Raw genomic sequence first — 144,179 nt, forward strand, 5'->3', positions numbered from 1 at the left:
ATTTAATAAAAATATAATTTTTAAAAAAAAAGTAAACATTGTATGTATTCCTTGTTTATTAAAGAAATATTGTGACTCATTGTAAAGTATTGACATTGCTCTATTAAAGGGACAGTCTACACCATAATTGTTATTGTTTAAAAAGATAGATAATCCCTTTATTACCCATTCCCTAGTTTTGCATAACCAACAAAGTTATATAAATACACTTTTTACCTCTGTGATTACCTTGTATCTAAGCCTCTACAAACTGCCTCCTTATTTCAGTTCTTTTGACAGACATCCATTTTAGCCAATCAGAGCTGGCTCACTGGTACTCCACGTGCATGAGCACAGTGTTATCTATATGAAACACATGAACTAACACCCTCTAGTGGTGACAAACTGTCAAAATGCCCTGAGAGAAGAGGCAGCCTTCAAGGGTTTAGAAATTTGCATATGAACCTCCTAGGTTTAGCTTTCGACTAAGAATACCAAGAGAACAAAGCAAAATTGGTGACAAAAGTAAAATGGAATATTGTTTCAAATTACATTCTCTATCTGAATCAGAAAACTTTATTTTAGACTAGACTGTTCCTTTAAATGTATTTACAATCCCAACAATGCACATCGATTCTGTGCTAGTGCGTGAAATTAGAATAGAATTTTTAAAGATGCGAATCTCGTGTTGCAAGATACGTTTACCACACTATCGGCTAGATTTAGAGTTTGGCGTTAGCCGTGAAAACCAGCGTTAGAGGCTCCTAACGCTGGTTTTAGGCTACCGCCGGTATTTGGAGTCAGTGATTAAAGGGTCTAACGCTCACTTTTCAGCCGCGACTTTTCCATACCGCAGATCCCCTTACGTCAATTGCGTATCCTATCTTTTCAATGGGATCTTTCTAACGCTGGTATTTAGAGTCGTTTCTGAAGTGAGCGTTAGAGCTCTAACGACAAAACTCCAGCCGCCTGAAAAAAGCAGGAGTTAAGAGCTTTCTGGGCTAACGCCGGTTCATAAAGCTCTTAACTACTGTACCCTAAAGTACACTAACACCCATAAACTACCTATGTACCCCTAAACCGAGGTCCCCCCACATCGCCGCCACTCGATTAAATTTTTTAACCCCTAATCTTCCGACCGCCACCTACGTTATCCTTATGTACCCCTAATCTGCTGCCCCTAACCCCGCCGACCCCTGTATTACATTTATTAACCCCTAACCTGCCCCCCACAACGTCGCCGCCAGCTACTTACAATAATTAATCCCTAATCTGCCGACCGCAAAGCGCCGCCACCTACGTTATCCTTATGTACCCCTAATCTGCTGCCCCTAACACCGCCGACCCCTATATTATATTTATTAACCCCTAATCTGCCCCCCTCAACGTCGTCGACACCTGCCTACACTTATTAACCCCTAATCTGCCGAGCGGACCTGAGCGCTACTATAATAAAGTTATTAACCCCTAATCCGCATCACTAACCCTATCATAAATAGTATTAACCCCTAATCTGCCCTCCCTAACATCGCCGACACCTAACTTCAATTATTAACCCCTAATCTGACGACCGGAGCTCACCGCTACTATAATAAATGGATTAACCCCTAAAGCTAAGTCTAACCCTAACACTAACACCCCCCTAACTTAAATATAATTTAAATCTAACGAAATTAATTAACTCTTATTAAATAAATTATTCCTATTTAAAGCTAAATACTTACCTGTAAAATACATCCTAATATAGCTACAATATAAATTATAATTATATTGTAGCTATTTTAGGATTAATATTTATTTTACAGGCAACTTGGTAATTATTTTAACCAGGTACAATAGCTATTAAATAGTTAAGAACTATTTAATAGTTACCTAGTTAAAATAATAACAAAATTACCTGTAAAATAAGTCCTAACCTAAGTTATAATTAAACCTAACACTACCCTATCAATAAATTAATTAAATAAACTACCTACAATTACCTACAATTAACCTAACACTACACTATCAATAAATAAATTAAATACAATTGCTACAAATAACTACAATTACATAAACTAACTAAAGTACAAAAAATAAAAAAGAACTAAGTTACAAAAAATAAAAAAATATTTACAAACATAAGAAAAATATTACAACAATTTTAAACTAATTACACCTACTCTAAGCCCCCTAATAAAATAACAAAGACCCCCAAAATAAAAAATTCCCTACCCTATTCTAAATTAATAAATGTAAAAGCTCTTTTACCTTACCAGCCCTGAACAGGGCCCTTTGCGGGGCATGCCCCAAGAAAATCAGCTCTTTTGCCTGTAAAAAAAAACATACAATACCCCCCCCCAACATTACAACCCACCACCCACATACCCCTAATCTAACCCAAACCCCCCTTAAATAAACCTAACACTAAGCCCCTGAAGATCTTCCTACCTTGTCTTCACCATCCAGGTATCACCGATCCGTCCTGGCATCCGGTGCTGAAGAGGTCCAGAAGAGGCTCCAAAGTCTTCCTCCTATCCAGCAAGAAGAGGACATCCGGACCGGCAAACATCTTCTCCAAGCGGCATCTTCGATCTTCTTGCATCCGGTGCGGAGCGGGTCCATGTTGAAGCAGCCGACGCGGATCCATCCTCTTCTTCCGTTGTCTCCCGACGAATGACGGTTCCTTTAAGGGACGTCATCCAAGATGGCGTCCCTTGAATTCCGATTGGCTGATAGGATTCTATCAGCCAATCGGAATTAAGGTAGGAATATTCTGATTGGCTGATGGAATCAGCCAATCAGAATCAAGTTCAATCCTATTGGCTGATCCAATCAGCCAATCAGATTGAGCTCGCATTCTATTGGCTGATCGGAACAGCCAATAGAATGCGAGCTCAATCTGATTGGCTGATTGGATCAGCCAATCGGATTGAACTTGATTCTGATTGGCTGATTCCATCAGCCAATCAGAATATTCCTACCTTAATTCCGATTGGCTGATAGAATCCTATCAGCCAATCGGAATTCAAGGGACGCCATCTTGGATGACGTCCCTTAAAGGAACCGTCATTCGTCGGGAGACAACGGAAGAAGAGGATGGATTTGCGTCGGCTGCTTCAACATGGACCCGCTCCGCACCGGATGCAAGAAGATCGAAGATGCCGCTTGGAGAAGATGTTTGCCGGTCCGGATGTCCTCTTCTTGCCGGATAGGAGGAAGACTTTGGAGCCTCTTCTGGACCTCTTCAGCACCGGATGCCAGGACGGATCGGTGATACCTGGATGGTGAAGACAAGGTAGGAAGATCTTCAGGGGCTTAGTGTTAGGTTTATTTAAGGGGGGTTTGGGTTAGATTAGGGGTATGTGGGTGGTGGGTTGTAATGTTGGGGGGGGTATTGTATGTTTTTTTTTACAGGCAAAAGAGCTGATTTTCTTGGGGCATGCCCCGCAAAGGGCCCTGTTCAGGGCTGGTAAGGTAAAAGAGCTTTTACATTTATTAATTTAGAATAGGGTAGGGAATTTTTTATTTTGGGGGTCTTTGTTATTTTATTAGGGGGCTTAGAGTAGGTGTAATTAGTTTAAAATTGTTGTAATATTTTTCTTATGTTTGTAAATATTTTTTTATTTTTTGTAACTTAGTTCTTTTTTATTTTTTGTACTTTAGTTAGTTTAAGTAATTGTAGTTATTTGTAGCAATTGTATTTAATTTATTTATTGATAGTGTAGTGTTAGGTTAATTGTAGGTAATTGTAGGTAGTTTATTTAATTAATTTATTGATAGGGTAGTGTTAGGTTTAATTATAACTTAGGTTAGGATTTATTTTACAGGTAAATTTGTTATTATTTTAACTAGGTAACTATTAAATAGTTCTTAACTATTTAATAGCTATTGTACCTGGTTAAAATAATTACAAAGTTGCCTGTAAAATAAATATTAATCCTAAAATAGCTATAATATAATTATAATTTATATTGTAGCTATATTAGGATTTATTTTACAGGTAAGTATTTAGCTTTAAATAGGAATAAGTTATTTAATAAGAGTTAATTTATTTCGTTAGATGTAAATTATATTTAAGTTAGGGGGGTGTTAGTGTTAGTGTTAGACTTAGCTTTAGGGGTTAATACATTTATTAGAATAGCGGTGAGGTCCGGTCGTCAGATTAGGGGTTAATAATTGAAGTTAGGTGTCGGCGATGTTAGGGAGGGCAGATTAGGGGTTAATACTATTTATGATAGGGTTAGTGAGGCGGATTAGGGGTTAATTACTTTATTATAGTAGCGCTCAGGTCCGCTCGGCAGATTAGGGGTTAATAAGTGTAGGTAGGTGTCGGCGACGTTGTGGGGGGCAGGTTAGGGGTTAATAAATATAATATAGGGGTCGGCGGTGTTAGGGGCAGCAGATTAGGGGTACATAGGGATAACGTAGGTTGCGGCGGTTTACGGAGCGGCAGATTAGGGGTTAATAATAATATGCAGGGGTCAGCGATAGCGGGGGCGGCAGATTAGGGGTTAATAAGTGTAAGGTTAGGGGTGTTTAGACTCGGGGTACATGTTAGAGTGTTAGGTGCAGACGTAGGAAGTGTTTCCCCATAGGAAACAATGGGGCTGCGTTAGGAGCTGAACGCTGCTTTTTTGCAGGTGTTAGGTTTTTTTTCAGCTCAAACAGCCCCATTGTTTCCTATGGGAGAATCGTGCACGAGCACGTTTTTGAGGCTGGCCGCGTCCGTAAGCAACTCTGGTATCGAGAGTTGCATTTGCGGTAAAAATGCTCTACGCTCCTTTTTTGGAGCCTAACGCAGCATTTTATTGAACTCTCGATACCAGAGTTAATTTTATGGTGCGGCCAGAAAAAAGCCCGCGGAGCGTTAACAGCCCTTCTACCGCCAAACTCCAAATCTAGGCCTATATTTCTAAAATGTTGAAATGCGTAATTAGTATTTATAATGGACGTAACTTGGATTCAAATGTTTTTTAATTTGAATATCAAGTTTGTTCATTATTATTAAATAAAAATTGAGCTTGTATTAATCTGAACTGCTCACATATATTTTTTTGCAACGGCGTCTTTATCTTTAAAGGGATATTACACCCAAATATTTTTTTTCATGATCCAGATAGAGAATACAGTTTTAAACAACATTAAAATGTAACTATCTATTTAGCTTAATTCTCTAGATATCCTTTACAGAATAAATAACAATGCACATGGTTGAGCCAATCACACAAGGCATCTCTGTGCAGCCACCAATCTGCAGCTACTGAGCATATCTAGATATGGTTTTAAAGGAAAGTATATCAAAAGAATGAAGGTAATTAGATAATAGAAGTACATTTGACTTTAAAAAATTTTTATATAGGAATCAGGAAAGAAACGTTTTTGAATTAATCTCCCTTTAATGAGCTGATATGCAATATTTAAATTTATCTAAAGACGTCTGTCTAAACATTGTAAATATGCATTGTTGCCCACCCACAAATAAGTAGATATTTCACAGTAATGCTTTGCTGATCATAAGCCTATGCATCTTGTTTGTGCAAACTTAGGATAACATGAGAATAAACCATATGTGATTATTAAAGTCCTTTTTTATTTTAGATTCAAATCTGCTCTGTCTGAATCATGGAAGATTAGATTCTTTTGTCATTTCACTTTCAATAAAAATGAAATAGCCATCACAAGCTCTAAACTAAAACTAAGTTTATTTTTTAATTATGTAGTCATGTGTGAATATGAAAAATATATTTAAATATATGATTTTATATACATATAAAAGGGACAGTCAAACAAAAATTAGCGCCTAGATTTAGAGTTCTGCGTTAGAGGGGGTGCATTAGCTACGCGTGGTTTATTTCTAACGCACAGAGTTTTTTAACGCGGGTATTTAGAGTTTATAAACAACCTTCTAACGATAATCCTAACGCGTATATTTCAGACGCGGAATCACGCCCGCGTTAGACAGTCTCCCATAGAGATCAATGGAAAATCAAACAAACACGCTTTTTTCACCTAACACTCGATCTCGCGAGAAATACTCACTGCTCGGTCATATGACGTATACCACATAATGCACAACAATAACACACCGCAAATGTCAGAACAACAATCACAAAACAAAGCACATAAGCATTACACATTCATAAGCGGGGGAAAATTAATCAAATAAAATAAAGGGAATACGCATATACTTTAAGATGCGGAAATACGGAAATTAACAAAAAGGAAAAATAAATGCACACTCATACACAAGCAAAATACTCGCATTCAACATTAACAAATATTAGGACAAAATAAATATACAACACTTCACTAATACGACACCATCTCAAATTAACATTTACACATAATACTATGGGACAATGTTATAGAAAACGAGCACTATGACATCATCGCATTCTACACATTCCACAAATACAAACTCGAAATGAGCATGCACAAATTCACACAACTAATACACATTGCACAAATACTAATTACTAACAAAGCACACCTGAACACAATTTACAACGCAAACCGGTACATCTTTAAACATTTACACAGGGTATATAAGCACCACACAAGCATGGCTTCTTTGACTGTGTTGCTGGTGGGTTTTTGGAGATTAGAGAGAGATTTAGTGCCTTATTGTGAGTTAGTGCGAGTTAGTGTTAGTGTGAGAGAGTCAGTTAGTGTTATCGTGAGTGAGTTAGTGTGAGTTAGTGGTAGTGTGAGTTATTGCGAGTTAGTGTTAGTGTGAGAGAGTCAGTTAGTGTTATCGTGAGTGAGTTAGTGGTAGTGGGAGCTAGTGGTAGTGTGAGTTAGTGGGAGCGTGAGTTAGTGTGAGCGTGAGTTAGTGGGAGCGTGAGTTAGTGGGAACGTGAGTTAGTGGGAGCGTTAGTGAGCGACAGTTGGTTTGGGTGAGTGTGCGAGTGCTTTTTCTGTATACTTAACACATTTACATGCAAACACATTCAATACATACATACACTTATCAATAACACTACATACCCCATACCCTCTCATACTACACTCCATACCCCATTCCCTGTAGTCCCATTCCCTTTCATCCCATTTCCTCTTATCCCATACCCCATCCCCTCTAATCCCATCCCCATCCCCTAGTTACATTTAGTTTACATATCCTCCTTTTAGTCTTCTTATACATTTTGGTTGATTAAATACTCCTTACCCTCTTTTATTTATATCCCTTTCACACTTACAGCACTTTTTTGGTCTTTTTTTTTTGGTGTAAAAGATACACATGATAAATACATATGGCATTGAGGTTTTCAGATATGTTTAGATTGTTTTGGAATAACAATAATGACACATGTATTGATCAAACGTGTCACTTATTCAAGTTGAAATATGGTCAGTCTACCTATAGCCATATATGGGAGGAGAATTAATTTTTATAAATATTAATAAAAAGATATTCCTCATCTAAAATATGCGCATTACACACAGTGATTGATTTGGTTACACTACTACAATAAGATAGACTTTAAATTGAAATACATGTGTTGTCAACATTACAATAAGATTTTTTTTTAATAAGATTATATGTCCTTCTTCATGTAAAAAGGACAAAAACGCTTTAGAAATGGAAATCCATTCCTTAACAATTGTGGTCAGCATCACTTAAAGGGACATGAAATACCAAATACAAAAAGAGGATCCACAGAGAGAATACTATTTCCAGAAAAATAACACTTTACAGAGATTATCTCATTGTATTAATCCTGGGATCATTTGTTAAAGGTGCATCAATTCACGCAGAGTTTACAAATGAACACATGGATGTGAAATTTAAAATATACATATATATACAAACATCAAGATATATATATACATATATAAAATAATTACTATGCTAATCATAATCCTGCAAAGATAAAGCTTTACGAAAACTATATCAAGAAAATGAATCGAATTAAATTGGAGATGTAAATATTAAAGTCATTTACAATTGTATTACATATATGATTCAGGAAAGACCATTATTTGGTTTAAGGTCCCTTTAAGGATTAACCACATAAACTAGAGATTTCAATCAATGACATGAATAAAGAGGACAAAGAATCGTGGAATGACATGTCTTTTATTAGTATGTCAGAAAACAGCAACAACGTTTAAATATTTCAAAGATCAGTAAAATTGGAGCCATTTGACAAGGTAAAAGAGTGCATCACAGTCCTTGGAGAGAGTGGGCAAGGGCCAGCACAGCCCCATTGGAAGAGTGCATCACAGTCCTTGGAGGGAGTTGACAAGGGCCAACAAAGGCCAGCACAGCCCCATTGGAGCCATTTGACAAGGTAAAAGAGTGCATCACAGTCCTTGGAGGGAGTTGACAAGGGCCAACAAAGGCCAGCACAGCCCCATTGGAGCCATTTGACAAGGTAAAAGAGTGCATCACAGTCCTTGGAGGGAGTTGACAAGGGCCAACAAAGGCCAGCACAGCTCCATTGGAGCCATTTGACAAGGTAAAAGAGTGTATCACAGTCCTTGGAGAGAGTGGGCAAGGGCCAACACAGCCCCATTGGAGCCATTTGACAAGGTAAAAGAGTGCATCACAGTCCTTGGAGGGAGTTGACAAGGGCCAACAAAGGCCAGCACAGCCCCATTGGAGCCATTTGACAAGGTAAAAGAGTGCATCCCAGTCCTTGGAGAGAGTGGGCAAGGGCCAGCACAGCCCCATTGGAGCCATTTGACAAGGTAAAAGAGTGCATCACAGTCCTTGGAGGGAGTTGACAAGGGCCAACAAAGGCCAGCACAGCCCCATTGGAGCCATTTGACAAGGTAAAAGAGTGCATTACAGTCCTTGGGGAGAGTGGGCAAAGGCCAGCACAGCCCCATTGGAGCCATTTGACAAGGTAAAAGAGTGCATCACAGTCCTTGGAGGGAGTTGACAAGGGCCAACAAAGGCCAGCACACCCCCATTGGAGCCATTTGACAAGGTAAAAGAGTGCATCACAGTCCTTGGAGGGAGTTGACAAGGGCCAACAAAGGCCAGCACAGCCCCATTGGAGCCATTTGACAAGGTAAAAGAGTGCATCACAGTCCTTGGAAAGAGTGGGCAAGGGCCAGCACAGCCCCATTGGAGCCATTTGACAAGGTAAAAGAGTGCATCACAGTCCTTGGAGGGAGTTGACAAGGGCCAACAAAGGCCAGCACAGCCCCATTGGAGCCATTTGACAAGGTAAAAGAGTGCATCACAGTCCTTGGAGGGAGTTGACAAGGGCCAACAAAGGCCAGCACAGCCCCATTGGAGCCATTTGACAAGGCAAAAGAGTGCATCACAGTCCTTGGAGGGAGTTGACAAGGGCCAACAAAGGCCAGCACAGCCCCATTGGAGCCATTTGACAAGGTAAAAGAGTGCAACAGGCACAACAATAAACAAAAAAGGCCAAATGGCAACAATAACAAAAAAATATGTAACATGTGGACGGAAGAATCTTAAGGCGACCTTGGAGCATCTCCAGATACTCCACTTACTGGGCATCACCTTCATTGTCCGCTTCATGCTCTGCTCCAGCTTCAGGCATTGACTGTAAACGCCTAATATGGCGTAGAGTCAAATGCTGAACCTGGAGCAGAGTATGAATGGTGTCATTCATCCTTCCCAGGAACATTGAGTTCCTCAGCACGGCCTGGTCTATACGTGAAAGAGTTTCCAGCATGAGCCATGCTGAGTCACAACCTACAACCAAAAAATAGAATAATATTAATGTTAATTACACAACATAATATAAATTGAGAAAATATACATTTGAAATTTAAATCCAAATCATTCTTACAATCAAATATTCAATATTCCTTCTGTTCACATGAAATATGTTCTTAATACATAAACCATTAAAGGTACAGTTTACTCCAAAATGTTATCCCCTGTAATTTGTTGACCCTGATCCACTTTTCCAGCTTGACTCTATGAATATTTTGAACATTATTTCCATTGTCCATACATTTTAAATTTCAATAGTTTATTTATCCTGTGGTATCCACACCTATCCTTAAAGCTTTTTGCCTTGAAGCCAACATATGTAAACACAGCAAGCAGAAGAAATTACACTCCCAGTGGTTTACAGAAGAGAGAATGTTAGGAAAATGTATATGTCTATTTTTCAATACAAGTAGTAGTGATTGGTATATGGAGTGAGATGAAATTAAAGGGACACTGACCACAATTATTTTAATGTGTGATTCAGATAGACCATTAAAAATATTTTAAACATTTAATTCACTCCTATTATCAAATCTAATACATTCTCCTTGTATTTGTTATTTAAATGCAACAATGTCATTTTATATTTTGTAGCATATTTTGTGATCAACCTTGGTTGTCCCTGCTGATTGGTGGATAAATTAATCCAACAATAAAACAGAAACCACCCCCCACTTCACAATATTTGAACAATTATATGCTTTTCAACATAAAAATAAAGATACAAAGAGAGTTCTTAAAAATTGATAAGAGGAGTAAATTATCAAGTTGATTAACATTGCATGCTCAATTTGAATTAATTTTAACCTTTTTTTGGGTTCACTGTCACTTTAATTATGTTCTAATGTTGATTTAGTTTGATACTTACAGCTGTGCCTGGGAAGGACGATCTGACACCTCAAACAATGAAGGTTGGGATAGGGGGGAGGGATGGGATATTGGTGGCGAGGGCTTGGATGGGGCTGGCAAGGGCTGGGGTGCTGATCTGGGGGAGCCCGTACAGCTGGGGATTCTTGGGAATGTGGAGTTGGGGACTGGGCAGGTTGGGGAACTGTACGGGCCAAAATACGGGGAGAGCGGCGAACGGGGACAATTATTGGAGGGACAGGCCTGGAGGAATGGGAAGGGCCGGGAAGGTCTTCTACAGGGGGAGGGGCTTCTACAGGGGGGGGGCATGGGCAAGGGTGGTAGAATGATGCCCATAAGTGGAGTGTCCATCTGAAATATATAATAAAATATATATTAACATCTCATACATCATGATCTCAAAGAAAGGCATTTCAATATGATTAGGTTTTATATATACTTAGAAGTGGTTTACAATTTATTAACAATGATGATATAAGGATATGGTATGCATATAGGCACTCAAATGAATAGCAAGGAGTGTCTGTCCAATAAGAAGATGATTATTGTGGTTTGTCATGGAATATGCAAGTGACATCATGATGTAATTCATTAAAACTAAGACAAAATAAAACATAATACAAGCATATGTTCATGCTGCATGATATGGAAAGGGGGGCAGTAGTGGATTCTAAAAGAAAAGGAATAATCCTTTTTAAATTGTCAAAGCTGGAGACTTTGAATTTCATCATGAGAATGTTTACAAACAATAAGACATCTTGGATACATGTTAGATAGCTTTCACATACCATCAGACTCCATGGCCGCCTCTTCCTCCTCCGTCCCACATGTTACATCAATATCTGTAAAACATAACATGTTGTGTACACGTTAATATCAGATATTATAACATATGTTACTGTTGATACAAGACACATATCAATGTTGCATGAAAGATATACTGATCCAAAGTTATGATTTACATCATTTTGATGGAGCATACAAATGACATTAGATATGTTATTCTCAATGAGTAAGAATTTAATGTTAGTGTTTGGATTTCATATAAATTTACAAAATAAGAGTAATTCTGAATAAAAAGATGTCTTTAACATATGTTGAATTTCTGACTATATTAGACACACAAATCATCTCATATGATTATATTGCATATCTAAATATACCCATTAATCAATGTTTTTAAACGAATACACACAAACAACATTTTATTTTAAAATGGGTGGAAAAAAAAAAGCCATGTTTCATCCAAACAATGTAATGAGGAATTAATCAATTGATTATTTAAAGGACACAGACATCAATTTGGTTTAAAAATTTACTAAAAATATTTTATTTGAAATAAACACAAAAGATATAAATTTCGAAAAATGTGAATGTATTATTTTATGTAATGTTGTGTACATGTTTCAAAGACAAATTGCTATTAACATGAGACATACCATAGTCTTCAGAACCCTGGCCAGAGGGTCCAGCACCAACATCCATATCTGTAAAATATTCAATGAGGATTGGATATCATTAATAATAATCAGGACATGTATATAAAAAATATAAAAATACATTTAAATTTAATAAATAAGAATATATTTTTAGTCACATGAGTTAATTGTTTCATCAATTAATGTATCATTAAATAGATCCTGTATTCTTATTTTCCAAACTTTATGTTGTTGACTGTAGCTTTAATTCATTTCTTTAATTTTTACATTCTCATCAATTGATATCTATATTTCCTTGTTTATTCTTTTGATCTTGCTAGTATATGTTGTATAATGTAGAAGATTATAAATAAGGATACTGTATTCTTCCCATATATACTAATTAACATATACATTTGACCAACATGTGTAAAGCAATGACAGTAACAGCAAACCCATGTTCACGTGTGTGCGCAATTCTATCTTTCGTGATCATTACGCAATGATTCTATGCGGAATTGCGCATCCGTGATTTGACCAACATGTGTAAAGCCATGCCAGTTACAGCAAACCCATGTTAACGTGTGTGCGCAATTCTATCTTTCGTGATCATTACGCAATGATTCTATGCAGAATTTCGCATCCATGAATCAGAATTAATTTGGATATAGTAGTGTGATGAGTATCATTTCATAAAAAATTATGATATATTTTCTATTGGGTGTATTACGAGATTGAAATCGTATATTTGTTAATATTGAACAATAACAAATAATATTTATAACTGGCTTATGATTAGAGAGTCAATGTATGAAATTGCGGATGCTCGGGATATCATGGATGCGCAATTCCATTTTTACTCTGTGACGCATATTCTGGATAACGCAAGAAACATCATTCCTATTTCATGTGTGACGAATCTAAAATCAGATATCTAAACATCATATCTAGCGTATGTTGTGAGATCTATATAGGTTAAATATATGACTATCTACACATTTCTTACAATTATTTTAAAATATTAATATATTATATAAAGTAGGATATTTACCTTGTTCAGCCTCTTTTTCTACTCCTCCCAGGCCAACGGACGGAGAAGCAGCTGCACTGGACCCCGGGTCCTGAGTTTTGGATCCAGCAGCTGTGAGGGAAGAAGAAGAGGCAGAGGATGGAGAGCATCTAAATCTTTTTGGGGATCCAGAGATTGAGGAGCTCGCATAAAGTCACCTCATAAGGGAGTAGGTAGAGTTTCCGTGCGGGTTTAATTTTGCAGCCATCCCTGCGACGGGCTTGTACCCACTCCTTTATGAGGTTGACTTTCTTGTGCAGACGCAACCTCATATCTCCAAACCTCCGCATGATCTGATCCTGGCTCCTCTGGACGCCCAACACCAATTGAACCTTATTGGTGATGGACTCCCAGAGGGCCTTCTTAACATTTGCATCTGTCGACCTCTTCTGGTTCCCAAACAGCTGCGGATAAAACATCTGGACGGCGTGGACCAGTGCAGCACTCTCCTGCTTGTCAAACCTGGGAGGTGTCATGCCTGCTAGCCCCAAACAAAATATAATATATATATATATATATATATATATATATATAATATATAAACAGCCTGCAGGCATTAGAGAACTGACAAAGATGGCAACGTTTAATGGACTTTTATATGGTGAAGTAAACATGAGATGCACCATGGGACATGTTATCTGTACATCTGATTGGATAAAATTTTTAAATATTGTTATCATGTCTGTGAGACCATCCTGACTCAAGTTGTGTTTGTGTGATGAACTCTGATTGGCCGTTTCTTAATGTTTCATATCTTAGTAACTTCCATACACATACCTCCTGGTGGTGCTGTTACTTCATTTTTCATGTAGACTTATTTGTAACTCATGGGCCTGTCATGCGGATATGTGTGATGCAGATTTAATATACGTGATCCATTAAATATTAATGTTTAAATTCTCGTTAAAATCTAATACTGTCACATTATTAAATATTGTAGACATTTCTCGGTTTAATATCGGTCTGTTTCTTTAATACAAATACGTTTGATTAATATACATTTGACATTGTATGTATTTATTGTTCATAAAATCAATGTCGTGACTTATTGTGAAGTATTGACATTGCTATTAAATGTATTTATAATGCACATTGATTGTGTACTATTGTGTGACATTTGTCTAGAATGTTTAAAGATGCGAATCTCGTGTTGCAAGATACATTTCCCACGCAACATTTCAGAATGTGCAATTTCTGGTTCTAATGTCCGTAACTTGGATAATCTGTTTATAAATGTTAAACTACAGGTTTGTTTGTTATTAGTAAATAAACCTTGAGCTTGTATTTGTCTGAACTGCTCATATATGTTATTGTGCAATGGCGTCTTTATTTTTAAACAGACATTACAACAAAACAATTGTAACAAATGATCTTTAGAGATCAAAAATGTTTAGACTTTAAAATGTAACTCAATTTATCTTTTTATTTAGATATCCTTAACAGAAGAAATTTCAATGCACATGGTTGAGCCAATCACATAAGGCATCTCTGTGCATCCACCAATCTTCATCTACTGAGCCTATCTTGATATGCTTATCAAGCAAAGTATGTCAAGATAATGAGATAAGAGAAGTAAAAGACACGCTTTAAATGTCTTAAAGGGACACTGTACACAAAATGTTTCTTTGGTGAATCAGATTGAGCATTAAATTTCACGAAACTTTCTAATTTACTCCTATTATCAAATTTTCTTCATTCTCTTGGTATCTTTATTTGAAATGCAATAATGTAAGTTTATATGTCGGCCCATTTTTGGTGACCAACCTGGGTTGTCTTTGCTGATTTTTGGATAAATTAATCCAACAAAAAAAGTGCTGTCCAGAGTACTGAAACAAAAACCATTAGATGCCTTCTTTTTCAAATAATGATAGCAAGAGAACGAAGAAAAATTGATAATAGGAGTCAATTAGAAAGTTGCTTAAAATTGCATGCTCTTTCTGAATTAAAAACTAAAACATTTTGAACAGTCTCCCTATAAGGATATTTTCATTTCATGTCCCTTTAAGGAGACATTTCCCAATAATGCTTGAAAGATCATAAACCTATGCACCTTCCTTTCTCAAAGTTAGTATAACATGTGACTAAAGCATATTTAGATTACCTTCTGGATTGTTCTCCACACTGTGAATGAAATATATATTCTAATGTCTGGATTTCGCAGTCTTCAGTTTAAAGGGACATTAAGCTATATGTTCTTTACGTATTTTGATGGCTAATAGAATATTAAATTAACTTCATATTTATTTTTATTCTCTCATTAGATTTAAAATATATATATTCTTGGATTATAAACATAGCTACATAGGCTATTTTGATGCTGATTGTTGGTTGCACATAGATGCCTTATGTCATTGTTTAAGACATGTGCATTGATATATCTTTTTCAAAGTATATTTAAAGACTGAATGTAATTAAATAGTACATTCAAAATATTTAAATAATTTATTTGTATTGTTTAAAATTCAATACACAATATATTTTTGCAATGTCCCTTTAAGGACCAAAACCATTAGGAATATGTGGATTTAACATTGTAGAAATAAACTAAAGGGCAATGAAAATACATATAGATATGTGATATCTAACCAAGAGCTAAGATAAATGATTATGTGAAATTATATCACAAACTAGCTATAGTTAAATGACCCCTCAAATGACTCCACTAGAACAGAAAATCAATCAATATGGCATCCAATAACTAGCTTGTGCGAAATATGAAGTTAAATGACTTACCATTTTCATGATTTTTAAAGCTAGATTTATGTAAATAATGTTTTTGTATACCTAAGGAAGATACAAGATCTTATAAACCAATTTAAAATTCAACCACACTGTCACTTTAATGTAAGTGAACCACTTTTCCTTCTTAAAAGTGAAAATAACAAAGTTGTTATGTCGAATTCTGACTACATATCCGAAAATATGTTTAAATTGGAACATCTATAAATTACACAATAAAAGCATCGATGGATTTCAATCCAAAATTAATGTATAAAAGCTACTTGACTTTAACATTCTCTGAATAAGAGGATTTTCAAAAATTAATTCAATACATGATGCCTAATTTGATATTATGCATGTGCTTGTCAAATAGACAACTACCAGTCATGGGAGTCAACACATTTTTTAATTGACAGATTATATGGATATTTATTATAATCTGTTAAAAAGATGGTCTTTTTTAAAAATAATAAAAGGTTTATTATTCGAAAAATATTTTTATTTTATTTTTTAAATCAAAAAAATAGAACAAGTGTAATTCATCACAGATGAAAATCTGAAAAAAATAAATAAATAAAAAAAAATTAGTTATTTAATACAAACATGTCGTAAAATATTCATTAAATAAAATACATTTGAAATCATCTTGTGTCTATGCTCTAACTTTTTAAGAAATTTTATAAATATATTTTGGAATACTAAAAATAATAAGAAAAAAAAATTCTATACCTATCCATCATTTAAAATACCATTATATTGTGTAATCAATATTACATTTAAATATCAGCATTTCAAATTATACTAAATAATGCATATAACATTTAAAATATTAAAAATACATATATGTATGCTGAACATAAATGTAATATTTCATGTCCATTCAAATACCTCTATATCAACTATAATATGTATTCCTTTGTCTGATTGTTCATAATTGGACTCTTCTATATAACAAAGTAGGGGTAATGTATGTAAGCTACAAATATTCTAATATAGGACATGTATCTTTTCAAAATATTTTACATTCTTCTTCCTGTGATTCTTAACTAGCATGCATTGGGCAAACCAACCTGGATTATGCATGGTCTTTGAAAGTCAATTCTCTAGAAAACAATTTATCTTCAATAGGTGTCTTATTCATCATTTCCAAAACAGAGGACTGTGAAATACAATCTAAAAATAAATAATCTAAGTGTCTCCAATAGGATGCCGCCACAGCCTTAATCCATCAAATAATCCCGGGAATGGCCCCTCTAGAATAGGATCATCCTCCTCATCTCTGAGGAGGTTTCGGGGTGCCTGGACGGCCTGCAGCATCCCAGCCCGCTGTGCAATATTATGCAGGACGCTACAGGCTATAACAATCTTAGACACCTTCTGAGGGCTGTACTGGAGGGCTCCTCCCGACCTGTCAAGGCACCGGAATCTCATTTTGAGGAGCCCAAACATCCTCTCGACCACAGCCCTAGTTCTCTTGTGCGCCCTATTGTAGCCCTCCTGAGCCTCATCAGTAGGGTTACGTAACGGCGTAATGAGCCAAGGCCGGCTCATGTAACCAGATTCACCTATAAATTATGAACAGAACAAAATTAAAATTTAATCCAAAAAAATTTAAGTATATTAAACAAATATTTTTGTGTACACGATAATCCAATAACAAATGTTTAAATAAAAAAATAATAATCTAGTTCAATCTTATTCTCTATCTGAGCATTTCAGCTAAGACATGCTACCTATGCGTATTTTGCATAAACCAGACCTTTGCTAAAATACAAACTAAATGGTTAAATTGCATCTTCAAGCTGCCCATTTAAGCTAAAACATGCTACATATCTGCTTTGAGCTAAAACTAGACATTTGCGGAAATAGACAATGACATGGTTAAATTGCATTTGCTATCTGAGCATTTCAGCTAAGACATGCTACATATGCGTATTTCGCATAAACCAGACCTTTGCTAAAATACAAACTAAATGGTTAAATTGCATCTTCAAGCTGCCTATTTAAGCTAAAACATGCTACATATCTGCTTGGAGTTAAAACTAGACATTTGCGGAAATAGACAATGACATGGTTAAATTGCATTTGCTATCTGAGCATTTCAGCTAAGACATGCTACATATGCGTATTTCGCAATAAACCAGACCTTTGCTAAAATACAAACTAAATGGTTAAATTGCATCTTCAAGCTGCCCATTTAAGCTAAAACATGCTACATATCTGCTTTGAGCTAAAACTAGACATTTGCGGAAATAGACAATGACAAGGTTAAATTGCATTTGCTATTTGAGCATTTCAGCTAAGACATGCTACCTATGCGTATTTCGCATAAACCAGACCTTTGCTAAAATAAAAAAAAATGGTTAAATTGCATTTTCAAGCTGCACATTTAAGGTAAGACATGCTACATATGTGCTTTGAGCTAAAACTAGACATTTGCGAAAATAGACAATGACATGGTAAAATTGCATTCTTTATCTAAGCATTTAAGGTAAGACATGCTACATACCTGTTTTAAACTAAAACTAGACATTTGCGGAAAGAGAAATAAATGGTTAAATTGCATCCTATAGCTGCACATTACACTAACAGTTTAAGAATACAGTGGCAATTGTCTAACTAATTAACCATGTTGTGCACAAATACTCACCAACGAGATACCCAGGGAGCATTTGTCTTTCCTCAAACTGCTGCCACACGGAGGACAGAGAGAGGATGCGGGCATCATGACAAGCCCCCCCAAAATTCGCACACACTTGCATAATCCTCATCCGTGCGTCACAAACATGCTGCACGTTGAGGCTATGAAAATGTTTGCGATTTCGAAAGGGCAAGTCATCAGCTGGAGCACGCAGCGCAAGGTGGGTACAATCAATCGCTCCCAAGACATTGGGCAATTCAGCAATAGCAAAGAATTCCCGCTTCAGGCACCTCCAATCACCATCATTCTGTGGGAATCCTATGTAGTGCTTACTGATACGTACCATGGCGTCCAGAAAGTTATCAAACACCCCAGAGCAAACACAGCGCAAGGAGTAACAAGGTATGCAAAAACACAGAAGCAAATTGATACAATGTCGATCACCATGGACGCTTTGGCCATGTTGTTTGGGGGATTTACAGTGCAATTAGTCCAATGGTAGTGAGTTTGTAATGATTGCTAATTGTATACACTTGTTTGTATGTGAGCGGCGCGAATGCTTACAAAGTGGGCTTTTTTTTAGGTATTTGCTGAAATGTTGTTTTCCCCCAATGAATCTCAATGTGAAAGTGTAAAATATCACACATACAGTGCATGTTTGTAATGTTTGATCATATGCGTAATAAATATTTATTAAACGTGATCTTATAGTAAAAAGCACACATCCACACTAACATGAATGAAAGTGCATAGTTGTGTATAATGTGTGCATAGAATGTGATCGATCAATGTTGCTGCAATATTGTTTGTAAACGATAAAGTAACAGCTGCCATCTGTAGTATTGTATATATAAGTGATTAGCGAGATGTCAATATTGTACACGTCCCTTTAAAATCGCACTAATACTGAATAACTTCCGGCTGTCATCTGTAGTATTGTATATATAAGTGATTGGCGAGATGTAAATATTGTATGCGTCCCTTTAAAATCGCACTAATACTGAATAACTTCCGGCTGTCATCTGTAGTATTGTATATATAAGTGATTGGCGAGATATAAATATTGTATGCGTCCCTTTAAAACCGCACTAATACTGAATAACTTCCGTCTGTCATCTGTAGTATTGTATATATAAGTGATTTGCGAGATGTAAATATTGTATGCGTCCCTTTAAAATCTTATTAATACTGAATAACTTCCGGCTGTCATCTGTAGTATTGTATATATAAGTGATTGGCGAGATGTAAATATTGTATGCGTCCCTTTAAAATCGCACTAATACTGAATAACTTCCGGCTGTCATCTGTAGTATTATATATATAAGTGATTGGCGAGATGTAAATATTGTATGCGTCCCTTTAAAATCGCACTAATACTGAATAACTTCCGTCTGTCATCTGTAGTATTGTATATATAAGTGATTTGCGAGATGTAAATATTGTATGCGGCCCATTAAAATCGCCCTAATAATGATGTTCCAAACTGTTGTTTACGTATATGTTGTATTGTAGTATTGAGTGCTAAAGTTCTGAAAGGGGCGGTACAGTCGTAAAGCTGTAATGTGTATGGTTGAATCTTCTAATGACGTCATCATATTATTAACCTGCCTGTGTAGTTATGAAATCCTGATTGTGTTGTTGTATTTGACTACATTGTTATTGTGTACTGATTAAAATATAAATGTGTGCTTTGTGGTTGCGTGATGCGTGTTATGTACATATACGTATATATTGTGATTGTGTCCCACATATGCTGACTTCTATAAAGCGGTCTCGCATTGTTGTTCCTTCCCATAAAGTGACAGCTGAAATCTGTTGTAATGATGTTCTTATTGTACGTAATTCCTAATGGTTTATTGTGATCGAATCATGATGTTAAAAGTACAGTAAAATTCCTATTTTCTGTTTCGTGATTCCTAGAGAGAATGTAATGTGTTTTTCCCCCATCATTTGAATGCACATGTATGAGTGAATGATAAAAGTAAAGTATGTGCATCCATGACTGATCATGTGTTAAGCCTATGTAGATATGCTGTTGCTGCAAGCATATGAGTTGAATAAATGAAATGCAATAATAAAGGTAAACGAGAGGTGTTTCCCATTGTCTACTGTTTATGAATCCTGAAATGTTGCAATTATTTTTGTGTCTGTTTAAATGTGATGTAATTGTTGAAAATGTTTGTTACTAGTGATGTGGATTTGTAGTTGATGTAATGTAAAAGTATGAAACAATTTAATGTTGTTGTGAATTTCCCATAAGTAAACTCCATAAGTCCACCATAGGGAAATAGACATTTTTTGATCTATTTGTCATAGCGAGTCTAACGCAGAAAAACATGAGTTATTTTCCGAATTCTAGCGCTGGTATTTAGAGTTTTTTTGTCTACGCTTTTTGCGTGCGTTAGGGAAATCTGTCTGTCGCGTGCACGAGCACGTCTTCTCCATAGAAGTCAATGGAGGCTCAAAATTTGTGTGTAAATTAAATCCAAGACTGATTTTGAGCTTAAAGTTAGTGACGTCATGGTGAAAAAGTAGTTAAATCGTGCTCATTTCGTAATAAATAACTTCTTTGTGTATGTAATGTGGTGTATATTGTTTGTATGCATCGATGAGTGTATGTTTGTAATAATATTATTAGTTAGATGTAGCTATATGAGTGTCTTTTCCCGTCCATCAATGTAAGTCAATGGCAAAATGGATTTTCTAACACCCGAGATCTCGCAAGTTTGATCCTTTCTATTTTGATGAAAAAATATTACATATGAAAAATAAATATAGTGTAGTGTTTGTATGAGTGTAAGTGCACTTTGTGTAATATTTATTTTGTGATTCATGGATGTTTATTTTGTCGGTAGATGTTAACTCCTGGGTCTGAGCTGTCGGTAGAGATTTGTGCTTTCGGAGATTTTTGAGTGTCGGTAAGTAAACTCTAAATACCAGCGGGCGGTAAAAACCAGCGTTAGAAGCCCTATACGCTTGTTTTGACTGCTAACGCCAAACTCTAAATCTAGGCGATATTTAGTTTAATACACTACTAATTATTGCATATTCGATCCTGTTATATGAATATACGTTTGACCTGTGTCAGAACCTTGTTTGTAAGTGCAGACTCTTAAAAGGACAGTATACTATAATATTTTGAGAAATTAATGTGTTTACAATTCATTATTATTTTATTATCAGCAGAGTATATAATGCATGAAATTAAATGGTTCATGTTGGTCTATGAATTATTATTGGTAATCGAAAACCAAATATATGTGTATTAGCTTAGATAGATAGTCTGATCTCCTAACTTTATCCTTTTTTTAGACATATACATACTTATTATATCTGCCAAACAATCAACATAAAACATTTTTAATTTGTATTACCTTATGTATTGTATGCCCCACTGTGAGTGAAATAGCTTACAATGTCAGTATTTATACAGCTTTGCCTTAAAGGGACATTAAACCCAAATTTCTTCTTTCCTGATTTAGATGGAGAATACAATGTTCAAAAATTTCTAATTTACTTGTATTATCTAATTTGCTTTTATCTCTTGATATTCTTTCCAGAAAAGCATTCTGCTGATTGGTGGCTGCACATAGATGCCTTGTGTAATTAGCTAACCCATTGCTATTTCTTTAACAAAGGATATCTAAAGAATGAAGCAAATTAGATAATAGAAGTAAATTTGAATGTTGTTTTAAATTTGTAATCTCTCTCTGAATCATGAAATAAAATGTTGTGTTTAATGTCCCTTTAAAGACAAAACCATTAGAATGTAAATATAACATTAAACTACACTGTCACTTTAATGTAATAAGTTAAACACTTTAATTTCTTAAAAGTGAAATGAGCAAAGTTGTTATGTATAATTTATACTGCATATCCTCGTCATAAACATTTTATGATTTTGACATCTCTAAATCACACAACCAAATTATAGATGGCTGTATCTAACTCCACTTTAACTTTTTTAAGATACTTGACTTTAACATTATCTGCTTTAGCTGTGTTGATATTTTTTCATTCAATAAATTAATCAAAATTAGTATATTTAATATCAGGCATGTGCTTGTAAAAATAGATACTTTAACAGTCATGGAATTAATATTTTGTTTACATGTCACAATATTAGATGGATGTATTTCTTCTTATCTTACTGGGACAGAGATATGTATCAAATATGAATTTCAAAAAATAAAATATAAAAATATAGTATGTAAATAATTTTTTTTTTTTTTTTTTAAATCAATATTAGTTTTGGAATTCATCAAAAATGAAAATCTGGAAAAGAAATATTAAAAACATTAGTCAATTAGGTTATTTAATGAACACACGACTAACAAAATATTCATTAAATATAATAATTGTCAATTCATCTTCTGTCTATGCTCTAACATGTATTGTTTGTCTTGATATTAAAGACAGGGTCAGACTGGAGATCTATATCTATCGATCTATACATAATTTGAAATGAATCACATTAAATTGTCTAATCAATAGTTGAATTACACATATTAGCATTTTAAATTAGACAAAATAATGCATAATATCAAATTTTGAAGAAAAAAATAATTATTCTATTGTATGAGGGACATAATTGAATGTAATATTTCATGTCCCTTCAAATAATAATATACCTAAATGTCAACTATAAAATGTATCCCTTTATCTATCTGATTGCTCACAATCTGAGTTCTCTCTAGCAAAAAGTAATGTATATAAAATAAACTTATTCTAAAATAGGACATGTATATATTATGAATTATTTGAACATTATTCCTCCTATGATTCTTAAATAGCATGCATTGTGCAAACTAACCTGGACGTATGGTCTTTGAAAGCCAATTCTATTCAAAATATCAGTTTATCTTTATTATGTGTCCTAGTAATCATTTTCAAAATAGAGGATTGTGAAATACCATCTAAAAATAAAAAATATCATTATGAACCATAAGTGTCTCCCATAGGATGCATCCTGCATCCCCAGTTTTGTTCCAGAGAATTGTGGCCACTTACCATGTGAACGTGTCTTTGTATGTTTTTCAAAGTCAGCACAGTTGAAAGACAATGCCACAGACATGATCACATTGGGATTATTCACTTTCAGTCTAGGATTCTTCACTTTCAGTCTGGGATTCTTAATTTTCAGTCTGTAGATGAAGTCATGTCAGTAATGGAAAATAAAGTGTAAATAAAATCATTAATAAAAATGTGTGACTTGGTTCTGCATCCCCCCCTAACCATTTATGAAACTATTTAAATCAATTGCTTACTAAGCGTATGTAGCATCTTTTGTGTTATGTTCTATCAGTCAAGTGTGAAGCTGAGTCATATACATTGTGCAGACCTAAACTCTGATGTATGACTTTGAAGCACATAGTATTGCTATAGTATCCCTTTCTGTAAGGTCTGGAATATAACCTTTGGCAATACTGTAATAGGAATATGTTGCTAGAGACCTTAAACCCAGAAAATATAAATTGATTAAATTGGATACAGGCGATTAGCATTTAATCCATAAGAAGCTATTGTATACACAGAGAATATGCCTCAAGTGAATAACAGCTTAAGCATGAGTTAGCTGAGGTACTAGCTGAGGTATTAGGAATTCTTTAGCTTACAATAGTAGTTCTGCAAACAGAGATTCAAATGGCGAATACAGACTTTTCCAGCACAGTTTCTGTATAGGTTAAAACGTTATAGGAGGTGGCAGGAAGAGATTGAATGAATAAATATAATTCAATTAATCTATATAAGCTAAATATATCAGGAAGGTTCATAGCAACAATATTGGAAAATACACAAGCTGTCCGTGAAACAAGCAGCCAAGAGATGTTATAATGATTAAAAGCTTGGTTAACGTTCAGAGCAGAAAGTGCTAGGCAGGTTTTATAACAAGCAGTGTTAGGAGCAGTTTGCAAGGAAAATATATTAAGCGAGATAGTCTGCAAAAGTACAAGCAAAGTTAAGCTGATTGTTTAGATCTGCAGGTTGCAGATATACTTTCGTTTCTAGAAGCTGGTTATAGGAGGCCTTGAAACGGACTTCGTATAAGTGCTGGTTCGCAGAGGAGGCTGTGAATAATAGTGTGAGTAAAGCTGAGCGTGATCCGGAAGTGAAGGCAGGCAGAACTTGCCAACAGCACTGGAAGTCGAAGCTGTGAGACGAGGCTCTGAGGAAAACACAGCAGGATGTAAATCCTAACAAGTTAGTGAACTTGTATAGCGGATATCAGCAAGTGAAGACAGGTAATCTGCAGGAAGTTCAGGAATTGCTGAGAGATGATAACAGGCTTGAAGTGGTCTGGAAGGAAATAAGACTCTGATCCACAACCATCTAGAGTTAGGAACAAAATATTCAAGCAAAGTTAGGAAGCAGGATGTGAGCTAAATAGTCTGTTCAGGAATAGGAGGAGCAACACTTAAGTAGGTATTACAAAGTCCTTACACTTTCTGACTATCTAAAAATCTAGTAATATGTAAACTAAATAATACATTTAAAATTGTAAGCCATATGATGGATCATTGTGCAAATCCCCCCCCCCCACAGTCCATACATTGTGTATACTTACTATCTGATGTTGTCTTTGAAAATCAGGTGGCAAAGTCATTACAGGAGCCAATGCCAGAATCATCTTATGTATAAATTACCTATGATAAAAAAAAGTATATTTGGATCTAATCATTTGTTGAACAATCCTAACATGTTTGCACAATTCTCTACTTCTCATTTCCCTAAAATTCACACATATTCGCAATGCTTCTATATAACTTCTAGTATTTACCGTCTAAAGTTGCGGTTGATGATGACATTGAGTCCCTCGTCCCAGAATGGCCCCTCTAAAACTGCGTTGTCCTCCTCATCTTGGAGAAGGTCTCGGGCGCCTGGACGGCCTGCAGCATACCAGCCCGCTGAGCTATGTTATGCAGGACGCTGCAGACTATAACGATCTTTGCCACCTTCCTAGGGCTGTATTGGAGGGCTCCTCCAGACCTGTCCAGGCATCTTAAGCGCATTTTGAGGAGCCCAAACATTCACTCCACTACAACCCTAGTCCGATTGTGCGCACGATTGTAGCGCTCCTGGGCCTCGTCTGCGGGGTTACGCAATGGCGTAATGAGCCAAGGCCGGCTCATGTAACCCGAATCACCTATAAATAATGAACATAACAAAATGTCAAATATTACAAATATCTTAAAAATTAATATATTAAAATACATTTCAATTAGATACAATGCATTTGTGTACAGGTATAAATTAGACATTTGCTGAAAGAGAAAGAAATGGTTAAATTGTATCCTATAGCTGCACATTTAAGCTAGGACATGCTACATATCTGTTTGGAGCTAAAACTAGACATTTGCAGAAAGACAAATAAATGGTTAAATAGCATCCTATAGCTGCACATTTAAGCTAAGACATGCTACATATGCGTTTTTTGCATAAACTAGACATTTGCTGAAAGAGAAAGAAATGGTTAAATCGCATCCTATAGCTGCACATTTAAGCTAGGACATGCTACATATCTGTTTGGAGCTAAAACTAGACATTTGCAGAAAGACAAATAAATGGTTAAATTGCATCCAATAAGTCCACATTTAAGCTAGGACATGCTACATATCTGTTTGGAGCTAAAAATTGACTTTTGCAGAAAGACAATTAAATGTTTAAAGTGCATCCTATAGCTGCACATTTTGCACATTACACAAGCACAACATTACAGTGGCAAAAACAACATTGTTTTTGAACATTACAGTGGCAATTGTCTAAATTCTGTACTGTGCTGCGCACAAGTACTCACCAACGATCCACCCATCGGGAAACTGTCTGCCATCAAACTGCCGCCACAGTGACGACTGCCTGAGGATACGGGCATCATGACAAGCCACGCCGAAATTCGCGCACACATTCATAATCCTCATCCGTACATCACATACGAACTGCACGTTGAGACTATGAAAGTGTTTGCGATTTTGGAAGGGCTGGTCATTTGCTGGAGCACGCAGCGCAATGTGGGTGCAATCTAGTGCTCCTAACACATTGGGCATTTGAGCTATTGCATAGAATTCCCCCTTCAGGCTCCTCCAATCGCCATCATTTTGAGGGAATCCTATGTAAAGCTTACAAACTCATACCATGGCGTCCAGAAAATTGTCAAAAACCACAGAGAAAGTACCCTGAGACAGCCCATGCATGCACCCCTCTCCGGATTGAAAACTTTCAGAGGCCAGGACATGTATGCACTTAGCATCTTGGTCATGCCAGGGATTGCAGTCCACATACGTTTATGTGGCTCCAGATGAGGTTTAAGTACTTCGTAAAGGCCCATGAGTTGCTCTCGATTGAGCCTATACTTGTCATAAACCTCAAAGTCGCTCATGTTATCCAAGGTGGGCCTCACCCTATGAACAGGAGGACCTCTGATCAGACAAGCCCTATGCCTCTCTAGGAGACGCTGAGCATGCCTGATTCTGTTGTACACAATTCGTGCAACAGCACCAGCACCAACTAACTGGGGATCATCCATATTTGCCAAGCCAAACAGCACAAAGCTAAACAGCAGAGCAAACACACAAGCAGTAACAAGGTATGCAAAAACACAAAAGCGGTTTGATACAATGTCGATCACAAGGGACGCTTTGGCCATGTTGTTTGGGGGATTTAAAGTGCAATATGTCCAATGGTAGTGAGTTTGTAATGATTGCTGATTGTATACACTTGATTATATGTGAGCGGCGCGAATGCTTTCAAAGTGGGCAGATTTTCTTGTGTTTGATGAAATTTATTTTCCCACCAATGAATCGTAATGTGAAAGTGTAAAATCTAACATATACAGTGCATCTGTGTGATGTTTGTTCATATGAGTAATAAATACTTATTAAATGCGATGTTATAGTAAAAACCACACGTCCACGCTAACATGATTGAAAGTGTATACTTGTGTATAATCTGCATAGACATGGCATAGCATCTGATTAATCAATGTTGCAGCAATATTGATGCTAAACGATAAAGTAACGGCTGACATCTATAATATTATTTATATAAGTGATTGGCGAGAGCTCAATATTTTATGTGTCCCATTGAAATCGCAATAATAATGAAGAACTTCCAACCCTCTCGTTTACGTATATGTAATATTGTATATTTGTGGCGCTACGGAAACTTGTAATAGCAGCGGTAGGGAAAATGAAGCGTTATGGCCCATAACAATGATATTTGAGTCATAACACCCAACTTGTAATCTAGCTGATTGTATTTGAATCCCTTTGCCTCTCCTTAACTCACGAGGAATAATAGCTACATTATTTCCTATCTTTAACTCATCCTATAGGGATAACAAAACCCAATTAATGCTAAAATGGGAACAAGACTTAAGAAAATCTTGGCCGGTCAGCAAACCTAGCTAAGGGGCAATCTTTTACATGCAATGCAACACTTAAAGAAGACTTCTTGAAGGTTGCATTTAGATGGTACCTTTACCCAACTAGATATTGTGGACCAGAAGATATACTATCAAGGCTGTGCTATAGAGGGTGTTGTGAGAGTGGTACGTTTATACACATGTGGCAGCACTGGTATAAAACTTGCGTTATTTGGGACCACACATCTACACTACTAAGCTCCATATTTCAGAAACAAATAACACTAACTCCTGAACAAGCTTTACTACATTTCCCTATCCTTGGAATCTCAAAACACAATAACAAATTGATTATTACTCTATGTACTATAGTAAGATTAAGCATCGCGCAATTCTGGAGGACTACTCCGCCAAATTTTTCCTTCATATTAAACAAAATAATATTTCACTATAACATGGCAAGCTCAGCAGTTGTATCCCTGAATAACACAGAAAATGTCTTGTTACAATGGGAATCATTTATCATGTATCATGAAGCAAACGGGAGAAAATGAGAATACCACACTAATCATATAAACTCTGTTATGGGGAAGAGGCTGAGACCCGCAAGAAGATTAGACCTCAGAGGTAATATTTATCTTAAAGGGACACTGTACCCAAAAAAAATATTTTGTAATTCAGAAAGAGCATGCAATTTTAAGCAACTTTCTAATTTATTCCTATTATCAATTTTTCTTTGTTCTCTTGCTATCATTATTTGAAAAAGAAGGCATCTAAGCTTTTTTTTGGTTTCAGTACTCTGGACAGTACTTTTTTATTGGTGGATGAATTTATCCACCAATCAGCAAGGACAACCCAGGTTGTTCACCAAAAATGGGCCGGCATCTAAAGTTACATTCTTGCATTTCAAATAAAGATACCAAGAGAAAGAAGAACATTTGATAATAGGAGTAAATTAGAAAGCTTCTTAAAATTTCATGCTCAATCTGAATCACGAAAGAAAAATTTTGGGTACAGTGTCCCTTTAACCTATGTGTATATTCAAAGTATGTCACTTCTTTTCTGTTTCTCCCTTTCGGGAACTGTTTACAACTTAGCACAAGAATCAATTTGTAACCTGATTGAATTTTTGTTCATGTTTATTAAATACTGAAAAATCACAATAAAAATAATTTCAACATAAAAACAAAAAACAAAGCCCAAATAAACACGAAAAGTCTCCCTCAATATAAATAAGATCATACCTCAAGGAATCAACATGTATGGGGAAAAACAAAACCTTAATATTAAAAAACAAAAAAACACAGCCACAGACATACAGCTAAATCACAAATTGTGACAGAGTTGTTTCAAATACAATAATGCTTACTTAGAGTGGAAATAGAAATACAGAACAGCCCTTTACTTTGCTGGTCTTTACTTTTCTCCCTTCAAACCGTTCTTTACTATTTCAATGTTACATAATTATAATAATAAGATTAATGAATTGCCCAAACATCTGAAATGTACAAGAATTCCACAGAGAACGCTAAAAGAAGGTTTCTTTATTTTTTTCTCTACTCTTCTTTTCTTGTCTTCCTTTCTTTTCCCTATTCTTATTTACCATAATCTTTTTGTTATTATTAACCAAAAATTACTGACTAAACTTTGTAACCTATGAGGAGCTGCGCCTCCCACATTGTATCTTTCAGTAACCGAAATAAAGTAAGTTTAAAAAAAATAAAAAAAATAAGGTTATCTGATTTCGTTGCAAGCTCAACCCATTTTGATGGATTGTGGTTTCAAGGAACAAAACTAGCTATTTCATATACAAAAATAAACCTAAATAAACATTTTCTAACACATGTTATACTCTGCAGCTAGTGTAAAAGGAGCCCTGGAAGGAAATCATTGAGGGGAGGGGCTTATGACCACTCTGCAGGCCATTGGATAAGGTGGTTTCTGGGCAGAATAGGGAAGGGTGGAGCTGGTGTGAGGGATCATAACGGTCTGGGAAGCGGAAGCTATCAGAAGTTAGTGAGTGGAGCGGGAAGAAGCTTAGTCAGGATGGAGAGCGTGAGTTCACTGCTGGAGCAGGTGAAAGCCTTAGTTGCGACGAAGGGAGTTGCATGGCTGCAGCAGAGGCTTTTGGGGGATGATGGCGGATCCGGAGGACAGGCGGCTGCAGAGGAGCTTGCGGGGACTTCAGGGCAGGAGCAGATGAGCAGCCGGCCGGTGAGGCAGTCTAGGCTGCTGGTGCGGCTTAGTCCGGAGTTGCGGAGGAGGTCTGAGAGCAGTGGGAGACAGGACTTGGCCGGTAAGAGAGGGGGAAGCAGGAGATCCGGGGAACAGAAGAGGACAGATGCAACCAGGAGCAAATCGCCCGCGTTGGCAGGGGAAGCCAGCAGAGGGCGTGTGAGGCAGCAGGTTAACAGGAGCAGTGACGGCACTGGTGAAGTGATAGCGGTAGTTGGGGATGTGGGGCAGGAGGCCGCATCGTATGGAGAGGAGAGGGTAAGGGTGGCAATAGCTGGTGAGGGGCAGGGGGCTGACCGGGGGAAGGTGGGAGGGGTGGGGTGAATTATATGGGTGCGGATGGAGAGAGTGGGAGGCTTGGTGAATGCAGGGGTGGGAGGGTGTTACAAAGGAAAAAGGGGGTTTCCAGGGCGCAAAAAGGGGATAAAGGACAGAGAGGCAGAGTGGTAGGGGGAGTGCGTGGGGTAGTGGTGGGGGGGCGGGAACCTAGGGGAAGACAGAGTAAAGGGGAGCTTAAATAGGACAGTGAAAGGTCTGGTACAGGATATAAGGGGTAAGGGACAGGGGGGTACAGGTGACATAGGTAGGGGGGTAGGAAGGGAGGCCGTGGCACAGGTGAGTGGGTTGAGGGGAGCAGAAGGGATCAGGGAAAGGGTTAGGGGTTTGTCAGAAGGGGTCAGACATGACAGTGATTTCTCTGATATTTCTGTTACAGAGCTGGAGGAGTTGGACGGTCTCCCTGTGGAGAGACAGGGGTTGCCTGTGGCGCAGTCGTCATCTCAGGAGCTGGAGGAGGATGTCCTGTGGATGAATGAATCCTACAGTGATTTTGCGGGAGAGGAGAGCAATGCGGTGCAGGGGACTGAAACGGAGAATACGGCACAGGTAGGAGAGTTGGCTGCGTTGATGCAGCTGCTTCATTCACTGGTGCCAGGGGGGGCAGGGGAGGGGGCAGTTAGGGGACAGGAGGAGTAGGCATGGTAGTAGTAGAGAGAGGGAAAGGGGGAACTGGTGGAGCAGGGGGATAATACACCTCAATTTTCACAGAGGGCAGTTGGTGGTGCAGGAAGGCAAGAGAGAGCAGTTATTAGCAGAAGCAGGCATAGACGGCAGAGGTTGAGATCCCGGACGCCGAGGAGGGACTACAGGGAGCGGGAAGAGTACAGTCCCCCACATGGGGCAGGCTGGAAGGAGAACGGGGGCATTGACATAGAAAGGAAGTTTCAAGACCTCACAGAGGGGGTGACAGGGTGACAAAGGGGCTAAGCAACATGGAGGAGAGGCGCAGAGAGGACGCCAGAATGGAGAAGGACCGTCTGGACAAGGAGGCAGGAGTGAAGCCGCCAGGTGAGATGGCGGGTCAGTTGCAGAGGGTGGGGGATGGCGCGGGTGGAGTGCTTGAGGTGGTGTTAAAAGGTTTGAAGGAGTTGGTGGCTCAACTGGAAGGCAAGGGGAAGGAAGGGGTGCCTGAAGGGAGCAGAGCGGAAGGGGTTGCGGGAGCATGGGTCCTGCCTGTTGGGGTAGGTCCGGGGGTTTGTGGATCGGCAGGAGGGGGCCCACCTGAATCCAGGGGCACACACGGCGGCAGTAGGGGAAGTGTTGAAGGTGGCGGACCAGGCATTGCGGAGGCCTTGCTTGTGTTCGGTGGGGCCGCTGGGAATACATTTAGGGAAGGAGGTTAAAGAAAAGATATGGAAGCGGGAGTTTGTGGAGTTGTTCTCATTGCTTCCTTTGGACCACTTTATAGAGATAAAGGAGGACCTGAAGGTGGAGCAGGAAAAAAAAGGGGAGGAGGAGGAGAGAAAGAAAAAGTGGAGAAAATTACCAAAAATTTTCTCCAATTGGACTAAGGTCTTTTGTATATTCGCCAGTGTCAATGGGGAGAAGTTCCCTGAGCAGAGTTCGGCCATGTTCTGCTATTTTGATGAAATAGCAGGTGCTCAGAGGACGTATGGGGGCCTTGCTTGGCGGAGAGGCTAGCTGTTCGGTCGGAAATGCGGTGGGACGACCGGGAGATGGGTGTGTGGTTGGAGTTGATGACTCCATTGAGGGGGCAGTCCTTTCAGAGCGAAGGAATGGGTGGAAGCGGGGTGTCAGGGGGTGCCACAGCGGTGGCAATCAAAAAAGGCCTGTGTTTCCAATTTAATGAAGGATCATGCAGGTTCGGTGCAACATGCAAGTACAAGCATGAGTGCTCGGGGTGTGGAGGTGCTCACTCTGGAGCAAAATGTTTCCGAAAAGAGAAGGGAACAGGAAAAAGTGGAGAGAGTGCTGCTGCGGGCTCAGACCCCAGTGAGGGTAAGAGAGATGGCCCGTGGCTAAAGCAGTACGGTAGGAGAAGAGGGAGGGCGGGGGATGCAGAGCTCTTGCTGTCAGGTTTTAGTTCAGGGTGCCGTATCCCTTTTTCGGAGGCAGGAGTTGTGGTGGTCTCGGGCAATTTAAGATAAGCTGAGCAATTCCCGGAGGTAGTAAGGGTGAAATTGGAAAAGGAGGTGGCATTGGGGAGGATGGCGGGCCCTTTTAGCGACCCACCTTGGCCTAATTTGAGGGTTTCCCCGTTGGGAGTGGTTCCGAAGAAAGCGGAAGGGCAATTTAGGATGATTCATCATCTGTCTCATCCTAAAGGGTTGTCGGTAAACGATGGGATCGACCCGGCTTTGACTGCGGTGCGCTATGCATCCTATGATAGGGCGGTGAGTGTGGTCAGAAAGGCCGGGGTGGGAGCATTGTTGGCAAAGGTAGATGTGGAGGCAGCTTTTCGGCTGTTGCCGGTTCAACCAGTATGTCACCATTTGTTGGGTTGCTTTTTTCAAGGGGAATTTTTTGTAGATTTTGTGTGCGTACTTCGAGAAATTCAGTACCTTCGTGGAGTGGGTGGTGAAAGAAAAGGCGTCCAGGAACTCTATTGTCCATTATCTGGATGATTTCCTGTTCGTAGGGGCAGCGGATTCAGGGGATTGTGAGTTGTTGTTAAGGACTTTTGGGGAGGTGGCGGGGCAATTTGGGGTTCCGATTGCCCCAGGGAAGACGGAGGGTCCAGTAACAAAGTTGAGTTTTCTGGGAATCCAGATTGACTCTGTGCTGATGGAGTGCTCGCTGCCTTGGGATAAGGTGGCAGATTTGAGAAGGGTCATTGCGGAAATGTTGGGTAAGAGGAAAGTCACATTGAAGGAGCTTCAGTCACTCTTGGGCAAATTGAATTTTGCCTGTAGAATTATTCCGGTTGTAAGGGTGTTCGGGAGGTGCCTGGCGTTGGCAACAACAGGGGTGAAAGCGCCGCACCATAGGATCCGTCTTTCGGCAGAGTTGAAGGACGATTTGAGGGTGTGGTCGGGTTTTCTTGGAAGAATTCAATGGGAGGTCTTTCATTCAGGAGAGAGGGGTGTCAGATGAGGTGCTGCATCTGTATACGGATGTGTCAGGGGCCCATGGTTTTGGGGCTTATCTGAATGGGAAGTGGTGTGTGGATACATGGCCTGATCTTTGGAAGGAGAGGGGGTTGAACAAGAACTTGGTGTTTTTGGAGCTGTTTCCACTGGTGGTGGCGGTAATGGTGTGGAAGGGATTGCTGGGGAACAAAAGGGTAATTTTTCATTCCAAATAATTTGGGGGTGGTATTTGCCATCAACTGCTTGACTGTGAAGTCGAGGCCAGTGATCAGGCTCCTTCGGGTGTTTATGCTTTAGTGCTTGAGGGGGAATGTGTTTTTTCGGGCTGTGCATGTGCCGGGGAAGCAGAATGTAATTGCAGACTCTCTTTCCCGGTTACAGTGATTCCGGGAAACGGCTCCGGAGGCGGATGTGGCAGGGGCAAGATGCCCTCAAGTTTTGTGGCAGATGGACTTTTCAGAGGCTTGAGTTTGGCAAGAGGGGCATTAGCCCAGAGTACTTTGAGAGCCTATGTTCCAGTGTGGGTGAAGTGGTTCAATAGAATGGGTAGGCAAGGGGCTCAGTTATCCAGAAAGGAATGGGTGTTGAGCTTAGTGGACTGGGTGGAGGAATGGAAGGAGGCGAGGATATCTAAGGCCATGATAAAACGGCAGGTGGCGGCTTTAGCCTTTCTATTTAAATTGATGGGGTGGGGGGATTTGACAAAGGAATTTTGGGTCAAATTGGCAGTGAAAAGGGTTTGTAGGGGTAGGACAACGGGGGACACAAGACGTCCCTTGGTTTTTTCCTTGTTGAAAAAGGTGATAGGGGTTTTGGAACGGGTGTGCAGGTCAAGGTTTGAGTAGTTCCTGTTTAGGGCGGCTTTTGTGTTGGCGTTTTTGGGGCTTTCAGAGTGTTGGAGTTGGTGGGAGCGAATAGGAGAGATAATGGGGGCATATGGGTGAATGAGGTGGTCGTGGATGGACGGGAGGTATTGATTTGGTTGAGAAAATCAAAGACGGATCAGGAGGGTGTGGGGCGCATGATCAGATTGTTTGCGATTGGGGGTGAGTGTTGCCCGGTAAGGGCGCTGGAGGATTACTTAAGGGTAAGACCGGTAGGAGAGGGCCCTTTATTGAGGCATTTGGATGGTGGGGTATTATCGAAATAACAGTTTGGGGCGGTGCTCAAAAGAGCGTTGGAAGTAGCAGGGGTGGACCCGAAGGATTTTGGGTGCCATTCTTTTAGGATAGGTGCAGCGACTGAGGCGCATGAACTGGGTTTGAGTGAGGAGGTGGTGAAAAAGGTGGGGAGGTGGAAATCTGGGTGCTTTAAGGGTTATGTAAGACCGATTGAAGGAAGAAGGATTCGATCCACGCCAAAGAAAGTTAAAACAAAAACTTTATTAGATCCTTTAAAACATAGTGGGGTTGATCAGAAAGCAGCACATAGAGTGAGCGCAGCACCTGGCTTACGCGTTTCGGCATGAAGCCATAGTCATAGCCTGTGGTGCTGTGTTCAACTCTCAAGTTTAAAAGAACACACTGAAAGCTGATTGGCTTAGGCGTTAATAATAAATTAAAAACACATTTGAATGCGCTCACATAGTCAGTTGTTTAACTGTTAAATGCCTGGAACCAAAGAAATGTACATATTGAGATGAAATAGAAAAGAGAAAAAAGGGGGGCAAAACAAATATAATATGTCAACTTGTATATGATAAACACAAATTTGAGAGTAGGATGATGACAGATTCAAATATTCCATAGCTGCAAAATCTAGAATATTTTGTGTCACTAAGTGCACTGAAATATCCCAAATTCAGTTCATAATAAAATCTAATTTTAGTGTTTAGCATATATTATGATTTGGGCAGCAGCAGCGTAAAAACTCAAACTATATTATCAGAAATACACATCTTTATATATATAAACTCATCATATTTGCAGTTTAACAAAAAGAAGAAGATTATCACAGAAAGTGCCCTCATTTCTTCATCATTGCCTATAGTAAAATTGTTGTAGGAGCACAATTAATAGGGATAACTTCTTGTCACAATTAATAGAGGAGCCAACTAGGAGTAAAGCTATATTGGATTTAGTGCTATCAAACAATACAGATATAATATCAAACATAGAAGTTAAAGAACATTTGGGTAACAGTGATCATAACATGGTCACATTTGAAATTTCTTTTCATATGCAGTGTTTTAAAGGCTTAACTAAAACTTTTAATTTCAAGAAAGCAAAATTCAACGATTTAAGGAAATCTTTAAATAATATAAATTGGGACAATGTATTTTCTAATAAAAATACAGAGGATAAATGGATAATATTTAAAAATTTGTTAAATAAATATACATATCAACACATACCATATGGTTATAAAAATAAAAATAAAAAAACTAAGCCGTTATGGCTAAATAAAAATGTGTTAAGAGAAATTAGGAAAAAACTTAGGGCATTTAAATTATTAAAAGAAAATAGTACAGACTCAGCATACAATATTTATAAGGAATGTAACAAAGCATGCAAAAAAGCTATCAAATTAGCCAAAATTGAAAATGAAAAATTAATTGCCAAGGATTCTAAGTCTAACCCTAAAAGGTTCTTTAAGTACATAAATAGCAAAAAATCTAAGAAGGATAATATAGGTACATTAAAATGCGTGGAGGGTAGCATGATAAATAATGACAGGGAGAAGGCTGAGGTACTAAACCAGTTTTTTTCTTCAGTATACACAAGAGAGGAACCATTGAATAATACTTTGGAACAGAATAGAACATGCCAGTCCATACCACTAACTGGGTTTTGTTTAGAGGATATCAGGAAAAAACTGGAAAATATTAAGGTAAATAAAACTCCAGGCCCAGATGGAATACACCCAAGGGTGTTAAGGGAACATAGCACTGTTATAGACAAACCTTTACTCTTAATTTTTCAAGACTCATTATCCTCAGGCATGGTACCCCAGGATTGGCGTAAAGCTGATGTGGTGCCACTCTTCAAAAAGGGAAGCAGGGATGATCCAGGAAGCTATAGACCAGTTAGTCTGACATCAATAGTGGGGAAGATATTTGAAGGGATTATAAGGGATTATACAGGGAGTGTAGAATTATTAGGCAAGTTGTATTTTTGAGGATTAATTTTATTATTGAACAACAACCATGTTCTCAATGAACCCAAAAAACTCATTAATATCAAAGCTGAATAGTTTTGGAAGTAGTTTTTAGTTTGTTTTTAGTTATAGCTATTTTAAGGGGATATCTGTGTGTGCAGGTGACTATTACTGTGCATAATTATTAGGCAACGTAACAAAAAACAAATATATACCCATTTCAATTATTTATTTTTACCAGTGAAACCAATATAACATCTCAACATTCACAAATATACATTTCTGACATTCAAAAACAAAACAAAAACAAATCAGTGACCAATATAGCCACCTTTCTTTGCAAGGACACTCAAAAGCCTGCCATCCATGGATTCTGTCAGTGTTTTGATCTGTTCACCATCAACATTGCGTGCAGCAGCAACCACAGCCTCCCAGACACTGTTCAGAGAGGTGTACTGTTTTCCCTCCTTGTAAATCTCACATTTGATGATGGACCACAGGTTCTCAATGGGGTTCAGATCAGGTGAACAAGGAGGCCATGTCATTAGATTTTCTTCTTTTATACCCTTTCTTGCCAGCCACGCTGCGGAGTACTTGGACGCGTGTGATGGAGCATTGTCCTGCATGAAAATCATGTTTTTCTTGAAGGATGCAGACTTCTTCCTGTACCACTGCTTGAAGAAGGTGTCTTCCAGAAACTGGCAGTAGGACTGGGAGTTGAGCTTGACTCCATCCTCAACCCGAAAAGGCCCCACAAGCTCATCTTTGATGATACCAGCCCAAACCAGTACTCCACCTCCACCTTGCTGGCGTCTGAGTCTGGAGCTCTCTGCCCTTTACCAATCCAGCCACGGGCCCATCCATCTGGCCCATCAAGACTCACTCTCATTTCATCAGTCCATAAAACCTTAGAAAAATCAGTCTTGAGATATTTCTTGGCCCAGTCTTGATGTTTCAGCTTGTGTGTCTTGTTCAGTGGTGGTCGTCTTTCAGCCTTTCTTACCTTGGCCATGTCTCTGAGTATTGCACACCTTGTGCTTTTGGGCACTCCAGTGATGTTGCAGCTCTGAAATATGGCTAAACTGGTGGCAAGTGGCATCTTGGCAGCTGCACGCTTGACTTTTCTCAGTTCATGGGCAGTTATTTTGCGCCTTGGTTTTTCCACACGCTTCTTGCGACCCTGTTGACTATTTTGAATGAAACGCTTGATTGTTCGATGATCACGCTTCAGAAGCTTTGCAATTTTAAGAGTGCTGCATCCCTCTGCAAGATATCTCACTATTTTTGACTTTTCTGAGCCTGTCAAGTCCTTCTTTTGACCCATTTTGCCAAAGGAAAGGAAGTTGCCTAATAATTATGCACACCTGATAAAGGGTGTTGATGTCATTAGACCACACCCCTTCTCATTACAGAGATGCACATCACCTAATATGCTTAATTGGTAGTAGGCTTTCGAGCCTATACAGCTTGGAGTAAGACAACATGCATAAAGAGGATGATGTGGTCAAAATACTCATTTGCCTAATAATTCTGCACTCCCTGTATTGATGAGCATATTCGTGTAAACAAGATTATGAGTTCTAATCAGCATGGCTTTAGGAGAAATAGATCATGTCAAACTAATCTAATTAGATTCTACGAGGAAGTAAGTAAAAATATAGATAAAGGGGAATCAGTTGATGTGATATACTTAGATTTTGCAAAGGCATTTGATACAGTGCCACATGAGAGATTAATGCACAAAATTAAGGGACTGGGAATAGCTGAAAATGTTAGCTCATGGATAAATAACTGGATAAAAGATAGGGAGCAACGAGTAATAGTAAATGGATCATACTCAGATTGGACAAAGGTAATCAGTGGCGTCCCCCAGGGATCAGTACTGGGCCCTGTTCTTTTTAATATTTTTATAAATGACTTGGAGCAAGGATTAAATAGCGGCATCTCTATTTTTGCAGATGATACTAAGTTAAGTAAGGTCATTAGGTCAGAGCAGGACGAACTCTCTTTACAAAGGGATTTGCTAAAATTAGAACTATGGGCAAGTGAATGGAAAATGAGATTTGTTTTTTTTGTTTTGTTTTGTTTTTTTAGTTTTTAAATGTTTATTGAATAATCAATTGCTAGAATTACACAAAACGAAGAGACGCAGCTCCAATGCAATAATTTGACATTTGCAAACAAAACACAAAGTTGAATACCCTTTAGAGTAGAAATAAACATTTTTTGGTTGTAATAGATTATTGAGTATGAGCCTAACTTGTCAAGTCTTGATCCATGACTGACAAGTCTAAAGGTATGGGGGGGGTGGATTATAATGATTGAGGATCTAAAAAACCTTGATGAGGGCAGGGAAATGGAAAGAGGAGAGTGGGTGAAAAGGGTAAATAGGGGGGGTAAAGGGAAAGGCTAAAGACAGAGAAGGAGAGGAAGGGTTATCCTGGTGAAGCCTCCAGAAAAGCTGAAAAAAGAACAGAACAGTCGGGGGTCTATGTGTCTTGAGCGGTCGCGTTGGGCTTCCAATCTGTGTTGTAATACTCCTTCCAATCAGCCCAAATCAATTCAAATAGGTCAGATTTATTTAACTTGTAAAAGATATCTTTTTCCATCGTGTACATGTAGGCCATATTATTGCGGATCGCAGCCCAACTTGGGGCACTTTCCCTCTTCCAGGAGCATGCAATAGAATATTTCACAGTCAAAAACAGGTAAATGCAAATATACGCATGGTTTTTAGGGAGTGAGTGTAAGTTTAGGTGAAGAAGGGCTGAGGCAAACAGTCTAGGAATTCTGATGCCCATATCCTGTAGCACCGAGAAGCACTTTTGCCATAAAGGCTGAATTACGGGACATTCCCACCATACGTGTATCGCATTACCCCTATGTCCACAATTTCGCCAACAGTTGGGGGACACATTTGGGAAGATTTTTGCTAACCTGGTAGGTACATAGTACCAATGAGAGGAACTCCTCTCCTCGGGGGACGTGCGTCTACCTATTTGCGTCTCCCAGCGGGACAGGTGGTTAGGGGTTTCTGGGTTCCGTGAACTGCCCAGTAGCGTATAGTGGATTGATAAGGGCCTGCTCAATCGCTCCCCTCTGGTCCAGATGGACTCCCACAAGGTTAGTGGATGGTTTAAACTGGGTTTAAATCCCCAGCTACATAGAAAACTCTTGATCCTCTGGTATTCGAAGGGCAAATACAATGGGACCTGAACCTCTGCACTAATTTGAGATAGTTGTTTAAAAGAGTCACAGGGGGCCGTGGACCAAAGGTCCGATATACAATTGATACCTAATTGGGCCCATTTGTTTGGATGAGAATCTTGTAAACCCGATAGGAGGCCTGCCAAGGAGGTAGCTGGAGAAGGATGTGGGGCAACGTGGGGATGGTGGCGTATTTTATCCCAAAAGCGGAGACATTCATATACAATAGGATTGGTTAAGGCCAACTCCCTACGACAATGTGGGGGGGTCCAAATTAGGTCCCGTAAGGTAATTTGGAAAGGCAGTGAGGCCTGTTCTATGGATTTCCATTTGGCATCCGACGACCTAACCCCCCATTGGGAAACATGGGTTAGCATTGCTCCTTCATAATATCGTGTCACTGACGGAGAAGCTATTCCCCCCATGGACTTAGGGAGCTGAAGCACTCTATGTGCGACTCTGGGAGGTTTATCCTCCCAGATAAATTTAGTAAACCCGCTCTGGAATTGGAGAAGCAGGTGTCTCGGTAAGTTAATGGGAAGGCAGCGGAAAAGGTACGTCAGCCTGGGGAGGAACGACATCTTCAATGCCGCAATCCTACCCAGCCAGGAAACATGCTGGAGATTCCAGTCCTTCCTCAGGGCACGGAGGGAGGTTAGGAGAGGAAGATAGTTATCTTTAATTGTTTGCGGGAGGCTACTAGAGATCCTAATACCCAAGTGATGAACAGAATGTTCAGTCCAATTGAATTTATAGGTCTCGGTGAGGGGGGTTAATTGTGTACTGGTGAACCCTTGCGTGTACACTTGCATTTTTGACAGGTTTAATTTGTAAAAAGAATGGGCCCCGAACGTGGTGAGCAAATCAAGAAGTCTGGGGATCCCCCTCCCAGGCTGAGACAGAAAAAGGGTAACATCGTCAGCAAAAAGTGCAATTTTGTGCGAGGTGCCCGACAAGGTGACACCTTTGATTTGGGGGTCAGACCTAATCTGCTCAGCCAACGGTTCTATTGAAAGCGCAAACAAGAGCGGCGAGAGGGGGCACCCCTGCCTGGTCCCGTTAGTGATAGAAAAGAGAGAGGAGTGAAAGCCCAAGCCTCTCACGGCGGCAGTAGGAGAGGAATAGAGAGCTTGAACGGCTACTATAAAATCGGGAGGGAAATGGAATCTCTCAAGGACTGCCCAGAGGTATTGCCATCTGACCCGGTCAAAAGCCTTCTCAGCGTCAAGAGAGATGACCGCGAGCGGCCTCCCGAGACGTGAGGCGGAAGTGAGTATGTTAAGGAGGCGCCTCGTGTTGTCTGGACCCTCTCGAAGGGGGACAAATCCTACCTGATCCGGGTCAATAAGGGAAGGTAGAAGGTTGGAGAGACGGTTGGCCAGAATCTTTGAATAGAACTTAATGTCCGTGTTTATCAAAGAGATGGGCCTGTAACTCGCACAGAGCGATGGGTCCTTGTCCGGCTTAAGGATGGTGATAATGTTAGCCTCAAGAAATTCACTCCCAAATCTGCCTTCCTCTCTAGCCAAGTTATAGAATTTCAGCAGCACCGGGGCAAGTTCTTGGGCATAGGTCTTATAGAAGTGGGCCGGGTAACCGTCCGGGCCAGGGGCCTTAAAAGACTTTGCGTTCTTAATAACTCTTAGGACCTCTAAGAGAGAGATGGGGGAGCTCAAGACATCTCGTAATAAAAAGACCTCTAATTGTCGCTTTAGCCGCGCCCCATAAAGTGTCGTCCCTAACCGAAAGATTGTCATTAGTTTGAATAAAGTGGGTGATATCTCTGCGGAGTTCCTCCCTAAAGGGTATGTCCTCTAGAATCTGGTGGGGCAGTCGCCAATTAGATCTAATATAAGTGGTGTTGGTGGAGATTATGTCGGCTTGGACTGAGTCGTGGTCAGACCAGGGGCAGAGGGAGATTTTGGCTCTCTTAACTAAGTCTAGAGAGTCAGCTGTAGAAAAGATGTAATCTAGTCTGGAGTATGATCTGTGAGGATGTGAAAAATGGGTGTAGTCGTGATCTCTAGGGTGTAGGGCTCTCCAAATGTCATAAAAGCCCGATGCAGACATTATTTGGCGGAAGTTGTGTGATAGTTGTTTAGCTATAGAGGGTGTTGGGTCAGTGGACCTAGGTTTTCTATCTATCAGATGGTCCCAGACCATGTTAAAGTCTCCTGCTCAGAGGACTCGCCCCTGTTGGACTTGAGAAAGGACCTGTAGTATGTGTTTGAGGAAGCGTGGGTGCTTGGAGTTTGGGAGATATACGGACACTAGGGTATATGTGACATGGTTTATTTTACATATCAGGATAACATATCTTGCCTGGGGGTCACTAATAACTTGTACCTTTTCAAAGGCCAGGCGCTTGTGCAACAGTATCGCCACCCCTCTGGCTTTTTTAGAGTAAGAGGCAACTTCAATGTGTGTATAGGACTTAGAGATGAGTCTGAGGGGTTCCTTGTCAAGCCAGTGGGTCTCCTGGAGGAATACCACATCTGGGTTGTGATGGCTCAACGTCCTGAGTAACAGGCTACGTTTGTGAGGCGAGTTCAGACCTCTAACATTATGTGTCAGAAGCCTAATAGTGGACATAGTCAGTGGTAAGGATGGGAGTGTAGGACTTATTAAGGAATCTAAGTTGTATTGTGGGTCTAGTGGGGAAGGAAAGAAACAGCAAGAGAAGGGGAGGGCGGGAGAAGGAGAGCACCGGAGAGAGTGCTCAAGAGTGTGGTGGAATTAGTCCACCTCAAAAGAGTCCTAAAGTGGACTTCTACGTAGGGGCGGAGCAGATGAGGAGATAACTCTTAGGTACACAAAGAAAAGAGCATACCTAACAACAGCCCCGCTCTGCAATAAGTAAATACTTAAATATAAATTAACACCAAAAAAGAAATAATGCACTAAGAAAACTGTTAGATAACACAACATAATAATCAATATAACATACTTAAACAAAACACGTGCAGCATGTGATGCAAGCACGAACAGTACAGTGAACCTGAGCAACAGTGAACCACTGGGTGGTTGTAAGTGAGGAGCAACATTTGTCCCAAATGATGATTGTGTGGGGCTAACCCCGAGAGTTAGGGGGTGCCTGTGGGCTGAGGAAGTTTTGCTCTTTTGGCCCTGCGTTCATTAACAGTCCACTCAGGAGCGGAAGCCCGCAACTTAGGGTAAGGAGGATCCTGTTGAGGAGGTGGCTCAGGTCTGAGCCCCCAGTTAGTGAGAAGAGTTAGGCTTTGGGCTAGAGTTGTAGCTACAAAGGTTTGGTTGTCTTTGGAGATAATGAGGCGAGTCGGGAAACCCCATCTATATTTGATGTTATTTTTTCTGAGAGTGGTGGTGACAGATTGATAGTGGCGTCTCTGTTGTAGAGTGTAAGCCGAGAGGTCGGGGAGAAGCTGTATATCTTTAAATTTCTCGCACAGAGATGGTTTCTTGAAAGCCGCCTGCATCAGCTTATCCTTGTATATGAAGCTGTGAAAGCAAACTACTACATCTCGTGGTTTATCTTGTGCCACATTTCTGGCACGGAGAGCTCTGTGTGCCCGTTCCATGGTGGCGGTCAAACCCTCTGGGCTACCTATCAACTGGTGAAACAGTTCCTTCAGGAATTCTTGCAGATCGGATGGCGCAACTGTTTCTGGGATGCCTCGAAATCTGATATTATTGCGCCTGGATCTGTCCTCCACATCTGCCACTTTAAGCTCCAGTTGAGAGATTTGGTCAGCCAGACATTCAGAGTAGGCTAAGAGATTGGATTGATCCACCACCAAGTCATCTTGTTTCCTTTCTAGAGCATCTACTCTCTCCCCAACTTCTGAGATCTCTTTTTTAAGTTCCGCAGAACTTCGCTGGATTTCTTGTGTGATGTATTTAGTCTGCGAGGCCAGCAATTTCTTCAAAGATTTCTCAGTAATGAAGTGTTGTGAGGCTGACGCAGATTGGATGCTTGATTGGGACTCATCGTCCTGTGAGTCATGATCACTCTGCTCTCCTTGTGGATCCATAACTGGGCTCTTGGGTTGTTGTGAGAAGTGGTCATAGACCGTCTTCTTGGTTTTTGAAGCTGATTTAGGGGGCTTCCTGCCCAGGTGTGGCATGTTGTTAGGGCTATATGTAGTCGAAGTACTCTAATCCCAGTGAGCCTAGAATAGAATTACACAAGGCTGTACTGTTCTGCTGCAGAGAAAATAGGTTAGTGTGTCATATCACATAAGTAGGTTATATAATACTCTAAGTGATGCAGAGCGGGGCTGAACGTCCATTAGTGTATAAATTTCACATGTTATATACTAGCACTTACATACAATGAGTCAGCCCTGGACCCTCACCTCAGGGAAGATGGGGATACGACCCGAAGGAAGGGGACGGGAAATAGGATGTGACCCACACAGACAAGCTGAGTTGGAGCGGGGAGGTGAGGGAGAGGCAAACAAACAATGACAAGAAGGTCAGATAAGCAATCTATCTATACGGTAAATACCAATCCAATGAAACTGCCCAATAGGGCTCACAAGATGCGACTCTGTAACGTGCAGCTACTTGGAAATGAACTCTAATGTGAGACTCTGTAGTGTTCTAATATCTAGACTCACTCTTACACTAAGCTGTAATCTAGGGTATATGGTAGCGTCAATCAGTATAGTCCGATTGAACCTGGAAACTCAGACAAACTATGCACAATTATAATAGCTTTCCAGTTCTAATGGACCTCTTGGGATACTTGGGTGGGGGATTAGGGTAATTTACCCCCTATAAAAATAAAAACTGCAGTGTGGCGCTCTCTAAGTGTGTATGATGTGTGTTTGCAGGAAATGAAGGGTAAGAGACAAATGATCTGTGTGAATGAATAGCAAAAGGAAGTGATCTAATCCTAATCTGGTGTAGGGGTATTGGCTAGTGGTATGTTATACTGGTGTAGTGGGTGGCTCTAAAAGGTTGTCAGTATGTTGTATCAGTTATGAGGGGTATCTTAGAGTCTAAAAAGGAAAAGGTGTGTAGTGAGATTATTGTACATAATCAGTACTCTTAAACCAAAAATAGAAACAGCACACATATGCAGCAATACACTGAAGAAAGTTACACTCCACTCTGTTTGCAACAGAGAACATTTGGCTGACGCAGCAGCTGTATGGAAATATCACTTAGTGTCCCAAGCTATTGCTCTGAATGTAGGCTTGAGTTCAGTTACTGTTAGGTAATCTGTCTGCTAGATGGCAGAATGTTATGTAAAATATGGGGTGTCAGTTCCCTGCCTTGACAGCAAGGTAGTTTAATCTAGCTCTGTGGGCTTACAGGCAAAGGAAGCAAGTATTAAATATCAGAGCTAGTGTCTGAGAGTTTTATTCAGTAGATCCAGCTGGCAGTACGTGATTCAGTGAGACCTGCCTGCAGCTTGCTTGTACTATAAATTATGCTTGCAATAGAGCCGTTTAAGTCCTAACCATCCAGGGACTAGCTATGCTTATGAGAGCAGTGTATGGAGTTGTGGCCAGGCATGTACTCTTACCTCACACTCCGCTCGTGACAAGATGCTCTCTGCGTAGAACACTGGTGAGTCCTTTGCATATGCCTCAAAATGGCGATCATTCACGCCAAATCGGAACTTAGATGATGCGGCCTGTGAGGGCCATTCCCGGGTCCCCCGGGTCACAGTAGGGGCCAAGATGTGAGCAATACCAGCTCCGGTAATAGGCAGCCTTCCAAGGTGGCTACCGGATCCGCCGCACGGCAAGAACTTGTTGGCCGCTGAGAATCTGGGCGTTCTGAGCCTTCTCTTGAATCCGACTGGTACTGGAGGTATGCGGGTATGTATCTCACCTCCGAGATCTTTGAGGACCCTCAAGACTTCCAGGTAAGTCCCGAGGCTAGTAATCCGTTCTTCCTCCCACAGGAACTGGCTACAGCTGAGTGCTCCTGAGCGGGTCCCCGACCCTCCGGAGCGAAGTCAGTCGGCGACGGCAGGTGTTTGATGCTAGTTGGTGTGAGGGAAAGCCGCAACTCCGGAGCGGAGCCCCGACCCACCGGAGTTAGGAAACAGCTGCAGCCAGAGGTGAGGGGCTGCTGTGTGGACCGCGGTTCACAAACGAGTGGCAGCGGAGGCAGAGAGGATAGTTGTGTCTAATCAGGCTAGTCCGGATGACTGCAGAAAGGCCGGTGAGGGAACCATAAACTCCTCAAGTTGTCATTAACACCCGTCTGCACTCTCCTTAGCGGGTAGCGGGACCACTCGTCCCTCTGTAGGTGTCCCCTTCTGAGATGGTTATTGGCTGCTAAAAGGGTGGATAAAAGAGATCACTCTGCATTACAGTAATGTCCAGCAGCAGAAGTGGATGATTTAATCTTTAGGTTAAACCAAAATTCGTACTTTATAAGTCTCTTTAAGAAATTTATTTCACGGAGCTCAGTGTGCACACGTCTAGTCATATCAGTGGCTAGCTCCGCCCCCCCGGAAAATGAGATTTAATACGGAAAAATGCAAGGTTCTACATTTTGGAAGTAAAAATAAGCAGGCTACGTATTTTTTAAATGGGACAAGACTTAGCCAAACACAGGAGGAAAGGGATTTGGGAGTAGTAATAGATAACAAGCTAAAGATGAGTGCACAATGCAGGGCAGCGGCTTCAAAGGCTAATAAGATACTAGCCTGTATTAAAAGAGGCATTGATTCAAGGGAGGAAAGCAGAATTCTGTCATTATATAAAGCCCTGGTAAGACCTCACCTTGAGTTTGGAGTGCAGTTCTGGGGACCGATTGCTAAAAATATATTGCAGAACTAGAAAAAGTTCAGAGAAGGGCCACAAAGCTAATAAGGGGATTGGAGAAATTAACCTATGAGGAGAGGCTAGCCAAACTGGGTCTGTTCTCTTTAGAAAAAAGGCGCTTGAGAGGTGACATGATTACTTTATATAAATATATTCAAGGCCCATATACAGAGATGGCAGAAGCTCTGTTTATTCCAAGAAAATTGTTTCTGACAAGAGGTCATAATTTAAGGTTGGAGGAAAGGAGATTTAATCTCCTGCAACGGAAACGTTTTTTCACTGTAAGAGCAATAAAATTGTGGAACTCATTACCAAAGGAGGTAGTGAATGCCAATACCATAGATACATTTAAAAATAGTCTGGATAAATTTCTGTATATAAACAAAATTCATGGATATGATTGCTAGTATTAAACAGGTCACATTTTAATGGGGTTATTTAAGCTTAACTGGAGCTTTTTGTAAGTATTTTAGATTTGTATAGGTTGAACTCGATGGACTTCAGTCTTTTTTCAACCTTATCTACTATGTTACTATGTTACTATGTTAATACACTGATACCAGTTATTTAAAAATACAAATACCCATTTCATATAGGTCACCCCTTTTAGTTATTTATATATTTATTAATTAGGACTAGGGATACCAACATATTCATGGATTTATGTAGGTAGTATCAAACTGCAAACTGGTAGCAAACATTACTTAGTTTAAATTAGACTAGATAAAATCAGTTAATGTTGGTAAACAGTCTGTCGCAGAGTGCATGTGAGGTGTATGACTGGATCAAATGCATATGCAGGAAAAGGGATACAATATGGGGCTGAATGGTCACTCCCAATAGTTAATAATGTCAAATTTCGAATTTAAACCATTTGGTACTCTGGTTTCTAGCCTTAAAATCCAAAATATTTCTCTTTTGGCTAGTATCTTGTCAAGGTCACCTCCACATTTGGGCAAGACCACTTTTTCTATTGCACACCACTTAAATGAATTGAGGCTCCCGTCATGTTTTCTTACAAAGTGTTGGACCAAGGGAGTAGTGGCCTTCCCTACACTGATAGTGGACAGATGTTCTCTTATTCGTGAGTTCATATCACGGGACGTGAGCCCTACGTACTGTTTCTTACAGAGGGTGCATGTGATCAAATATATCACATAGCTCACTCGGCAGTTGAGACAGGAACGTATATCATATTTTTGACCATTTACCATAGATTGAAAATCTTTGGTAACCTGAACGTACTCACAGGGGCGGCAATGGTGAACTCTGGCTGTTAGGGCTTGTTGTTCTCAACTGTGTTGGAGCCAGAATAGAACCAAGCATCCTACTTTTTTTGTAGGAACATCTGATACCATTGTCAACCACTGCTTTGAGTTGATCATCAGCTGCCAAGAGGGAGAAATTCTTCCTCACAATATGGCAAATATCATGGTATTGAGTGCTGTACTCAGTGACGAAATTCACTTTGTTAGTTCTGTTTCTTGGAACACGATCCCTGGGGTGCTCCCTGAGTAAATGGTACCTAGGGATGGTTTTAACCACTGCTTCTGCTCTTTCTATTTCTCTGGTGGGATATTTCCTTTCTTTTAAACGTTGTTTTAATTCATTAGATTCTTTGCAGAAATCTGCAACATTTGAACAATTTCGTTTCAGCCTAATGAGCTGACCTTTTGCTATAGCAAATCTGAACTGTTTTGGGTGGCAGCTTTGGCCATGTAAAATCATATTACCAGAGATGGGCTTGCGGTACACACAGGTGGTCACTCCTTGGTCAGAAGTTCCTTGTAACGACAGATCCAAAAAATGTATTTCTGTAGGATCACTTTCACTGGTAAATCGCAAGCCCATGTCAGTGTCATTCACAAATTTCATGAATAGCTCTATGCTCGCACCATCACCCTCCCAGACCAGAAGCAGGTCATCGATGTATCTATAATACATTTTGATGTTACCTTTGAAGGGGTTACTATCCCCATAGATGAGGCACAGCTCCCACCAGCCAAGATATAAATTGGCGTAGGATGGAGCAAACTTAGCTCCCATAGCTGTGCCGCATCTCTGGAGATAGTAACCTCCCTCAAACTGAAAAAAATTGTGAGTTAGAAGGAATTTGACCACCCTCAAAATGTACCTCTGAAAGTCATCACTGAAATTAGAGCGCCTCTGCAAGAAAAAGCGTATCGTCTCCAACCCCTTATCATGTGGGATGGAGGAATACAACGCCACAGCGTCCACAGTAAGCCAGACATACCTCCTGTCCCACTTGAAATGCTGTACCAGATTGATGACATGCTTGGTGTCTTTCAAGTAAGACGCCAATTTTGTTACCAGCGGTTGTAGGACAGAGTCTGTCCACTCAGACAAATGCTCCAAAAGCGAGCCGATACCGCTCACGATCGGTCTCCCTTGGACATTGGTGGTGGACTTATGCACTTTGGGTAGATGGTGGAAGCAGGGGACCCTGGGATGTTCTACACTAAGATAAGCCACTGTCTTGTCATCCAGGAACCCCCCCTGCTATCATCCAAAATTTGTCTGAGTTGCAGTTGGTATGAACGTGTTGGATCTTTGTCCAACTTGACATAATCATCAGTGTTGTGCAGCTGTCGAAACGCTTCCTTTACGTAATCTGTACGGTTCATAACCACAACTGCACCGCCTTTATCGGCAGTGCGGATCACTAAATTGCTGTTGTTTTGTAGGTCCCTTAGTGCCTTCTTTTGTTTGTTTGTCAAATTTTGACTAGAATTAGTGCTTGAACCGTACAGATCAGTAAGATCTGCTTCAACCCTCTGTTGAAAAGTTTCCAGAATGTTTCCTCGGCTATGGATTGGATAGAAGGTGGATTTATCTTTCAGACTCACCGTCCTATTCACTGTACCTGCTAAATTGCCAGATTCTTGTTCTAAAGACTGCAATGTGACCAAATCACACACCTCTTGAAAATCGTGCAAACTGTGAACACTGTAATCAAAAACTTCTGAGGACGTGGCATTGTCTGATGTGAACTCACTGGGGCCAAAGTATTTCCTCAACGTTAAGTTTCTGATTAGACGATTAACATCTAGTAACGTTTGAAACAAATTGAAATTGCACGTTGGTGAAAAACCCAGTCCCAGTGATAATACTTGGATCTGTTCCTCTGTAAGTTTATCAGAAGAAAGATTAAGTACACTGTGTCTCATTTGTAACGTGTTTGGGGACAATTGCCTCTCAACTGGTATCTCCCCTCCCCTCTGTCTGTGTATGAGGTGGCCCCCCTTGTTGATCCCGTGGCTCTTGAAAACCCTGAGGGAAAACCTGTTCTAGATCTGTTTGTTGGGCCCCCTGTGGTACCATTTGTTTATACGCATGTTGTGCTTGTGGTTGTTGTTGTGTATTTTGTTTTTCACTGTGTATGGAGCTATATGTCAGTGTAGATTTATAGTTGGCTCCTTGTTGTAACTGGTTGGTCTCTATAGGCCTACCGGTCAGATTACTGACTGTTGTTGGTACTAAGTTGTATTGGGAGGGGGGGGCAGTAGTAGCTGTGCTCTGTGCAACAGGAAAAGTATCAGTGCTACAAGAGGCAATCGCAGGCATAGGGCAAACATCCATTCCTTCCTCAGAGGAATACTCTGTATCACTTCCAGAGAATGTAACATTTTTGCTTTGTTTCTTGCCTCTACGTCTGCTGTTGCCCTTTTTGTTTTTGTTATTAGAGAATTGTGTTCTGCGAAATTCTCCCCTTTTTTAACGGTTCCATATGTATACCGAATCTGTTTGATAGTCAGATCTATCACATATAAACGTAGTGTGTTTATTTTCCATTATCAGGCTTTTGCCTCTGGCAATCATGCCTCTTAGGATTTTATCAAACTTGCCAAACTGAGTATCACTGATTCGTTTCAGTTTGCAAGCTTGATATCTCTGACTTAATTGTAATGAGTTGTTTTGTCTGGTATTCTCTTAACATTTTCATTAGTCTGATTAAACATTCTGACAAAATTAAGTTCCAATTAGTTATGAAGTCTTTTTCTTTGGGGTCCACATCAAAAGTGGGAAATTTGTAGAGTCTCAGTCCCCTGGGTATCATTCCACTTTGCAAGTATTTATCAAAAGTCCAGATGTCCCACTGAACTTTACACTCTTTGAGTAATAGTGACTCCATATTTTCAAACAAAGAACTTAGGGACAAGACACCCTTGTCATCAGAAAAAATATGTTCAAAATCAAACACAGTATGTTCCCTTTCTGTTGCAGGCATTAATGAGAAAAAGTCCCTATTATGTGGGACACAGATCTCCTGCAATTGATTCCCCTCCATTCCTGCTCACGGAGCACTATACAGGACTCTAACCCCCACAGATGATACCTCCAGGCAGTATCGTAAGTTCAAGATTGAATCAAAGAGAGAGAAGGGGGTGAATCCTTACTGTATGTAAATCACAGGTAAATAACCAGTAATAAAAACCTCCACGGTTGCAGGAACCCAAGATTCTGGGATTGTTAGTTTCCCCTGCTGTCCCCAAACAAAGTCAAAGTTACACCGTGTTGCAAAAAATCAAAGTGATCGTGCCCTCTTACCCTGCAGCTGGGATTTGTCAGGCTCCTCCGGGATCTGGGACCAACAACCTCAATGAGAGTAAACGCACTCCATGGTCCCCTCCGCCTGCGTGGGCGCCCGCTGCCTGAACTGCTCCTCAGAATGCCCCGGTACTTCCGGGATGACGTCACCGCTGCAGGAGGACTGTCAATTGGTTCCTTGGTGGGGGTGTGCTCGGTGGCAAGAACCTCGGCGTCGGATCACTGGAAGATGCACAAATTGAAGGAAGAAGGATTCGATCCACGCCAAAGAAAGTTAAAACAAAAACTTTATTAGATCCTTGAAAACATAGTGGGGTTGATCAGAAAGCAGCACATAGAGTGAGCGCAGCACCTGGCTTATGCTTTTCGGCAAGAAGCCGTAGTCATAGCCTGTGGTGCTGTGTTCAACTCTCAAGTTTAAAAGAACACACTGAAAGCTGATTGGCTTAGGCTTTAATAATAAATTAAAAACACATTTGAATGCGCTCACTTAGTCAGTTGTTTAACTGTTAAATGCCTGGAACCAAAAATGTACATATTGAGATGAAATAGAAAAGAGAAAAAAGGGGGGCAAAACACTGAGGCGCATGAACTGGGTTTGAGTGAGGAGGTGGTGAAAAAGGTGGGGAGGTGGAAATCTGGGTGCTTTAAGGGTTATGTAAGACCAAACCTGATAGTTTAGTTTTGTGTTTTGACATGTCCAGTGTGCAATTATGCTAGGCTGTACAGGCCTCTTGATATTCTAGTGATTCATGCAGGGGGAAATGATTTAAGGTTTATGGCACAGAAAGAGCTGGTGGACAGGATGAAAGAGGGTATGAGGAGGCTGAAGGTTTTGTTTCCGAAAGTGGTTATTATCTGGTTGGAGATTGAGACCAGGCTGGTTTGGAGGTCAGCTTGGGATGTTAGGAGGCTGGACGCGTCCTTGTGAGTGCTGGCCTTGTGAAGCGAGTTTTAAGCAGAAGTGATACCTCATCGGACGATGGGGGAGAGTTTATGAAAAGGGGGCGTGCCTGGCAGTAGCCAGTGGAAGGCACGTGTGGCGGTTGATAGGCGGCACCCTAGTTTGGAACCATAATGGTTAATTGGATGTTATATTTATTAACCACCTGTTGTTTGAGTTAATAAATGTGGGCTGCTGCCTTTTTACCCCAATACTGAGTTGTGTATTAATTGAGTGAATGAAGAGTGCTGAATGAGTGGGTCACATATCACTAGATAACACATTATGGGGAAAACGATTTTACAGTGCACTGTCTATATAAGTATTAGTCATGTTTTCTCTGTTGTATCTAAATAGGGTAACATAATAAACATAATATTATTTTGTATTTTTTCCCCAGTGATTGCTTCAGTACTAAAAAATATTTATTTTGTACTGATGTTTGTAAGGTGGGTCATTGTCCACATATAAAGCTGTGGTAGTTTTTCAGCACGTGTGATAGACTATGAACAAGTTCTGCACTTACTGTTAGGTTACAAAAATCTAAATACACAGCTTAGTTCATTCATATGCAGGAAACACATTTCTTCTCCTTTAAATGTGAAGCCAAGCAAAGGTTAATTGCAATTAAGTAATAAATGAAACACTTGAAGATTTACAAAGCAGCTGGGTGGTCTGAACCAATCAATGAGTTAGCTCATGTGATCTCACTTGTTAAAAAGCATTTGTTTGCTCCAAGGCTGCAGTTAGTTTGAAGCTGAAGTCTCACAAATGGCTGCAATTAGAACCAGGGTATTGGTAAATTATGTTTTATGCTGATGGAAGCAGACAATTGATAGTATTGCTGTATGTTATGTGAATATTTGTTTCAATTGGTTTTATTAAATTCAGTTTCAGTACATTGGAACCTTAAGGTTTAATGTTGTTAAACTATCATAGGTACACTGTCTACAACTGCTACTATAGTTTAAAACTCTTTGAAGCAGAGTCAGTCTTTCTAGTTTGGCAACCTAAATATGGTTAAGCATTTTCATCCCAGTAGAATTCATCATTTTATTTTTTATATTCTTTATATAGGTTTACTAAGGTAAGTAAATCTGTTGGTATCTAATGCTGAATGTGGTTGCAGACAGTTTTCTGTGGTTGAGAGATATGTGTAAAGAGGGGTCTCTAATGTCGGGATTTCTTGTAGATGAAATGAGACCAATTCTAAAATGTAATTGGGATATTTTTTTATTTTTTTAATGATCTGTAGAGACCATAACCTGAGTAAACAGTTGAATTTTAAACTCTTGACTCAAAGCATGGAGCTTTTTACTATTCTTGCTTAAAGGGACATGAAACCCAAAATTTTTCATTCAGATAGAAAATACAATTTTAAACAACTTTTCAATTTACTTCTATTTAATTTGCTTCCTTCTCTTGTTTTTCTTTGCTAAAAGCTTTATCTATGAAAGCTCAGGAGCAGCAGAGAACCTAGGTTTAGCAGCTGATTAGTGTGTATGTGTGTATATATATATATATATATCTCCACCCCCCGATTTGTCTTTGGCTCACCCATGTGTTCATTTAGAAACCAGTAGTGCATTGCTGCTCCTTCAACAAATGATAGCAAGAGAATAAAACTAATTATATTTAGAAGTAAATTAAAAAGTTGTTAAAAATTGTATTCTCTATCTGAATCATTAAATAGTTTGTGGGTTTCATTTGCCTTTAAAGGGACAAACTCTAGTATAAATTAAACTTTCATTATTCAGGACTTTTAATTTTAATTAACTTTCCAATTTACTTTTATCATCAAATTTGCTTTTTTCTCTTGGTATTTTTAGTTTAAACTAAACATAGGTAGGCTCATATGCTAATTTCTAAGCCTTTGAGGGCTGCCTCTTATCACAGGTTTTTTTTAAAATCTCTTTTCAACACAGAGACAAAGTACACGTGGGCCATATAGATAACACTGTGTTCAGGCACAGGGGGTTATTTAAGATCTAGCACAAAGCAATGCAAAATTTAAGACAATAGATGATAGTCAGTCATGTGATCAGGGGGCTGGAAGAAGGTTCCTAGATACAAGGTAATCACAAAGGTAAAAGTACATTAATATAACTGTTGGTTATGCAAAACTGGGAAATGATTAATAAAGGGATTATCTATCTTTTTTAAACTATAACATTTCTATGGTAGACTGTCCCTGTAAGTTGCTTTTTCTTTTGGAATAATTTTTGTTGCCAAGCTCTACCAAGAGGCTCAGGAGCAGGAAGGCACTGCTGGGAGCTAGATCATTGGAGATTGCACATACTGTATATGCCTTTTCATTGGCTTACCTGATGTGTTGTGCTAGCATCCAGTAGTAAATTGCTGCTCTTCTATCAAAGGACACCGAGAGAATGAAGTAAAGTTGTTAAGAGTTTTTTTTTTTGTTTTTTTTTTTTTAAGACATCAAACCCAAGAAACTTATTTCATGATACAGAATATAACTTTTTAATTTAGATCTATTTAATTTCTTTAGTTGTCCGTGTATCCTTTGTTGAAAAACATTCATGAGGTGTGGGCTTGCTGCTGATTGTTGGTTGTACATATGACTCGTGTCTTTAATTTACCAATATGTTCAGCTAGCTCCCAATATTGCATTGCCACTCCACCAAAGATACCAAGAGAATTAAGCAAAATTGATAATGGCTGTAAATTGGAAAGTTTAAAAATGCATGTTCTAGCTGAATCAGAATTTTTTTGGGTTTAAATTCATTTTTAAGTAAATTGCCAACATAGCACAACAAAACAGCTGGAAAAATATTGATGATTAGGGAGTGGAGAAAATGCATTGCAAATAAACTAAAGCCTCTGAATAAAATAGCAAGGTTCATGATTGCTATTTATAGGTTTTAGGGTGACATCCCATCTTTAAATTTACAAAATAGCTACTGCTGGTTTTTTTTTTTTTTTTAAATATGTATTCCACAATTAAAGATTATCAGTTTAATAAAAAAAAAACTGAATGTACTTGCAAGCTTTTGGTAGTTTAGCAGTCTAGTGATTATACCCATTTAAAGGGACAGTATATACTTTAGTCATTCTAAAGCAGTAGTCTCAAAGTACAGGGCCAAATGCAGCCCTCAAGATTTCATCTGGCCCTCCCTCGTTTAATAGGTAAACAATTACTTTGAGCTTTTTTTTTTTTTTTTTTTTTTGGGGGGGGGGTTCTAAGAGGTGTAACTAGTTTATATTCTATATAGGCACTCACAAGACAAATATAAGGAGGAGTTAAAGCATCCAGTGTAGACTTCTGCCACACACTGTTGGGTAAATGTCACTTTTTACGTTGCTATACAGTTCCAAGATCTTTACACTTGGTACTCAAAAGATAAATATACAACTGTGTGTCTATTGTGGGATACAACTCCCACTTTTCACTATAACTTGGATAAATGTCCCTTCCATTTCCTAGTATATCCTGTTTGGAGCACTTAGTTCAAGTGGCCCCCATGGAAGAACACTAGGCAAGTGGCCCCCAAATACTTTGAGTTTGATACCCCTGTTCTAAAGTCTTTCTTTAGATTAAGCGGCAGATATAGAAAGGTGTGCAGAGGATATCATGTAACAGTAAAAATTATTTTTAAGCTGACTTTCTGTTCACTTTAAAATGGCTGCCAAGCAGTGCTTTACAGGCATTTCAAGTGACCCAGAAACAAGTTTATTTAAAAATAAATGTTAAAATTTACTGTTAGTGCTGCATAGACAAGATGGAGGAGCATATCTGCAGCTTAAAGGGACAGTCTACACCAGAATTTGTTTTAAAAGATGAATAATCCCTTTATTACCCATTCCCTAGTTCTTCATAACCAACAGTTATATAAATACACTTTTTACCTCTGATTATCTTGTATCTAAGCCTCTGCAAACTGCCCCCTTATTTTAGTTCTTTTGACAGACTTGCATTTTAGCCAATCGGTGCTGGCTTCTAGGAACTCCACATGCCTGAGCACAATATTATCTATCTGACACACATGAACTAACACCCTCTAGTGGTGAAAAACTGTTTAAATGCACTGATATAAGAGGCGGCCTTCAAGGGCTTAGAAATTAGCATATGAACCTAGGTTTAGTTCAACTAAGAACAAAGCAAAATTGGTGATAAAAGTAAATTGGAAAATTGTTTAAAGTTACATGCCCGATCTGAATCATGAGTATTTTGGACTAGACTGTCCCTTTAATCTAAGGTGTAGACTGTCGCTTCTGTCTGGTCAAACAGAAATAAACAAGCAACTGTTGATCAAGAATATTGCAGTGTTGAGTCCTAATCTATATTTAGATGGAGTAGTGGTGTGTGGGTTTTTTTTTTTTTTTTTTTCCAGGGTTTAATTACATAAAACTAAGGAATCAAAGTACACCAGTTTATGTGCTGTTTATATAAAACAAGTAAATTGTTTCCCTAATCAATATCTTTTAATAAGAGTATGCAACTGAACTCTGAGAATACTGCAGAGCCAGTCATGGCTCAGAAGAAGGCTCTGACATCCCGACCAAGAAACACTTTGAGGGACATTGGGAACCAACTTGTGAAGACAAAATTACCTGCAAACAAGGTGAGAAGGATATTTCAAGACTTGATGTTATCCAGTGTTGATATAAAAGTCTTTGCTAAATAACATTCTATCCCCCAGAAAAGAAAAGCTGGAAGAAAACCCACTGCTGTAAAGTCAAATCAAAGCAGCGCATTGGAGAAGGATGAGCCTAAGGTTTGATATGATCACACTGGGCCCAAAGTTTCTTAATACTGGAGTAGACAGTCTCATTACTATTCATGACTTAACATTCTGATTTGTGTCTGTTAATAACAGATGCCTGGGCACCCAAGGTCACTGACTTAGAGGGGAAATATCTGGTTGTCTAGAACCCTTTCTTGTGACCACAGAAAAATTACTTTTAAATAAAAGCAGTTCATACGTGCTAGAAGTTTAGTTTGTTCTACTAGTAGCCATAAGGTGGTAATGTACATATTAACTAACATTCATACTTTTATATAATTGCTTGCATAACACAAAGACAGGGTTTCTCAACCAGGATATTGGGGTCACCCTAGAACATCTCAACACTATATGGTGTTTTTCCCCCTGAGTTTTGGGATTTGACATCTGCCATTTATTAGGCAGTTTCTCTTAAATATATTAACCATGTTAAAGAAATTTTACAGTTGGTATGATCTCTCCACTTTTATCAGCAATTCCCAGTGTCCGTTCCTAGCAGCCCAATGGAAACATTGTGTCCTCCCACTGAGGAGATACCTGAAGCATTTTCCAGTATAATAATTCAGGTGAAGGATGTGGATTCTGAAGATGCTGGAAACCCCTTGTTATGCAGTGATTATGTGAAGGACATCTACTGCTATCTTAGAAGTTTAGAGGTATAATTTTTTTTTTGTAAAATTTTGAATGAACTTTTCAAATCTTTAGCTTAACTATGGTTGATAACTCAAAGGCTGACATCTGTCTAAGGGTTAACTGGATTTAAAAACTGTCAAGAGCCTATAGTCATAAAATGACTACTTCTGGTTAATTTACAGAATAGGCTTGTGCAACTTGAAGAGAATATTTATATAAACCTGTGCTGCTGTATTTTTCCTTAAAATACTGAGCCAATAGATGTAATGCTCCTATCTTATCCCCATTGCAGTACCCCTTCAGAAAATCAACCAGGGTTGAAACTGTTCAATACTACATTTTGTGCTTGATGTGATAAGTTATCCATGTCTGGCTAATGTTACTTAGCAGGTCTTAAACCCATTGCTTTATTTGTACAAACAATTTTAAGATTTCCTAACTTTATGTAACTAACAAATCATAGTTACTTTGCTTTTAGCAGCTAGGCTGAAACGCAGCAAATCACAATCTGAATGTGGTCCACTCTTTTCCAGCTATGGTTATAAAAGTATCTTCACCAAAGGGGAACCACTAGGTTCAAAGAACATGTCAAAATTAAACTTGCCCAATTCACATTGATGATAAACTTAAGACTTGTATATCAAATTGTCTTTAATGTCTTGGTATGCTTATCAAATATCTTTGATCATTCTAAACATTGGTAATCTGTTAACATTGCAAAAAGTGACAAGTGGAGGCTTTGTTAATATTGGTTTATCCCATTAGAAAAACTAATCTTTAATTGCTTCTGTGACATTTCTGCTAATAAAAGCCTAAACATAACTTTACATCTAGAGTTTTTCTAGCCCAGAATCACCTGATTGGAAAAACAGTTATGGCAACTTTTATACTTTAGGAAGCCTCATTTTAATGCCTTAGTAATGGGCCTTATTGACCTTTGTTTCTGTCTTAGTGTGAATTGAAGAGAATCTTTTAGAGATTTAATTTAGATTTCTCACATTTAGGTACAACAAGTTATCAGACCCAACTATCTTGAAGGCAAAGAAATTAATGGAAAAATGCGAGCCATACTCATAGACTGGCTTGTGCAAGTCCATCTGAAATTCAAGCTGCTCCAGGAGACTATGTTCATGACAGTAGCTATACTGGATCGGTATCTACAGGTGAGTCAGTGGTTGCAGGAAAGGGGGTCCCCCCCAAAAAAAACCTAATTAAAAGTGTAAATGCTACATGGTCACAAGTGCTAACATGGCATGCTTTAATTAGACTTTTTTTGAGCTACAAAGTACAGCTTAGGAGCCATGACACTTAATGTGATAGTGGGTGACAAAGACGACAAACAGGTGATCAATAAATGATCCAAAATGTATTCAAATATAAGGATATGTCCACTATGTGATGTAATCAAATTCAGTACCAAAATTATTATTTTTTTTTAACATTATCTTAATCACATGAGATGGCGCTGTAACAAGCTCATTCACTGCACACCTGCTTTTATACTGGCAGGCAAACAGTCTTCCAAGGGCTTTAAGAAATTCAATTTAATCATCTTAAATATGGTAAAACCATGCAATACACCAAAATATATGTATAATCAGATGGTTTTTTTTTTTTTAAGAACAGTTAATACCAACTGCAAGATGAGTCCCTGGAGGGAGATATAATCCGACGTGTATCTCCCTCCAGGGACTAATCCGCTTATACCCAACCTTATCAGGAGTGTAAACCCTGTAGGTTTTGGGAGGGGAGTTTGTGAGCAGTGTTAACACTGCCCTGTATCCGTATTTAGGGTGAACTGCTCGCAGTTGGTATTAACTGGTCCTAAAAAGGACTCTGATCATACATATGTATTGTATGGTTTTAACATTTTGTTTTAATAAATTGAATTTCTTAAAGCCCTTGGGAGACTGTTTGCCTGCCAGTATAAAAGCAGGTGTGCAGTGAATGAGCTCTTTATAGCTCCACATGTAAGATACTGTCAAACACTCTCTCATTTATTGACAACCTGTTTGTGGTGTTTTTTTTAAAATACAGCTTATCGGCTGCAGAGAACTGGCTCATTGGCTGCGTCTGCTCAGCACCAGCATTTCTATGGCACATTATGTGAAACATCTTGTGGGGTTAAAAGCAGAGTTTGTTGCTAAATCATGCTCTAACAATCTAGAGTAATTTTTTTTACATTACAATCTCCCTTAACATCAAAAATTAGGTGTCCCTTCTACACTGGGGGGGAGAACAAACCCACTAGTAGAGCAGATCCACACAGCCTAGGGTTAGAATGAGCAGGGTACCTGAGTGATTTTAGTCTTTGCTAATCACTATACAAATGGTTGACCTGAATGCTCAATAGCAGTTATTGTGTCTGGTCTCTGTCTCTCGAATCCTGCTATTAAAGTGCCATAAAAGGGTTGAAATCTGTGTATCCTAAAAGGCCTAATTAAAAATAGTTTGCATAAACAACAAAATTGTTTAAAAATTGTTGGCAAGTCATTTCAATAATACTTGCCTAGCTATACTGTTTGGAGCACTGTGCTTATCAGTGTTTAGACACAGGCATTGTATTTCAACTGAGTTCACATCTAGGCATGCTCCAGCAGATAATCCCTGTTCACTTTTGCATTCTACCAAAACAATAGATACAGCCATAAAAGGAAATGTGTGGGGAGTTAGCACTTTACAATTCGTAAAATTAATTAGAGTTAAAGGCGAGGCACTGCAGTATAAATTAAAGTACATATAGTTTGTCTCTATCCCAAATTTTATTTTATGCCCCTTTAAACTCACTGTTTGTGTGATGGGGAAATGTATGAATTTGCCAATTTTGACACAGGAGAACAATGTTCCCAAGAAGCTGTTGCAACTGGCTGGAGTAACATCCATGTTCATAGCATGCAAATATGAAGAGATCTATCCTCCAGAAATAGCTGATTTTGCCTCTGTGACTGATGATACTTACACCACAGCCCAGATCAGAAACATGGAAAGGCACATCCTCAGAGTACTCCAGTTTGACATTGGAAGACCCTTACCCCTGCACTTCTTAAGAAGAGCATCCAAAATAGGGGAGGTGAGTTAACAATTTGTGAAAAGTTTCTAATATGCCCAATGTTTATGATCCATTCTGGCAAGACCTCTAGCCATAGAATCTAAAACAATCTTTGGGGGTGGGGGGTGTAGATGTATAACATAAGCTCTGCCAGGTTTCACTTCAACCTCCAGAGTTTGTCCATTTTAGCCACCAGGAGAGATTAAAATGCCTATATAGCGCAAATAGTCATTGACTTGATCAGATTGTCTCAACTCCGATCTATAACCTGACACTTTCTAATTGACTCTTGCCTTCTAAACATGATTAAACAAAGCAAACATTATTGTAAACGACAGCAGACTCTGTTCCCCTTTTGAAGAGCTTTTCTAAACCCCCCCCCCCCCATATTCTATACAAGCCCCAGTAATGCAAATTCTATAAATAAACCTGCTTCTGCTTTAGACATTCTAGTCCCAAAACCAAACTTCCTTGCCAGTTTCAATCCTAATAGCACACTCACCAATGAATGGGTTGTGGGAAGTTCTGCATGTGTGCAAACACACTGGCAATGAAAGTTTAGAGTTCAACATGATGGCACCCATGACTAGAGGGTGGTGGGAAATGACCTCAAATGCTGTGCTTATGAAATTTAAAGCTTAAAGGGACATTTACTAAACCTATTCTGAAGCTGCGTGACCTTACTTTTTATTATTCCATTAACTCTACCAAACTTTGTAAAGAAAAATGGAATTGTGTATGTTTGTCAATCTGTAAATATTAATCAATTAATAATGGACTAATGTAATAAGTAGTAATATCCTTTACACCTCCAATCTTATACCAATTATGCCCCATCCCTCTCTGCTAACCCCTGCACTGGCATTCACTCCCATGATTAGTATTTAAACCATATGAACATACATTGTAAACCCTGAGAAGCTTGCAGTTGCATGCTTCCAATGACTAAGCCTACAATTAATTTTCTCTATAGCATGCTTTTCAAACCCATGGGTTGGTTTTTGCAGGTGGATGCTGTACAACATACTTTGGCTAAGTACCTGATGGAGCTGGTTATGGGTGACTATGATATGGTTCACATCCCTCCATCACAAGTAGCAGCTGCAGCTCTCTGCCTAGCTCTGAAGGTTCTAGATGGTGGGGAATGGGTAAGTGATTCTGAGGTGTCCCCAATCATGTTCTGGTACACTGACAAGTGTCTGGGGGGTGGGGGGAAAGACGGTACTTAAGATGTATGGTGCTTTATCTGTTCCAGTTGACTAACTTATTTTTTTTTATCAGACTCCTATACTCCAGCATTACATGGATTATACTGAAAATTCCCTTGTTCCTGTAATGCAGCACATAGCAAAAAATGTTGTGATGGTGAACAATGGACTAACAAAGCATTTGGTAAGTTGTGTTTGGGTTGGGTTTCTTTTTTTTTTTTTTTTTTTTAATAACCTAGGCTGTGTATCCAAAGAACTTTAAGCTTAACATTACGCAGCAATTTATTTGGGTATGAACAATTTGAACTGCTTTCAAAGGTTAAAGTTTAATCTCCTTTTCTTTCAGACTGTCAAGAGCAAATACACCAGCAGTCGTCACATGAAGATCAGCTGCCTTCCAAACCTAAAGTCTGAGTACTTGCAAGACTTAGCTCACTCTGGGTGTGAATGACTTGGGTTCCATAAGGGACTGTGCTAATATGTAAATATTTGCTCTGGGTTTTAACGCAATGAAATCGTGTAAATTTTATTTTTTCAACTTGCATGCGTCTACTTTGGCTTTGTAATATTAAATTAATGCTCTTAATGTCTTATTTTTTTAAATAAAACTCTTAAATGACGTGTGGTTTGTTTTTTTTGTTTACCTTTTTGACTACATGCATGGCTTGGTACCCCATATTTGGGCTGCAGTGTTTGCAATATACTTTATTTGCACCCTTTTTTCCTTGAAAGTAATACAAAGGTCAACATTGTAATGATCCAGTATGCAATTTTTAAATCTTTCCAATTCACTAACAAATCAAAAATAGCAGTTTGTGGCACAGCCAGGGCCGCTATCAGGGGGTGAATAGGGTGACTCATGTCCGGCGGTAGATCACTTTAATTTGCAGAGTAGGTAGGACTTGGTGAACGCTTTATTTGTGTTTTTTTTTAAGCAATATGCATTTGATTATTTGACAATGCTGTAGAAATTCTATTTAAAACCATGCAGAAATGTTTCCTCCTATACACAAATGGTAGGTGCCCCTTTTGGTAGATATAATTTTTTTTTTTTATATATATATTTACATTCCAGCTTTCTGACCCTTTATGCAAGGACTTTCTAGATGGCATTTTAAATAAGATTTTTACATCGGCATAACATGTTATACACAGGCTAAGATTTTTCCGTGTTTAAAATGACAGGTTAACTTAACACTTCAGTTTACACTACAGCTGACTTAATTTTGAAATGCATACAAACAAGCCTAAATCCTGTATTTAACCAAATTTAATGGTATGAGACCTAGTGCCACAGCTTATGGTTCCACCAAGACCATATAGTACAGCTGGGAACATTATGTACACTAGATTTGAAGTCTTGCTCTGGGAAATAAAAACCCCAAACATGTCAACCTTTTTAAAGTACTTTTCTTCATCTACCCATTCTGACAGATCAATGTACAATTTTGAATTGACGGATATATCATTTTATCATGCATGTCACACTTGTTTTAGGAGATGGCAATGTGCAGAAATGTTACCTCCTGTGGATGTCTGTCTTTGTGTTTTTATTGGTGTTTACTCTGAGTGTATATAATCTTTCTGTAGATCTAAAGGGTTCGTGCATTTTCTGTGGATGTGTGTCTGTGAATGATTTCTGTGAGGGTGTATGTTTTCTGAGGCAGTCCTCTGTGGGTGTTTTCTTTTTGGGGGTGTTCATTGTCTGTCCCTATTTATGACATTTTGACCTTACTGATTATTCACATCTTTCTACAGACTTTGAGACAGACCTTTCTGGAAGTCACCAATCCACCACCAGTTTGTTTTTGTTTTTTATAAAACCAAATGTTTCTGTAGTGTAGCTGCCACCCACAATAACCTACACCCCCCCTCCCCTCCCAGATCCCTTGGATAAAATTCCCCCTCCATAAATTACAATTTTGATGTTCCATAGTGTAGCAGTCCCACCCGCTCCCGTGTGTGCTATCAGTGCCCCTGTGCCCGATGCCACCCCCTCTGACCTATTTCCACCAGCGATGGGCTGCCCACCCACCAATGATCGGCACCATCACTGGCCAATGCAGAGAGGACCACAGTCTTTCTGCATCGGTGGGTAAAAAAAAAAAGTATTGTAGTGATGCCTCAATATTGAGGCATCACTGCAATACCTTGAAAGTGTCTGGAAGCGATCACAATCGCTTCCACTGCTTGAAATACCAGAGGAAGTGTCAGGTACATCCTTGGTCCTTAAGGGTTTTTTTTTTTTTTTTTGTAGGACGTCCTTGGTCACCAAGGAGTTAAAGGGACATTAAACTGCTGGGCATTACAACCGTAGAATAGTTGCTATTCATTATGCTGTTGCTGTAGCTTTCTTGAAAGCCGTATGCTAATTTAACTGCTGCAATGGTGAAGCTCTACCTCTGTTCTGGGGCCTGCCATCTTGGAACACAGGTATTCTAACATACTGTGTATAAAATGAAAGTCCTCCAGCTCCCTGTATTAAAATGACACTTTTTTTTTTTGCCATTGGTCCATGTTACAGCAACTTTTTCGGGCCAATCTCAGCCCTTCATCATGCCAAGGTTGGCCTGAAACATTGCTGTAATTATGTTGGACCCATGGTGAAATAATAAAGGTCTGTCTTTCAGATAAGGTGCTGTCTTCAAATCTGCATTTGTGAGTATTCTCAAACACTGACTGAAGTAGTGACCATTTACATATTAATGAGGTTGTCAACTTTTTTGACAACTGGGTAATGTACTTCAGGTTAGGGTGCATGATACAGAGCAGGTGCTTTACAATTTTGCAGTGGCTGCATTGCTCTATTGAGTGCATTGTAACAGTTTTATGTAACTGTAAAATTGTGAAAAAAAATGTAAAGATCACATGATGCATCATGCACACTAACTCCAAGCAAATGATACACTAAAAGAGGCCAATATTACTGATCTATGAGCGTGCACAGGCTGTCAGAATATTTGAGCTCCAAAATGGTGGTGCCCAGTGGCGTAGCATGGGTTGTCAGCGCCCAGGGCAAGGCAAGTATTGCGCCCTCTAACCCATAGAAGCAGGATCATATTTCACAGAGCAGAGTGTGAGAAGTCAAACTGTTTTAGCGCCATTGTCTCCAAAGGCTAATGGATAGCCGTGGTAACCTGTGCACTTGTGCAGATTTGCAGGGCAAGTACAAGCTATGCTAACATCAGAAAGGAAGACAGGGCTGCTGGATTTTAGCTTGTAGCTTTGCTGCTGCAGCTGTTCTGATTTAAATACAAAATGCAGGTTTCTTAGCTCAGCACATTACACTGTGCAGACCATGCATATCAAAGCCAGGCATGTCATGTCTGGCTGGCAGTAAGCATGGTAGTTACAGTTTTTGAGTGAGGGAAAACCATTGCTCTGCTCAGGGCCGGCGCTTGCATATAGGCAAGTTAGGCATCGGCCTTAGGGCGCCACAGTATTGGGGCGCAAACTGCCGGTGACAAGCAGCAGCAACTTTTTTTTTTACATTTGCGGTCCACTCCGCCCCCAGTCCAGACAACATTGAATTTTCTTTGGGCAAATTGGGGTGCCGTGCTAGTAATACATACATAGGGGTTACATTTTTAAATATTGTCTCAAATTCAATTTATTCAAATGTTTCCCGCGCGCACAGGCTGCATCTGTTCAGTGCGCGCGGGCTTCTGTAGGTAAAGGAGGAGGGGGTGGAGCAGCTATGCAGGAGCTCAGCTGCACTGTCCTGGCTGGGGAACGGATTTGCAGAACTAGCTCAGTTCTGAATTGGCAGCAGCAGACAGTCAAGTCAACTCACAGGTAAAGCAAAGCCTGTTACCAGTTTCTATAGAAAAAACAAAGCTTGTCCTTTAAAAGCAATTGTTTATTTAAGCAAACAGCTCAGAAACTGCACCACGGAAAATAGATCAGACAGTTAAGTACAAGTTTACTTTTACTCCACTGTCTGAGCTATTTTCCATGCTGCACGTTCTGAACCGTTTGCTTAAATAAACACTTGCTTTTAATGATTTGTGGGAGTATCTGCTTAATGCAGTCCAAGCTCCGTGCAGAGTCAGAGAGATACCGTGCTGTGTTAAACATGATCAGGGAGCTGTTCCTGCAGAGGGAGGTCACAGTTTAACTAGGAAATCAGACACAAGCCCCTCACAGTAAGCAGAGGGGGGATGGGTAGGGAGAGAGTTTTGCTCGGCTGTCTGTTCACTGAACTGAAGTGTTTGCTAGTTCAGCTCAACTTGGGGATATAATATGTGATTTTAATAAGTGACAATCATGACACTTATGCTGCTGTAAACATGTGTGTGTATGTTTGTGTAAATGTGTATGTATGTGTAAATATGAGTGTATGTATGTGTAAATATGAGTGTATGTATGTGTAAATATGAGTGTATGTATGTGTAAATATGAGTGTATGTATGTGTAAATATGAGTGTATGTATGTGTAAATATGAGTGTGTATGTGTAAATGTGTGTGTATGTATGTGTAAGTGTGTGTATGTATGTGTAAATGTGTGTGTGCATGTGTAAATATGTGTGTATATGTAAATGTGTGTGTATGTAAATGTATGTATGTATGTATATGTACGTGTGTGTATGTATGTGTAAATGTGTATGTATGTGTAAATGTGTGTGTGTGTGCATGTGTAAATATGTGTGTGTGTGCATGTGTAAATATGTGTGTATGTACATGTGTGTGTGTGTGTGCGCGTGTGTGTGTAAGTGTGTGTGTGTGAAAATATGTATGTATGTGTGTGTGCAGGTAAATGTTGTTACCTGCACATTATGTCATGCAGAAATATCTACTACACATTACTAGAACATTTTATTAAGTAGCAGGGTATATCTTTTTTTTTTTTTTTTTTTTTTTTGGGGGGGGGGGGGGGCGGGCGGGCGGCAAAATGTGTCTTTGCCTGTGTAGCCAAAAATCCTAGCACCGGCCCTGGCTCTGCTTACAATGAGCCTTACATGCATATGTATTTATGTGTAAAAACCCAGCAAACCTTTTCTCAAAGTTTAAGGGCTCTAGCTGCAGCCTGCAAAAATTGTAATAGATGTCTATCAGGAGTGAGACTTTCAACTGCTGAATATAAAGCACATGTATCACTAGCAACCTGCAAGGTGAGATCTGTGCTGTGTTATGTAGCTACCCTGACAGCTAATCAGCCTTCAGTTTCCTTTTTCATAAGCATGCATACACAGAAACACACACTACAGCATACACACAGAAATTACAGATCTTATAGACACACAGGCACAGTCGCAAATACTCAGCAACACCCATATGCTGCAGAGTATACAAATATATACACACACATGTACACAGTCTCAAATACTCAGCAACACGCATGCTGCAGAGTATACAAATATATACACACACATATACAAAGTCTCAAATACACAGTAAAAAAAGGGAAAAGTTGTGTTGCTCTATATCTTTGTAAACTACAGATTAGTCTTTTTTTTGTAACAAAAAAAAGTTAGCCACAGGCCTAATAACCCTGTCAAACAACAAGTCATGTACCATGAGAATAATTGAGACTAATACAGAAATCTTTCAGTTACGTTGTACTCTCTACATAAAACTTTCTATTTCTCCTGTATCTTTCACTTTGATCCCTACATGTCCGTATTTCTCTCACTCTGTGACCTGGCTGCTTCTCCCTGTTACACACACACTGCATTGTCCTTATCATTCTCACTCCTTATTTGAAATTTCCCTCACCTTTGCTTGACCTGGAAGCTTTGTGTACAATTGATCGGATCATCGGCCTGAGTCCTCAGTCCAGCTCCCTCCCTCCTTACTCCTCCTTAGCACCCCGGCTTCTCTTGCTGCCTGGAATGGAATCAAATTACACTCAAAGTTGCAACTACACTGGAAGCGGAGCTAAGAATGTGGTATAGGTCAGAATATGTGTGTGTGCTAAGTAATACTGTGTGTGTAGCTGTGCAGGATTAGTGACTTTAGATCATGGTGAACACATAATGAAGAATAGTTTTGTGTAGGCTGAACAGTGAATCTGTTTACCAGTGTGTGTGTAATCTAAGCATGTTAGTGGTTAAGCATACCATGCTGGTGTTCTTCTACGGGGCAGGTGGCACAGTAATAGCAACAGCACTCAAAGAGCAAGGAGCCTCATGCCTGCATCGGCCGCTGTGATCCAATACCATATACATGCTGATACACAATGTCTGTTACTTTGGCACGTGCAGCAGCAGGTAAATGTTATTGGAGAAGAAAGTGCATCACATGGCAACGTAGGAGCCAATAGAAAGGCATTTTTTTTTTATTTCTAGTACAGCGCCGAGTGGCTCAGGGGCAATGGTGGCCATGTCAGTGCGGGTCTGGGACAGACCCTTAAATTCGCAAAAAGTGACAGTTGGGAGGACTGCAATAAAATATATTTTTATGTATAAAAAAATAATAATACATTTTTTTTTAAAAGTTTCCTCCCTTAGTGCTGCATCTGCCTGCAGTGGAGGAGGTATGACGTGAGACAGTAAGAGCGCAAATTTTGCGCCCTTAAGAATTATGCGCCCGGGGCAACCGCCCCTGTGGCCCCCTCCACACTACGCCACTGGTGGTGCCCAGTGTGAAGAGGCAGAGTTTTACTATCTGTCAAGCTATTAACCTGATTTGAACAGAGATGCAGGAACAGGATGAAATGCAATAACATAGCAAGTAGTTGCTATTCTTTTGTAGCTGTACACAGCAATGTAATGTCACTTTAATTTTGATTTCTATGTCCCTTTAAAGGGATGTGAGGGACATAAAGAGCCGAGCTCTGAGATGGCTTCTTAGCTTGGAGCTCCGTGCAGATTTATTAGCAATCATAAGCAAAACATGTTCTTCTACCTTTCCAGGCATATGGATATTTAAGGCATAATCTCTCAGAGGTGTGGGGCCGGTCCCTACTATATAATTTGCACGCCGGAGCACATTGAAACGGATTGCCCGACATCGTGGCCTACCACACCACCAAGCCTTCTGGAATTAGATGCGCACGCCACGTTACATCTTCCTCCAAGTCGGACATCACCTACCTGGTCGGATACCCCGCCTGAGATATACTGGGGTCAGTCTGACAACAACAAACCGTCAGCTGATAAGTCGCAGTTACGGCAAGTAGCAAAGAAGCAAGGGGTTAAAGCCGCGACAAGGCCCGGCAGTACCGCAACTACGTCACAGAGCTTTCCGTGCAGGAGAAGGCACCTGATACTAAATCTCCCCTCAGACCAGACAGCAATTCCCCCACCGGAAGCCTCAAACAAACCGAAAGGGGACCAGAGACAGACAGCAGGCTGAAGATTGATCCATGGTGGCCTCAAAATACAGCTGGGAGGTAAGAGGTAGATGAAATGACAGGGCCCAGTGATTTAAGACAAACAACATTACTGTGATGGTTGCCGCATAGCCCCTTAACCTACTGTAAAGATTAAGAGACTGCTAAATATTTAAACAAGACGCACTTTTACACGCAGAGCTGTCTTGCAGTAAATGTAAAAACCTTCTAGTACCACAGAGAAGCTGAGTGTGAGATTGAGCTACGCAGCAATAATTATCTAAACTGCAGTGGATGTGACAAGGTGTTACTACAGTCTCTCAACTTTCTCCAGATGCCTGTATTACTTTTAAAGTCAAATTACTTTACTGGTCTTCAATAATTAATAAAGAGCCTCATTATATTTCTGAAACACTTGCCCACTAATTCAGACATGGCAGCTAAAAAGATCACTAAACTGGACAAGACTCTTAAATCCACACCTATGCAAAATTATCTCAAGCAATCTAAAGGATCACTCATAACAGAGTCAGTAGAGGGATTGGAAGATGCAGAACATGAGGCTAATTTTAATACACTAAATGCCTCAGGAAACTCGGCACATGTGACAAAAGCAGACCTTAGCATGCTTGTTTCTAAAGATGACATGGCATCTGGTCTGGAAAAACTAATGAACAAAATAGACAGTTTGCATTCTTCAGTTACAGCCAGTTTGGCTGAAATTAAACAGGACATATCTGACTTAGGTGATAGAGTGGAAATGATAGAGAATGAGCAAGAGACATTAACTGAAAGTGTGGCAACTAACTCTGACTCTATCTCCACCCACCAACAACAAATTATAGATCTTCAGGACAAGATGGAAGATCTTGAAAATAGAAACAGAAGAAATAATATTAGGCTTAAAGGGGTGCCGGAAAGTGTGGAAGCAGGGGACTTGCCTAAATATCTTACACATCTTTTTAAATCTATCACTGGTGAAGAAGGGGATTCAGATTTCCCGGTGGAGAGAGCCCACAGAGCCTTGAAACCGAAACCGAAAGAAGGCCTTCCACCCAGAGACGTTATTGTTAAAATGCTACGTTTCCCTGATAGAGAGACCATTATGTCTGCATCTAGAAGCCATCAACCTTTTAAATTTCAAGGCCACGTTGTCCAGTTCTTTCAGGATTTATGTGTGCGCACTCTACAGCGAAGATTCTCCTTGCGCCCTCTCACATCTATGCTACGGAAGCATAACATCCCCTATAGATGGGGGTATCCTTTTGCCCTGCACATCTCCCACAACAGCAAGATTTTTACCATCAAGTCTGAACAAGACATTCCGGAGATTTGTCAATATCTGAGTCTTGATCTACCAGAGCTCCCAGGAGATCCCTCCACATCACAGATCCCTAGCAATAATGACCCTCAACACTCTGCAAGGAAGCCTAGGTGGACCAGAGTAGTGAAAAAGGGGGGAAAAAGAGTTAAATCCTGAACTGATGCATCGGGTAATATCAATATGACATTATTTGCTTAAAATTAATCCTAGAGGGGGCCGGTACCTGCTCTCTTTGCCATCTTACTTATGCCTGTATGTTTATTGCCAAGTTTTATATACTACTTGCTAAGAACATGTTTGATTAAGATCCACTGCACACACACATGTTGAAGATATATCTATGTACGGACACGTAGGTGCCCGAATAGTTAGCATTGTTGAATTTTTGTTTTTGGTTTGTTTTTTATAAACCTGTTCTTCTGATGAGGTTGGTTACTGTGAAAGTAATTATTTAACTAATATTCTCCCATTTAAGATTATAACCAGCTTCTATTCCAATTTTCAATCTTTGTTGTTGTTCTCCCGCAAATTCCACCTAAAAATGCAATGTTTGTGGTTTTTACTGCTATTATTCTATATAATGTTTACACACACATATGACTCTCCCGACAATTAACTTAGGCTCGCACAATGTGAGAGGGTTGAACACAGATATCAAAAGACGCACAGCATTTAACCACTATAGAAATCTTCATGCAAATGTGATCTTTTTGCAAGAAACCCATCTTACCAAACCACAACTTCCTAAGTATTGGGCCAGAGGCTTTCAGCAGAGTTACCACTCTGTAGCTGGGGAGAAAAAAAGGGGGGTTTCAATCCTGCTACACTCCTCATTACAATTTGAACATACCAAAACAATAGAAGATAAGGAAGGCAGGTATCTGCTGCTGCAAGGTAAACTACAAGGGGTAGACATAATATTCTGTAACATCTATGCCCCAAATGAGAGGCAGGATAGGTTTTTCAAAGAAATCACGCAGTTACTAACAGACTGGTCACAATATAGGATCATATTGGCTGGGGATTTCAACATTGACCTACAGGCACTTAAATACAAGCAAAATCCACACCTGTCCAGAAAGCAAACCCATTTAAGAACAATAGCTAGTAGGATATTGAACTCTTTATCCCCACACACTTTAATTGATACATGGAAAGCGTTGTATGGGGTCACAACAGACACAACATTTTTCTCGACAGCTCACACCAGTTACTCTAAGCTAGACTATATTATGATTAGCCAGATCCTATACCCATTGCTACTATCAGCCAACATACATCCATGTACATGGTCAGATCATTCTATTACACAGATCCTACTTCAAGGTATAAATGATCCCAAGAGGACTCAAACCTGGACATTTGACCCCTCATGCCTCCAAGACCCACAGACAAAAGACAAACTGACTCGGGCAATGAGGGAGTACTGGTCGGTCAATCAGGGTTCAACAGAGAATCCAGTATCGGTGTGGGCGGCTCATAAAACCGTAATTAGAGGGATGCTAATCAAAGAGAGAGCGAAAAAGAGAGGAAAAAGACACATTTGACGATAGACGGTTTAACCAGTGACATACAGACATTGGAAAAAAACACAAACTTACATTAGATTCTACCACCCTAAAACAATTAGATCAAAAACGACAACAGCTCAATGAGATTCTTAATAGACAATCGGTAAAGTATGCCCACAGAATGAAAACACAATACTTTTTATTTGCCAATAAACCTGATAAATACCTGGCCAAAAAGATTAGGGACAACTACATAGCGATGTCAATCCCGACTATACACAAGGAAGACGGTGGGGTGACAGGTCATCCTCAAGAGATTGTGGATGCTTTTGCCTCATTCTACAGGGAATTATACGATGGTAAAAAGTACCGCTACACGGGACATGCTCGCAGACTTTCTCACTAAGGTTAAATTGAGGAAAATTACAGACACAGACAGAGATATATTAAATTCCAAAATTACTACAGTTGAAGTTGCGCAAGCCATTAAAGACCTTAAACCTGGGAAAGCCCCAGGGCCTGATGGCCTTTCGGGCGAGAACTACAAATCATTCGCTGGCGTGTTCATCCCACATCTCACACAGTTAGCAAACCAGGTACTAGAGGGCAAAGAGCTACCTAGAGACCTGCTCCAAGCTAAAATAGTGGTAATCCCGAAGACGGACAAGAACCCAAAATATTGCTCCAGTTACAGGCCAATCTCCCTCATAAATCAGGACATTAAAATTATTACAAAAATTCTCGCCAATAGATTAAAACAAATTCTACCAAATATAATACACCCTGATCAGGTCAGTTTTATTAAAGATAGGGAAGCCCCAGACAACATACGGAGAATGGTGTCACTGATGGAGTACCTTAAAATTCATGGAGTGCCTTCTCTGCTTCTCTCCCTGGATGCGGAGAAGGCATTCGACCGGGTGGACTGGGAGTATATGCTGACGGTTTTGGGGGAGATGGGATTTGGTGGGCCCTTTCTGTCAGCAATTAAATCATTATACTCTACCCCAACAGCGTTTGTTAGGGCGATTGGCCACCAATCACGCACTTTTGATATTTTGAATGGCACGCGACAGGGGTGTCCGCTGTCGCCCCTGCTTTTCGCGATATGCATAGAGCCACTAGCTGAATCTATTCGAAGAGAGGTGGAGGTTAGGGGACTAGAAGTAGGGGGAAAGTCATACAAAATAACGCTATTTGCGGACGATGTCCTTTAGACACTGACCAAGCCACTGATCTCCTTACCCACTGTCTATAACATATTACACAAATTCTCAATTATATCGGGGTACAAAATAAACAGTGACAAATGCGAAGCCCTACCCATTAACATCCCCGAGCCAACTATTAAGCTAATAGGCGTCAACTTTGATTTTAAGTGGGTGTATGACCAGGTTACGTATTTGGGGGTAAAGCTGACACCAGATCACGACAAACTTTATCAGGCAAACTATCTTAAGCTATTCAAAACTATAAAACAAGATATCGCGAAGTGGCGACAACATGGCTTTTCGTGGTACGGGAAACTTTCCACAATTAAAATGAACATATTACCCAGATTGTTATATCTTTTTAGAACACTACCTATCAAAGTACACACAAAAAACTTAGATACCGTACAATCTCAATTACTTTCTTATTTAAGAGGAGACAAACATGCGAGAATACCTGGCTTCTTACTCACACGCCACAGACAGCTAGGGGGTGTGGGGTTCCCAAACTTGTGGGACTACTATCAGGCTGCTAGATTGGCCCAGTCCTCTATACTAGGAAGAAGAGATGGTGATATTGTATGGCCCACTTTAGAAGCCTCAATGGGTGGACTAAGTTCCCCAGAGGATGCTCTTTGGAAGAGAGACGGGCTTGGGGCTATAGGAACATACAAACCACGAGCACTTATGCTATCATCCCAACAATGGAATAAATCAATCTACACAAACAAATTAGTACCGGAATACACCCTCACACGACCCTTAAAATATATCATGCCAAGTGAGAACCACAAAATCATTGGTAAATGGGAAAACAAAGGCTTGTACAGAGTAGCAGACTTTGTACACCAAGGATCCACTCTCACATTCACTCAGTTACAAGAAAAGATTAGTCCACATCCCCTACACTGGTTTTTATATCTCCAGATAGCATCTGCTATTCATTCTTACACTTTGAGGGGTGGGGGTAAACAGACCACGATACTGGAGAGGCAAAGTAGCGCAACAAATAGACCCAAGCAAGCTATATCACACTTATATATCGCTATTCAAGCGTCCAAGCTTAAGAACAAACCTCCCATTATTAACAAATGGGAAATAGATTTAGGATTAAATATATCAGGAGAGGAGTGGAACATTATGTCATACGAAGCCAGCAAAGGTCTATTAAGCGCAGATCTGAGGGAGAATAGCTTTTAGTCAGTGTTCCGATGGTACTTAACTCCAGAAAGAATGGCACATTCCATCAGTGGAAGCTCAAGCAATTGCTATAGAGGATGTAAGACTAGGGGAACCTATATACACATGTGGTGGGAATGTCCCAAAGTTAGAAATATATGGTCACAAACATCGAATCTCCTGTCCACAGTGTTGGGAGACCAAATAGTGGTGACAGCTCCACAGGCTCTACTTAATATTAGGAATAGGAAATATAACACTTTCTTCAGAATCATCTTCACGATAGTCAGGACCGCTATAGCTAAGCACTGGAAGACAGGTGTCCCGGAATGGTCGGAGATTATTAATAGAATCAATAGCATACACGCTATGTACGAGACAGCTGCACATTTACAAAACACGATGGATACTTTTGGCAAGGTTTGGTTCTATTGGATAATAGGGGGAGTCAATAGTGCTCACGCATAAAACCTGAAATTAAAGGGGAATAGGAGACTAACACCTTTGAGATACATTAAGCTCAATAAAACTTAGATGCTTTATGAAGAACATGCTGGGAAAGTGGAATTCACAGTGACCGATATTGTTTACAGTTTATTTTTATTTTTTGTTATACTTTTTCATTATCGTAATCTGACATAAGCTTTTGTTGGTTTACTATAATGGACTCAATTCCTGTTTAAAAAGTTGCACATTGATAGAACGTTGGGGGTTAACCTGATGTACGAGGATATATATGCTGTAATAGAGACTATTGTTATGCCCCAATGTCGAGGGGACCGATGACGTTATTGTACTTTTTTATGCTGTATTGCAACCAATAAAAATTATTTCAACTAAAGGGATGTGGTACCAAATTTTTTCTTCTTTCATGATCGAGAGAGCATACAATGTTAATACAAGTAAACTGGAAATTTGTTTATCTAATTTGTTTTGTTCTCTTGATATACTTTGTTGAAAAGCATACTTAAGGAGGCTTATTAGCTGCTGATTGGTGGATGCACATATATGCCTTGTTGTTGGCTCACCCATGTTCATTGCTGTTTCCACAACAAAGGATACCAATAGAATGAAGCTAAATAGAAGTAAACTCGAAAGATGATTAAAATTATGTTCTATTTGTATTGTAAAAGGAAAAAGTAGCTTTTATATCCCTTTTTTTATTTTTTTTTATCTTCACAATTTTTGATTACTCTTCTCAAGGTATAGATTAATGTCAATATTTTTAAATCTCATTCTCAAACATTGAGGCATTAGTTAAAAATGTGTTTAATCTAGTATGTAAAAAAAAAGGGGGAAATTCCTATTAGGGATGTTCAGCAAACAAAAATTTCATAAAGCATATATTGAGACCCTGCACTATTCGTCTTTTGTTGTGTTTAAAACGAAAATCAAATTTTTGTTAATCATTTACATTTGTTTTTTTAAAACTAATGTAAATGTTTTGAAGCTACAGGTAAATGCATCTGTAGCTACATACTTATAAAGTGTGAAATATTTAAAGGGACAGTAAAGTAAAAAATCTCATGATTTAAATAGGGCATGTAATTTTAAAAAACTTTCCAATTTACTTTACCAGTTTTGCTTTGTTTTCTTGGTATTCTTAGTTGAAAGCTAAATCTAGGAGGTATTTATGCTAATTTCTTAGAACTTGAAGGCCACCTCTAATCTGAAAGCATTTTGACAGTTTTTCACCACTAGAGGGTGTTAGTTTGTGTGTTTCATATAGAGAACATTGAGCTCAGGCATGTGAAGAGCAAGCACTGATTGGCAAAAAATGCAAGTCTGTCAAAAGAACTGAAATAAGGGGGCAGTTTGCAGAGGCTTAGATACAAGGTAATCAGAGGTAAAAAGTATATTATAACTGTTGGTTATGCAAAATTGGGGAATGAGTAATAAAGGGATTATCTACCTTTTAAACAACAAAAATTCTGGTGTTTACTGTCCCTTTAACATGCTCTGGAGAGCCCTCTAACACAATCCTTTTCTTGTCAGAGCCCTAGGTACGTTAACAGGAAGTTTAGCGCATTCAGTTCATAGGACCTGCACTAAACTAAGACTCCTATTATTGTGGCTAGGACCTGTCAAGAAGATCAGGTTAGCCGCTTTCCACACTGCGTTAATATAAGTATTTTACACTCTAAAAGTAAATTAATGGAAACAAATACTGCTGAATTTTGTCAGTAGTTTTTTTTTATTAAATTTTATTGGTGCATTCATTCAAAAAGTAATGCACATCCCAATTACCTATATTACAGTAGGTACCTTTCTGCACCATCACCAGATATGTAAATGAATGTACACTATAAAATAGTTTTTAAAGTTGTCAGGTATGAAAAAGGTATTTAAAACTTATGCAATATACTGATTACACAGAGGTAAAACACGTACGACTTGAAGTATTGGCAAACAAAGTGCAGCTAATGTAGGAGGAAAAGGATTATGTGGCTTGAGATAACATTACTTGGCAACTTTTACTGAAAGGCTCTTTCAAGCTAGAGGAGGGCATGACTATACTCTCATAGCAACCAAACTTACTCCTATACAGCAAGTCAAACAGTAAGGGGAAAAGCACATGCACAGGCCTATGCTGTTATAATGCTTGGCTCCTATTAGAGACATGACCGATACAGTGTCAGGATTACAGCAGGAATAAGAACTGGACATGGCATAATAGGAAATACAATCACTAATCACTGGATTGCCCAGAAAGTACTTTTTTATTTTATTAAACAGTTATTGGGGGTTGTAAGGAATGAACAGATCCAAAAAGAAAGTTACTTTCAACAAGGACCCTGTTTACTGTAAGTAGAACTGGACACAACATATTGCTTCATTTGTACATCACTGAATTATTTTTAATAATCAGAACTTTATGTACAATACTGTTTCTAAACCAAATTACCTTTTAGATGTGTGCGTGTGTGTATATATATATATATATACATATATACACACATACACACAGTATATATCATTCTTTCTATGTGATATTGTATAATTAGAGGTTTTCTGTCCCCAACTTGTACTAGTCAGAGCATTGTGTCGCGGCATACAGTGAGTCACAGAGAATTATAGGAACAGGTACAAAAACAAGGCAATTTATCTCAAATGTCTTCTTTTATAACACTGGATGATTCTTCATCGCATAAAAAAGCCAAAAATGTAGCTCTAAAGAAGAGAAATATAGTAATATTTTAGATATGGGGATCCATTTGTCTGCCTGAGATCTCATTGTGTTTGATCCCAAAGTCTCTGGTCCTCTTCCAATTATTGACCCTTTCAGGGATGAACAAAATAATAATGGCTTCATATTGTAAAATGAAATAAAAAAAGCAAAGCCTAAGTTTTTTGTTTTTTTTTAAAGTGTAGGGGAACTGTGAATGGAGCTATATCCCAAATTTTGCATAGGGCACAATTTTTTTGTCTGTTCCCTGCCAGCTCTAATAATTGTCTGGCACCCTGAGTTACACACATTGTTTGGGACTTTCATGCACACTACAGAAACCTGTTTTATACAGTAACATAATGGCAAAGGGTTTATGGGAGACACACTGGAGGATAAATAGCTTTTTGTGATACATTTTAGTGTTTCCTTTTTGCAGCGTGTGTGATATTTTAGTGATCTGATGAGATGACCACGGGCACCAATAGCAAGTTGACATTATGATGTCACCACAACTAAGTTACAGCTTTCTACTTTTATGTTGTATAGGTTTGTACTAATATCAAACACTGAAGATAAATGTAACTTATCTCTAGCTATGGCAGTGGTTATGCCTATGCTCACTGCTACTGACAGCTCATCCTGAATCCTGTGCTTATGGAGAAACTGACCCTGTACAACCCGTTAAACAGCACTATCTTCAAAGTCTTTAAGAGACTGTAAATGCAGTGTTGTGTAGAGGAGTTACTAATTATACACAACACCAGACCTACAATTACACATTTCTAATTAAACACACATGGAAAGTACAAATTGTGTACATAGATTCCAGATTTCCATGGGCTATTTGGTTTGTCTGATTTTCAAAAACAGATATTCCTATACTGAAAAATGTTTTTATGCCTGTGACACTGTGTCAGTTCTAATCAGCCAGTGAGCAGCCTTCACAAGCTTTGGCAATATTTTTCCCCCAATGCAGAAAAGCATATTTAACATGTTTAAAGAAATATTAAACCCATTTTTTTTTTCTTTCGTGATTCGGATAGAACATGCAATTTTAATAAACTTTCTAATTTGCTCCTATTATCAATTTTTCTTTGTTCTATTAGTATATTTATTTGAAAAGGCAGGAATGTAAAGCTTAGGAGCAGACCATTTTTGGTTCAGCACCTGGGTAGCGCTTGCTGATTGGAGGCTAAATGTAGCTGCCAATCAGCAAGCACCACCCAGGGTGCTGAACCAAAAATGGTCCGTCTCCTAAGCTTACATTCCTGCTTTTTCAAATAAAGATACCAAGAGAATGAAGAAAAATTGATAAAAGTAGTAAATTAGAAAATTGCATGCTCTATCTGAATCATGAAAAAAATAAATTGGGTTTCATATCCCTTTAAATTGTGCACTTTATATGTATTCTGTAATTTTAAAGTTTAGACTCAATTTAATAGTAAAATTTAATTTATTTCTTCAAATTAAGATGGATATATAGGTTAAACAGGGAATGTCTAAAACAGAGTTTTTAACATATAAATAAATATTAGCAATTGTTCCTGATAAAACTGTTATTGCAATAACACTAAAATAAAAATACAATATATTAAAGAACATAAAACTCAGAATTTAAATGCACATGAGTTAAAGGGACACTATCTGAATCACATAAGAAAAAAATTCTGTTCAGAGTATGCAATATTAAGCAACTTTCTAATTTACTCCTATTATCAATATCAATTCTTTTAATTCTCATGGTATCTTTATTTGAAAAGCAAAAATTTAAGTTTAGGTGCCAGGTCATTTTTGTTGAACCTGGGTTGTTCTTGCTGATTGGTGGATAAATTCACCCACCAATAAACAAGTGCTGTCCAGGGTCTGAATCAAAAATTGGCTGGCTTCTTAGCTTAGATGCCTTCCTTTTCAAATAAAGATAGCAAGAGAATGAAGAAAAATTGATAATAGGAGTAAATTAGAAAGTTGCTTAAAATTGCATGCTCTATCTGAATCACGAAAGAAAAAAAATTGGGTTTAGTGTCCCTTTAATTTCAGTTTTAAAAAGAAACATTTTTCTCTAATACTTATGTTTTAGCAGAAATGCTTCTAGTAAAAGTTATCACAGTGATTTCAGTGACATCTATTACTATGCAGTGGGAAATGTACAAATGCCCAAAGTACCTGCATTTAAACGCTGTGTCAGCTCAGATAGCATGAATAGTCTTGTCAGGTTTCTGGGTGTGGTGTTTAAAATGGGGTGCATATGCTTCATGCACAGGGAAAGCTATCACTAAAGCAGTCTTAGCTCCTTCTAGAATCCTTTTAAATAATACACAATGTGCTAGATTACAAGTGATGAGCTATTGTTAGCAGTGGTTGCAATAAGCAATATTGCGTCTGAGCTAACTTGTACGCATATTACAAGTTAAAAGTAAACATGTTAGCTTGAGCGCAAACAAATTTAGTGCATAAGTGGAGACCTAGCGTAAAAGTGTAAGAGTTAAAGAAAAAATGTGTGCCAAACACAAGATAAAGTGTTACACATATATACACTGTTAAAAATGATTTATATAAATATTAATAAAAAAAATCTATATTAGGGTTAAAAGGTATATGACTAGGTGTTTGAGTAGAAAGGACTATAATGTATCTTCATATGTCTAAATATGTGTGTGGGTGTATATTTATGTGCATATATATGTATGTGTATATATATATATATACATATATATATATTTATATATATATTTATGTGTGTGTATATACATACATATATACACATAGAAACACATGTATATACATACACATATATATATATATATATATATATATATATATATATATATATATATATACACACACAAGCACACACCTTTGAGCCCTTTCCACTAAACCACCTTTAAACATGAAACATCATTTTCATTCAATTTTAATATTTTATAGTGTGTTTTACTGTGTATTTACTGTAAATATTTTACATTCTAATGTTCTTCACATAGTAGAAAATGTTTTCAAATATATATTCCTATAATATATATATTCATTTATAGTGTATGTATGTATGTATATATATATATATATATATATATATATATATATATATATACCTGTGTGTATATATGTGTATTTATATATATATATATATATATATATATATATATATATAGATATATATATAGATATAGATAGATAGATAGATAGATAGATATAGATAAATATTTTAAAATAAATTGTGTATATATAAATATTTTCTTCTATGTGAAGAACATTGGAATGTGAAATAATTTATAAATACCCTTCGATTTTTGCTCTGTAGGTCTAACGCAGTCTCGGGGTTAGTGTATGAGCATTTTACTTTCAACTTGTAATATGTGCACAAATCCACCCGCGTTAAACGTTTACTTCCAGTGGTGTTTGTGCGCAAGCACTGAATAGCACGCCACTTGTAATCTGGCTCTTTATGTTAAGTATGTGGACACCCCTGTTAAAGGTAAGGTAAAGTTTAGCGCTATTGAAAGCCTATATGCATTCTATTATTTAACAACAACGTAGTCGCTAACTTTTTTTAAATTTTTATTCTATACTTTTGATGTAATTGAATCTTTATTTTTCCTACCGTTTATTTGAATACTCCTCCCCCATGCCACTTCCGTGTTTCTCTGTATAATGTCAGAGAGCGGTCTCACCCTCTCTTTACGTCAGTTGAAAGCCCGTTCACGAAGTAGATTTCATCTGCGCATGCGCCACTTGCCGATACAAATGCTTATTCTGAGTGCAATAGTAACAGAGGTAGCACAGAGCATGCGCGTCTCGCGAACGAGCACGGGTGGAACTACGATGATTGTAGTCATACGCATGCGCTCAGGAATCTAGTGACGTACGAATGGATGGGCTGACCCCCTAAAGGGGAAAAAGCTAATTGGACGGTTATATAGATCGAAACTGTCAATCAAAGTTGTAAATATGGCGGGCGGACAAAGATTGATGTCGGGAGAGTACTTGTAAGGTAGAAATATAAGTAATTACAATAATTATTATAATATTGATGAATGAAACTTATGCTTATTGTTTAATTTAAGTAAGATATCGTTAATTAGTGTGCTCAACTTTACCTTACCTTTAATTATTGAGTTCAGTTCATAAGGCTGTTTTCACTCTTTGGGTTAGGCCCATTAGTTCCAGTAAAGGATCATCTTAATACTACAGGATACAACACATTTAGTGGAGACAGTTTAGGGAAGGCCCTTTCCTGTTCCATAGTCACTATGCATGTGCTTTTTTTGCTCCCCACCCAGGCACCCATATTTGGCACAATGGATCTAAATGTTGCAAACTCTTATAAGTTTCAAGTTTATGAAATCAAAGTCTGGTATAGTTTCTTGAGGAAGAGCCATATCAGAAGGTCCTGCAATTTCCAGTGCTAAATGATCTCATCCCTAGTGTTATGCATGGCATATATAATAAATTAAAGGGACATGAAATAAGAAAAAAAAATTAACTTTCAAGCTTTAGACAATGCAATTTTGAAAGACTTTTCAATTTACTTATGTTACAAAATGTACTTCATTCTTTTAGAATCCTTTGCTGAAAAGCATACCTAGGTATGCTCAGGAGCAGCAGTGTCCTACTGGGAGTTAGCTGACTTTGCATTCTTCTTTTAAAATTGTTTCTGAGTACATCTCTCTTGTACCTAAACACAGCAAAAGAGAAACTTGCTCCCTAGGCACATACTAAAATAAGGGTAACTATAGACAAAGGGTGCCTGACTACTAACTTTATTCTGAGTGACTGAAATCTATTTAATGTCCAGTAAATGTAATTCTTTATTTCTGCTCTTAAATCTCTCTCTAAACTAGAGAATGTTTGATTATCTAGACCCATAGAAAGTAATGAACTTCTCTGAATAACTGTATTTCGTCTTTTTAATATACAAAATAAAAAGTACAAGGCTAATTTGTTAAGGTTACACAGAAACTATGAAAGCATAATCAGAAATTGTAAAATCACAATCCTAAAAATACACTGCTGTATACAAAATAGAAAGTGCAAAGTTTAAATGTAATAAAAGTTAATCTGAAGTGTAAAGTGATATAAAATACTAAGCACAAAGTGTAAATGCAGCAGAACTCTTGTCGTGCAATGCTTTATTGCACTGGGCTTGTCTCTCTTTCACATACAGAAATGCAGGGAATGGCCCTTGGAGAAGCAAAGCAAAATCTGCCTTTTGAAAATTTCACTAGGAATCTCCCAGTGCTGGAGGATCATTTTAGAATACCTCACCTGAGTTAAAAGGTTTTGAATATCAGGCCCTGTGAGTCATCTTGTCAGCCAGTATGTTGATGTATACACATACATTCATGGTGTCATCTATAAATGTCATCTCCCCAACACCTTTTGTAGTCAGGCAAGCTCATATTATAACAATCTCACCTCCGTGCTTCACTGTTGGGACTGCATTTACTTTAATAATCCTGGCCAGGTTCACGCCAAACATGCTGGGCCCCATCTGAGCCGAAGATATTTATCTTTATCTCATTCAACTACATAATGTGGTACCAATATTCATCAGGCTTCTTTTCATGCTGTTTAGCAAAGTTTAATCATGCTGTAATGTTCCTAAGAGTAAGCAAGGTATTTTTTCTTGGACCTGTCCATAGAAGTTGACATTATGCAATGTTCTTCATACTGTCTGAGCTGTCATAGAAACTTCAATTTCCGTTGATAATCCATGAGTCAAGTCCTAAGCTTTTGCCCGCCTGTTTTTCAAAGCTAGACTGTGCAAGTAGTGCACTGTCCATAATGTCCACTGCAGCTTTGATTAGTGGTACTATAGCTTGTTATATACCTCCTGATTACGATGATTTTTACTTGCTCACCAGTCTTCCTGTATCCTTTTCCATCTTTGTGAAGACTCACAATCAGATTTTTCAATTCCTCTGGCAATTTTTTTTTTATATATGCAGTCATGATGCAGACATGCAGATAGACAAAGCCCATAGGTCCAAATTGAGAAAGTTTCGGTGTGCCCAATTAGGCTAATTGGAAATCACAGTTGTACTCAAGTTTGTTTCAATGATCAAAGGTTTTCTAGCTTGTGTGTCAGTGATCCCAGGTGTATTGACATTTCTCACATTGAGTTTTATTTTCAATATAGTCTTCCTAAACTATTTGTTTTTGATTTCTCATAAAAGGAAAAACTCTACTTGTCAACAAGGTGATACAATTTTGAATAATTTGACATTTAAGTTATATTGCACAGGAGTATACTCACTTCTGTTGTATAATGTGTGTGTATGTGTATATATATATATATATATACAGTATATATATATATATATATATATATATATAATGTGTGTGTTTAAGTTTGTGTCAATTTCTGTTAGTGTTTATGTGTGCAAGAGGCTTTGTGTAGGTATTTGTGTGTCGTTCTGTTTTTTTCTGGGTGTTTGTGTTTTTCTGTTGGTGTCTGTGCAAGTGTATGTGAATGATATTCAAAATACCGGAGGCGGACTTTTGCGGCCTCTTCCGCTGCCTCCACTCTGGATCTTCTTTTCTTCGGCTCTCTTCCTCGAGCCCTGCTCTTCGTGCAGTCTCCACCGTACACTGAATTTTCAGAAGCACAGAACCCCTTTATCCCTATTGGCTGTTTTTAAATCAGTCAATAGCTATTGGCTGATTTTATTCAGCCAATAGCAAGAAAGTTTTTAAAATGAAAAAAATGAAATACTTTCTTGCTATTGGCTGATTAAAAAATAGGGATTGACTGATTTAAAAACAGCCAATAGGACTGAAGCGGTATCCTTATATAAAGGGGTTCCGTGCTTCTGGAAATTCTAGGTGACCGCATGCAGAGCAGGTCTCGGGGAAGAAAGCCAAAGATGCTGAGGTGGCGGAAGAGGCCACCAAAGTCCCCCTCCGCTGCCTCAAAGATGGGCCCCCAGTGCCAAGATAAAAAGGGCCCCAACGTGGATGAAGATTAAGGAGCAGAGGTGGCAGAAGAGGCCGCTGAACTACACCTCCGCAAAGATGGGCCCCCGCCAACAGGAGCCGGGATGAAGAGGGCACAATGTCAGATCAAGAGGAGCCAGATTTTCAATCGGTGAGTACAACCTTAGGGGTTAGTTAGGGCTTTTAAGAATAGTTTTTTTTAGGCAGATTTTATTATTTTGGGGGTGGGAGTTACTTGTATTATAAAGGGAGGTTGTAATTGTTTTTAATTGTAAAAGAGCTGAATTATCTTTAGGTCAATGCACTACAAAAGGCCCTTTTAAGGGCTATTGAAATTGATTTTAATTAGGTAGTATAACTATATTAGTGTAAGGAATAATGGTGTTTTTTTATTTTGGATACTGTATTTTTTATTTTCTGTAACTTAGATTTTTTTTATTTTATTGTAACTTTTTTGCAAGATTTTTTTTTCCATGTAACTTAAAAGGTTTAGTTTAGAGGGGGGATTAGATGTTAGGTAGAGTAGGGTTAGTTTGCGTTGGGGGTTGTGGTGGTTTAGGGTTAGTGTAGGGTACTTGTGGTGAGTTAGTGGGGTATAGGGGTTAATAGGATAGTACTTGCAGGGGGCTTTTGGTGGTATAGGGGTTAATAGGATAGATACTTACGATGGGCTAGTGGCAGTATAGGGGTTAATAGGATAGATACTTGCTGTAGGTATGGTATGTGGCGGTTAAGATATTTATTAGTGTAGTATTAGTTTGTGATCATGGGGTACTTCGGTTTTTGGTGTATTAGGATTAGTGGTTAGGCACACGGCAGTTATATTTCAAGAGATCCTTTACTATACATCGCCAATATGGGCGGCGATGCTGGGTGTTATCTATAGCCAGCATCGCCAACCAATGGCGTGTATAGTAAATGCCTTGCTGATCCTTTGCAATATTTTGCTGCCTTGTAGCACTTTCAATCATCGGGGCCTGATTGTGAATATCCAGTGTCTATTCCTTTGTAGGACAGTTTGACCTTAGTGCTGAATAGTCTTAAAATGTGTAAATACTTTGAGTCTAATGAGACCTTGTCACCAACCCACTACTCAACCACTTAACCTTTAAATTAGTGTTTAGGCAGTTCAGGAGCCTCCCATTCAACCACTGCATACTGGATCAGATAATTGGCATCTTCTTAGCCAAAAAGATAATCAGAACTTGGCAGGTCAGTATAAACAAGATCTGATTTTGTGTGTGTGTTTCAGTGGGTGCCTCTGGGAGTTTACATCTGAGTGTGTGTCTGTGTATATGAGTATTTCTCAGGAGAGAGCACGAAGCAGAGATGCAGGAGAGAGCACTAAGCAACAAAAGCAGGGATGCAGGAGAGAGCACTAAGCAGCTATAGAAGAGATGCAGGAGGGAGCACTATGCAGCTGTAGAAGAGATGCAGGAGAGAGCACTAAGCAGCTGTAGAAGAGATGCAAGAGAGGGCACTAAGCAACTGTAGAAGAGGTGCAGGAGAGAGCACTACGCAGCTGTAGAAGAGATGCAGGAGAGAGCACTAAGCAATTGTAGAACAGATGCAGGAGAGAGCACTAAGAAGCTGAAGCAGAGGTATGGGATAGAGCACTAAGAAGCTGAAGCAGAGATGCAGGAGAGAGCACTAAGCAACTGTAGAAGAGGTGCAGGCAGGAGAGAGCACTGGCAGGCTGTAGAAGAGATGCAGGAAAGAGCACTAAGCAGCTGAAGCAGAGGTGTGGGACAGAGCACTAAGGAGCCGAAGCAGAGATGCAGGAGAGAGCACTAAGCAGCTGTAGAAGAGATGCAGGAAAGAGCACTAAGCAGCTGAAGCAGAGATGCAGGAGAGAGCAATAAGCAGCTGAAGCAGAGATGCAGGAGAGAGCACTAAGCAGCTGTAGAAGAGATGCAGGAAAGAACACTAAGCAGCTGTAGAAGAGATGCAGGAGAGAGCACTAAGCAACTGTAGAAGAGGTGCAGGAGAGAGCACTGACCAGCTGTAGGAGAGAGCACTAAGCAGCTAAAGCAGAGGTGTGGGAGAGAGCACTAAGAAGTCGAAGCAGAGATGCAGGAGAGAGCACTAAGCAGTTGTAGGAGAGAGCACTAACCAGCTGTAGAAGAGATGCAGGAGAGTGCACTAACCAGCTGTACAAGAGATGCAGGAGAGAGCACTAAGCAGCTGTAGAAGAGATGCAGGAGAGATCACTAACCAGCTGTAGAAGAGATGCAGGAGAGAGCACTAAGCAGCTGAAGCATAGATGCAGGAGAGAACACTAAGCAGTTGTAGAAGAGATGCAGGAGAGAGCACTAAGCAGCTGAAGCAGAGATGCAGGAGAGAGAACTAAGCAGCTGAAGTAGAGATGCAGGAAAGAGCACTAAGCAACTGAAGAAGAGATGCAGGAGAGAGCACTAAGCAGCTGAATCAGATATGTGGGAGAGAGTATTAAGCAACTGAAGAAGAGATGGAGGAAAGAGCACTAAGCAACTGAAGAAGGGATGCAGGAAAGAGCACTAAACAGCTCTATAAGAGATGCAGGAGAGAGCACTAAGCAGCGGAATCAGATATGTGGGAGAGAGCACTAAGCAGCTGAAGCAGAGATGCAGGAGAGAGAACTAAGCAGCTGAAGCAGAGGTGTGGGACAGAGCACTAAGGAGCCGAAGCAGAGATGCAGGAGAGAGCACTAAGCAGCTGTAGAAGAGATGCAGGAAAGAGCACTAAGCAGCTGAAGCAGAGATGCAGGAGAGAGCAATAAGCAGCTGAAGCAGAGATGCAGGAGAGAGCACTAAGCAGCTGTAGAAGAGATGCAGGAGAGAGCACTAAGCAACTGTAGAAGAGGTGCAGGAGAGAGCACTGACCAGCTGTAGGAGAGAGCACTAAGCAGCTAAAGCAGAGGTGTGGGAGAGAGCACTAAGAAGTCGAAGCAGAGATGCAGGAGAGAGCACTAAGCAGTTGTAGGAGAGAGCACTAACCAGCTGTAGAAGAGATGCAGGAGAGTGCACTAACCAGCTGTACAAGAGATGCAGGAGAGAGCACTAAGCAGCTGTAGAAGAGATGCAGGAGAGATCACTAACCAGCTGTAGAAGAGATGCAGGAGAGAGCACTAAGCAGCTGAAGCATAGATGCAGGAGAGAACACTAAGCAGTTGTAGAAGAGATGCAGGAGAGAGCACTAAGCAGCTGAAGCAGAGATGCAGGAGAGAGAACTAAGCAGCTGAAGTAGAGATGCAGGAAAGAGCACTAAGCAACTGAAGAAGAGATGCAGGAGAGAGCACTAAGCAGCTGAATCAGATATGTGGGAGAGAGTATTAAGCAACTGAAGAAGAGATGGAGGAAAGAGCACTAAGCAACTGAAGAAGGGATGCAGGAAAGAGCACTAAGCAGCTCTATAAGAGATGCAGGAGAGAGCACTAAGCAGCGGAATCAGATATGTGGGAGAGAGCACTAAGCAGCTGAAGCAGAGATGCAGGAGAGAGAACTAAGCAGCTGAAGTAGAGATGCAGGAAAGAGCACTAAGCAGTTGTAGAAGAGATGCAGGAAAGAGCACTAAGCAGCTGAAGCAGAGATGCAGGAAAGAGCACTAAGCAACTGAAGAAGAAATGCAGGAAAGAGCACTAATCAGCTCTAGAAGAGATGCAAGAGAGAGCACTAAGCAGCGGAATCAGATATGTGGGAGAGAGTATTAAGCAGCTGTAGAAGAGATACAGGAGAGTGCACTAACCAACTGTAGAATATATGCAGGAGAGAGCACTAAGCTGCTGAAGTAGAGATGCAGGAGAGAGCACTAAGCAGCTGAAGCAGAGATGCAGGAGAGAGAACTAAGCAGCTGAAGTAGAGATGCAGGAGAGAGCATTAAGCAGCTGAAGCAGAGATGCAGGAGAGAGCACTAACCAACTGTAGAATATATGCAGAAGAGAGCACTAAGCAGCTGAAGCAGAGATGCAGGAGAGAGAACTAAGCAGCTGAAGTAGAGATGCAGGAGAGAGCACTAAGCAGCTGAAGCAGAGATGCAGGAGAGAGCAGTAAGCAGCTGTAGAAGAGCTACAGGGGAGAGCACTAACCAGCTGTAGAAGAGATGCAGGAGAGAGCAATATCCAGTAGTAGAAGAGATGCAGGGGAGTAGAGAGCACTAAGCAGCTGAAGCAGAGAGCAATAAGCAGCTGTAGAAGAGATGCAGGAGAGAGCACTAAGCAGCTGAAGCAGAGATGCAGGAGACAGCACTAAGCAGCTGAAGCAGATATGCAGGAGAGAGCAATATCCAGCTGTAGAAGAGATGCAGGAGAGAGCACTAAGCAGCTGAAGCAGAGATGCAGGAGAGAGCAATAAGCAGCTGTAGAGAGATGCAGGAGAGAGAACTAAGCAGCTGAAGCAGAGATGCAGGAGAGAGCAATAAGCAACTATAGAAGAGATTCAGGAGAGAGCACTAACCAGCTGTACAAGAGATGCAGGAGAGAGCACTAAGCAGCTGTGGAAGAGATGCAAGAGAGAGCACTAACCAAATGTATAAGAGATGCAGGAGAGAGCAATATTCAACTGCAGCAGAGATGCAGGAGAGAGCACTAAGCAGCAGCAAAGATGCAGGAGAGAGCACTAAGCAGCTGAAGCAGAGATGCAGGAGAGAGCAATAAGCAGCTGTAGAAGAGATGCAGGAGAGAGCACTAAGCAACTGTAGAAGAGATTCAGGAGAGAACACTAAGCAGCTGAAGCATAAATGCAGGAGAGAAAACTAAGCAGCTTAGGCAGAGGTGTGGGACAGAGCACTAAACAGTTGAAGCAGAGATGCAGGAGAGAGCACTAAGCAGCTGTAGAAGAGATGCGGGAGAGAGCACTAAGCAGCTAAAGCAGAGATGCAGTAGAGAGCACTAAGCAGCTGTAGAAGAGATGCGGGAAAGAGCACTAAGCAGCTAAAGCAGAGATGCAAGAGAGAGCACTAAGCAGCTGAAGCAGAGATGCAGGAGAGAGCACTAAGCAGCTGTAGAAGAGATGTGGGAAAGAGCACTAAGCAGCTAAAGCAGAGATGCAGGAGAGAGCACTAAGCAGCTGAAGCAGAGATACGGGAGAGAGCACTAAGCAGATGAAGCAGAGATGCAGTAGAGAGCACTAAGCAGCTGAAGCAGAGATGCAGGAGAGAGCAATATCCAGCTGAGGAAGAAATGCGAGAGAAAGCAATAAGCAGCTGAAGCAGAGATGCAGGAGAGAAAACTAAGCAGCTGAAGCAGAGATACGGGAGAGAGTACTAAGCAGATGAAGCAGAGATGCAGGAGAGAGCAATATCCAGCTGTAGAAGAAATGCGGGAGAGAGCAATAAGCAGCTGAAGCAGAGATGCAGGAGAGAAAACTAAGCAGCTGAAGCAGAGATGTGGGGCAGAGCATTAAGCAGTTGAAGCAGAAGTCTGGGTGAGAGCACTAAGCAGCTGAAACAGAGGTGCAGGAGAATGCACTAAGCAGCAGTATTGCTCCTGATAAAAACCCTGACAATGTATTATGATGGGTGGCTGGGAGGCTAAGCAACATCATGTAAAAGGACAGTAAACACAAAGCTACATTTTCATGATAGCGCATGCAAATTTAAACAACGTTTCAATTTATTACTCCTTTGTTGAATAAAGATAAAATAAAATAAAATATTAGTTAATAGCAGTAAATTGGAAAAGTTTTTTTAAATTGTATGCTCTATTTGATTCATGGCAAAAAAGTGGGTTTCATGCCTCTTTAACCCCTTAATGACCACAATGTACCCTGTATGTCACTGGTCGTTAAGGGTTTTTTCAGGACATAATAGCACAAGTCTAGCAAGAACACGCTATTAATGCCCTCCCTCCAGCAGGCTTTGTGGAATAGAGCAGTCTCAACGATGGTGGCAAGACCGCGCTATAAAACAATCAAGTCCCAAAAAAAGGCCAGTGACATACAGGGTACGTTGCTGGTCTTTAAGGGGTTAATAAACCTTTTTCCTGCAGAAATATGCTTTTTCATTGCATTCATTTTTAAAGCGTCTCATTATCCCTGCTTTCAGAGACCCCCCCTCCCCACACACACTTACCAGGGAACTACAAGGTGGCCAATGGTATTGGCATTAACTGGGAAATCTGTCTCTGTGGCAGCTTAACAATATAAACCATATTTAAAAACACAATTTTAAATAACATAAAAGCAGGGTTTGGTACAGTTAAAAAAAAAAAAAAAAGCCCGTAGCTTCTGTAGAAAGATACACGTGTTGTTGTTTTTTTTCTTCAAGTTAGAATGGCATTAAAATAAACCTTGATAAATGGCTTTTTAATTGTTTGATCTTTGTTCTGACCTAAATAATGAAATGGGATAGTGGCAAGAAAGAAGGAAGCTTAAATACGATTTTGTTTCCTAAATAACGAGGCTGCTGCTTTGTATGTTGATTGACTGAATATTTGTGCCATAAATAATGTACCAATTTGTACCTTTTTACTCTATTTAGAGCTGTGTCACTTTTATTTAGATATATCATTTTCAGTATTTAGTTACCTGGATTCACTATCTCTGATTGCCTTCCAGATGTTGATCCAGCCTTAAATTAAAACCTGCTTATGTCCACTGGTTTTCTGCTTTGAACTTAGACTTGTCTTAGCAAGAGGAGGTTTGGAGCAGTGCCGTCCTCAGTAACCCAATGAAGAACTATCAAACACCTAGATTACGAGTTCTGCCCTATGGCTGTTAACGCTGAAAATATGGCAATTTCAGCGTAATGGCAGTAACGCACTATTACGAGTCGTGCCGGTATAGCTATACCGCAAGCATTTTAGCCTGTAACGCAACATCCATTCCGCTTCTTGCATGGGATTTTCATAGTGCCGGTATTACAGGTTGTACGGTGAGGCTAAAAAGCTTGCGTTACAGCCTATACCGACACAATCCATACCGCCATCTGAAAGAAGTAGTTATGAGTTTTGCGCCACAAAAATGTTTCAGAAAACTCATAACTAAACTGTTACAAAGTACGCTAACGCCCATAAACTACCTATTAACCCTTAAAACACCGCCCTTCTGCATCATTAACACTATATTAAACCTATTAACCCCTAATCTGCCGCCCACCTACATCGCAACTATTAAATAAATTTATTAACCCCTAATCTGCCGCTCCCAACATTGCAGACACTAATAAAAATTAACCCCTATCCTGCCACTCCCCGACATCACCGCCACTATAATAAAGTTACTAACCCCTATTCCGCCACTCCCTGAAATCACCCCAACTATAATAAAGTTATTAACCCCTATTCCACCGCTCCCTGTCATCACTGCCACTATAATAAAGTTATTAACCCCTATTCCGCCACTCCCTGACATCACCCCAACTATAATAAAGTTATTAACCCCTATTCCACTGCTCCCCGTCATCACTGCCACTATAATAAAATTATTAACTCCTAAACCGTCGTCCTCCGACTTTGCAAAACACTAAATTAAACCTAACACCCCCCTAACTTTAAATTAAAATTACAATATAACTATCTTTAAATAAATAAAAACGTACCTGTGAAATAAAAATAAACCTAACATTAAAAAAAAATTAACCTAACCTTACTATTCAAATAAAATAAAAATACTACCAATTCAAAAATCTAAATTACAAATTTAAAAAACCTAACACTACGAGAAAAATAAAATAATCTAAAATTACAAAAAATAATAAACACTAAATTACGAAAAATAAAAAACACTAAGCTTACAAAAAATAATAAACGAAATTATCAAAAATAAAAAAAAAATACACCTAATCTAATAGCTCTATAAAAATAAAAAAGCCCCCCAAAATAAAAACACCCCCTAGCCTACAATAAACTACCAATAGCCCTTAAAAGGGCCTTTTGTGGGGCATTGCCCTAAGTTAAACAGCTCTTTTACCAGTAAAAAAAAAAAAAAAGTCCTCCCAATAGTAAAACCCATCACCCATCCAACCCCCCAAAATAAAAAACCTAACTCTAGAAAAAATCTAAGATACCCATTGCCCCTAAAGGGGCATTTGTATTGGCATTGCCCTTAAAATGGCATTCAGCTCTTTTTCATTGCCTTTAAAAGGGCATTTAGCTCTTTTTTCAAAAGCCCAAACTCTTATCTGAAAAAAAGAAACACCCCAAAAAAAAAAAAAAAATGCCTAACACTAACCCCAGGATATCTACTCACGGTTGCTGAAGTCCGGACATCCAGACGGCGAGAAGTCTTCATCCAGTCGGCGACATCTTCATCTATCGCGGGGTCATCTTTTATCTTCATCTCGGCAGCACGGAGCGGCAAAGACTTCCATCGTAAAGCGTCCTCTTCATACGGTCCCTACCATACACTGAAGTATCAATGCTAGGTAGCCGTTTCAAAATGGTGTACCTTTCATTCCTATTGACTGATTTGATTCTTCATATTCAAATCAACCAATAGGATGAGAGCTTCTAAAATCCTATTGGCTGTTCATCACAGCCAATAGGATGAGAGCTACTGAAATCCTATTGGCTGTTCAAATCAGTTTTGAACAGCCAATAGGATTTTAGAAGTTCTCATCCTATTGGCTGATTTGAATTTGAAGAATGTGGGGGGCCGGTGGTTTAGGGGTTAATAGGTTTATTTAGTTGCAGAGATGTGGGAGGCCGGAGGTTTAGGGGTTAATAGGTTTATTTAGTGGCGGAGATGTGGGGAAGCAGTGGAATAGAGGTTAATAACTTTATTATATTTGGGGCGATGTCGGGGAGCGGCGGAATAGGGGTTAATAACGTTATTATAGTGGCGGAGATGTCAGGGAGGGGCAGAATTGGGGTTAATAACTTTTATTAGTGTCGGCAATGTTGGGTGTGGCAGATTAGGGGTTAATAACTTTATTATAGTGGCAGCGATGTCGGGGAGTCGGGGAGGGGTGTTTAGACTTAGGGTTTATGTTAGGGTGTTAGGTTTAAACGTAACTTTTTTTTCCCCCATAGACATCAATGGGGTTGCGTTACGGAGATTTTTTTCTTCCGCACTTCAGGTGTTAGTTTTTTTCTAACACTCTCTTCCTATTGATGTCTATGTGGGAAAGCGTGCACGAGCATGTCAAAGCAGCCCTTGGATTTTACGCGGTATGGAGCTTAACGCCACCATATCACACGCACAAGGAGGCTTTTGGTAACTCGTTATGGCAGCGCTATGGAGGGTGAAATAATGCAACTTTTTTGGTGTTAGTTTCGCACCCTGTTTAAAGCAAAACTCGTAATCTAGGTGAAAGGCAATTGTAATAGATTCTAATGGACAACATTATTTCCAGTGCAGTTGCTCAAAATCTGTTATGAATACAGTGGTTCCTAAAAAAATAAGTATGGCACCCCTTATTGATGTTAATATTATAAATTCCAATATATAGCAGCATTATAAGTGTAATAAATTGCCAGTATTGTAATTAGCTCCTAATTTATATCTGTATAGGAATCACATGCCATTATTATAGACTTCATTATTGGTTGATAATAATGGATCTTAGCAGGTACCTTTTTAGTAGGCCTACCCAGTAATAGACATAATTTGTTCAACTTGAGAGGCCCTGGACTAATGCATGTTCTAAATGTTATTAAAACCAAATAATATTTTTATTTCTATATTATTCTGTTATTGATTTGCAATATAACTTAGTGCTTGTTATTATTTCAGTAGGTTCAGCTACAAGGATGATTGCCAATTACACTCACGCTGGCATTTTACAACATTACCATCAGTTGCTTGTAGACCATCTTTGCATTACATCATCATTATACAGAAGGCTGAAGGAAAATGGAATACTTACAGTTGATCAGATAGGATTATTGGAGGTAATAACCGTTTTTTGTTGCTCCATATTGATTTAACTTTAAGTTCTTTAGAGCAGGGCCCTCTTCCTCCTGTACTAGATTTGTTTAGTCTGTTTTTGTATCTTATCACAAGTCATTGTATACTTATCTTTGTACCCAGAGCTACGGAATTTTACAGCGCTATAAAAATAAATAATAATAATCCGTCTACTAAAAAACTATCACAAGTTGCAACAGAAAAGCTGCTTTACCCCCAGTGACTGTATCAATGATGGCATCCAGACCAGGTTCAAATAATATATTTCCCTGAAATGAGAGGGAAAGAAGCTCTTATAGCCATTAACAGTAATAGCAGCACTTTTTGCATTAATGCAAGTTATTTCAACAGCTGCATCACAATTAAAAATGCTCGCAGTCTTGGTCAAGCTCAAGAGATCCTGAATTTCATCAAGGGAAGCATCTTGGGAAATAAGGTCACACCATACTGCAGTAGCTGCAGATACACAGGCTACACTAACAGCTGGATGAAACATATAGCCCGCCTTAAAATAGATGCTGTCCTCTAAATAAAAGGGTAGTGCACCTAGCCAAAGTATGAATAGAACTGTCCATCTTTGGAAAAGTCTCCCATACCTCCAATTTTTCAGAGGGTAAAAGGATCATGTTTTTCAATTTGGCAAAGGGAACAAAGGGAATGTATGGTTTGTTCATTCCTTGCTAATTAGCTCAAAAACTGCATCAGGATCTTGGATAGCTTTTTTGGGGGCTGCCTTAAAGAACTTATCAATCTTTTTCATGGATTGTTTGTCTACAGGTAGAGGATCCGCAATCTGCAAGGCAAGTAAAAACTTACTGCAAAATAGTGTGCTCCAATTTGAAATAAAAGAACACATCTTCTGCTACTTTATTAGTTGTAAAATTGCAGAGTGAATGTTCTGTTTTATGTTAGTAGGCAGGTCCATATAACAATCCTCTAGATAACCCTAGTGGGTAGCAAATCCCTGAGTACTCTGCTGCATGATCCTGTCTAGCAATAATCACAGACTCATAACATAGGTTATAAAGCTGAGCAGAGGACACACCAACGCTTCCTTTAGAAGTAGAGTAGTAAGGACAGGCAAGTATCTAGAGAGCAGCACAGATATACAATATAACATGCACAGAAAGGGTTAACACCCTCAGGGGAACATGCAAATTTTGGCACAATGTAAGACTATGTTTGTGAAGTCTTTGTGAGGGAATCCATAAACAATAGGGTTCTGTCTCTGTAAGAAAAAAAATACTTTAAAATATAAAAAATTACAAGCATTCAGTCAATAAATGATTAAATAAATATAAATTTATGCAAAGCTATTGCTATTAAGGGTTGCTTACTACTCTAAGGCTTTGAGGAGAAATTGCATAATGTCATCAAAGATGTCCACCATTTGTGAGCAAAAGGAGAAACAGAGCACAGGAAAAATTTAACTCCCTGAGGTTTCAGAAACTTCTGAAAATAAGCTCTCTAGTTATGTGAATCATGTGTATACGTTCATGCTAATAGCCTGTGCAATAATGAGTGCAAGTATCTACTTACCTGTCAGTACTCCCACAAGCTGCAGGAGACCTGCTTCCAGTAGAATTTCCCATACTGTGTAGGAGAACCACTGTGGAGAGTACTGGGAGTTCAGATTTGTGACTGTAGTACGTTTAGGTGAAAATATCCCATACCTGCTGCTGGAGGACTCTCTTTGTTTCAGAAGCGTGATAAGTTCTGATATTTATCCCACTCCCACCTTAATTGCTTAATTTCCTGACCAGTCAATAAAATATATTTGCATAATCAACAAATGCATGATAAGAAAACAATGCAATAGCACTTAGTCTGAACTTCAAATGAGTAGTAGATTTTTTTTAAATAAATTGCAAAGTTATGTCTATTTCCACTCCCCCTGTACCATGTGACAGCAATCAGCCAATCAGAAATGCATATACGTATATGCTGTGAATTCTTGCACATGCTCAGTAGGAGCTGTTGACTCAAAAAGTGTAAATATTAAAAGACTGTGCACATTTTGTTAATGTAAGTAAATTGGAAAGTTGTTTAAAATAACATGCTGTATCTGAATCATGAAGTTTCATTTTGACTTGAGTGTCCCTTTAAAGATTTGTTGCAATTATATTAATTCTTAGACGTTTCTAACATTTATATCTAGTGCATAGACAGTTGCTGTCAGGATGAGACTATAGTCCTTCAATTAAAAGGGACATTAGAGTAGTTTTCATTTATGCGTCACAAATTATTTGAAAGATCTGTAAACAAAGTAAATATTTTAAAAGCTTTAAAACTGTCAGTAAAAAATAAATAAAAAAAAATACAAATGTACTTGTTTTGCAGGCCCAGGGCACTCCCCTAACAGTGGTGGCCAATTAGGGACAGATATAAAGAAGCTCCTGCACATAAATCACTGTGCAGCATATTGGGGTTCTGCATTCCATGGAATGCACTCAAGTCTTTCTGGGGAGTCCACAAAACCATTCATTACGAGTTTTTGAATGCATTGAAAGAAAGTAAAAATCATTTTGTAAGAAAATAACAAAACTGATGTACACAGGTGATTTCTTTATAATAGTCAACTAATAGTGGATACAGTTGCAAGATTTCATGACACTGATTTCCCTTCATCAGGCAGATTGCCCTGAAAGCTTGCAACTGTATTTACAAAGATCAATTTTTACACAAATTCAAGACTTGTTTGATGTATCTTTAAAATGTATGACATTTTTAAATGTTTATTAACCCTGTTAAGCAATATGGGTTGTTTTTCTTTTTGATTTAGTAAATGTAAATTTTGATGCTAAAGTTCCCGGTTTTTCAAACTTCGATTAAAAACAGGGGCACTTTAATTCATCAAAATTTACATTTCACTCCTGTTGTGAAAAAAAAACTTACCTTTTAAACTTCACAGCAGCTCCAGCTTCCTCCACCCATTTCAAAGCCTCTTCCTGGGTCTAAAATGAGGCATCTGGCTTCCTCCAATCACAGCGTTGAATCAGACACTGATTCCCCCAGGGGGGAAGCTGTGATTGGAGGATGACCTATCCACCATTTCTGACATCAGAAATGGCTTGTGAGACCGGAGGAAGCTGGAGCTGCTGTGAAGTTTAAAAGTTAAGTATTTTTTCACAACAGGAGTGAAATGTAAATTTTGATGAATTAAAGTGCCCCTGTTTTTAATAAAAGTTTTAAAAACCGGGCACTTTAGCATCAAAATTTACATTCACTTTAAGGGGTTTTCGGCTTAAATACACAGACGTCATATTCTTTGCCTGAGTATAACCTCTGTCTCTAAGTATCAGACCATGCAACCCACTGAATAACAGCTACTCTCTTGGCTAAACGCCCACATTAGATTCATAAAAATGCCTCAAAAGAACAGGAATCTAGTTTTTGTTTATAGCTTTCCAGTTTAGTTTATATTTTCCAGTGACTTCTAAATAGCTTCACTCCCCTTTTTTTTTAATCAAATTAATATATTTTTACTTAAATAAACAGTTTTTCTTAACATTTTTGCAGAAATGAGCTTTAACATAAATAATTTTTAGTAACCTTTTGTATAAACTGTATAGAAATATGATGTTTTCTCTCATAGCCAGCACTATACATATATACATAACTATATAGAAATATATGTTAGTAAGTATGATTGTGAGTTTAATGGGTATAAAAAATGAGGTTGGGACCACCCCCATCAGAATCCTATATGCTGTGATTCTCCTATGTGATTTTCTCTATCAATAAACAAACATTCTCTTAAGAACCTAGTGTTATTGTCTAAGTATACCTGGGTCTATAAACCTCAGATACAAAGGCTATAGAAAAACAAAGAACCCATACAAAAACTTAAAGGGATAGCCTAGTCAAAAATAAACTTTCATGATTCAGATAGGGAATGTGATTTTAAACAACTTTCCAATTTACTTTTATCATCAATTTTGCTTTGTTCTCTTAGTATTCTTAGTTGAAAGCTAAACTTATGAGGTTCATTCTAAGCCCTTTAAAGCCTCCTCTTATGTGAATGCATTTTGAATTTTTTTTACAACTAGAGGACGTTAGTTCATGTGTGTCATATAGATAACATTGTGCTCACGCCCGTGAAGTTACCTAGGAGTCAGCACTGGTTGGCTAAAATGAAAGTCCAACAAAAGAACTGAAATAAGGGGGCAGACTGCAGAGGCTTAGATACAAGGCTATCACAGAGGAAAAAAGTATATTAATATAACCGTGTTGGTTATGCAAAACTGGGGAATGGGTAATAAAGGGATTATCTATCTTTTTAAACAATAACAATTCTGAATTCTGGTGTAGGCTGTCCCTTTAAATACATTGAACATTAAAGGCAATAATAAAAAACAAAGGCCTAGATTTGGAGTTTGGCGGTAAAAGGGCTGTTAACGCTCCGCGGGCTTTTTTCTGGCCGCACCATAAATTTAACTCTGGTATCGAGAGTTCAAACAAATGCTGCGTTAGGCTCCAAAAAAGGAGCGTAGAGCATTTTTTCCGCAAATGCAACTCTCGATACCAGAGTTGCTTACGGACGCGGGCAGCCTCAAAAACGTGCTCGTGCACGATTCTCCCATAGGAAACAATGGGGCTGTTTGAGCTGAAAAAAAACCTAACACCTGCAAAAAAGCAGCGTTCAGCTCCTAACGCAGCCCCATTGTTTCCTATGGGGAAACACTTCCTACGTCTGCACCTAACACTCTAACATGTACCCCGAGTCTAAACACCCCTAACCTTACACTTATTAACCCCTATTCTGCCGCCCCCGCTATCGCTGACCCCTGCATATTTTTTTTAACCCCTAATCTGCCGCTCCGTAAACCGCCGCAACCTACGTTATCCCTATGTACCCCTAATCTGCTGCCCTAACATCGCCGACCCCTATATTATATTTATTAACCCCTAATCTGCCCCCCTCAACGTCGCCGACACCTGCCTACACTTATTAACCCCTAATCTGCCGAGCGGACCGCACCGCTACTATAATAAAGTTATTAACCCCTAACCCGCCTCACTAACCCTATCATAAATAGTATTAACCCCTAATCTGCCCTCCCTAACATCGCCGACACCTACCTTCAATTATTAACCCCTAATCTGCCGAGCGGACCTGAGCGCTACTATAATAAAGTTATTAACCCCTAACCCGCCTCACTAACCCTATCATAAATAGTATTAACCCCTAATCTGCCCTCCCTAACATCGCCGACACCTACCTTCAATTATTAACCCCTAATCTGCCGAGCGGACCTCACCGCTATTCTAATAAATGTATTAACCCCTAAAGCTAAGTCTAACCCTAACACTAACACCCCCCTAACTTAAATATAATTTACATCTAACGAAATAAATTAACTCTTATTAAATAAATGATTCCTATTTAAAGCTAAATACTTACCTGTAAAATAAATCCTAATATAGCTACAATATAAATTATAATTATATTATAGCTATTTTAGGATTAATATTTATTTTACAGGCAACTTTGTAATTATTTTAACCAGGTACAATAGCTATTAAATAGTTAAGAACTATTTAATAGTTACCTAGTTAAAATAATAACAAATTTACCTGTAAAATAAATCCTAACCTAAGATATAATTAAACCTAACACTACCCTATCAATAAAATAATTAAATAAACTACCTACAATTACCTACAATTAACCTAACACTACACTATCAATAAATTAATTAAACACAATTCCTACAAATAAATACAATTAAATAAACTAGCTAAAGTACAAAAAATAAAAAAGAACTAAGTTACAAAAAATAAAAAAATATTTACAAACATAAGAAAAATATTACAACAATTTTAAACTAATTACACCTACTCTAAGCCCCCTAATAAAATAACAAACACCCCCAAAATAAAAAATTCCCTACCCTATTCTAAATTAAAAAAGTTACAAGCTCTTTTACCTTACCAGCCCTGAACAGGGTCCTTTGCGGGGCATGCCCCAAGAATTTCAGCTCTTTTGCCTGTAAAAGAATAAATACAATACCCCCAAACCCCAACATTACAACCCACCACCCACATACCCCTAATCTAACACAAACCCCCCTTAAATAAACTTAACACTAAGCCCCTGAAGATCTTCCTACCTTGTCTTCACCATCCAGGTTCACCGATCCGTCCTGAAGAGCTCCTCCGATGTCCTGATCCAAGCCCAAGCGGGGGGCTGAAGAGGTCCATGATCCGGTCAAAGTCTTCATCCAAGCGGGGCAGAAGAGGATCTTCCATCCGATTGAAGTCATCATCCAGGCGGCATCTTCTATGGTCTTCCATCCGGAGCGAAGCGGCAGGATCCTGAAGACCTCCAGCGCGGAACATCCATCCGGACCGACGACTGAACGACGAATGACTGTTCCTTTAAGGGACGTCATCCAAGATGGCGTCCCTCGAATTCCAATTGGCTGATAGGATTCTATCAGCCAATCGGAATTAAGGTAGGAATTTTCTGATTGGCTGATTGAATCAGCCAATCAGAATCTAGTTCAATCCGATTTGCTGATCCAATCAGCCAATCAGATTGAGCTCGCATTCTATTGGCTGATTGAGGGGGGCAGATTAGGGGTTAATAAATATAATATAGGGGTCGGCGGTGTTAGGGGCAGCAGATTAGGGGTACATAGGGATAACGTAGGTGGCGGCGCTTTGCGGTCGGCAGATTAGGGGTTAAAAATTTTAATAGAGTGGCGGCGATGTGGGGGGACCTCGGTTTAGGGGTACATAGGTAGTTTATGGGTGTTAGTGTACTTTAGGGTACAGTAGTTAAGAGCTTTATGAACCGGCGTTAGCCAGAAAGCTCTTAACTCCTGCTATTTTCAGGCGGCTGGAGTTTTGTCGTTAGAGCTCTAACGCTCACTTCAGAAACGACTCTAAATACCGGCGTTAGAAAGATCCCATTGAAAAGATAGGATACGCAAATGGCGTAGGGGGATCTGCGGTATGGAAAAGTCGCGGCTGAAAAGTGAGCGTTAGACCCTTTCCTGACTGACTCCAAATACCAGCGGGCGGCCAAAACCAGCGTTAGGAGCCTCTAACGCTGGTTTTGACGGCTACCGCCGAACTCCAAATCTAGGCCAAAGTATTGTGTATCACAAACTAACATTAGACATTTGAATGTAGTCAATATTATATGTTCAATTACAGCTGGAGGAGTCGCCGTACAAGAAGGTGTCTAAACTAACTGAAATCTTGAAAAATGCAGATCATCATGTTTTCACATCATTTTGTGCTATTCTTCACGAGACAGGTCAGCATCAATTGGCTCAAACACTGCACAGAGCAACAAGAAACAGACAAACATTACCTGCTGGTAAGAAGAGCTGAAAAAAAAATATGTTAGTAATCTGAATTTAATGGGAAGTTATGCTCTAAGAAAAATACCAAACAACACTAGTTAATCTGTGAAAAAATATTTTTTGTGGCTTAAAAAAAATTCAATTAAAGGGACATTACAGTGCATAAATTACATGTAATTTTAGTACTAACAATGATACATTGCTATGTGTTTAACCACCTTAAAGGGGTTAAATGCATAATTAGAGGATGTCATTTTATCACTAAGGGGGATACATTGTAGTTTTTTATTATGTTACTATCAGATTTCAGGGATATGATTACTTGTGTTAAATGAGTCACCTTTTTTAATGGGATTTCAACTCAACTGGAGCTTTTTTGTAAGTATTTTAAAATGTGTATAGGTTGAACTTTTTTCAGTGTCATCTACTATGTTACTTAAAGGGACAGTACACTGTAAAATTGTTTTTATATTAATGTATTTATAATGGCTTGTTATACCAGCTGCAGGGTATAAAATGTAAGGGAAATTGCATGTTCAGGTTTATTTGTGTATATGAAGTAGCTGGTTTTGTGCTTTTAAACCACAGCCTATTACAATGGGTTGAGCTTGCTGGTAAGATCAGATCTCATTATGTTATCACTTTGAGTACAAACACTTGCTTCCTTATCTTATATTTGTCTGGGAAACCAAAACTTAATACTTCGAGAGAACAAAAGAAAATTATAAGTGTATTACTTAACTACCCTGCACCCCACTGAGAGTGTAATTTCTTCTGCTGGCTGTGTTTATTTAGGCTATTCAATAGCCTACTCCAGAATAGAAACTGTATGTGGGGATACCACAGGCTAAATCAGCCTTTTCAAATGCCAAAATAGGAGTAAAGGAGCTACTTGTAAACAATCTAATACACTCCAACAGGGAAAATTGATCATTAGGAACAATTTAAAGAGAAGAAATGTTTTGGCTGGACTGTCTCTTTAAACTACTACAGAGAACTTCTGGTCCCAAGTGGATAAAGCTGGTAAGCCAATCAGCTGTGACAGTTACACCACCCAGCTGTTTGACTGACGCTGCTGATTGGCTCAGCATTTGTATCTAATTGGGACCAGTAGTTCTCTGTGCTCCCAAGTGATATTTTAAATATGTGTATAACCCCTTTGCAGAATTAAACACAAAACAACAACAATGAAGATCACTGAATTGTAAAAATAACTCTCTCACAAAGCCACAGCTTGCAAAAGAATATTAACTTATAAAGCGGCGCTATCGTAGATAACTTAATGTGTACAGTATCTGACCAAACTATATGTACAATTTATTTTAAAAATCAAAAGATAAAATATTAAACAAAGATAGATCATTTAAAATTTGAAATCACAAACAGATCAATAAAACACTTCATCAATTAGAAATTCATCATAAAGTACATCAATAAAAGTTCATCATGTAAAAATAAATTATTTAAACGTTCATAAGGTCCACAGAGCTCCAGCATAATGTTAGGGGTAAGGTTCTCCTGAAATATCATGCAAGAAAAAAAAAAAAAGCTTGTTACCAGTATAAAAGTGTTTTAACTTTCAGTATTAATTCTTACTTACACCGTAAAAGATGTCCGAGAGATCCTCCCTCATCCTCTAGTGACTCCTTTGTTACGTTCTTTCAGAGATGTACTTCCGTGGACCGTGCATATCCCCCTTTTTCTGCTACGTTCAAGCACTCTTGCGATGGTCTCTCTTGCATAGGAAACTACAGAAGCAACAAGTGTCCACAATAGTGCAACGTATTTCAGCTGATTGTCTTTCTCAAGTTCTAAATTCAAGATTTATATATACCACTCTTAAAGGGATATTTATCATTATTTAAGTCTAATCCTAAATTTCTCTACATAAGGTGTACTTTATTTCTTAAAGGACCAATAAATACAGTAGGTTTGCATAATCAAGAAATGCATGATAAAAGACAATGCAATAGCACTTAGGGCAGGATTACATATGCGGCATCGCCGTTTTTTTACGTGGTTTTGGTATCATATATACACTAGCGCTGCATATCAATGTGCTGCGTATATTTCACCCGTCGCCCACATTTTTTACTCCGATAAGCGAACATTGAACCGCGTCTGGGGGTTAGACTTAGGCTCTTTTTTTTTAGGGTGGATTAGGGGTTAATAGTTTAATTAGGCATATTGCGTTGTGCAGTGTTCTCAGTTTAGGGGTTAATACTTTTATTATTAGTTCCGATGTGGGTTTGATGGCGGATATAGGGGTTTTTTATGTGTCAGGTTTATTTTTGGGAGACTTTTACAGAGATTTGTCTTTTTTTTGTTTTTTTCTTAGGTGCCGGCAGTTTCTATAGTGCCGTAAGTCACTGGCGACTCCAGAAATTTGTATTTACACTCATTTCTGGACATCGCTAGTTTATCCGACTTATGGCACTTTATGAACTGCCGGCGGAGTTTATGTGATACCCTGATGTACGAGGTGAAATTACGGGCAGCGCTGGTTTCAGCAGTTACGCTGAAGCCTGCTCCACATATGTAATCTTGCCCTTAGTCTGAAAAGAGTAGTTGATTTTTTTGTGACTATTTTAAGTTTATTTCCACTCCTCCTACATCATGTGACAGCCATCAGCCAATCACAAATGCATATATGTATATAATGTGAATTCTTGCACATGCTCAGTAGGAGTTGGTGACTTAAAAGTGTAAATATAAAAAGATTGTGCACATTTTTTTAATGGAAGTAAATTGAAAAGTTGTTTAAAAGTGCATGCTCTATCTGAATTACGAAAGTTTAATTTTGACTTGAGTGTTTTTTTAAGTTTAACCCCTCCTTTCTAACAGTTATAGTTGTCAGAAAGTATGTGCCCCTTTACATCTATAAATTCCATATAATTCTAAAATTTAAGAATGCGTCAGAAAAAAAATCAAAATAGCAAAGCAATGAAATAACATAATACCTCTACAATTAAATAACATAATCCATCTACAATTTTAGTGGAAATACTAATCCATAATTAATCAGTTTGGATACACCTTATATCTAAATCCTGAATCAAACCTCTAGGGTCAGTGTTCTTAACTCAAACATCCACTTACCCTCTAATCTTAACAGTTGTTTATCAATATCTCCACCTCTCTAATTCTTTTTTACATTTAGCAATATCTGCATAAACCAAAATATTTTGTATTCGCACCATTACTTTTGGCAAAATGTTTGGGTATTGGTAGATCCTTGTTCCTCTACAAATCATAATTTTCTATACAGATCATGTGTTCCCTTATTCTATCATTATGGAGTCATTTAGATTCCCCCACATATTGGGTTCCACAACTGCATACAATATCTATTAGTGCACCTAATATTGTCCTTTATTTTATAATTTTTTTCCCATTACACTAGACCTCCTTTTTGTCTTAGATGAATGCCTGCATACCTTACAGATAAAACAAGTGTAAAAAAACACTCACCCTATTACCAAATAGATCCACATATTTACCCTCTTCCTTTTTTAATTCTGTAGGAGCCAAAATTGGGTGCCTTTTTATAATAGGACGGTCTAGTATTAGCTCTCATGTTATCCCATCAGTTTTTAGGACTGGCCAACATTTTCTTACTATCCTTTCTATTAGATTTTTATTCTCACTGTATCTTGTGATAAATGGTATTAGAATTTTGTCTTTTGGCATTTTGGTTCCTTCTTTTTTCTTAAGGAGTTCTGATCTTTTCCTTCCTTGAACCAATTTTTGTACTAGTTGTATTCTTTCTTTATCATAACCTCTTTTTATTAACTTATCTTTAAAGAGCATTGATTGTACCTCATAATCATCTATATTGGTACAAACTTTCAGAATTCTTCCCTTTGTCCCAGAATTGTCCCTTAGGGAATATTTTCTTTCCATTTTCTGTGATGGCAGCTTCCTTGATGTATATAATATATTCTAGTGTTTACTTTATTTTGCTCTATAAAAAATCCAAATCTTAGAAATTGATATTGGTTCTACTTTGCCTGTTTGCGGGCGCACATGATGATTTAGCTCTCCACTTGTAATCTAGCCTTAATATATTAAATAATCTTCTGTATCTAATTTCTTTGGTTTCACTTTTAATGTCTTCCTTTATAGTTTCTTATATATATTTAATGTGTTTCTCTCTTTATTTATATTCCTCAGTTTCTTCAAAGTCCTTTAGTTTTTCTTCAAATTCCTTTATCTCAGTATCAATTTTATTTAAGTATTTCTCCCCTTAAATCTTTAATCAATCGCATTAAATTAAAAGACGTTTCTTCTAAAATGTCATTCCATTTCTGTTTAAGTTCTATATTATCTACATTAAAAGAACAGTCTCTTAATTCTGAATTCACTTGGTATTTTCTTTGAATCTATAATGTTTTCTAAGATGTATTCTGTTCTGTTTAATTTCAAGAAGCATATTTTCTTGTAATTCTTTCATCATGGTATATAAAGTGTCAATATTGTTTCCAGTTCTAACATTGATATCTCCAGAAAAGAAGGCTATACATAATTTTATACATATCACTTCTTAAAGGGATACTAAACCCAAATATTTTCTTTTCTGATTCAGATAGAGCCTGCAATTTTAAGCAACTTTCTATTTTACTCCTATTATCATTTTTTCTTCGTTCTCTTAGCATCTTTATTTGAAAAAGCAGGAATGTAAGCTTAGCAGCCGGCTAATTAGCGTCCACTGGTATTATTCAATGGAGCGCAAAAATTTGTTTTCACAAAATCGATATTTAGTACTGCACTTGTAATCTGGCCCTAAATATTATTAATTATACATTTAAGCTTTTACACACATTTGCAAGGAGATCACATATATTAAAGGTATAGTATATTATTATTCTTAGTTTTCAAGGGACTCGTTTTGTGCCATTTTAATGATATGCCAGTCTTTTCAACTAAAATCCTTAAAGGGACATGAAACCTAAACATTTTATTTCATGATTTAGGTAGAATATACAATTTTAAACAACTTTCCAGTTTACTTTCTTTTATCAAATTTGCTTCACTCTCTTGGTATCATTTGTTGAAGGAGCAGCAATGCACTACTGATTTCTAACTGAACACATGGGTGAGCCAATGACAATTGGTACATATATGCAGCCACCAATCAGCAGCTAGAACCTAGGTTGAGCTTACATAGATAAACCTTTCAGCAAAGGATAACAAGAGAAGGAAGCAAATTAAATAATAGAAGTACATTGGAAAGTCTTTTAAAATTGTATGCTCTCTCTAAATCATGAATGTCTAATTATGACTTTACTGTCCCTTTAACGGCAATCACAGGGGAAAAAAATACATGCTCTTAATTCTTTAAACATGTAGTTTTATCACTATCCATCCTGCACTTCTAGGTGTTTAACAAATTCAAGCATGTAATCTTTTCACTATACACTTTTATGTTCTCTCATTTTAGCTGTATCATTGTCAAAATATCCTTATGTATGACCTGTATATTATAGACATTTTGTCATCTACTACCAACAAAATGTATGTGTATGGGTTTATAAGAAAGCTCACAATAATCACACTGAAAATAATGGAAATCTCACCCCCTCCTCTCTGTTTTTCTTAAGTATCATCAGTGACACAAACAAAGCAAGTTGTAAATGAATCTATTCTACAAAATCATGAATGGGACAGGACATTAAAAGAAGAAAATCAACAAATGAGAAAGAAAATTCAAGACATGAGAAACAAATATATGAAAAAGTAAGTAGTAAATAGATCGACATTGTATCTATATAAATACCTAATACTGATGAACCTATGTAAAAGCAGCCATTTACATTGGAGATTTCAGGCATCCTGTGATAGAAGCAGTGTGCTTTCAAAGATTATTGATCCTACTGTCTTTTGACAGCTGTACCTTGCACTTTGGCTGAGCTTACAAAACAGAAAACTGAAGCTTTACATATTTGCATTTTTTTTTTCATCCATGGTCTAAAAGTTGCATAAGGTATATAAAAAGGCCGACTTCCGTTTGGGGTGGAGCTTGAGAACAGCATGCTCCAGAGCTGTGCGGTGACCAAGCACCGCTGAAAAAATCTTACCCAAGCTATCTAACCACTTACCCCAGCAACCTAGTGGGGATATCAGTGTGGTAATACTCGCAGCCAGGAGACCCTGGCTGTAGAGAAGCTGGAAAAGTCCCTATCTTTTATTGGACTGAATGTGTGCTGAATGAGTACCTGGCAGAAGGCACAAAGCTAAGCGGCAACATCCTGGGGTAATTAAATACCCTAAATACCCCCTACCTGGCTGTTAGAGTTCCGGAACCAGTGCGTGGTAGCTGGTTGCTGTACGGAGGACAAGGACCCGACACGCCACGGACAGCTTCCTGCAGTGCCTGACAGGAAGCCGGAGGAAAAGCTAGTGCCGGTGAGGAGGTCCGTCGCTTCGCGGAGGGATCCGTGCTGGGCCGACCAACCTCATCGGGAGCTGGGCTGCTGAGTCAAGGCGGTGGACCGGGTTCCTTGGGTTTGCTGGGAGCGAACACAGCCGCTTTGGGATAATCCGGGTGCCTGCACCAAACCGACGGGGAGCCTCTAGAAATTGTTGCTGCCGCAAGTATCACTACTGTATCTGCCTTTGTTTGTCATTAACTTTGCCAGACCAGCTGGTCTGAAGAGAGTCAGTTAGCCTTTAAAGAGATCACTGTTTATTATGCTCTATGCCGGATACGCTGTTCATATATTTACTCAGGTCACCCTACTCCTTATATTTGGTATATAGGTGTTCTCCTATAAGGTGGCCTTACTAACTTTAGCTGACTGTGGAGGTAAAATCCTACAAATGGCCTACTTCACTTTCTCTGTCTTTCTAAAGGGAAAGCTAAAGTCTGGAGGAAAACGAAAAGGATAAAAGTCGAAGTCAAAAGGGGAAACCTGATAATTTGCTATTCATACTTGCAGGGTGCTAATTAAGAGACATAAGAATTGTACTTTTTGAAGATCTTAAGGACATTTGTTTGGTATATGTGAAATTTAAAACCTTCATGTGAATATAGTATGGGGGTTGGCTTATTATCCCTATGTGCTACTTTTACTGCAATACATATATGTTAAACATATGGTTTATCTTTACCTATCTATATGTTGGAAAGTGGTGGTAACACCAATTTTTACCTTACCGGATTTTCTATGCTGAATCTGACAATTGAATAACATTTGCTAATATCTTTGCTTATTAGGCTGACTTGCCATTTTCTAGACAATTGTTTTTTTTTTTTTTGCTATCCACGAAATTCCAAGGTGGAGAAGGGAAGAAAAAAAGGAAAAAAAAAAAATCTCATATTTTGGGTTATTTGCTCATTAGGATTTATATATTGTAGCAGTTTTAAGAAAGACCGTTTTTTTTCAACATTGTGCATAGTCTATCCTCTCTTGTGGCTAGATTATAGGTGAAAAGGGAAGGGGACAAGAGGAAGGGGAAGGTAGGGAATTTATATAAACACTTTGACAGGCTTATTTTTTTTGTTTTTGCTCTTTTTTTTTTTTTTTGTGTGTGGTTTTTGTTTAACCCCCTAGTTGGGGGATCACCTTATAATTTAAGATACTCACATTTATTAAAGGAGAAAGGGAAAAAAAAAGGAAAAAAAAAAAAAGGGAAAGAAAGAGGACCCAGAGGTCCATCACTTCAGCTAGTACAGCTTTTTACTTTCACAAGTGTTGTTTTTCGTGTCCTTGCAGTGGCGAGGCTCTTAATAGGTTGGTTCACATCTTAGTATTAAATTTTCACTTGCACATTTAATCTATGGAAAAATTCGTCACACTGACGAAAAGAAATTCACCGGTGATGCCTGCTAGAGTAAAAGATAAAAAATCTAGAACAAATGATACCAGTCTTGATGTTACATTAGGTGAATTAACTCCCCCTTCCCTTGATATTCAGATGTTGATAACACAGCTATCAGCGGTGTTCTCACCTCAATTTGAAATGATTAAAAAAGAAATTGCGGGTATGACTACTGAACTGTCGTCCCTCTCCACCGAAGTCAGGCAGTTTTCTGCTAGGATCGGTGAAGCAGAGGACAGAATTTCTGACCTTGAAGACCGTATAAATGCTCAGGAAGTAATTATTCAAAAGCAGGATACCACAATTCAGAGTATGCAATTGCGCCTGGAGGATATGGAAGACCGCTCCAGACGTAATAACATACGCATTGTGGGACTACCAGAAACTATGGAATATGAGGATTTAATGAAATTCACTTCCTTTGAATTACCTTTAGCGTTAGGAATGCCAGCAGATTCTTTACCCATAGTAATAGAGAGAGCACACAGGATAGGTCCTAAGAGAACACAGTCTGACGGCACAGCTAGGAGCAGAATGTGTATATTCAAAGTACTAAAGTTCCAAGACAAACTGGAATTATTAAAACTTTCTAGAAAGAATGGCCCCCTACAGCTGGGCAATAACAAGATCCTACTCTTCCAGGACTTCTCTAACGAGACGTCCACGAAGAGAAAGCTAATGGCTCCATTCTGCTCACAACTAATAAATAATGGATTTAAAGCCCGTATGGTCTACCCGGCCAAGGTAATAGTTGAAGATAGGGATTCTACACTTGCTTTCCAGGATATTGAAGATATCAAAAGGTTTATTAGTTCAAAAATTATAAAATGAAAAATTGATACAGCCAAGTTATGCTTTATTATGAATAGATTAATGTTCGCCAGGCTATATGTGGTATATATGTGGATGAATGGGGTGTGTGTCGGTAGATGTTATGTCATTTTAATTATTTTTAAATTTTTCCCTTTCCTCCCCCCCCCTTCTTTTTTTTTTTTTTTTTTTTTTTTTTTTTTTTTGTCCCTTCTCTCTCTCTCTTCTCTCTCTTGGCTATGTTTCATCCTGGGGAAAGTAGAAATGATTGAGTTAAAAGATTTTTTTAGGATGAAATGACTGGATTAAATTTATGTTCTTGGAATGTAGGAGGTATATCCTCCCCTAAGAAGAGAAAGCTTATAATTAAAACTCTTGCTAAGAAGAGACCAGATATTGCCTATATTCAAGAAACCCATCTTACCGATATAGAAGCTGCAAAACTCAAAATTAAATGGGTGGGTGAAGTTGTTGCCGCGGCAAGTATAGACAGGAAATGTGGAGTAGCGTTTTTATTGCATAAAGACCTTGACTACAAAATTTTACATATAGAGAAAGATCAAGAGGCAAGATATATCATACTCCAAATTCAAATCAATCAAGCAGTATATGTCTTATGTAATGTATATGGGCCCAATAAAAATAGTAAAAGTTTTTGGGAAAAAATAAAAATTAAGATCTTTCCCTTCGTGGGGGAAAAACTTATCTTAGCAGGGGATTTCAATATGACACTTTTTCCAGAATTAGACAGGTTCTGCAATACAGATGCTAAAGAGTATAAGAAAACTGCCAAATATTTTAGAACATTTTGCACAAAGTTGAAACTGGTCGATATCTGGAGAGTTAAACACCCTGATTCCTTGACATTTACTTGTGAATCGAGAGCCCATAGAACTTTTTCTAGGATCGATTTGTTTTTAATATCTGAGGCTCTTTCAATTGTTCAAACTAATCCGGGAATTGGTGACATATTGATATCCGATCATGCAATAGTTCATCTCACTCTTCCCTCTTCATCTAGTTTCTCGAAAAGAACGCAATTTTTATATTTTCCACGATATCTTTTGAATAGTCCCAGATTTTCTAATTGGCTTAAGCAGAAATGGAGGGACTACTGTACACATAATATTGCTTTCTTTGATAGAATTGAGATTTTCTGGGAGACGGCCAAGGCTGTCTTACGAGGTGAAATTATGAGTTATCTAATAAATAGTAAGAAAAAGGCTAGGGCTCGAGAACTTCAGCTTTCTAATAGTGTTAGAAATGCTTACAGAAAATTTTTTGAGGAGCGTTCTATAAGTAAGTGGAATAAATATCAGGAGGCGAGAAGAGAAAGAGATGTTTTTTTAGACCAGAAATCCCATATTGAAGAATCAAAACTTAATAGCCAATTTAGAGGTCTTTATGGAGATTCAACTAAATACCTAGCAAAATTAATAAAAAATAGAAAGAAAAAGAATTTTATTCTAACTATGAAAGAAGATGGTGTATGCCATACAGAATCAATGGAAATTAGCAGAATTCTGTTCTCTTATTATCAGAAACTATATTCGAAGCAGGATAGTAATGTATATATACAAGAGAGATTTTGGTCAAATATAAAGCTACCACAAGTTCAGGAAGAGGATTTGATATTGCTTAATGCTCCAATCGAGGCAGATGAAATAAAAAAAATGATAGATAAGATGCGACTAAATAAGGCCCCCGGCCCAGATTCCCTCCCGATAGAATTTTATAGGATACTAGCCCCGGAAATCATTCCTATATTGGAAAGGTTGTTTAATAGCTACTTCCAGTCAGATAGCTCCATCTCTTCTTACTTCTTAGCTGCCAACATCACGTTAATTCTTAAAAAGGGTAAAAATCCGGAAGAACCAGCCTCTTACAGGCCCATATCTGTGTTGAACACAGATTATAAAATTCTGATGGCTATTATATCTGACAGGCTCTCCTCATTGCTGGATAACATTATCCATACAGATCAAACCGGTTTTATTAGATCTAGGACTTCTATTAAGAATGTAAGGAAAATAGTGACTTTTCTGGATTATTCTCATTTTCTAAATGAGAAAGGAAAAAAGAATTGGATAAATGATTGTGCGATTCTTTCCTTAGATGCTGAAAAAGCATTCGATGCTATATCTTGGGCCCATTTAGTTAGAGTACTACAGGAATTTGGCTTTAAGAATCAATTCTTACAATTTATTCAAAAAGTCTATAGAAATCCAATTTCCTTTCTTATTGTGAATGGCCAGCTATCTCAAAAAATCACTTTAGGACGGGGAACAAGGCAGGGTTGCCCGTTGTCCCCTCTCTTATTTAACTTGGCACTAGAACCCTTAGCTATTCGCCTAAGAAATGTGTTAGAGGGAATCAGTATGGGCTCCTATATTCTTAAGATCCTGTTGTATGCAGACGATCTATTGGTATTCTTAAAGAACTCCGCTCATTCAATTCCAACCACATTACAATGTCTAGATGAGTTCAGTTCGTTTGCGGGTTATAAAATAAACTTTAATAAAAGTGAACTCATGTGGATTAATAAATCTAGGAATAGCCTACAAGACCATCCATTTAAAGAGGTTGAGGCAATAACTTATTTAGGTATAGTACTTCATAAAAATCCGAAAAATTGGTATCGGTTGAATTTTTCACCATTATTTCTTAAAGTCATATCAGATTTGGAGTTATGGATGACATTTCCACTATCTATCACGGCCCGTGTAAATCTAATAAAGACATTCATTTTCCCTCGTTTACTTTACCCCCTTCAGAATCTCCCACTTTTTATTCTTAACAAGGATCTGCGTAGACTATATTCCTGCTGTTCCAAATTTATTTGGAACAACAGGAAACCACGTATTTCTCTAGATAGACTTATGCAATGCTTTGAAGCAGCAGGCCTTGCTTTTCCCAACTTTAAATTATATAATTGGGCTTGCCTAGCCAAAACGGCGATGGATTGGATTGTGGAGAAAGAATTAGTGTCGTCTATAGAGATGGAGACTTATATGGTTTCTCCTTGTGCCCTGAAAGCGATATTACATTGTCCTATTCATCTTTTACCAATACAGATACTCTCGCTAATTTCCATTAGAAACATTGTCGCGGCTTGGCAGAAGTGTTGTATAAGCTTGGAAGTAGATTACTCATTTTCGGTATTTTTACCGATCAGAGGAAATCCTCAATTCTCTCCCGGGCTTAAACAAGTAGTTTTTAGAGAGTGGGCTGAAAAAGAGCTTAAATATATTTGTCAGATTTTGCCTCAAGATGGGCAACTAATTTCCTTTGGGATTCTTTCTCAACATTTTCAGCTACCTAGTTCCAACTTTTTTGCTTATTTACAGGTCCGTCATTTTATTAATTCATGTAAGTGGGATATGAGTAAATTGAATGCATGGTCGGATATCAATCTATGTCTTCAAAAATTTGCATTAGAAAACCCGTCCATCTCTCTTTTATATGATATTATGCTTTCTAAACAAGCATTAATCCTGTCAAATAAATTGATACTATCTTGGACTCCCTTTTTCCCTTCAATTGATTTTGGTAAAATTCAACGTAGTTTGATAAATGTAAAAAAATGTGAAATTCCTAGGAGTTGGAGAGAATCTCATCTAAAACTTATTAATAATTATTATATTTCCCCGTTAAGATTAGCTAAGTTTTATTCTACTTGCAACGGGAATTGTCCCCGATGCAACAAATCGAAGGCTGATATTTTACATATGTTCTGGTATTGCCCAAAAATTATACAACTATGGCGTAAGGTAGAATATTGGTTTAATTTACAATATAAATCAACTATTATCCTGTCACTTGATGAGATAATCTGGTTAGATGCTCCCGGTAATAGGGGCTTTTTATGCTCATACTTTAAATAACATCATACTAGCTGTTAGACATCAAATTCTTAAACATTGGAAGGACACTTCAGCTCCTGGATTTTCGCAGATTTTACAAGAGATTCAAACTCAAATCATACATGAGTCAGTCCATTTAGAAACTATATCAGAAAAGAGAATAAAAATTTTCATAGCAGGCTGGCTCCCGATTATCAAAACATACCCCTTAGCGATACAAAAAGTTATTCTGATGCCATTCTTGTCTTCAAGCTCTTTTATGGACTTTGTAGCTTTAGATCTTTTCCCACATACATGGATAACTAATTATAGAGAAATATAAGGCTAAGTGTGTCTGGGGGACATAGATTTAGTCACAGACTGAAATTAGTGAGAGAGGATTTCGAGAGCTCCCTTTTCCCCTCTCCCTTTCCCCCCCCCCCCCTTTTTTTTTTTTTTTTTTTTTTTCTCTTTCTGGGTTGTATGTGTGTATGAATAGGTAGTATGTGGGTATGATCAATATTGTTCTAATTTGTTTTGAAAAAGGAAAAAAAAAAAAAAAAAAGCCAACATTTTGTACAAATTATGCTATTTGAGAGTACATTTTTTCCAGCTAATCAATGTATCTATGAAAAATGTATTTTTCGTTTGTTTGTTTTATGCTTTTCTATTGCTGTCACACCTGACCCTGTAGGGTATGTAAAGGTGGGATCTTTATTGGATTGTACTCTGTGTTGGAAATAAATAAATGTTATAAAAAAAAATAAAAAAAATAAAAAGGCCACAGGAATAATAAAGAGCAATGTACCCACTGCAAAAATGTGCACTCTAAACTGAAGAGTACAATAAGGCTTGTCAAGAAGTCAACAATATGACTGATATGTGAATGTCCACCACTTCTGTCACAGTGTATGAGAATGGCGGCACCCTGTGTGAAAGAGCAGAGCACTTGTAAAGGGTTAAAATAAGAGAGAGGGTTAAAATAAGAGAACAGCTTTAATGAGAGCTACAAGCACAAAAGGAAAAATAATAGCATGGTGGGTAGTAACTACGCTACTGTAGTGTAACCTAGCAGTTTAATGTCCCTTTAAAATTCGGTTACACCACAGTAAATATTTTGTAATGTTCTGAAAAATGAAATGGTTGCATAAAGAGTTCTGTAAAAAATGGCTGTTTTAGTAATATGTAAAAATTAAGATGTCTTAGAAAATGATATATATTTTTTCCACAGTTTACATGAACTTGATGAGTGGATATCTTTGGCTAAATGGGAACGTGACCTTGCTATAAAAGAGAGGAACATTATCTTAAGTGAAAACGAAGCTCTTCAAAACCTGAACACTGAGCTTGAAGCCTTGCTTAGAAAATTGCAGGAAAGGACTCTCCATTACAATTTTCAGGACGTTGGGGTTAATAAGGATTTCACAAAAGAAAAATCCAGAAAACGTTACCCAGGTTCACATGTAGAACTTATTTATAGCTGAGCCATATATGAGTTTCTTCTGAATATATACTGGAAATTTGCACCTTGTGGTGTGTAATGGAAAATGGAGAGACGGAAGAAATTATTTTCATCTGTCTAAAAAAGTACATGAAATAAGATGATCTTTTTTCCCAGCATGTTTTCGTTTATCTTTAATTGTAAACACTATACAAATAAAATTGGCTTTAACTGTTGTTGTTGTTTCAGAGTGACAATTTGATACACACCAGCCAACTATATTTTCTGTGGTTGGCTTTTCATGCACAGCCAAATTTCTCATTGTGCAAAGTGTGCAGTTGCCTAGGGTTGTCTCCATTTAGGGTTTTCTGCATGGATGGTTATGTGGTACAAATTTATAATCCATTTCCCACTTTGTATTAATATTTCAGATGCAGACCTGACAACACACTAAAACTAAAGGTAATCTGAACTGAGTAATTAAAAATCTTTTCTGCAAAAAAAAATCTTTGTAGACCTTCTGCAGTGAGTGTTTATGCTAGTGGTTGTGCTACTGTGTATAAATGAGATAAAATATGTTGAAACTCAACTATAATACCTATAGGTATTAAAGATGCGAATCTGAGTATTGCCATTGAAAGAGTGGGTGATAAATCCTGACCAAGATTCTAAAAACACCAATTACATTTACATAAAACGTTTTGCACACATTAACTAATGTAGAATCTGCTAACCTTTTGTGTGCCTTCAGCTGTTATTTGTAAATGTCTTTGTATTGAGACAAGGCTGATTCTTTGAAGCAAAACTGGTTTATTTTAACAGCCAATACAAGCTTAATACAAATAAAATACAATGTAATTAGGTAAAAAGAAATACAAAAATAACAAAAATATGGAGTTCATAGATATAGCTGTCTGCAAGTTGGTAGCATACCCATAAAATGAAAAGGTACAGGGCTTCTGTGTAAGTCTCTGTGTGTGTGAGTGTCTATGTATGTGTGTATGCAAATGAGTGAGTGAGTCTGTGTAAAAATGAGCCCTTTTTATACTGTATAAATTCATTCTATCCCATTTATACATCTCTTCCCCCCCAAGCCATGTAAGCAGCTGTTTTCACCAAACTTCCTGATGGAGTCTGTTTATGGTTGTTCACAAATTTGTTTATAGTCCATAGTACATCAAAGGAGTTGTAAATTCCCATTCCAAATGTGTATCTCCCATCTGTATGTCTTTGTGTATTGCCATTTATTGGTCACTTAAAAAGGGTTGTTGATGATCAATCTTCCTCCAGGGAATCCATTCACCCAGGATGTTTCCACATCAAAGAGTTGGTGATCAATATCAGTTTTCCATTATCTTTACCCAACAGCAACACATCCTTCCAAGGAGACACCTATGACCTCCATTTGATACGATGAATTGGCCTCCATTTGATACACTGAATTTGCAATAAGTTAACTTGTAATGAAAAGTATGATACAACAATCCTCCATTTGGTCAACAAGATGACCCCACTTGTATCTTCGTTTGGACTTTCCTCCGTGCTTAGGGTTAGGCCTGGGATACAATCACTCCCATTCACACTTATACATATACAGTACAACATTCTAAAGGTTAGAGCTCAGTTTTATATCACTGCTGGCTAGATGATTTGATTAATGTCACGTTTAGGGATTATGCAGTGATTTGTGGAATGGCCTTCTCGGTTGCAATTTCCACACACTTGTGTATGATACAATGTAGAAGAGGCAATTTTTATCCCAATTTGGGCCTCAACTTTCATGGAAAGAACACTAATCTTTTTGTATAGACGTCTGGTTAGACAGCACATACACCCCTGTACCAGTACTAGCATGACAGCAACAATGCTTATTACAACAACTGGATGTAACAAATAGTTATATACACTTGTATCTGTAGCAGAATAACCTAATAAACTTTCCCACCAAGATATCACAGCATCCTTCTCTAAAATGTGTGTTACCCTTTTTAGTTCATTCTGATCATGGTGAATAATGATTGTAGCTTTTTTCTCATCTTGCTTTAGTTTCTCTAGCAAGTATTTGTCTTTATCAAATTTAACTAGCCAGTCATGCAGTTGCTTACCCATACCTAAATTTAAGGCTTTTATGTTCACAGGGCTCTGATAGGTGAAATCCAAACTAAAGTTAGTAATTGTAGGAACAATATATTTCCATAACGGGGTTCTAATTTCAGTTATATTTCCTAAAGTACACCAAGCACCTCTAGATACATAGGTATCAATGATACACTCATTATCTGTGACTAGAGACACAGCTGTATCATTTAGTGCAAAAAAACATACCCTCTTATGTCCCATGTAATATATTGGTGCTCTCTTTTTAGAGATTGTTTCCCCATCTAGGAGACAAACTGAGGCATTGTTCCAGCAATTTTCCTCTACAAATCTATATTGTCCCTGTGTACATAAAATATCATGATTTTTATGTTGACAAAGAGAAATATCCACCTGTTGCCATCTCCCATTTTCTCTGATCACATAGGGGTAATCTAATCTTGGGTGCAATAATGTTGATTGTCCACTTAGAATACCAATAGATATTACTTTATATACTGATGTTAATGTTTCACGTGAAAAAGGTATTAAGGAAGAGGCATAACATCTGTCAAAATCATGATTTATACAGCCAATCCAGGCATTTGTCCACCATTGTGAGTGTGTAAAATGCAAAAATATTGGTAAGGCTGCACGGGCTTGGGATAATAATTCAAAAGGGTATAAACCATTATAGAAAGATTGTACTATTAATTTTAGGTTGGTGGATAGTTCTGTTTGTCCTTGGGTACATGCTAAGGCCCATGATACATTCTTGCCTAACATAAATTCTGTTTCCACTGATTCTTTAAAATGATCTATCAAATTCTTAGTTACATCAACCTGAGTATTTACATGCCCTTCCTGCATATTATTCAGAATATGATTTATTTTCCTTTGTATGTCTAACCCTTCTTTACTAGCAGAGGCTATGGATGAAAGTTTCTTTCTTAACACCTCTATATCAATACCATTAACAACACCCATTCCTGTTCCCATTCCACCCAGTATTGTGTTAAATATGTCCCTTTTCCCTCTAATGTGGTTTTGTTTAAGTGAATCATATCCCCTACTTAGATGATTACGTTTTTCTTTTGGAATAAGCCAATTGTTCAATGCAATTATATGGTTTTGTGTGTATTCTGTACATTGAGGGTAGTATGTTTTAACTAACCACTGGGATAGATTAAAATGCCAAGTTACAAAATTATATTGAACATTTTTGGCAAGTATCTGGGAAGAGTCTAAATTAACCTGAAAGGGTTGTCCTTTCTCTAGGTGTTGGGATTCATGAGAACTATTTGAGTGTTCATCTTTACAATATTCTACATGATCTGGTGAGGCATCTAATATTAGCATATCCCCTACTTCTATTGACAACTCTGGAATTTCACATTTCCAAAGTCCTAGTGCCTCTCTGTAAGATGAATATGGTCTAACTATTGACCCCTTAACACCTTTGTATACATGATTGTTTTTTACATATCTCCCTCGTTCATACTTAACTTTAACATCTGTTGTTGTGCCTACTAATTCACTGTGTGTGATTGAAATATGCCTTGGGCTTCTCATGGGATCAATGGGATCCTTCCAATGGACAGCACATTCAATCACAAATTTACCATCCTTTAAATTGCTATTCCCCTTTGGTATATTTTTATCTGGTAACATAGATTTCTCATCTAACCAGTACCCTGTAGAATTTACATATATCACAAGATCAAAATAAGGTTGAAGATCATCAGATCGTACAATCTGTGTACCATGTGTTAATTTTAGCAATCCTCTTGTAGAATTTGGTTGAAACCTGCCAAATGAAAAATATATTTCCAACCCATGTTGTTAGGGGTAATATGAACCTGATGGCAGCCATCTTGTTCTTCGCAGCCATCTTGTTCCTCGCAGCCATTTTAGAATGAATAGACTTTATTATACTGGGTTATTATGCAGTGAGAATATTATGCATGTTATGAGTTTCTTTAGCTATTCGGCCTTGCCAATGTACCCTGGCCTAACGCCTAGAAGTAAGATAGCATAAGATAATGTAAACAAGAGGCTTTAGACACTTGGTTGTCTCTGCAGATGGTAGTTTGTTATGACTCTGTAAATATTGTTATGAGAAACTCATGTTCTAGCTTTTCCATGTATTTCTGCTCTGTATAACTGTGTAAAATGACGCGGTCCAAACGTGTCATCCCCTTAACCCTATGTGCTGTCTCTGTACGCTATAAGACATGATTACAATGTTCAATAAACATGAATAGCTTTGGATCATAATGCTGCGTGGTCTGAATCTGTTCAGGGAGCTCCTTATCAGATAAATCTGCATCTGCCTCTCGTGGTACCGTAGGCCCCAGGCTTTGGTCTGCGCTGACACCCCCCCGTTGGATTATACACCTTACAATTCTTGGTGTCAGAAGTGGGATTCGCAGAGGGTAAGTTATCGTGGTTTTATTACGCTGCTTTCCTTCTGTGAATTTGAACCTAAATTTAATTGTTTGTATTTTTAAAAGGTGTAATATATGATATAAGGTTAAAGGGGTTCCTGTGGTTGAAGCACAGGTTTGCGGAGGTTAAAGTCCTGCCGGCAGTTGTGATAACCCCTCCAGACAGGTAATCAGTCCTGTGCTGGGACACGACAGGTATTGTGAGTCCTGTCGGTGATAAGCGCGCAAGTAATATATGAATGCCAGTTGACGGGAGGTTCTTTTAAGATAAGGTCCCCCGGGCGAACTTGGCAGTGACATGAGTAAGTCTCATGTGTGTTGAAGTTTCCCTGATTTATTCCGTTATAGAGTTTTGGTATCCACTTGAGGCTGGTGTTGCTATCTGAGGCTTTGCTTTTGCTTATTTTGCTTTGTTTATTGTGCTGTGCATAGAACATATTAAGTGATTGTGCATTTTATTATTGCTGCTGCTAATATCGCTGTAATTATTTTTGTGTAACAATGGGGTCTGCACACAGCAAAAAAATGTGATAAAAATGCTGATCAGAAATGTAATATTAAGTACAAGACTGTGCAGCGTGTACCATCCAGTGCTGGTAAAAATACTGTGCGTGTTACAAACCCTAAGCCAGTTAAAGGGGAAACTCCAAAAGACTTTGTAGCTAGAATTGCAGGACAATATTATGTAATTCCATTTGTGGATAACATGAGTGGGTGGAGCGAATCCTTGTTCCCTCAGGAGCAAAATCCGTTCCCCCGTATAGGCTCCCTCTGTGAACCGCATGTAACTATGATAAGAGGGATGTGTTTAAAGGATCCTGCTTATAAGGGACCAGAGGGCAATCCTAAATGGGATAAGAAATACATGAAGGAATGTGGAGAGGTTTGGATAAAGCTGTCTGTGTTTTGGACTGAATGCAATATCCTGCCTCCACCATATCTGGCTGTGCCCACGGCATCAGCGGCTGTGCCCATACCATCAGCCGCCGTGCCCACGGCACCGGCATTGCCCCCACCTGCCCCGACACTTCCTCCGCCTCATCCATCTGCACTGTACCCTTCGTTGTCTGTGCTTAAGAAAGCACACAGCGTCAAGGAGATAGAGCAGCTGGAAGATGTTGCTGTTGCCACTTTAAGTGCTAGAAAAGGGTTAACTGGTTCTCTTCAGAGCAGTACAGATGCAGGAATGTCTGAAGGGGAGGGGGAGAGAGTGGAATGTCGGGCTCCTGGTAGTGTAAAGAAATTAGCTCTCACATTCCCTAACAGTGTGGGCAGAGAAGGGGGGTTGCAGAGCCCTGCAAAGACATCTAAATCTGTAAAAGCGAAAGCTGTGAAAACTGCAGCTGTCACAGGTCCCAGTCCTATAGGGAAGCATACGAGATCACACACGCAGGGAGCAGACACTGATTTAGAGGATGATGTGAACATAGAAGCACAGTTTTTTATAATCGGGGACCAGACGATGATTCGTCCTCCCGACACAGACCGCTTGATGGATTGGGCATTAAAATATCCTGATCCTGTAAAGCATCCGATGGGAGCAATAACTTATCTTAGACGGGTGACTAGAGATATGTGTCTGGGTGGTCCAGACTACAGGTTTTTGTTGAATGTGATCACTAAATACACAGATGTGAATTTTACTGAAGTGTGCAAGTTCCTGGATACTAAGTATGATGTTCCAGTGAATGATGATTATGTGTGGAGAGATGCGTCTGTTGTGAGTGTAATGTGGGAGGATGTTGAGAAATTCTTTAAAAGTCAGCATGGTGATCGTAAAGATATTACGAAAGCTGGTGCATGTAAGCAAAAGAAGGGCGAACAGGTGTCTGATTTTCTGAAGAGGTTTGGTGATTGTTGGCGACAGGAATGTTGTTTGGGTACGCAAGGAGAGTTGGCACAACTGTATGTGCAACACTTGTTGAATAATATGCATTCGCAAACTGCACAATTGGTGAGACAGACAATTTCAGGTATTCATGCAATGAAAGTGGAAGAATTTGAAAAGGCTATAAGAGAGAAAGATGCAGCAGATGTTTTTCGTGTGTATAATGAGAAAGGTCAGGAGAGTATGTTTAATGCGTCAGGTAACAGGGGAGGAAGAAAGCAGAATAGAGGGCAGAATAGAAGCTTTCGAGGAAGGGGAAGAGACAGATTTCAGTGGAACGGTGATAGGAGACAAGAGGCACATAACTCCACAGACAGATCTTGCTGGAATTGTGGGTCTTATGATCATTGGCAGCAGGACTGCCCACAGCCTAGAAGGGATAGAAATGATCAGTATGGTGGGAATAATAATTCCTCCCAGAATCCCAGCAACACTCCTAGATATCAGATACCCTGGACTCAGTCTCCTTCCCAGAATCAGAATAGTACCCGCTAGGATTGCCAGCAGAAGGGACTGCTCACATGTTATACTGCTCAGTTGTCGTATCATTGGCAAGATTTACCCTTAATGTCTTTAGTTGTGCAAGGTGTCCCACATGATTTTTTGGTAGATACCGGAGCAACTAAATCTAGCATTTCTGCTAGAGAATACAATGGGCCAGTGACTAATACATGTGAAAAATCTGTTGGCATTACAGGAGTCCCAATTTCGTGTCCCAGGACGCCTCCTTTGGAGGTGTATCCAAATGACAGCCCTTCAAACAGATTTGTTTATGCTTTTCGCATAATACCCAATAGTCCTGTTAATTTGCTTGGAAGGGATTTAATGGCTAAGATGCAAATGTCTGTTAATATTGATTGCAAGGGAGGATTGCATGTTGACACTCCCTGGGATTCAGTTCCGTTGCTGTATGCAGCTGATCCTGAACCTGCCCTTACTAAACAGTTGTACCTTGATAAACTCAGTTTACAGACTCTTGAGAATGTGTTTGAGTATGCCTCACACCCTGACAAAGTTGTGACACAAGCTTTTTACAGACCTTGGATTACTGATCATGTTGAGAAAGAGATGTGGAAAGCACCAGTTAATGCAGTTGTACTTACACCAGATACAGTTTATGTGCAAACACCAGAACATTTGTGGACATGGAAATATGGCAGGAATATTGTAAAAGATCCTAAGGTTATACCTGTACAATTAGAGCCAGATGCATTCACACATGCTTCACATGTCACTAATGATGTGCCAGAGGCACTTGATGAGTTAAAACAGAGTTTATGGGCCACTGGATTTAATGATCCAGGTTTCATTTCATGCACACCATATAAAGCCACTCTCAAACCAGGTGCTAAACCTGTATACATTAAGCAGTACCCTTTGTCTAAGGAAAAGGAACAGGGAATAGCTCCTGTAATTAAGGACCTATTGTCTAAGAAAGTTATTAGACGCACACTGTCACCATACAATACACCTATCAATCCTGTTCCTAAACCTGGAGGTACAGAATACAGATTTACACAAGACTTGCGAGCAGTAAATGCTCTGGTGCAGCCACTTGCACCGATAGTGCCAGATGTTAATGCTATTTTAACAGCCATCCCAAGTACTGCAACTTGCTTTACAGTCATTGATCTCTGCAGTGCATTCTTTAGCATCCCTGTGCATCCCGACACTCAACCGTTGTTTGGTTTTACGTATTTAGGGAATCAATATACGTTTAATCGTTTACCAATGGGCTTTATTGATTCCCCTGCCGCGTACTCAGCTGTAGTTCGTAAGACCCTAGAATCCTGGACACCTCCTGAAGGTTCCACTTTGATACAGTATGTGGATGATTTGTTGTTGTGCAGTGTTGATGAACAGACTTGTAAAACTGACTCTCTCCATTTGCTTCAGCACTTAGGTGATGCAGGGCACAAAGTGACTTTGAGAAAAATGCAATTTTGTCTTCCACAAGTAACATACCTGGGTTTTCTTCTTTCAGCAGGCAAGAGACTGTTATCCCCTGAAAGAGTTAAGGCTCTCATGGTTATTCCTCGACCACAAACAAAGACTGCTATGTTATCTTTTCTGGGTATGGTTACTTACTGCAGGCAATGGATACCAGACTGTTCATATTATGATCATATTTTGCGTTCAGTTACAGGTCAGCATGAACCAGAACAAATCCACTGGACACAGGCTCTTGATAAGGCCTACAACACCCTCAAGCAGGCTCTCTGTTCCGCTCCAGCCCTAGGTTTACCCAACTATAACCTACCATTTCACCTGTATTGCACAGAAGGGGGAGGTACAGCAGCAGGGGTCCTTGCTCAGGAACACGGTCATGGATACAGAGCGGTAGCTTTTTATTCAAAATTATTGCCAACGGTGGTACAGGGTATGCCAGCATGCTTAAGAGCTACAGCAGCATGCGCTATGATGGTGGAAGCGGCACAAACATTGGTACTGTCACATTCTCTGATATTGCATACATCACATCAAGTCTTGCAAGTGTTAAATAATCTCACTACACAGCACATGACTGCACAGAGAAGGTCAGGCTATGAAACAATTCTCACATCCACTGCAAACCTCACTATCAAATACATTGCACCCACAGGAGGCCCAGCACCTTTATTACATGCATTGATTTCTAAATGTCCTTTAGAACACCCTGAGGCCCACAATTGCATAGACACTGTACACACAGAGACGTCACCACGTCTTGACTTGCAAACAACTCCACTAGAGGAGGGAGAAGTTGTTTTTGTTGATGGGTCATGTTCTAAACCTGCTGATGGTGTTTATCTTACAGGCTTTGCTGTGGTACAGTTACCCGACACAGTGGTTACTGCTGGTTCTCTGCCTTTTGTGTCGGCCCAAGCAGCTGAATTGGTAGCCCTAGCTCAGGCATGTAGAGCGTTTGCGATGAAAGATGTGACCATTTACACTGACTCATGGTATGCGTTTGGAGTTGTGCATGATTTTGGAGTGATTTGGCAGAACAGAGGTTTTGTTGCAGCTGATGGTAAGAGTATCTCACATTCTACACTGGTACAGGAACTCTTAGATGCTATTAAATTACCACATAAGCTAGCAATTGTTAAATGTAAAGGCCACAGTACTGACTCCACTGACGTTAGACTTGGCAATGATTTTGCAGACACCATTGCTAAGGAGGCTGCGTTTCGGGGTCCACCGCACCCTGACTATCTCAGCACTACTACACAGGAACAGTTACACATGGTAATGATTCCTGCCTTAGCATCTGATGTGGATGTGGCGCACCTACAGTTTGGCGCAACTGAAACTGATTTACAGACTTGGATCTCTGCTGGTCTGACCAAGATGGCCTGTGGTCAGACGAGGAGGGGAGAGTAGGGATACCACAAATTGCCGCACCATTGTTTATTAGTCATTTTCATGGTTTTGGTCACATAAGTAAACAACAGACCAAGAATCTGATGACATCCAAGTATGTCATTAAAGATCTGTTGCGCATGATTGATAGACAACTGGACAGATGTCTAACTTGTGCCAGAAATAATCCTGGAGGCCTTGTACATGGTAAACTTGAGCATTTACCACCCCCTGATGGTCCTATGCAGGTATTGCAAATTGATTTCACACACATGCCCACTGCGCGAGGTGGATACAAGTATCTTTTAGTCATTGTTGATCAATTCAGTAAGTGGGTTGAGGCCTTTCCAACCACTCAAGAGAATGCACGTACTGTAGCAAAGATATTGTGCAAGGAAATTATTCCTCGTTTTGGTTGTCCATTACAGATAAACAGTGACAGAGGTACTCCTTTCACTTCACAGATTACACAAATGATTTGTACTATGTTGTCCATTGACTGGAAGTTTCATATTCCTTATCACCCACAGTCATGAGGACAGGTAGAGCGCATGAATAGAACCATTAAAGATAAGTTCAGGAAGGGAACTGGTGGTACATTTACTAATTGGCTTGAACATTTACCTGCAGTATTGGCAGAAATCAGAATGACCCCTAGCACCACTACGGGTTATTCACCTTTTGAAATTCTGATGGGCAGACCTTTTCCAACCCCATGGTGTAAACAAAAAGGTTCTCCTGTGGTAAGGGGAGATATCAATGTTGTAAGGGAAGAATATGTAACTAATCTGATTGAAACATTGAATGGCATCTATGGTGATGTTTCTTCTACTCTTCCTCAGCCTACAGGTATCCCGACACACCCGTTCAAGCCTGGAGATACTGTCTTGGTGAAGCAGCTCCACAAGAATAAGTCGCTGGATCCGCCTTTTGGCCTTCCAACTACTGTGATCGCTGTGACAAGAACCGCTGTCCTTACAGAGGAAGCTCCAGTATGGATCCACGCGAACCGGATCAAGAGGGCCCCAGACGACGTCAACCCTGGCCGCTCCATGATTCCATCGAGTATCGAATAGTGTGGTACCTCCTGCCAGCAGTGTTCTTCGCATCCGTGATTGTCATCCTGATCCTAATCTTCAATCCTGGTGCGCCCCTGCACAAACTCAGGCCAATCCCTAGTCCTGGTGCGACCCGGCACAATGATAATAAAAGTGTAATTGACAATGTCACTAATCCCTTATCCATCCCTCTCACCCGTGATGTCAGAGAGTTGCATATGTCGGCATGGGAAACTGACAATGCTTTTGTTAAAGCTGCCACGAACTTATACAAAGTGACTAATCAGACTGATTCTTGTTGGGTTTGTGGCTATGTCCCTCATGGGGGGAAATGGGGTTATCCATTTGTGGGTTTTCCTATTACCGCACACAATTTGACACAAATGATAAATGATGATACTATGTGGAATTTTACACCAATAGTTAACACTGATAAAGGTTTTGAAAAGGATAGGGTACACTTAGTCAATTGTGTAAACCATGGTGTTATTATGTCCCATAATCTTAATGGTACTAGTTTTCACCCCAGTACACTTAGTCAAATGCCTATTACAGTTGCCTTAATCTACAATGCAGCCACACCAGTTAATGCTACACTGTTAAATATATGGGATGGATCCTATCTTTCTTTTGAGTATATTCGTAATTTTACTGCTAAGTATACTGAACCACACAACATAATTCGTAATTGGTTCTGGCGTAACAACAGAAATATAGGTAAACAGACAGGTGCTTCTCCAGAAGCTAAGAGGAAAAGATTTCCCTCATGTCCTTCAGTTATTAAGTTACCTTATGGTTATTATTGGCTTTGTGAAAGATGGGCAGTTAAAATTATACCATGTAGCCATCTCTCACCTTGTTATTTGGGTTACATATTCCCAGCATTAAGTATTCATGACACACTCCCTAATGCTAAACTGCGAACACGTAGAGCTTCTGATTTTACAGTTAAGACTAGTACTGCCGAGATAGCTACTGCATCTTGGTTTCCTACCGCAGCTGTCATGCGATTATATTATAAGCTTAATTTGTTTGCTACACTGGTAGATGCAGCTTTTAATTCCACTGCAGACGCCATAGAGTCCTTAACTATGCGACAAGAGCAGATCGCTCAGACTGCTCTCCAGAATCGTATGGCTTTAGATTATTTGCTAGCAGCAGAAGGAGGAGTATGTAAGCGCATAGGTTCTTCTTGCTGTGTTTTTATCTGGAACAACACTGGTAGAATACACCATGATCTTGACACTTTGCATGACATTCAATCACACATACGTAAGCAGCCAACAGGTCTCTTTGATGGTATAGATTGGACCTTTGGTCTGAGTTCCTGGCTAGGAGCTCTTGGTATGAAAATTTTAATGGGTTTTGCATTTCTTCTTTTTCTGTTTCTTGCTTTCTTTTTCATATATAAGCTTACTGTGTGTTTGATTAATAAGCTTACCAGTACTCATGCTAACCCTCACCATTCCTTTTTCCATAATGTCACCGCTCAGCCATCTCGCTATAAGGTTCTTTATATTCGTTAAGTTGTTTTAGTTTTTATGTTATTCTGTTAGAATAAAAGGGTGGTATGTTAGGGGTAATATGAACCTGATGGCAGCCATCTTGTTCTTCGCAGCCATCTTGTTCCTCGCAGCCATTTTAGAATGAATAGACTTTATTATACTGGGTTATTATGCAGTGAGAATATTATGCATGTTATGAGTTTCTTTAGCTATTCGGCCTTGCCAATGTACCCTGACCTAACGCCTAGAAGTAAGATAGCATAAGATAATGTAAACAAGAGGCTTTAGACACTTGGTTGTCTCTGCAGATGGTAGTTTGTTATGACTCTGTAAATATTGTTATGAGAAACTCATGTTCTAGCTTTTCCATGTATTTCTGCTCTGTATAACTGTGTAAAATGACGCGGTCCAAACGTGTCATCCCCTTAACCCTATGTGCTGTCTCTGTACGCTATAAGACATGATTACAATGTTCAATAAACATGAATAGCTTTGGATCATAATGCTGCGTGGTCTGAATCTGTTCAGGGAGCTCCTTATCAGATAAATCTGCATCTGCCTCTCGTGGTACCGTAGGCCCCAGGCTTTGGTCTGCGCTGACACCCCCCCGTTGGATTATACACCTTACACATGTGTAACTGAATATCCCAATTCATGTCCCAGTGGTGGTTCATCTATTTCATGTATATACCTCACTGTTCTTTTCCTTGCTACACCTTGATTTTCTGTCATATTACCGGTGTTATTTGTTATATAACTATGATTGTCATTGTTATTTGGTCCATAAACATGGAAGATAATTATACACGCTCCAATCAGAGGGATGATTAAATTTGGAGTCCATTTATCCAGGTTCCAGGTGTTTTTATGTCTTTGTCGCTCCATAATGGATCCTGGAAAGAAAAAATCAAGAGCAGAATCAGGTCTTATCCATTATATATTTTGCATTGATCAACATGCACCCATTTTTCCAACCCTCTCTTTCTCAAGCACTTATTACTTCCTGAGTCAATGATACGCTTAACCTTGACTACTTGGTCACTAAGGGTTATTGTGACTAAAAAGGGACCTTCCCAATTTGAATCCCATGGAGACTTTGGTACAAAATTCTTTACCATTACCTTATCTCCCACTTGTAAGCTGATTGGGGGCTTTCCTGCTTGTTCTTTTTCTCTTGGTGCCATATTACAAGCTGCAAACTGTAAATATTTTTGTACCTGATCCTGTAATTGTTTTAGAAACTTATCTTTTTCAGCTGATTCTTTCAAAGGGGTACTGATTTTTGGATCTGCAGGGTGGCTGAGATTCATTGTCCTACCTGTCATTAGCTGATAAGGGGTAAGCTGTGTAGCTGTAGCTGTTGATCCCCTAATAGCCATCAGTATAGCAGGTAGGTGGATGATCCAATGTTTCCCTGACTGAAGAACCATCTTTTTTAGCCTCTCTTTTAGAGTTCTGTTCATTCTTTCAACCATACCCGATGACTGGGGGTGATAGGGGACATGGAATCTTTGCTCTACGCCTAGCATATCACAGAGTGCTTTCATTATTTTCCCAGTGAAGTGTGTCCCTCTATCTGACTCTAAAACTTTTGGAAATCCCCACCTTGAGAACACTTGTTCCCATAGAGCTTTAGCTGTAGCTGAAGCTGAATCTTTCCTTAGAGGAAGAGCCTCTACCCATTTAGAAAATACATCTACAACCATAAGTAAATATCTGTATCCTCCTGGGGTGCTAGGCAGTGGCCCCACAAAATCTATTTGTAGGTTATTCCATGGACCATCAGCTACAGGTACTCTGGACAAAACTGGCTTTTGACCTTTAGGCCTGGGATTTAATTGTGCACAGATAAGGCATTCCTGTACTACCTGACTGACAGTATTTTTCATTTCCTCCCACCAATATTTTGTCTGAATGTATTTCAAAGTCCCTTCTGTACCCATGTGTCCTGTTAACCTGTGATTCTCTTTGGTTATATCTTTCTGATGTTGGCTAGGCACTGCAAATTTAAGACCTTCTGGTGTTATTCTCATTAACAAACCATCTTGTAATACATATGACTGTGCTGTATCTGTTACCTGCCCTTCAATCTGTTGTTTTATGCTAAATAACCTAGCATCTTTGTCCTGTGCTGCTGCTAAACAAGGGTCTTGTGCTCTGAGCACAGGTAAGCATTCAGTAACTAAACATTCTTTTTCATCTTTGTCAGCTAAGTCATGCTCCTCCCATGCCTGCTCTCCCTCAGGGTAATAGGAAGTCCACTTAACTCCCACCAGTGCAGCCTCTTTAGCCATAGAATCTACCATGTTATTTCCTAGTGTATTCTCATAATTTCCTTTCTGATGTGCTTTTACTTTAATTATTGCAACCCTCTGTGGTTCTCTACTTGCTCTGTCCCAAATGTCTTTGAATACTGAACTATGTGTGAGGGTTTTACCTGAAGCATCAGTAAATCCTCTTGTGTGCCATAGAGACATGTATTCAGTAAGAGACCTTGTCACATATGCACTGTCAGAATAAATTGTGATGGGGCCTGCACTGAAGTGAACAATAGCATCCCTGACTGCTTCCAATTCTGCCCTCTGGGCTGAGAAACCTCTAGGAGATTTTATCAGGATTTTCTCATTTGTTTGGGGACACCACAAAGCATAACCTGTATAGAAACGCTCACTTTCCCAGTACCTAGATCCATCCACCCAAATTTTTAAATCATCAGTTTGTGCTGTTAATCTAAAAATCTCTTGTGTTTGAGCTCTATGTGTTTCCCCACAATCATGTGTCTCCCCTTCATATTGCAATAACTGTGGAATACAGTATGATGAGCTATGTGTCACTGTGATGTTTCTGGAAGTCAGGTCCACTAGCCATCTGGCTACTCTCTGTGAAGATACTCCACTTAGAGTACGGTCCAAAAGCATTTTAATAGGAGTATGTGGTGTCTGAAGAATTATGTTAGAGAATCCCACTACATGTTCTGTTGCAAGGATTGCCCAATGTACTGACAGTAAATTTCTAACACAGTCATCAAATCCTTTCTCCACTGGACTAAGTACTCTTGAGAAATATCCAATTGGTACCCATTTTCCATTTCGCTGTTGTAGCAACACAGCCGTAATTGCTACAGATGATGCATGCACTTGTAAAGCAAATGGTAAGCAGGAATCTGGATTACTTAAAGCAGGTGCTTGTGTCAGATCGACTTTCAATTTATTGAATGCCTGTTCATGTAACTCATTCCAATCTAAAGGATCTGCTTCTCCTTTTTCACCTTTTAACAAGTCATACAAGGGGCGAGCCTTTTCTGCAAAACCCTCTATGAAATCTCTACAAAAGCCTACCATTCCCAAAAACTGTCTCAGTGCTGTCTTTGTATTTGGTCGTGGTAATTTCCTAATAGTCTCACATTTGTGTGGATCAGGGGTCCTCCCTCCTTTTGAGACTATTACACCCAAAAAGGATACTGTGTCTTTCATTAATTGAGCTTTAGCAGGATTTAATTTTAAACCTGAATTTTGTATTAATGCAAACAATTCACTCAGTAGAGTGTACTGCTGTTCCTTGGTGTCTGTTTGAAGCAGTACATCATCCACATACTGGATAAGACAGTCTGGCTCAGAGAAAGGGGAAAGAATATCTGCCATACATTTATGAAAATATGTTGGACTTGAATGAAAGCCCTGAGGTAGCGAACAAAATGTAAATGTTTTTTTCTGGAATGTGAAAGCAAATTTATATTGACTGTCTGGATGTACAGGAATGGCAAAAAATCCATTTGAAATATCTAGGACACTATACACTGTACTTGTAGGTTTTAGTGATGTCATCATATCAGGCATTTTTGCTACAACATTTGTAACTGGGGGTGTGTATTTATTTAGTGCTCTGAAATCAATTGTGGAACGCCATGTGCCATTAGGTTTTTTTACTGGCCACAATGGGGAATTATTAGTGGACTGGCATTCTCTAATGACATTTTGTGACAATAAATTTTCAATTGTTTTCTCAATATGTGGTATAGCTTCAGTGGGAAATTTGTATTGTTTTTGTGGAGGGGGGTCAGGACCCTCTACCTTTACCATCATGTTAGAAACTCTGCCACATTCTGATTTTGACACAGCCCACACATCCCCATGCTGCAACAAGATATCAGCTAAAATACTGTCATCAGTTTGTAACAAAGAAGGAGGATCAAGAGCATCAGGAATTTTAACTGATGCTATGCCATAATTGTCAGTAATTATATGTACATTTCCTTTATACCTAGATCCCTTCCACAAAATCCAGTTACACAGATCTACAAACCATGTGCTCTCATCAAATCTGATCCTATAATTGTTCCCTCATGTGTAGGGGAAAGCCACAAGCTGTGTTTCAACAATAGGTCTCCTATTTTAACTGTTACGGACACTGAGTGTTTTGATGGTACAAGTTGCCTCCCAAAACCTTTCAGGAATATTTTTTCACTGTCAGGGTCAGTAGTCAATTTAATGTCAGTTAGTGTAACAGCTGCACCAGTATCTACAAGAATTTGTGTACGATGGCCCCCTACCGTACCTTGGATACTAGGCCTGCCACCTTTATCCCTTTGCAGATGACATACTAGGGACATGACAGGGGCCTGACATCCCTATTGTTTTCTATAAGGGTTGGTTGGAAGAGGAATTTCATACTCCTCAGGTTGTGTTGCAATTTTTGTTTTCATTTTCTCAAGTTCTTTAATTAATGGACCATATGGGTTTGAATCAGGGAACTCCCTTCTCGCTTGTTTCTGATTATTGTGTTCTGGTTTTTTGTGTTCTGGCCTGTATGAGTTTTTTTTGTTATCACTATATCTTTTTTGTAATCTACAATCTCTCATGATATGGCCTGTATTCCCACATTTATAACATTTGCCATTAAATTTTGGTCTACCCTCATTTTTCACAATCTCAGAAATTTTCCTGTGTGTTTTGTCATCTTTTGTATCTTGAATCCAATCTTTAAGTATATTTATAAATGTCTGGTATGAATTAGCATTTCTGAGAGCTACTTTTATGGAATAATCTACAGCAGTACATTTATTGGCCATTGAATATAAGAAATCTGTGTCATCATGAGACATGTTTGGGCAACTATAAGTTGCTCTATATAGTGACAAATAATCATTACAGAACAAAACTGGGTCATCACCTCTCTTTAACCTAGAATTTTCTAATGCATTAGCACCTCTAGCATCACGGCCACACATGATGCGCTGCAATTCTTTTATTCTCTCAGCTACATTTCCCCAGTTTGTGTTTGAATCAGCTGTTATACCTCTGTGTGTGCCCACTGGTGCTTTTAATTGTGCGGCTAGCTGGTAAGGCAACCAAGCTCTAAGTAAAGCACATGCATCTTTATTTCCCAAATTGTACTGTGTGATTACAGCCTCCAATTTATTAGATAAACTTATTGGTGATGCATTTGTATCAAATTTACCCAAAATTTGGCACAGATTAGTACGGTCTTGTATTGTGAGGGACACAGGGTTAGTAACACTATTCAGATTAGTTAGTGATTGAGGGGTCTTGTGTCTGAATTCTATTCGTTGTCTACTACCTATTGTTTGAGGAGTTAGAATAGGGGGAATTTGGTTTAAAGTTAACAAAGGACTGTCAGGGTTGCTAGAGGTCTGTTCATCTAAATCTATAGTTTGATTGTCAGTACCATTTACTTCTAAAGGACACACATGTGCTAGACTACTACTGTAATGGTTGCATTTATCTTGTATCCCCTGTGCTTTCAGAGACAAAATACATTGTTCCTTATGTAAAAGCTGTGATTTAGACTCTAACAGTTCTGCCTTAAGTGATGCAACAACATGTTCTCTCTGCATTTCCTTTTCTTCCATAGAGCTTACTCGTTGCTCTCTCAATATACACCTCTCCTCACATTCTTCAAGTCTTTCTTCCAGTTCACTATTTAATTCAGTCAGCCTGTCAAGTTCCTCACTCAGCACATCACATTGACATTCATTTTCCATGACAGAGGCAGATGCAACAGTTATAGACTGCTCAAGTTTATCCAATTGCTCTCTAAGCTGCACTCTCTCTGTGTACCATTCAAACTCCTTTTTCTCAGCAATCTCTTTCATTCTAAGCAACATAGATAAAACATTGCTAAGCTTCTCTTTTTCTGATTTTTTAGACAAAAATTTATGCTTGGATTTATTATTTTGCTGATCACACTGAACAAAAACATCCTTAAACTGATGAGTTAAAGGATCATCTGCACATGTTTTGTATGTGGCAGAGGCATACTTCTTAATGTACCTTTCAACAATATCCATGCTTCCTATATAGCACAATTCACAAAATGCAACAAGTATATTAAACTGTTATTGTACAGCAACAAAAGACTTGATATCAGCTAAGCTACCAATCTTTTCCAAGGAGTAACACACCAAATAAAACAAAAAGCCAAAGACAAACTAAGACTCAACAAATTTATAAGTGAAATTATCTCCTTCCTATGACTGACCGTATCCCCTCAAACTAATCCTATCTGGATCTTAGATCCGGGCCAAGAGGGATCTCCTATTAAAGCAATACACAACTAATTACCTCTCAGAGATGTCTGGTTTTTCCCTTTGGATCTTAGGGGTACTTCAGTCACCAAGGGTGATCAGCCCTACTCTGCCGGCAACTACTGAACAACTAAACAGCTCAATAACTATTCACAGCACTTGAAAACAACAACAACAACAAATTTTGAACTTGCAGAATAATAATTAAACATATACTCACCGGATATGCACGTCTGCTCACCAATGATGTATTTCACAGGATCTCAGCTGTCTCTGGAGAAAAACCTCAGGATCTGGCAGCACTCACGAACCAGCGTGATAGTTGCACACTCAGGAGATGATTCTTAAGTACTTGAGAATTTCCTTTACCCACGAAAACTTCTTTAGACTCCAATACTTCAGTTTAGCAGATTTAGTAGTGGTATAACGTGGATTTTTGCGATTTATCCACGTCCCATCTGGGGTGCCAAGTGTAGAATCTGCTAACCTTTTGTGTGCCTTCAGCTCTTATTTGTAAATGTCTTTGTATTGAGACAAGGCTGATTCTTTGAAGCAAAACTGGTTTATTTTAACAGCCAATACAAGCTTAATACAAATAAAATACAATGTAATTAGGTAAAAAGAAATACAAAAATAACAAAAATATGGAGTTCATAGATATAGCTGTCTGCAAGTTGGTAGCATACCCATAAAATGAAAAGGTACAGGGCTTCTGTGTAAGTCTCTGTGTGTGTGAGTGTCTATGTATGTGTGTATGCAAATGAGTGAGTGAGTCTGTGTAAAAATGAGCCCTTTTTATACTGTATAAATTCATTCTATCCCATTCATACATCTCTTCCCCCCCAAGCCATGTAAGCAGCTGTTTTCACCAAACTTCCTGATGGAGTCTGTTTATGGTTGTTCAAAAATTTGTTTATAGTCCATAGTACATCAAAGGAGTTGTAAATTCCCATTCCAAATGTTTATCTCCCATCTGTATGTCTTTGTGTATTGCCATTTATTGGTCACTTAAAAAGGGTTGTTGATGATCAATCTTCCTCCAGGGAATCCATTCACCCAGGATGTTTCCACATCAAAGAGTTGGTGATCAATATCAGTTTTCCATTATCTTTACCCAACAGCAACACATCCTTCCAAGGAGACACCTGTGACCTCCATTTGATACGATGAATTGGCCTCCATTTGATACACTGAATTTGCAATAAGTTAACTTGTAATGAAAAGTATGATACAACAACTAATTACAGTAATTACTGTTTCCCCACATTGCAGATATAATGTATTGGGCACCTCAAACTACTAAAGATGTTAATAGCAGGAACGACCACTAAAGATGCAGAAAAAGAAGCAAGGCTGAATGAATGTTGAACATCATCTCACCTTTAAAAGGCCCATTGGTCACCTGACAAACATCTATAAATCTAGACAATTATATCTCAGATGAAACGCATGAGCATTTTTTTTTTTTTGCCAAGACCAACTAGGCCTGTGCCTAGAGCAACAATGGCACGGCACCCTAATTATTATTTCAAATCAATAACTCATATATATAATATGTGTGATGAGAGCAGGATGTGATGTCACTAGTATGTGGGCGGGGCTTAGGTCAGGTGTCTGTGTCGCAGTTAGTTTAGTACAATCAACCTGACTAGATGTATGTTTCCATGCTCTGTAATAAAATAGAGTTGTACCATCATTGCTGTGTCCTGCATCTCATGACATGGTGTCAGAAGTTCTGGACTGCGCTTCTGTTCCTGATCGATTGCAATGTCAAAGTTTACCCCACCTGAGCCTTTTGACTTCTCTCAGCCTGCAGCTTGGCCCACATGGCGTCAGCGGTTTCAGCGCTTCAGGATTGCATCCAAACTGAACAAGGAGAGTGGTGAAGTACAAGTTAATTCTCTTTTATACTCTATGGGGAAAGATGTGGAGCCAGTATTCAATGCTTTTATTTTCCAAGAAGGGGAAGAATTTAACTTTGATATAGTTATGGATAAACTCAGTGCCCACTTTGTGCCCAAAAGAAATGTGATTCATGAGAGAGCTTGTTTTCACAAACGTAATCAGCGTGTGGGAGAATCTGTGGAGTCATTTGTGCGCAGCCTGTATGAACTAGCTGAATTCTGTGAGTTTGGTGTTGCTAAAGAAGAGCAAATCAGAGACAGAATAGTTATTGGAATTGCAGATGCTGAAGTCTCCCTGAAGTTGCAGTTAGAGCTTGATTTAACATTAGATGGGGCTATTAGGATGGCCCGCCAGAGTGAACTGGTGAAAAAGCAAAGTGCTGATCTGAGGTCTGAGAGTATTGTGGATGAAGTGCAACAGTCTAGGAAAAATGCTAGTGAAAGGCACAGTGTGAGCGGTAGATCTAAAGTACTGGAAAGGCCTAGAAATGGATGGGTGCAACATGCCCGATGCACGCGGTGCTACCGTGCTAATGATCAGAGTGTTATATGCCCGGCCAGGGATAAAAGATGCAGGAAATGTAACAGAATGGGCCATTTTGAAGTGGTGTGTAGAACTGAATACATTAAGGAGATGCAGGTGGACGGTGACCAGGAGGGTCAGGAAGTGTCTTTTGTGGGGTCCGTTGTGGAACGGCCAAGCTCAGAGGAAGATTGGAAAGTTACTTTTACTGTAATGGAAGACAAAGTTGATTTTAAGATTGACACAGGAGCAGATATTACTGTAATGTCTTTTGCTGAATTTATGAGACTGCCTCGACAGCCCCAGCTGGCGAAGGTTACTACAAATGTCCATAGTCCTGGTAGCCGCATTGATTGTGCGGGGAAATTTCTTGCCAGCTGTGAGTACAAGCAAAGAAAGTTCACCATGTGGGTGCATGTGATTCGAGGGCAGTGTGTTAACAATTTATTGAGCAGAAAAGCAGCCTGTGACCTGGGCCTCGTGGCCAGAGTGAATTAAATTTCCGAAGATATGTTTGGCAAATTGGGCCTACTAAATTGCAAACCAGTCCGTATAGCATTTAAAAGTGACGCAGTCCCATACAGTATTTCTACTCCTCGTAGAATTCCGTTCCCGCTCATGCCTCAAGTGGAGGAAGAGCTTATGCGCATGAAGTCTATGGGGGTTATTGAAGAGGTTGTTGAAGCGACTGATTGGTGTGCCCCCATTGTTCCAGTTGCAAAGAAAAACGGAAAGGTGCGCATCTGTGTGGACCTGAAAAGGTTGAATGAGGCGGTGAAGAGAGAGAGATTTGTGCTGCCGACATTGGAAGATATAGCTCCGAAGTTGGCTGGGGCGAAGTTCTTTTCCACATTAGACGCTTCTAGCGGCTTTTGGCAGATCCCCCTGGATCCAAAGTGCCGCAAACTGACTACCTTTATTACACCGGTAGGTCGGTTCTGCTTCTGCAGACTCCCTTTTGGGATATCCTCCGCTCCTGAAATCTTTCAAAGGGAAATGAGTTCTCTCCTGAGTGACCACGTGGGCACAGCGGTCGTCATGGACGACATTCTAGTGTATGGGTTCTATAGTGGAGGAGCATGATCAGCGTTTGAGTTCTGTGCTACAGGCTATCAAAGAGTCTGGGTTGAAGCTGAATAAAGAAAAATGTCATTTTAGGAAAACTGAATTATGCTACTTTGGGCATATCATCAACGGGGATGGCATCAAGCCAGACCCCTAGAAAATGTGTGCTATTGAACAGATGAAGAGCCCCTCTGATGTACATGAGCTGAGACAGATATTGGGCCTTGTAAATTACGTGGGCAAGTTTCTTCCAGATTTATCAACAGTTTTACACCCTATCACAGAGTTGCTTAAGAAAGATGTTGCCTGGGTCTGGGGACCTTCACAAGAAAAAGCTTTCCTGCATGCCAAGTCCCTGCTGGGGTCTGCCCCAGTGCTGGGGTTCTACGACCCTTCTAAAAAGACTGTGGTTAGTGCCGATGCAAGCAGTTATGGGTTGGGGGCTGCACTTCTGCAGCTGAACGGAAATAAACTACAGCCCATCGCCTACTGTTCCCGCACACTGACGGCTGCTGAGTCAAAATACGCTCAAATTGAGAAAGAGTGCCTGGCTGCAGTTTGGGCCTGTGAGCGCTTCCAGCGTTATCTAGTGGGTTTGGAGAAATTTAGCCTGGAAACTGACCACAAACCGCTAGTCCCTCTAATCAATTCTTATGACATTGACAAAACACCCTTGAGATGCCAGAGACTTTTAATGAGACTGCTCAGGTTCAATGTTCAGGCAGTGCATGTGCTGGGGAAACAGCTGGTTGTGGCAGATACACTATCCAGGCTCCCGCTGGCTGCTGCTGAAGAATCCTCCACAGAATCGGATGTGAAAGTGTATGTTGATTCAGTTCTGGCCTCTAAGTCCATTTCTTCAAGGAAACTGGAAGAGATAAAGAAAGAGACATATTTGGACACAGATCTGCAAGAAGTTATAAGGTACATAAAAGAAGGCTGGCCCGAGAGCCGGGCAGCCTGGATGTCTTTAAATGCTTACCAGCCAGAGAGGTCGCAGCTCACGGAGCTGGAGGGGTTGGTGCTGTTCCAAGACCGCATTGTAATTCCTGTCAGCATGAGGAAGGAGATGTTAAACAGGATTCACGATGGCCACTTAGGCATTACAAAGTGCAGAGAAAGGGCAGCTACAGCTGTGTGGTGGCCTGGGATCAGCTCCGACATTGCAAATCACGTGTCTAAATGTGCCTTTTGCCGGGAACGCCGGCCTACTCAGAGAAGGGAGCCCTTGATGTCTACTCCGCTGCCTGCGGGGCCGTGGCAGAAAATAGCTGCTGATTTGTGTGAACTGCACGGGAAAAAGTTTCTTGTTGTGATCGACTTCTATTCCAGGTATTTGGAAATTGCACCCCTGAATGATATCACAAGTCAGGCCGTTATCATTCGCCTGAAGAGCTTGTTCGCCCGCTGGGGCATTCCAATGGAGCTGGTGAGTGATAATGGAGCGGGGATATATCTTTGCCTCCAGCAGACTCTTGTTCACCATCTTCTGTATCAGAGGACAGTTCATGCAAAGTTACATCAAGCGGAAGAGTGGTGAAACTTCCGGTCCGATACAGGGACTGACTTTAGCTAGAACAGTGACCGGAAGTATGGGCAGAATAATCCCATGGTCACTGTGGACTAGGGTAGTCTACCCCGATGTCCAAGTCAGGATGTAATTTATTTGTTCATGTTTTCTAACCTATTTGTTTTATAATGTTCAAAAACAAAAATGTTGTTGTATACCCTGTTGGTGTACCTTGTTATTTATTATATGCAAATGTATGCTTTGCCTTTGAAAAAGGGGAAGATGTGATGAGAGCAGGATGTGATGTCACTAGTATGTGGGTGGGGCTTAGGTCCGGTGTCTGTGTCGCAGTTAGTTTAGTACAATCAACCTGACTAGATGTGTATTGCTATGCTCTGCAATAAAATAGAGTTGTACCATCATTGCTGTGTCCTGCATCTCATGACAATATGTATAGATGGATGCATGCCACCTCTATGTATCCCTGGTGAGAAATACATGTCAAATAGAAGCTAAATTGTTTGGTGGGGCAGCAGATTTCAGTGTCAAGGTCAAGAGAAAACTATTTACACTGACAAATCAATGAGATGTTTATGGATTTAAAAACAAAATTAAAAAAAAATGTGTTCTGTAAATAAAACATGCTTCCCCCACTGGCAGTCTGGAACTACAGTGTATTACGAACAACTGTTTCCCAATTCCATAAAGTGTGCAAATCTAGACTCAGGTTTTATGAAATATTTGTAACATATTGTCTAGTTTTGCCACTAGAAAGTTGTATCACTAAATGTCTGACATTTCTTGACTTATTTACGTTTTTGTTTCTTCTGTAGAAAGAGAGTTCAGTAAAGTTGATTCACGATGATTTTGCCTTTTTTGGTGTTTCATTAAAATAAAAAGTGCATGTTTGTTTATTACATATTATTAAGACAAGGCTAAATTGGTTTGCAAATGTCCTAGCTAAGGGGGAGTAGCGTCTCGCGAGGCAGGTTTAATAAACAGTTTCACTTTATGCAACCAGGGCATTTATAGGGAAAGGAAAGGGGAAAGTGGCAGCCTTCTACGGGCTCTGAAAAATCTTTCCGCGACTCCCAAGGTTTACTTTGCTGCTTCATTTATTTATTCTATTTTGCACAGTCAGTGAAATGAATGAACACGATTATGTCTTCTGTCTTTTGTTTGTTGTTAATAAAGTTGGGTAGATAAAAAAAAGGGAAGGCACTGTCGTTTTGGCCACGCCCCGCATATAAGGCGGGATTTATTTGAACCTTTCGGAGTGTCTGTTTTGTCAGCTGAGCTGTGTGTTGTTGCTGTGTGTTGACTTGGTACTAGCTTTTTGCTATGGCCTCCCACCGCGGGCCGGTGCTGGGGGAGCTGCTGGAGCTGAGTGCCGAGCTGGGAAAAGTATGCTCTCTGGGAGCTTGTGAGCCAGGGAAGCTGGAGGGTGAGCAGCCTGAACTTGCGCCAGGGGAGGAGTTATTGAGGCTATTACGGTGAGTGATATCAATGTGTATCTTTTAACGCGAATGCTACATGTCAGTGGTGGCACGTAAAGAATGTATGCTATGCAGCTGGTCTGTCACTTTGTAATAGCTGGTACGATTACTTTTAAAATAATTGTCTTTATTTTGTAAGCATATGCATATTGCATTAATAATTTTAATTTGTACCTGAATTCTGAAATCCATTTATGTGCACTTTGGTGAATTGTAAAGGATTGTAATAGAGATAATTGTAATCACAATCTGTTGTGGTCCAAGTCTGCTCTAAGGTGATGTTTTAGAGTCACTGTACTATTTTGCTATTATCAGTTTTGTGGTAATTGTAGTAATCACCCAGTCCATCTGGGAGTAAGAGAGGAAAAAGCACTGTTTGTCATGGTAAATTATAACAATAGCAGGCAAAATAAAGAATGACAGTCATTGCATTACTGTATTAGTGTTTGTTTAAAGTTTAGGTTTAATAATAAAAACAATTTTTTTTCCTGTTGTATGGATAGAAGTGAGCTGTATTAGGACAGTGGCTAATGGAAGGTAAAATATTTAAAACTGAGCCAAAAACTCACATCTGATTTCAACTAACGAAGACATTATGGTTAGATCAATCCACTATATATTACAAATATCATCATCAATTATTTGAATATATTCTGCTTCTTGAAAAAAATTGTATTCTGTTTTTATATTATGTATTTATTTTTTTAAGCAAGAAAGTTGAAAAGAAATACACTTATAGTGTGCAGGTGACATTACGATGACTATAAATATAGAGTTATAAACAATACTAATAACTGCAACAATTGAAGTTGCTCTATTTATCTCTGTAAGGTCCACCTGTATCAGCAGATTACTATCTATGGTTGTACCCTCCACTTTTCACTTCAAAATGCAAACTGAGAAGCCTCTAGAAGAGAAAAGCTTATAACCATCTATTGTCATCTTGATTATGTCAAAACGTCGTATAAAAAATAATGTGCAGTAATAGGAGGCAACATTTGAGTGAGGGATATAAAGCCTGGAAATGATCGCTAAAAGATTACTAAAAAAAAAGTCATTTGGAAAATGACTGATTAGTGTGATATAATTCTCAATAGATAACTTATTAAAGGGACATGAAACCCAAAATGTTCTTTGATTATTATTATCAGGTATTTTGTAGAGCGCCAACAGATTCCGCAGCAGTATACAAGATAACATTTATAGGGATCAAATGGGTAGAGGGCCCTGCCGAGAGTTGCACTGTTGTAGTCGGCTCTTATGAAGGTGAACTACTAACAGCTGGGCTCATAGGCTTAGATGCTAAGGGGTTCAAGGGGATAGCAGTGGAGATAGAAAGGTTAGTGTAGGTTGTGTGCATCCCTGAATAGTAGAGTCTATAGGGAGAGCTTGAAGCTTTCAAAACTAGGTGAGAGTCTTGTGGAGCGAGGCAGAGAGTTCCATAAGATGGGAGCCAGTCTGGAGAAGTCTTGTAAATGGGAATGTGAGGAGGTAACAGGAGTGGAGGAGACTAGGAGATCGAGCGAAGGGGATGGGAGGGAGAGTATCTGGAGACAAGGCCTGAGATGTAGGGGGGGGGGGGATCAGTGCAGTTGAGAGCCTTGTATGTCAGAGTGAGAATTTTGTGTTTAATCCTGGAGGCAAGAGGAAACCAGTGAAGGGATTGGCAGAGAGGTGCAGCAGATGAAGAGCGACGTGTAAGGAAGATGAGCCTGGCAGAGGCATTTGTTATGGACTGTAAAGGAGCTAGGTGGCAGCTAGGGAGACCAGGGAGTATGGAGTTGCAGTAGTTAAGGCGGGAAAGGATGATATAGTGGATTAAGATCTGTGTCTTGTGTAAGGAAAGGAAGGCTAATTTTAAGAGATGGTTTTCAAGGTGGAAGCGGCAGGCTTTAGTCAAGGACTGAATGTGAGGAGTGAAAGAAAGATCTGAGTCAAGTGTGACTCCAAGACATCGGGCATGTGGCATAGGGGTAATGATGGAGCTATCAACAGTTATAGAAAAGTGGGGGTGGACATTTTGGAAGAAGGGGGGTAAATAAGGAGCTCAGTTTTGGAGAGATTTAGCTTGAGGTAGTGAGAGGACATCCAGGATGAGATATGAGAGAGACAGTTGGTGACACGGGTTAGCAAGGAAGGAGATAGGTCTGGTGCAGAGAGGTAGATTTGGGTGTCGTCGGCATTCAAATGATATTGAAAGCCGTGGGACCTTATTAAGGAACCTAATAATGACGTGTAGATTGAGAAGGGGACCGAGGACAGAGCCTTTCGGTAAACAGAAAGTGGTAACGAAGCAGAGGATGCCCCAGAGAATTCTACACTAAAGGTACGGTTAAACAGATAGGAAGAGAACCACGAGAGAGCTGTGTCACAGATGCTGAAGGATTGGAGGGTTTGGAGCAAAAAAGGGCGGTAGACAGTATCAAAGGCTGCAGACAGATCAAGGACGATAAGCAGAGAGAAGTGGCCTTTGGATTTTGCTGTAAGTAGGTTGTTTTTAACCAGGGACTGAACTACCGCAGTCACAACAGTTGTGGCACACTTAGAGGTCACTCTTAGTGCGTGTGCGCACGGACTCTGACACACTTTTTTGTGGCGGTGGCACTAGGCATTACTACAAGCTGGGCAGGCGCGCTAATGAAACTGCTATACAGCGCAATAGCCAAGGTCAAGTTTTTTTTTTGGGGGGGGGGGGGTTCCTTGCAGGGGTCCGGGCTGTGCCAACTTTGGAGAAGGTATCTGAATATCGAGTCGATACCAGGTACTTTTTTAGGGGCAAGCCAAGGACTACCACCCAGGGGTTTCCTTAATTAAAGGGACACTGTAAGCAAAATATAACTATGCTTTTTGCTAACTATCCAAAACAAGCATCTTCTCAATAGGATCTCATTAGGAGATCTTTACATTATCGCTGTAATCTTCTTTCTGAAAATTATTTTTTTTCAAACCTACTCCGTGGGTATCTGTCGCTTCTATCCAATCCTGGGCGACAACTGCAGTTTGAATATGGCGCTGAAAATTCTCACAGCGCATGCGCAAGATTGCGCAACTTCATTGCAAACGTCACTCCCTTCAAGGCTGTCTCCAACATAGTAGACCCGCTCTATCGAGCGTAGATCATAAGATCCGGCAGTGCTTTGACAGGTAAGTGGTGTAGGCTTATAGAATCTCCCTAGTTGTAACGAGCATTCATTTAGTTGGTGAAGCTTCAACCCTGCATCGTAGCCAGCAATAAATTGTTGTGCAAGGATAAGGACATTATATAGTTTTGATTCAACGTAGAAAGCCTAGAGAACCGATTGCATAGACTTCGGTCTCAAATGCGCAGGCGTTTTTCCAGTGTAGCTTTTGGTAATTGTAGCTTCAGTAGTTGAAAATGCGCATGCGCTTTTGTTGCCGGTTTTGTGCGAATGAGGAATAGTTTTTGTCATGAGATGCATAAATAGCAAATCTGATTGGTTGAAGATTTCATACACGTAGTGCCGAAAATTGTGGGCTGGATATCATGATGTAATCATCAACAAATAAAGATTCATTTTCTAAGTTAATGCAGCTTCAATTTCCAAAAGTTAGAGGTCAGTAAGTTTTAT

At 39.1% G+C, this 144,179-nt stretch overlaps 3 protein-coding genes across 3 annotated transcripts; 2 read left to right on the forward strand and 1 right to left on the reverse strand.

Annotated features, from left to right (window-relative positions):
* Window positions 1–52,715: 52,715 nt before the first annotated feature.
* Window positions 52,716–62,030, forward strand: LOC128646895 (G2/mitotic-specific cyclin-B1-like). Its single transcript, XM_053699701.1, has 9 exons — window positions 52,716–52,736; window positions 56,396–56,527; window positions 56,606–56,680; window positions 57,163–57,345; window positions 58,327–58,485; window positions 60,156–60,392; window positions 61,379–61,519; window positions 61,653–61,763; window positions 61,926–62,030. Exons 1-9 carry the CDS (start codon window positions 52,716–52,718, stop codon window positions 62,028–62,030), a joined length of 1,164 nt encoding a protein of 387 aa, XP_053555676.1.
* A 3,237-nt stretch (window positions 62,031–65,267) lies between these two features.
* Window positions 65,268–115,467, forward strand: LOC128647710 (uncharacterized). The gene is made up of 5 exons (XM_053700451.1): window positions 65,268–65,374; window positions 93,828–93,985; window positions 101,166–101,331; window positions 106,918–107,053; window positions 115,022–115,467. Exons 2-5 carry the CDS (start codon window positions 93,845–93,847, stop codon window positions 115,272–115,274), a joined length of 696 nt encoding a protein of 231 aa, XP_053556426.1. The 5' UTR covers window positions 65,268–65,374; window positions 93,828–93,844; the 3' UTR covers window positions 115,275–115,467.
* A 16,707-nt stretch (window positions 115,468–132,174) lies between these two features.
* Window positions 132,175–133,854, reverse strand: LOC128646896 (posterior protein-like). The gene has a single exon (XM_053699702.1). The coding sequence runs from the start codon at window positions 133,852–133,854 to the stop codon at window positions 132,175–132,177; it is 1,680 nt and encodes a 559-aa protein (XP_053555677.1).
* Window positions 133,855–144,179: the final 10,325 nt, after the last annotated feature.

The sequence above is a fragment of the Bombina bombina genome, chromosome 2 (genome assembly GCF_027579735.1).
Source record: "Bombina bombina isolate aBomBom1 chromosome 2, aBomBom1.pri, whole genome shotgun sequence".
Lineage (NCBI taxonomy): Eukaryota > Metazoa > Chordata > Amphibia > Anura > Bombinatoridae > Bombina > Bombina bombina.

Coding starts and splice junctions, on each gene's coding strand:
- LOC128646895 (XM_053699701.1), top strand. CDS start 52,716: ATGGCTGCAATTAGAACCAGG. Junction 57,346..58,326: donor GCTATCTTAGAAGTTTAGAG/GTATAATTTTTT, acceptor TCTCACATTTAG/GTACAACAAGTTATCAGACC. Junction 58,486..60,155: donor TACTGGATCGGTATCTACAG/GTGAGTCAGTGG, acceptor ATTTTGACACAG/GAGAACAATGTTCCCAAGAA.
- LOC128647710 (XM_053700451.1), top strand. CDS start 93,845: ATGATTGCCAATTACACTCACGCTGGCATTTTACAACATTACCATCAG. Junction 101,332..106,917: donor CAGACAAACATTACCTGCTG/GTAAGAAGAGCT, acceptor GTTTTTCTTAAG/TATCATCAGTGACACAAACA. Junction 107,054..115,021: donor AGAAACAAATATATGAAAAA/GTAAGTAGTAAA, acceptor TTTTTTCCACAG/TTTACATGAACTTGATGAGT.
- LOC128646896 (XM_053699702.1), bottom strand. CDS start 133,854: ATGGATATTGTTGAAAGGTACATTAAGAAGTATGCCTCTGCCACATAC.